The 144,179-nt window shown below is 41.6% G+C and overlaps 4 protein-coding genes and 2 pseudogenes across 6 annotated transcripts in view; 1 reads left to right on the forward strand and 5 right to left on the reverse strand.

The window, feature by feature from the left end:
• LOC135523432 (RUN and FYVE domain-containing protein 2-like) overlaps positions 1-16,408 on the reverse strand; it is a 17,428-nt gene extending 1,020 nt beyond the window's left edge. The window contains exons 1-18 of one of the 3 annotated variants that reach the window (XM_064950101.1): positions 16,251-16,408; positions 14,939-15,071; positions 12,598-12,771; positions 12,178-12,295; positions 7,783-7,884; positions 7,172-7,295; positions 6,733-6,797; positions 4,908-4,973; positions 4,455-4,524; positions 4,254-4,355; positions 3,997-4,113; positions 3,561-3,728; positions 3,332-3,429; positions 1,447-1,566; positions 1,015-1,144; positions 765-859; positions 409-457; positions 169-249 (exon numbers count right to left, since the gene is read on the reverse strand). In XM_064950101.1, coding sequence (XP_064806173.1) covers positions 169-249; positions 409-457; positions 765-859; positions 1,015-1,144; positions 1,447-1,566; positions 3,332-3,429; positions 3,561-3,728; positions 3,997-4,113; positions 4,254-4,355; positions 4,455-4,524; positions 4,908-4,973; positions 6,733-6,797; positions 7,172-7,295; positions 7,783-7,884; positions 12,178-12,295; positions 12,598-12,771; positions 14,939-15,014 — 1,755 coding nt within the window. In that variant the 5' untranslated portion in view covers positions 15,015-15,071; positions 16,251-16,408. Of the gene's footprint in view, positions 1-168; positions 250-408; positions 458-764; positions 860-1,014; positions 1,145-1,446; positions 1,567-1,950; positions 2,727-3,331; positions 3,430-3,560; positions 3,729-3,996; positions 4,114-4,253; positions 4,356-4,454; positions 4,525-4,907; positions 4,974-6,732; positions 6,798-7,171; positions 7,296-7,782; positions 7,885-12,177; positions 12,296-12,597; positions 12,772-13,941; positions 14,458-14,938; positions 15,072-16,250 lie in introns of those variants that run through there. The other 2 variants (XM_064950100.1, XM_064950102.1) reach the window with 2 other exon arrangements.
• A 20,680-nt stretch (positions 16,409-37,088) lies between these two features.
• LOC135523435 (tetraspanin-15-like) lies at positions 37,089-70,597 on the reverse strand. The gene is made up of 8 exons (XM_064950105.1): positions 70,426-70,597; positions 62,912-63,097; positions 59,607-59,681; positions 56,925-57,020; positions 53,606-53,722; positions 48,546-48,596; positions 45,470-45,586; positions 37,089-39,097 (listed from the first exon to the last, which is right to left on the reverse strand). The coding sequence occupies exons 1-8, from the start codon at positions 70,507-70,509 to the stop codon at positions 38,924-38,926; spliced, it is 900 nt and encodes a 299-aa protein (XP_064806177.1). The 5' UTR covers positions 70,510-70,597; the 3' UTR covers positions 37,089-38,923.
• A 3,989-nt stretch (positions 70,598-74,586) lies between these two features.
• On the forward strand, positions 74,587-81,956 carry LOC135523436 (neuromedin-K receptor-like; annotated as a pseudogene).
• Positions 81,823-106,652, reverse strand: LOC135523434 (hexokinase-1-like). The gene is made up of 18 exons (XM_064950103.1): positions 106,388-106,652; positions 102,167-102,329; positions 95,657-95,805; positions 94,580-94,699; positions 94,256-94,351; positions 94,030-94,129; positions 93,013-93,196; positions 92,703-92,858; positions 92,330-92,563; positions 91,068-91,372; positions 88,827-88,975; positions 88,473-88,592; positions 86,056-86,151; positions 85,631-85,730; positions 84,205-84,388; positions 83,952-84,107; positions 83,614-83,847; positions 81,823-83,326 (listed from the first exon to the last, which is right to left on the reverse strand). Exons 1-18 carry the CDS (start codon positions 106,448-106,450, stop codon positions 83,179-83,181), a joined length of 2,757 nt encoding a protein of 918 aa, XP_064806175.1. The 5' UTR covers positions 106,451-106,652; the 3' UTR covers positions 81,823-83,178.
• A 24,900-nt stretch (positions 106,653-131,552) lies between these two features.
• Positions 131,553-133,793, reverse strand: LOC135524898 (hexokinase HKDC1-like; annotated as a pseudogene).
• A 3,423-nt stretch (positions 133,794-137,216) lies between these two features.
• Positions 137,217-144,179, reverse strand: part of LOC135523437 (ATP-dependent RNA helicase SUPV3L1, mitochondrial-like) — an 8,045-nt gene continuing 1,082 nt past the window's right edge. Inside the window, exons 2-15 of the mRNA XM_064950106.1 lie at positions 143,402-143,479; positions 143,164-143,271; positions 142,935-143,049; positions 142,222-142,390; positions 141,958-142,069; positions 141,703-141,780; positions 141,481-141,572; positions 141,113-141,293; positions 140,826-140,919; positions 140,182-140,401; positions 139,980-140,060; positions 139,680-139,856; positions 138,299-138,447; positions 137,217-138,110 (exon numbers count right to left, since the gene is read on the reverse strand). Coding sequence (XP_064806178.1) covers positions 137,702-138,110; positions 138,299-138,447; positions 139,680-139,856; positions 139,980-140,060; positions 140,182-140,401; positions 140,826-140,919; positions 141,113-141,293; positions 141,481-141,572; positions 141,703-141,780; positions 141,958-142,069; positions 142,222-142,390; positions 142,935-143,049; positions 143,164-143,271; positions 143,402-143,479 — 2,063 coding nt within the window. The 3' untranslated portion in view covers positions 137,217-137,701. The remainder of the gene's footprint in view (positions 138,111-138,298; positions 138,448-139,679; positions 139,857-139,979; positions 140,061-140,181; positions 140,402-140,825; positions 140,920-141,112; positions 141,294-141,480; positions 141,573-141,702; positions 141,781-141,957; positions 142,070-142,221; positions 142,391-142,934; positions 143,050-143,163; positions 143,272-143,401; positions 143,480-144,179) is intronic.

Genomic DNA, 144,179 nt, shown 5'->3' on the forward strand with positions numbered 1-144,179 from the left:
ACATCAGCTAACATAGGCAAGAAGTACACTACAAGGAAAAGATATGCGTTATGGTTTGCATAGTTTTACAATTAGAATGGCAACTATGTCACATCTTTTTGTGTTGCATGCTGGTTAAGCACTGTCCCAATTAATTTCACACAAAAAATGTAATGAGTTTAACCTAACCTTTCTCCGGGAGATGGAGAACTCCTTCTCACACAGTTTACAGATGTTGGCGTCTTTGTCCTTCAGCCAGATCTGGCCCCCCTGGAATATTTGATTGTAAGATAGGCGACTCGTGGAACAGCATGGGCCAAGGTTAACATGCATGTTAGTAGATCAGTTGTTTTCATAAGAACAAAACAAATGGTCTGATTGGACTGAACTTTCACCTGAATAACAACGTAGAACTCAAGAGACACTTACCTGAAGAGCTTTATTTGCCTCTTTTATGTCCTCGATTTTAAGTTTTGATCTGTGAATAAGAAGAATAAGAAAAGCCAGGCATCAGTTTCCAGAGTTCACGTCTTTCAATTCATCCTAAAAGGACATTTGCAACAGTATGTGCACTAACTAAGGCCAAGAGGCATATAAAAGGATCATGGATGTGATTATAGTCCCTCCTCCACAACATAAAAGCATGTTGCTCCTTTCCACTCCTTTCTGAAAAGGTACATTGAGATTGCTCTAACTGATGTGGGTAAGAGGGTGCATATCTTTTTGAAAGACAGACCGTGTTAAATAAAAACACATAAAATGAGGAGTTTAAAATAGACAAGTACTCGCTAAGTTTGCATCCCAGCTCCTCCAGGACCTGTTCCTGTGCGTCACGTATTCCAGTCAGCTGGCTGTTCTCATCCTGCAGCCTGTGGAACTCCTGGAGGAAAACATGTCAAATACATCAGTCCACTGTGTGTAAATATACTCTGTCTCTGTGACACAATGTCAAATGGAAAATATGTTGAACTTGAACATAATACTTTTTAAAATGCCACAATGTCACAAAAAGCCCCACGAGGAACCCTCACAAACCTTTTTAAGTCCATTTATTTGCTGGGCTTCAGCACTGAGCTGGGCGACGATGTCTCGTTCCCTCTCCAGGTTGTTTTGTAAGGTCTGCTGCCACTCCTTCTCAATCTTTAGGTCTGTCTCCAGCTGCAACCTACAACAGGAACAACATCCCGGATAACTCTATTCAGTCTGTATTGCTGAAGATTGGCGCTAAACATTTAAAAGTCATTTCCAACTGAGTCGACATTTGTAGCGTTTACCATGAAGGCACTCTCCGCTAGCACGGGAACACTGCCTTTAAATTTCAAATCACACTGTAACGCTGAATTTCTGCGATACAGAATGAAGAGCCCCAAATCTTAATTTTGGTACAGAGACAAACAATATATTTATTATATAGAAGGAACAAGTGCTAAGAGCTGCTGTAAATATACTGTATGGATGCGTTCTTACCTCTGCTTCTCTCTCTGGGCTATCTGCTTTTGGAGGCTGTCGGCTTTGTTGACAAAGTCCTGCTTGAATTTGCGCGTTCCATCTTCTGCGGTCCAGCGGTCCCGATCAACCTCCTGTAATCTGGTGTAATTCAAACCAACTGGGTAAAACTGAGGCTCCAATCACAAGGACAAAGGGGTGCAGGGGATTGGGATGCAATGGGACAAACTGGCAAAAGAAAAGGGGGAGGCCAGACATCTACAGGCAGACCATTCTGAAGAGAAGATGGCCAGACATCTACAGGCAGACCATTCTGAAGAGAAGATGGCCAGACATCTACAGGCAGACCATTCTGAAGAGAAGATGGCCAGACATCTACAGGCAGACCATTCTGAAGAGAAGATGGCCAGACATCTACAGGCAGACCATTCTGAAGAGAAGATGGCCAGACATCTACAGGCAGACCATTCTAAAAGAGAAGATGGCCAAACAGACCATTCTGAAGAGAAGATGGCCAGACATCTACAGGCAGACCATTCTGAAGAGAAGATGGCCAGACATCTACAGGCAGACCATTCTAAAAGAGAAGATGGCCAGACATCTACAGGCAGACCATTCTAAAAGAGAAGATGGCCAGACATCTACAGGCAGACCATTCTAAAAGAGAAGATGGCCTGACATCTACAGGCAGACCATTCTAAAAGAGAAGATGGCCTGACATCTACAGGCAGACCATTCTAAAAGAGAAGATGGCCAGACATCTACAGGCAGACCATTCTGAAGAGAAGATGGTCAGAAAGTGGCAGGACAGTTTGTAACATTTCTATGGACACAATCAGGGAGCTGATTTAATGCTGGCAATTATTTTTAAAGATTCATTCCACGACCACAATTTCAAAACATCTAACTTTATTGTTTCATGTGATAAAAGACAATTATTATACTTTTTATTGGCTATAATGAGTAGAGTATTTGCTCTTACAGATATGTTTGAGTGTATTAGTTATTACAGTACCACAATAACAGGATGCACTACAAAACTTCCTTTAGTGAAAGAAGCTCGTCTTAACATTAGACTGATTAAAAAACCAACAAACTTTTTAAGAACAGTCAACCCATTACTTTACGATACTGCATATGAACAAATCCCCTGCCTAGTGATTACTGAGAGTTAGTGGTTGTGTTTGAATGCTCAGAAAGAGATGTCTTTAACAAGCTTGTATTGGTGCTCAGTGTCTGCGCTGGCACATTTTACGAATGACATGGCGAGCGTTCGCGTCTGGCTTAGCAAATCTTTATCACTTTTGAGACCAAGTAGACAAAACAGGAAGTGTATCCATGTAGAAATATGTATGAAATTATACGTATGAGAGTAAAAGATCAATGTAGAAATATGTATGAAATGAAACATGAGAGTAAAAAAATGGAAGCAATAAAAGACAAGGAAAAGAAAAGAGAAATAGGAAGTCAATATCAGGGAACTTCCATTTGACCAAAATAAATAAGAAATTGTTAAGCAAAGTATTCTCATAAAAATATCACAAAGAAGATGGCGTTAAACGAATGGAAGAGAAAGGGAGAGATGGTCCATGTTGACTGAGAAATGACAAAGCTACGGTCACATCACACAACACAACAAGACTACAGCCAAGTAAATGCTCCAAAATGGATTTGTAATAATGGTAAAACATACATTCATAACAATACACCTACATGCAAAAAGAGAAAATACTTTGCATGCCACTGGGCCAGTTTCCTGCACACAGATTAAGCCTAGTCCCAGACTATACATCTCCATTGAAAGTACTTTTTAGTCCAGGGAAAGGTTTACTCTGTGTCCAGGAAACCGGGCCTTAAATATTACCTTCAAATAATTTAAGAGGATATTTTAAGTCAACTCCCTTACCTTTGTTCCAGCTGTTTCATGGTTGCTGTGATTTGATTGGTCTTCTCCTCCAAACGAGTGATCATGTCGTTCTTCTGTTTCATGCCGTCATCGGAAGTCTGGTCGACAACACAGCAAAGCCATCAGATCAGTATAGTCACTGGAACATAACCTGACAACATAAACAACATAGCCTACTCTATGCACAAAAGCATCAGCAAAATCCGCCACACAAAAAGTTCCACGGCACCTGCATTTTTGAGTACATTTCCACGTTGATGGCCTTGACTTCGTCCAGCTGGTGGCGGAGGCCGATCAGTGTGTCCTGCTTTTCGTGGATGTCCTTCTCCAACAGTTTCATGGCCAGATCCATTTCCTGCTTCATGCTCACCTGCACCACCAACTCATTCTCCACATCCTACAGCGGGGGACAAGGAGAACAGCTGTCCATCACCCCAAATCCTGCTCAACTGTAAAGCACTGACCTTTCTCACACAGACCATACTACTGAATGCTCATTTCAGAATTCTGCATTGGCAATGTTTCCTCTATTGTAAAGGTGAGAGTCTCCCCTTTCTACATTAGCTGCTTCCTCTGCCTAGAAAAAAAAAACATTGGCTTCAATGGGTTTCAACTGAAAATGTGCCCCAAAAATGATCAAGAGGAAATGCTGGATGACGACAGACCTGGCGTAGTTGACACTCCTCCCTGAGCTGCCTCCTGGCCTCGTTGTACATCTCGTCCAGGCCCTGCCTCGACTTCTTGTAGGTGTCCAGCTCCACGTCCACGTCCACCTGGGTCACCTGACAGACAGTGACACAGAGGTGACATTAGTGGATGAGACCAAACCCACAATTCCTAATACCACAAACACTTCAAATGAGGAACAAGGTTCTACAGTTGACTGACACGGAGAGAGAACAGGACATTGTAAAAGGCATACCTCAAGTTGCTGCTGAGCTTTCATGAGAATAATAGTGTTCTGATTTCTAAGCTGATGATTCTCCTCTTGTAGTTTGATTATGTTGTTTTTTGCAATCGCCAGCTATAATGAAAAGAAGTTCAAATGAATACCAAATCAGATGTATAAAATGGTAAAATATTCATAATGCTAGTACTGTACTAATGAGAGACTTTGCCATACCTCCTCAATGAGTTTAGAGTTTGATTTCTCCAAGTTATCGACCCTCCCTTGTAAGCCGTGTACTGAAGAACTGTGCCAAAGATACAAGTGCTAATTTAGTGCCATTTCATATTTAGTCTCTCCCAACAGGTGTTTGAAGAAGCACACTGCTTCAAGTATCGCAGGTTTAAAACAGACTTAAAAGAGGTCCTCACAAAACACAAGCACTTTCATTGTCTTTTAGAATTACATTTCCTGCAGTTGAACTAGTGAGCTTTGAGTTCTTTAGAGTTTGAGCAATGAGTGTAAGACTAGAAGAGAAGAAACACCTTTATTTGTGTAACCAGTGCCAACAACTTGGTCTAAATAAGAGCTTCCTCAGCAAAAAAACACAGTTGAGCGATTATCAAACACACAAAAAAAAAACAATCACAATGATACAGTATGGTAAAGAAAAAATATTGAAGTACTTACTTAAGCTGCCTGTTTAATTCTTCAACATAGTTCTTCTGGTCCAGGATGGCTGCTATTTGACCATTTCTATTGGGAAAACAAATAATGGAAGATAAATCAGAAGAGAGAACATTTATGTTCGAAAGTGTTGAGTATTTTGATATACAGTTGAAGTCGGAAGTTTAAATACACCTTAGCCAAATACATTTAAACTCAGTTTTTCACAATTCCTGACACTTAATCGAAGTAAAAATTCCCTATCTTAGGTCAGTTAGGATCACCGCTTTATTTTAAGAATGTGAAATGTCAGAATAATAGTAAAGAGAACGATTTATTTCAGCTTTTATTTCATCATTTGGTAGCATTGCCTTTAAAATTGTTTAACTTGGATCAAACATTTCAGGTAGCCTTCCACAAGCTTCCCACAATGAGTTGGGTGAATTTTGGCCCATTCCTCCTGACAAGAGCTGGTGTAACTAAGTCAGGTTTGTAAGGCCTCCTTGCTCGCGAACGCTTTTTCAGTTCTGCCCACAAATTTTCTATGGGATTGAGGTCAGGGCTTTGTGATGGCCACTCCAATATCTTGTCTTTGTTGTCCTTAAGCCATTTAGCAACAACTTTGGAAGAATGCTTGGGGTCATTGTGCATTTGGAAGACCCATTTGTGACCAAGCTTTAACTTACTGATGTCTTGATGTTTCTTCAATTTATCCACATCATTTTCCTCCCTCATGACGCCATCTATTTTGTGAAGTGCATCAGCCCCTCCTGCAGCAAAGCACCCCCACAAATTGATGCTGCCACCCCCGTGCTTAACGGTTGGGATGGTGTTCTTCGGCTTGCAAGCCTCCTCTTTTTCCTCCAAACGTAACGATGGTCATTATGACCAAACGGTTCCTTTTTTGTTTCATCAGACCAGAGGACATTTCTCCAAAAAGTACAATCTTTGTCCCCATGTGCAGTTGCAAACCGTAGTCTGGCTTTTTTATGGCGGTTTTGGAGCAGTGGCTTCTCACTTGCTGAGCGGCCTTCAGGTTGTCGATATAGGACTCGTTTTACTGTGGATATAGATACTTTGTTAACTGTTTCCTCCAGCATCTTCACAAGGTCCTTTGCTGTTGTTCTGGGATTGATTTGCACTTTTCGCACCAAAGTACGTTAATCTATAGGAGACAGAACACATCTCCTTCCTGAGCGGTATGACAGCTGTGTGGTCCCATGGTGTTTATACTTGTGTACTATTGTTTGTACAGATGAACGTGGTACCTTCAGGCATTTGGAAATTGCTCCCAAGGATGAACCAGACTTGTTGAGGTCTACAATTTGTTTTCTGACGTCTTGGCTGATTTCTTTTGATTTTCCCATGATGTCAAGCAAAGAGGCACTAGGTTTGAAGGTAGGCCTTGAAATACATCCACAGATACACCTCCAATTGACTCAAATGTCTATTAGCCGATCAGAAGCTTCTAAAGCCATGACATAATTTTCTGGAATTTTCCAAGCTGTTTAAAGGCACAGTAAACTTAGTCTATGTAAACTCCTAAGCCACTGGAATTGTGATACAGTGAATGTGAAATAATCTGTCTGTAAACAATTGTTGGAAAACTTACTTGTGTCATGCACAAAGTAGATGTCCTAACCGACTTGCCAAAACTATAGTTTTGTTAACAGAAATTTGTGAAATGGTTCGAATAACAAGTTTTAATGACTCCAACCTAAGTGTATGTAAACTTCCAACTTCAACTGTACTTTTATATTTCTCAGCGTATCAAAGATAATGTGTAGTAGTAGCTATATTTTAATGCATATATTCCATCTCGTTAAAGTAACAAGAGTATCTACTTTACCTTTCTTCACTTCTGTAGTCATCAATGTCATTTTTCAAGTACATGGAGAAGTCAATGACCCCAACCTAAGAAATGTAAAATGTCACACAGCCAGTATGTTGAACATTTCTGCATAGACTTTGACCACTATATTCCTTCTCAAATTGGTCTGAGACAACTGGAGTGTAAACATCTGCTGCTACAATCTGAATAGACTAGAACAGCTGAACAGTTTAGATTATACTCATTTGTTTGGGCTTTGACAGTTGTAGATACTAGTTTGATTAGTTTGTTGGGATGCGACGAGTGCTCTCCACGAGGTGAAAGGAACGCAGATCCTGCGTCCGTGGGTAGGACCCCGAATAACATTGAGGTGTCCTCTCACTTGCCTATTTTAAAGGTTGTCATGGGGAATTTTAGAACAATGACTGAAGTGTGTGTGTGGGGGGGGGTGACTCACCTGTGTATCCAAGTCTTCTCCCTTGACACAAAGGTTGGCATCGATCACATTGAGTCCCACCAGCAGGCCAACGATGACAGCACCCTCCTCCTCTACCATCACAGCAGAATTCTCATAGAAATCACTGTGGGTGCAAAACGCCATATTTCACATCAAATCATCATCACATACAATGTTTACAAATGAATAACTAAAATATAGTAATATGCATAAGTTCACCCCCTTTGTTTAAGCAAGCACGGTCAAGTTAATAATGTTGCTGTGGATATTTTTTCCACTTTGACAGTGTTTTGTGTAGATCATTGACCATATTTTAAAAATGAAGTTTCACTTCTGTAACAAAATGTGAAGCTTCAAGGGGGGGGGGGTGAATACTTATGATAGGCACTGTATATACTATCACTGCTTATTCTAACAGTTTTCTTGTAGAAAATAACTGACACCACTTCTACCCATCTGAAGGCATTAGCGTCTCGTCTGCTGAGAAGCAGATGGTGAACCACTACTGAGGAGGCTCTCTGTCTGCCGGCCCAAGGACTTGAATGGAGATGAAGATGGGTGTGAGAAAAACCAGTGTGTGAGTGAGTTGAGACTGGGTGTCCTTCCAGTACCTTAGCAGGTCCTTTCTGGTGATCAGAAGGCGGAGGTAATCAGCCAGCCTCTTCTGCATCAGGGCTAGACGCAGCCAGGCCCGAGCTCTGCCCAGCGGAGTCCTACAATAACAGAACAAAAACTACAGCCAAACACTGTGTACTGTATGTGTTGACATTAGATGTGGCGTGCATGAGTTATGATCGACATGCAAGTTGTTTTCATGGTTAACAGCCCGGCTGAGTCATCATCTTTATAGCACAGAGGAAAGTGCGTATGCTTGCTTTCCTAGGTTATAGAACATACAGTGCAAAGTATTCAGACCCCTTCCCCTTTTCTCATTTTGTTAAGATACAGCCTTATTCTAAAATGGATTGAATAATTTTCCCCCCTCATCGAATAATGTTGTTTACTCCATGTGTAACTCTGTGCTGTTGTCTGTTCACACTGCTATGCTTTATCTTGGCCAGGTCGCAGTTGTAAATGAGAACTTGTTCTCAACTTGCCTACCTGGTTAAATAAAGGTGAAATATATTTTTTTTTTAAATGACAAAGATTATTATTTTTATATATAAAAAAAAAAGTTTAAATTTTAAGCAAAAAAATTAAGTCTTCTGACCCTTTGCTATGAGATTCGAAATTGAGCTCAGGTGCATTCTGTTTCCATTGATCATCCTTAAGCTGTTTCTACAACTTGATTGGAGCCCACCTGTGTTATATATTCAATTGATTGGACATAGGGCTGTGGCGATTAAAACACTTAGTCAGCCGGAGATTGTCAAGCAAATAACTGTCGGTCTCATGGTAATTGACTGTTAATTAGCATAAACACATTTAGCATCTACTGGCTTCCACACACAGCCTACAAGCCACTGATGCTGACCTTTGGAACATCCACATTTTAAAAAGTCGAATAAATCCATGTAATATAGCCTACACCATCACAAGAAATCCATTATTTATTTTAGACAGGTCTAAAGAAGCATGAAATTAAGAAAATGTCGTCTATTTCAGAAGAACATAATAGCATACTCTGAGTTGTCCTTATGTTAGGTCCTGATCTGGCTATGTCAAATGGTGTTGGACTACACATGTTAATTTAGCAAACAAGATTTGCTTATAATTCTGTGGCATTATTTTATAGTATGAAGAATAAAATTGAACAAATATGTTTTCTCCAAACGATTTGAGGGAGTGCGCAATTCTTTGCTGAGCCGTTAACAAAGAAATAGGTACTCCTATATGCTTAAATTTAGAGTTATTAATATAACTTTAGTTGTTCTACAAACATGGGGCTATATGTTTCGATTTGTAATACATTGTAAGGCTGCATGATGTGACTAATGATGATTTGAAAAAAAGTCACTTGAAAAGGCATGAGCTCTGCTTTGTTTTTCTTGCGCAGGCTGTACACACTTCATCAGTCTCTCATTCACAATTTGAGAAGCACTTGACAATGTCTTTCAAGTGAAGACAGACACATCCAGGACGCAACTGCGTGAGTCCTTATCCAAATCTGAGGTGCATATTGAAGATATTGCAAGAACTGTCCACATTTAGTTTTAGGCCTAACGAACAGTAAAAGCACTAGCCTATGTCAATCTACTATCCCCCATAGTACAAAAGTTGACCTATTCTATTCTGTGCGAGAAATAAATATTCCAAACATAGTCTGGGACAGTTTCGGGATGCGATAGATCCCAAATGAACACAACCACTAGCAATCAAAAAAAAACTTGTTTTATGCAATGAGAATGACGCAACTGATCAGAACGTTTAGCTTAAAATGTTGATAAACTATCAGTCTGTTGCTTCACATTATAAGCACAGAGATGTGCACACGGCAGTAGGCTATAAGAGCAGATGTTGTTCTATTAACGGGAAAACACCATTTATCAAAATGAACACAAATGTGATTATGCATGTAATGCTTTTATTATTAATGTGCATTTTTATGGTGAAAGTTATCTTCCCAGACCTTGAAACTCACGCACTGCATACAGTATGTATGCCAGTTAGACTCTACACCTGTTGTAAAGCAGATTAATGTGCTTAATTTTAAATAAGTTATTTGGCCACTTTAGTTGTGATTACAACCCTTATCAAAACATACAGGCCTATGGGCTATGCTACATGAGGTGCGCAACTATTATTTGAAAAAGTAGAAGGGGGAAAAAAATGCACTTTTGCCTTAAGCTGGGCATCATTCACAAGTGATAGGCTAATATTGTCACCGATCACACTATTTCTTGATTTAATCTTGTCTTTACATATACTAAATAATATATGTGTGAAATTTGTTTTGATTTAGAATGAACCACTATCATGCACCTGTCTCGAAGCAGGAGCAGAGGGGAAAAATACATGTAATCTCTGCACTTAAATAGCAAATGGAGGATGCTTTTCCTGTGGTTCATTTTCATGCCAGCTCGGTAGTCTATACTCCTGTTGTAAAGAGAAGCAATGTGATTAATATTTGCTTAATATTAGGAAAGTTGAGAAATAAATAGTAGGCCTAGCCTATAGAAAACTGATGGGATCCTCCTCTTTTTAATAGAGGCCATCACTCGGTTCTCACACAATTGCATAGCCTATAGAATTGTTGCGCAACACGAGTTTATGGGCTCTCATGAAGTGTTTGATTAGATTTTAGATTACATTTGCATTGATGTCAGAGTGATTAGAGGGACAATAGAGCGCTGAGTACCAGGCAGTTAGTAAGTTTGGTAGGCTACTAATGACAATCAGCAGCATCAGCGCTTGGAGAAGTCTAATTACCGTGACTAAACGATCACATAGAATTTGACTAACTTCAGAACTCGTGACCGCTGGTGTGGTGGTAATACGGTCACCGCAGCCCTAATTTCACATGATTTGGAAAGACACACACCTGTCTATATAAAAGGTCCCACAGTTGACAGTGCATGTCAGAGCAAAAACCAAGTCATGAGGTCGAAGGAATTGTCCGCAGAGCTCCGAGACAGGATTGATACAGGGAAGGGTACCAAAAAATGTCTGCAGCATTGAACACAGTGGCCTCCATCATTCCAGCTCTTCCTAGAGCTGGCCACACGGCCAAACTGAGCAATCGGGGCGAAGGGCCGTGGTCAGGGAGGTGACCAAGAACCGGATGGTCACTGTCAGAGCTCCAGAGTTCCTCTGTGGAAATGGTAGGCAACCATCTCTGCAGCACTCCAACAATCAGGCCTTTATGGTAAAGTGGTCAGAGATCTGGAGTGGCCCAACCAGAGCCTGGACTTGAACCCGATCGAACATCCCTGGAGAGACCTGAAAATAGCTGTGCAGTGACCTGCACATCCAACCTGACAGAGCTTGAGAGAATCTGCAGAGAAGACTGGAAGAAACTCCTCAAATACAGGTGTGCCAAGCTTGTAGCGTCATACCCAAGAATAATCGCAGCCAAATGTGCTTCAACAAAGTACTGAGTAAAGGGTCTGAATACTTGTGTAAATGTCATATTTCATTATTATAGTTGCTTTTTAATTAGCAAAAAAAATGAAAAACCTGTTTTTGCTTTGTCATTGCTGTGTGTACACTGATAAGGGGGGAATCACATTTAATCAATTTTAGAAAATGGCTGCAACGTAACACAATGTGGAAAAAGTCAAGGGGTCTGAATACTTTCCAAATGCACTGTATGCCTTAACCTTTCTATATGGGGTTCCATTTATAATCTGGGCTGAAACTATGCTTCACCAGAGTTTCAGTCTTAATGAAAAACACGAAGCGAAAGTACAAAAATACATTGAGGCACTTCCTTTTTCTGGCTCAAGTTTCGCTTTAGCATATCAGTGAACAAAGGGATCCAATTAGGCCTAGTGCTTTTAAACTAGTAGTATACTTTCTGCTTTCAGTGAACCGTAGTGGTCATTAGGGCCTACAAATGTAAACAAAACCAACGTGAACACAAAGTTCATAAAATATACATTTCTGAGAAGAAAAGACACTGTTCTTCTGGTGAGCTCAAATGTGTCAACCCCTAAGTTAACTGAAAAACATGACAAACGAAAGCCAACATGTTTGGGCATGGTGTCAGCCTGTTTCAGGGCGTAAAGATGAAGTCTGACACCATGCCCAAATGCATTGGCCTGTTTGTCTTGTTCTTAGCTATTTCTAACTAAATGTCACGAAAATAAAGGCTTGATTCAATCCTTATCGCTGATGATCAGCTTTACAGCGTGATTGACATTTAAAGCCAATGCTCCCTCATTAGTGGAGACTGCATTCAAGGTAAATGCTGCATATGTCTCCGTAATTACCTTAAAACTTCAAGCGTGCTACATCGTTGAACTTCGGCGATACGGATTGAATCAAGCCCTAATCAAGAAGTTAATCTCTCCATTTTTCTACATAGAAATGTCAGCTACAGTCATCTCTCTCTTCTGGTACCATACTTTAGTCCTGGTAGGTCCCTGACGCTGGCTGCGATCTCTCCTGCCTCTGGACACAACTTCTCCACCATCTCCAGAGGACCCCACAGAGACTTGTTGTATCCAAGAAATGACTTCTTCACTGTGGGTGCAAGAATAAACATTGAGCCTTATCTCATGGGTAATGTTACACAACACAGTCGAGAAAGTATGTTGTTGCATCTTTCAACAATCAAGAAAATAATGGGAAGGGGGAGATTATAGCATATTTATGTATTCCGGCACGTCCTGCCAACAGCGGGCATTGAGGATGATACATTATGTGTTGATTAATGAACATAACAAATCATTATGTAATAAAAATGTGTCCATGAGCTGATAGTGTCAACATTATGAATGGGATTCAACTAGTTCTGCACCATGGTAACGATGATAAGTGAATACCTCTGAGACCATGTTTGAGGCAGTGCTCCATGACAACGAAGAACTGCTGGAGTGGAGGGTAGTCGGAGTCCAGGGTGCGTCCAAAACTGAGGGCCGACTCGATCAGGCCTTTGATGCTGAGCTTGGCCATGTTCAGCAGGTTGGCTCTCTCCATCGCCATAGGGTCCCGCAGAGCTGGAGAGGGAAGGAAACAGACCCACATTTGGGAGTGGTCAATTCAAACACTACCTATGGTATGTCAACAAAGAGCCATTCTATTATGTTATGCATAGTGGTGCACACAAACATACAGCACATGTTGACATCTGTAATGCCTATCTACATTATGTCAATAAACAGTCATCAATTCATCATCTCACATTTCATAGTTCCATTTCATAGTTCTCTGCAATATGTGTTGTACAGACATGACACCATATGTAGGCACGTTATTGGGTTTCATCCTGGCTAATAAATAACCTTTTCTGATCAACTAAATTTGTGATGCCCAGTCAAAACTGTTCGCTGCTCTGGCCCCCCAATGGTGGAACAAACTCCCTCACGACGCCAGGACAGCGGAGTCAATCACCACCTTCCGGAGACACCTGAAACCCCACCTCTTCAAGGAATACCTAGGATAGGATAAGTAATCCTTCTCACCCCCCCCCCCCCCTTAATGACTTAGATGCACTATTGTAAAGTGGCTGTTCCACTGGATGTCAGAAGGGGAATTCACCAATTTGTAAGTCGCTCTGGATAAGAGCGTCTGCTAAATGACTTAAATGTAAATGTAAATGTGATGAGTGTTTAATTACAATTTCTGATCGAACCAGAAGAAAACATTGATCAGAAACAGTTTTGCACTGGCCTTTAGTTGTAAATATGCAACTGACACATGGGGCAAATGATGCCATCTATCATGTTGCTATTCTGCTTCAGATCAGAGTCGTCAGTAGGTGAGAGATCTATTAATGTGAGTTACAGGCCTATTCCCACTCCACAAGGGATGCAACTGGTCTGAATCACTCAAAGTAACTGCAGCAAGCATCGCATCTGGATCACGATATGAGCTCGGGGTGTGGTTCTAACTAGCTATTGGTTAGTCACACAAAAACATCATAAGGTTATCACCATTTGACAGTGAATGAGTTGAATTGATAAGAGAATAATTCCAAACAGATTCTTCCGCCGATGCGTAAACTCACGCAGAAAAATAGATGCATGTCGCACAATCAACAATGACCGACACATATGCATTTGATACTGTAGCAACAAGTATGGAGCAGGAACGGGATGACATGACAGCTGTGTTGATCTATGCAAAATCAAACAACAAAACAAGACGAGCACATAAATCCAAATTACCTTGGGCACTCCATTCGTTTACAAAAGATGTGGGTTCCGCTACCTTCGCCAAAACATGACTGCTGCTTCCTGAAAACGTCTCTGATGCTTTCCTGGCTAGTGCAAATATGGGCGCCTGCCATCTCCCGTCCATGGCTCTCATGGTCGTGGACGTGGTGGTGCTAGCTTTTTCACCGGTCGATTTTTCTTCCTGAAACCTAAGGATTCCGAATACTTGAGACTTCTCTTTGTTGCTCTCTGCTTCAGCTAATGTAAGGTCGTGCTCTGCAGGTGTCGCCATCGTCGAAATATCATACAGACGATTCACCTGGCGACCATTGTTGCAGAAATGTCTGGGATAGCATTGCTAAACCATCCAATCCCAACACTATAATGCCTATCACATTTCGTCTACATTCTAAGTGTGAACGCCGCTTTCACAGTCATCAATGACAAATGACTATCCCTTATTCGCCGCAGAGTGTAAAGATCCTATGAAGCCGAATCCCTCAGGTCCGTATGGGAGGCGTCAAAAACGCACACAATGCACTACGTAATGGCGTGAGATACTTGGGATTCTGCTACCCTCTACCGCGGGCTGGAAGAAATCAAGTTATTTCTGCATACCATTTGGAGTACTGTATAATATAATGATATGGTATCAATTATTTAAATGGAGTAAAATAAAATCTGATTTAAGTAATTAAATATTAATAAGACAATTAGTATACTTGCCTCGCTCTATACAGTGTTTCGAGAAAATAAAAGTGTTGATCAGATATGAATAATCTTACTTAGTAATGAATGAAAAATGGTCACTAGATAAACTTGATGCATGTCCCTCCAAAGTTAATAAATGATCTGAAATTGATAGTTTTCATAATTCAATGGAGCATTTCTGTAGGATTCCAGTTTTTCCATGTCTGTGTCTGTAATACTCAGTTTAAAAAATAGTGTTGTGGCCAATTGTACCACAATATGATTGAGAAGAAATTGTAAGCTATCTGATCTTGTTTACCTTGACTGTATGCAAGTCGCTCCATGCTCTCAGTATGAGTGATGCCCCAGCGATGTAAACTCTGAGGGGAATACATGGTGAAGATCACTTCAACCCAAGATGGTCCGGGGACCTGGACAAACAACTATTTAGTCTGCAGTAAGAGAGGAGAGAAGTCGAAGTGTTACACAAATACAGGGATGCCAACAACAGCCTTAGAAAAAACATCACACGCATTCTCCCCATGAGAGAATAATGACTGTGAAATGTAAATTATAATTCATGCAAAACCAAAATCACGTAATTGAAGGGGAAATAACTGATTTATGTGCCCGAGGGCCAACTGAGTGCCCACACAGTGTCAGTTGGTCACAAACCAACATAAAACAGGAATATTCTAACGCAGTATAATGTGCACTTTATTGTCCTTAGTTTTGAATCTGGACCATAACACAGCATGTCATGAACTCATGGAGAGAGATAAACAAAATGATAAACAATGTAATAAATCCGAGCAGTATGATTATAAATATGTTGGTCTTGGATCCATTAACTAAATAAGCTGAACATTGTTCCGTGGAACCATACAGATTCTATTAACTTTGCCTATTCCATTTCCTGATTCTACAGTCGGAACAGCCTTCTTATATTTTCAGAAGCAAGCAGGAACCAGGACTGTGGAGTCCATTGTCTCCACTGACAGTGTCAGTAATGTTTCTGCTGTTTTCCTGCTGATTTGCCAGTCAGTGCTGCACTATCATATGACTCTGATTTTCTGCAGCACCCTCCCTTTCTACCAGTTACACGTGGACTAAGATATGTCCTCTACACTCTGTAACATCCTCCCTGAGATATATATTCTATACTGTAACATCCTCCCTGAGATATATATTCTATACTGTAACATCCACCCTGAGATATATATTCTATACTGTAACATCCATCCTGAGAGATATAATCTACATTATAACATCCTCCCTGAGATATATATATATATTCTATACTGTAACATTCTCCCTTAGATATACTGTAACATCCTCCCATAGATATATATTCTATACTGTAACATCCTCCCTGAGATATACTGTATATTCTATACTGTAACATCCTCCCAGTGATATATATTCTATACTGTAACATCCTCCCTGAGATATACTGTATATTCTATACTATCACATCCTCCCTGAGATATGTACTCTACACTGTAACATCCTCCCTTCTGTGTTCTCTTGTAGAATGTTCCCTGAACATAAACTAATTAACATTATACACTAGTACTAAATGAATCGCTGGACTGTCTGTCTGGACTCTGATGAAAATAGTGCTGACTTACCTCAGGCAGAGCAACAATAGCAACAGCACACTGCTTGGCTTGTTTCAGATGGGCTCAGACTGACTCAGTAACTCCAGATCTTGCCTGGCTGGGTTGGGGTCTGTTGGGCGTGCTGCATTGGGCCTTGGTACTGAGGGAGCCTCATCCCTCTGCAGTCAGTCACAGGCAGAGAAGAGGGAATGTCGCCCAGTGGAACAACTCGGAGCACATAGTACACATACGGGCAGCAGATGAGAGGGGTCGACGAGGGCGGAGGAGGAGTCTCCTGTTTGAGGAGGGGCAGGAATGGTTCTGCTGATGGGGAGGAACAAGCCAACAAAGGCCGGCCAATCCCTGGCCTCCTGTAGTAAATGGAATGCAAAGACATTCAGGAAGTGGTTTAAGTGAGTGACACCAAAGATGGTGGAAGAATTAAGATGTCCCACTCAGGCCGTTTACCATTAAAAATGGTCAGTTCTCGTCTGCCTAACGGGGTGGGGTGGCTGTATATGAAGCAGAAAACATTTGGGAGTAGGATGTCTCGCTTTCTCTTCCGTCTCTGGTGACACCTCTGTTTGTATGAATGCAAGATGTATTTCAGTGATCATTCACAGTGACAAAAATGTATCAAATATTAATGTGGATATTACTTTCAAGTGACCATTCATTATTTAGTAATTAGTGATATATTTGTATTATTTAGAATGACATACAACATAACAAACTGCTGTTTTATGTTTACATTTTTATTTTATTTTTTATTTCACCTTCATTTAACCAGGCAGGCTAGTTGAGAACAAGTTCTCATTTACAACTGCGACCTGGCCAAAAATGGTAATCCAACTGTCCGATCAGTAAAAATGTAATGTTTCATTGTCAGTCTTCTCGGGTAATCCAGAACTAAAATCTCACGTAATCAGTCAAATGTGTAGTCTGTCCACGAGAGATACAATTTTCTCATATGATGTTCTATATTCTACCCAGAAGATGGCAGTATATCCCAAGGCAAGAGTCGTGGTACCAGCTCCCTCCATTAGATTGATAATCTGTTCAATTGGATGAATAAAAGGAATGGACAGATCGTATTGTAATGTTTGACCATGCGGTCAAACAGGAATGGTGGAAAGAAAACACAATTATTTGTGGTTCCTATTCAATGAAAGCTGCCAGGCACCAACATGATGTCACTCATTCCAACCTTTGTTCCATTCATAAACCACAGTGTTTGAAAAATGTATTTAGTTTTAGTGCCTCGAGTAACTATTATTCTGTATATTTGATCATCAACATCACACTAGTAGCTGTTTGGCCAGGGTGGTGGCTGGTGGGGAATTGATATAAAGACTTTCCATACTTGAGTGATCAATAAAACCCTGTGTGTCGTGACAGTTACCTGTCAACAAGTCAATAAAGGCTACGGAGCCGGTCAGCAGCAGGTCATTACCAGGAAGAAAGGGAGCCTCCCTCTGAGGAGAAAGATGAAGTAAATCACTATGATCAGGACGGAGGAGTTAGCAAAACCGATTGAGAATCTCCCCATGACCAGGACGGAGGAGTTAGCAAAACCGATTGAGAATCTCCCCATGACCAGGACGGAGGAGTTAGCAAAACCGATTGAGAATCTCCCCATGACCAGGACGGAGGAGTTAGCAAAACCGATTGAGAATCTCCCCATGACCAGGACGGAGGAGTTAGCAAAACCGATTGAGAATCTCCCCATGATCAGGACGGAGGAGTTAGCAAAACCGATTGAGAATCTCCCCATGACCAGGACGGAGGAGTTAGCAAAACCGATTGAGAATCTCCCCATGACCAGGACGGAGGAGTTAGCAAAACCGATTGAGAATCTCCCCATGACCAGGACGGAGGAGTTAGCAAACCGATTGAGAATCTCCCCATGACCAGGACGGAGGAGTTAGCAAAACCGATTGAGAATCTCCCCATGACCAGGACGGAGGAGTTAGCAAACCGATTGAGAATCTCCCCATGATCAGGACGGAGGAGTTAGCAAACCGATTGAGAATCTCCCCATGATCAGGACGGAGGAGTTAGCAAATCCGATTGAGAATCTCCCCATGATCAGGACGGAGGAGTTAGCAAACCGATTGAGAATCTCCCCATGATCAGGACGGAGGAGTTAGCAAAACCGATTGAGAATCTCCCCATGATCAGGACAGAGGAGTTAGCAAATCCGATTGAGAATCTCCCCATGATCAGGGCAGGAAATCAGGTAACTGGCACAACACACAGGGCTCTTTATTGGTTGAAATGTCTCTGAATTGTATAATAAGAAAAATGAGAGCAATTCAGAGACATTTCAACCATTGCCATGGAAGAGCCCAGAAGCCTGGTCATTGGGATGAGGTACTGTATATAAGCCACTGCTAATGGTACTAATACATAATTCATGAACAAAGTATTCACATTTTTGACGCAAAAGAAACAAATTGCTCAAAGCCTTTCTGCAGAAATACCATTGATGGTCATATATGGTATTGTTTTTATAGGCTTGAGGGCAACTCACACAACAGTATGCCCTTGTTGAGCCCCAGTGGGAGGATATTTAGTAGTATTACACCACACACCAAGACATATGAGGAGAAAGACCATCTTTAACTACCTGTTTGAGTATTTCAACGTAACATACGGTCTCTTATTTTATACCTACATACCTACAGGTTCTTTATACCTCCAGGTTCTATCTTTACCTTGGCCACAAATGCACTGTCTGTCACACCCTGACCATAGTTTATTTGTATGTTTCTATGTTTTGGTTGGTCAGGGTGTGATCTGAGTGGGCATTCTATGTTGGATGTCTTGTTTGTATATTTCTATTTCTGGCCTGATATGGTTCTCAATCAGAGGCAGGTGTTAGTCATTGTCTCTGATTGGGAACCATATTTAGGTAGCCTGGGTTTCACTGTGTGTTTGTGGGTGATTGTTCCTGTGTTTGTGGCACCAGATAGGACTGTTTTGGTTTTTGCACGTTTCTTGTTTTGTAGATTGTCGTACTTTCATCTTTATTAAAGATGCACAAAACTAACCACGCTGCATTTTGGTCCGCCTCTCTTTCCCCACAAGAAAACCATTACAGAATCACCCACCACAACAGGACCAAGCGGCGTGGTGACAAGCAGCGGCAGCAGGAGCAGCGATCACAGGACTTCTGGACTTGGGAGGAGATATTGGATGGAAAAGGACCCTGGGCACAGCCTGGAGAATATCGCCGTCCCAAGGAAGAACTGGAGGCGGTAAAAGCGGAGAGGCGCTGGTTTGAAGAGGCAGCACGGCGACGCGGTTGGTAGCCCGAGAGTCAGCCCCAAAAATTTCTTGGAGGGGGGCTCACAGGGAGTATGGCTACGCCAGGTAGGAGACCTGCGCAAACTTCCTGTGCTTACCGGGGGGCTAGAGAGACCGGGCAGGCACCGTGTTATGCTGTGGTGCGCACGGTGTCTCCAGTGCGGGTGCATAGCCCGGTGCGTTCTATTCCAGCTCCGCGTATCGGCCGGGCTAGATTGAGCATCGAGTCAAATGCCATGAAGCCGGCTCTACGCATCTGGTCCCCAGTGCGTCTCCTTGGGCCGGCTTACATGGCACCAGCCTTACGCTCGGTGTCCCCGGTTCGCCTGCATAGCACAGTGCGGGCTATTTCACCTTGCCGCACTGGCAGAGCGACCGGGAGTATTCAACCAGGTAAGGTTGGGCAGGCTCGGTGCTCAAGAGCTCCAGTGCGCATGCACTGTCCGATCTACCCAGTACCACCTCCACACCCCAGCCCTCCGGTGGCAGCTCCCCGCACCAGGCTTCCTGTGCGTGTCCTCGGCTCAGTACCACCAGTGCCAGTACCATGCATCAGGCCTACTGTGCGCCTCGCCTCTCCAGCGCAGCCGGAGCCTTCCTCCTCTCCTGCGCTGCCGGAGTCTCCCGCCTGTTTAGCTCTGCCAGAGCCTTCCGCCTCTACAGCGTTGCCGGAGTCTCCTGCCCGTTTAGCGCAGCCAGAGCTGTCAGTCTGCATGGAGCAGCCAGAGCTGTCAGTCTGCATGGAGCAGCCAGAGCTGTCAGTCTGCATGGAGCAGCCAGAGCTGTCAGTCTGCATGGAGCAGCCAGAGCTGTCAGTCTGCATGGAGCAGCCGGAGCTGTCAGTCTGCATGGAGCAGCCGGAGATGCCAGTCTGCATGGAGCTGCCAGTCTGCATGGAGCTGCCAGTCTGCAAGGAGCTGCCAGTCTGCAAGGAGCTGCCAGTCTGCAAGGAGCTGCCAGTCTGCAAGGAGCTGCCAGAGCTGCTAGTCTGCATGGAGCAGCCAGAGCTGCCAGTCTGCAAGAAGCCGCCAGAGCTGTCAGTCTGCATGGAGCAGCCAGAGCCGCCAGTCTGCAAGAAGCCGCCAGAGATGCCAGTCTGCATGGAGCAGCCAGAGCCGCCAGTCAGCATGAAGCAGCCAGAGCTGTCAGTCAGCATGGAGCAGCCAGAGCCGTCAGTCTGCCAGGATCCACCAGTCAGCCAGACTCTTCCAGATCTGCCAGTCAGCCAGACTCTTCCAGATCTGCCAGTCAGCCAGACTCTTCCAGATCTGCCAGTCAGCCAGACTCTTCCAGTTCTGCCAGTCAACCAGACTCTTCCAGATCCGTCAGTCAGCCAGCCAGGATCTGCTGGATTCAACTACCTGGCTGAGCTTCCCCTCAGTCCCGAGCTTCCCCTCAGTCCCGAGCTTCCCCTCAGTCCCGAGCTGCCCCTCTGTCCCGAGCTGCCCCTCTGTCCCGAGCTGCCCCTCTGTCCCGAGCTGCCCCTCTGTCCCGAGCTGCCCCTCTGTCCCATGTTATTTAGTAGGGTTCCGTGGCTAGGAGGTCACGGAAGCGGACAAGGTGGGGGAGGACTACGGTGAAGTGGGGGCCACGTCCAGCACCGGAGCCGCCACCGCAGACAGATGCCCACCCAGACCCTCCCCGATAGGTTCAGGTTTTGCGGCCGGAGTCTGCACCTTGGGGGGGGTGCTGTCACACCCTGACCAGTTTATTTGTATGTTTCTATGTTTTGGTTGGTCAGGGTGTGATCTGAGTGGGCATTCTATGTTGGATGTCTTGTTTGTCTATTTCTATGTCTGGCCTGATATGGTTCTCAATCAGAGGCAGGTGTTAGTCATTGTCTCTGATTGGGAACCATATTTAGGTAGCCTGGGTTTCACTGTGTGTTTGTGGGTGATTGTTCCTGTGTTTGTGGCACCAGATAGGACTGTTTTGGTTTTTGCACGTTTCTTGTTTTGTAGATTGTCGTACTTTCATCTTTATTAAAGATGCACAAAACTAACCACGCTGCATTTTGGTCCGCCTCTCTTTCCCCACAAGAAAACCATTACACTGTCGCAGAAAATGAATGGAGAAAGCAAGTCCAGTAATCCATGAGCACCAAAAAGGCCTCTGAGTGGTATTCTATTGGAAAATCAAGGAATCTTCTAGCAAACATCTGTTCTGCCGGCCAGTCAGTGTATTGAACAGTGTATACTGACCAATCAATATACTGTACTATATAAGCATGGGATGTCTCCCTATAGACACAGTCAACTGTGTGTAACGCTTAGGGGGTGAACAAAAGAGTGTAAAAAAAAGCTCAAGTCAGGGTATATGCCTTTTTGTAGCCCTTCAATTGCACAAAATCATATTTGATTGAGTTTGAAGTGGTCTCGGGTTGACTACCTCACAATCATTAACAACTTTCCAACAACTGGCTTTTGGCAAGATAAAAATAGCATTGATCTTACACAAAAGGTCATCCATCAGTGTAACAACTCAGCACTGTATTTGTGTCTCTATATTTGTCTTCTCCTGAGAGGAAGGCTGTTAATAAGACACTTTTCTATCTTGTTGTTAAGTGAAGAGGCATCACAGATATGTGTACGTCTTAGATGCTAACTTGTGCATGTCAATAACCAGTTGTGGAAAAAGTACACGATTATACCTTTGTAAAAGTATAGATACCTTAATTGAAAATGACTCAAGTAAAAGTGAATGTCACCCAGTAAAATACTACTGGAGTAAAAGTTTAAGAGCATTTAGTTTAAAATATATGTAAGTATAAAAAATGTAATGTAATTGCTCAAATATACTAAGTATCAAAAGTAAAAGTATAAATAATTTAAAATTCCTTATATTAAGCAAACCAGACAGCACCATTTGCTTGTCCTTAAGCCAAGGGCACACTCCAAAAACTCATAATTTACAAGCTAAGCATATGTGTTTAGTGAGTCTGCCAGATCAGCGGCAGTAAGGATGACCAGGGATGTTCTCTTGATAAGTGTGTGAATTGGACCAATTTCCTGTCCTTCTAAGCATTCAAAATAGAAAGAGTACTTTTGGGTGTCAGGGAAAATGTATGGGGTAAAAAGTACATTATGTTCTTTATGAATGTAGAAGTAAAAGTTGTCAAAAATATAAATAGTAAGTACAGATACCCCAAAAAACTACTTAAGTAGTACTTTAAAGTATTTTTACTGAAGTACTTTACACCAAGGTCAATAACTATGTGCATGTATGGCATTGCTCAGACAGGGACACAAAAGAAGACTGGTGGCTGGTATTAAGCATTAGGTCCCAATTGGTTTAGTCATTGTATTTCTGGGCACGCTCCATTCACTCTAAATATGGAAATGTCACTGAATGCAGTAATTGGTCTTTAGATAGATAGACAGATTTGGTGTGCATATTCAAGTGGCAATACAGTGCGAAAGGAAAACAAAATGTCCCTTCTGTCAGACATGATTATCTGTGTAAGACCTCAATACTGTAGAAAAATAGGCTCATATTTGTGATTGTGGTGATGCATTACATTCACATTTTTAGACATTAAACTGGTAATCCTCCCTCTGGGGTTTGTCTTAAAGTTGTGCTTTACGGAGAGTTAGACAATTCTAGTATAACAGTATCCATAGAGCCTTTTATAAGATGATTATTTAAACAAATACTCTTGATTCTGCTGATGTTTAACATTATTTCAGCTAAGAATGCACCAGACAGATGCCAACTTGGGTATCATAAGTATTCAACCACCTTGTATTTTTTTTCCAAATTGTGTTATTGTGATTTTTTGGGTTCATCTACACAAAATAGTCCATAATGTCAAAGTGTAAAAGAAATTCAACTTTGTTCTTTAATTTTATTTTTTTGAAATGAATAAAAATGTAATATCTCAAATATAGTATTTTTATTTAGGCAACCTAAATTAGTTCAGGAGGAACATTTGGCTTTACAAATTATATAATAAGTTACATAGGCTCATTCTGTGTGAAATAATGGGGGTTGATGTGATTTTTTAAAATTACTTCTCCTTCCTCTGTCCCCCATAAACACAACATCTTGTAGGGTCCCTCAGCCAACTATTGAATTTCAAACAGATACAACTACAAAGACCAGGGAGCTTTGCGAAAGCCCCATAAAGAAAGGCAGTGATTGGTAGATGGGTAACAATAACAAATCAAATATTGAATACCTATTTAAGCATGGTCAAGTTAATAATGATGCTGTGGATGATGTATTAAACCACCCAGACACAAAGTTGTCCTTCTGAACTGAGCTGCAGGACAGGAAGGAAACTGCTCAGGGATGGCAACATTGAGGCCCTTGGTAATTTTGAAACAGCTACAGAGTTCAATGGCTGTGATGGGAGAAAACTGAGGATGGATCAACAACATGGTAGTGACCTAAATGACAGAGTGAAAATCATCAACATATATAGAATCTAAATATTCCAAAACATTCATCCTGTATGCAACAAGGACCTAAAGTGATACTACAAAAAAACATGGCAAAGGAATACACTTTTTGGCCTAAATGCAAAGCCTTATGTTTGGGGCAAATCTAACACACCACATCATTGAGTAACAGCCACCTTATTTTCAAGCATGGTGTTGGCTGCATCATGGTATGGGTATGGTTGACATCAGCAAAGACTGAGGAGTTTTTCAGGATAAAAATAAACGGGATGGAGCCAAGCACATGCAAAATCCTAGAGGAAAACCTGCTTTAATCTGCTTTATCTTAATCTCTTCATTCAGACTCAATCATGGACACTCCTACTGACAGATGTGGCTGCTTGCGTGATGTTTTGTTGTCTCTACCTTCTTGTCCTTTGGGCTTTTGTCTGTGCCCAATAATGTTTGTACTTCGTTTTGTGCTGCTGCCATGTTGTGTTGCTTCCATGTTGTTGTTATATTATGTTGCTACCATGTTGTGTTGTCATGTGTTTCTGCCATGATATGTTGTTGTCTAAGGTCTCTCTTAATGTAGTGTTGTCTCTCTTGTTGTGATGTGTGTTTTGTCCATTTTTTCCCCCAGCCCCCATCCCCACAGGAGGCCTTTTGCCTTTTGGTAGGCCGTCATTGTAAAAAAAAAAAAAAAGTTCTTAACTGACTTGCCTAGTTAAATAAAGGTTCAATTTAAAAAAAAACTCCAGACACTGGGAGGAATTCATCTTTCAGCAGGACACAAATATACAGTGCAGTCGGGAAGTATTCAGACCCCTAGACTTTTTCAACATTTTGTTACGTTACAGCCTTATTCTAAAATGGATTAAAAATAAATGTCCTCATCAATCTACACACAAAAACGGATAATGACAAAGTCAATTTTTTTGTTGTTGAAATTTTAGCAATTTTAGACTTTGCTATTAGACTCGAAATTGAGCTAAGGTGCATCCTGTTTCCATTGATCATCCTTAAGATGATTCTACAATGTGGCTAGAGTCCATCTGTGGTAAATTCATTTGATTGGATATGATTTGGAAATACACCCACCTGTCTATATAAGGTCCCACAGTTGACAGTGCATGTCAGAGCAAAAACCAAGTCATGAGGTGAAAGGAATTATCCGTTGAGCTCCGAGACAGGACTGTGTCGAGGCACAGATCTGGAGAAGGGTACCAAAAAAGGTCTGCAGCATTGAAGGTCCTCAAGAACACAGTGGCCTCCATCATTCTTGTAACAGTATTTTTATTGGAATTTCACAATTTTCACCCATATTAAGAGATACAACAACAGAGACAAAGCACACAGAACAAAAACAAGAAAAACAGCACCCACTTACACACATCTACGCACATATATATACACACATACATACATACACACACATACATATACATACATATACCCATGCATATACACACACATACGCATACATACGCGCATGCACGCACACACACACATACACACCCATACATACGTACACCATTTTCCTCTTCCCGCTCGGTGCTTCTCTCACCCCATCGCCATCATTGCATCTCTCAATACATACATTTTAAACTAACTTACACAAACAGAAATTAAACAAAAAAGCTCAGTTTAAACCAAGAGGTTAGGTTCCACACATGGAACGTACAGTGTAGTTCTGAAATACATAGATCCCCGGCATTCTAAGAGAATCCTTGCAGCATAATAGCTGATACCTCAGGTTCATCATTCTTAAATGGAAGAAGTTTGGAACCACCAAGACTCTTCCTAGAGCTGGCCGTCCGGTCAAACTGAGCAATCGGAAGGGAGGTGACCAAGAACCCGGTGGTCACTCTGACAGAGGTCCAATTCCTCTGTGGAGATGGGAGAACCAGAATGACAACCATCTCTGCAGCCCTCCACCAATCAGGCCTTTATGGTGTTGACCAACAGAAGCCACTCCTCAGTAAAAGGCACATGACAGCCCGCTTGGAGTTTGCCAAAAGGCATCTAAAAGACTCAGACCATGAGAAACAAGATTCTCTGGTCTGATGAAACCAAGATTGAACTCTTTGTCCTGAATGCCAACCGTCACGTCTGGAAGAAATCTGGCACCATCCCTATGGTGAAGCATGGTGGTGGCAGCATCATGATGGGCGGCAGGTAGCCTAGTGGTTAGAGCCAGTAGCCGAAAAGTTGCTAGATCGAATCTCTGAGATGACAAGGTAAAAATCTGTCGTTTTGCCCCTGAACAAGGCAGCATTTAACCCACTGTTCGTAGGCTGTCATTCTAGATGTCTATGTGTCAGGGGAGAAGCTCCAGGTGGTATCCGATTTTAAGTACCTTGGCATCATACTTGATTCCAACCTCTCTTTTAAAAAGCATGTGAAAAAGGTAATTCAAATAACTAAATTCAACCTAGCTAATTTCCAATTTATACGAAATTGTTTGACTACAGAGGTAGCAAAACTGTACTTCAACTCTATGATACTCCCCCACTTAACATACTGCTTGACTAGTTGGGCCCAAGCTTGCTGTACAACATTAAAACCTATTCAGTCTGTCTACAAACAGGCTCTCAAAGTGCTTGATAGGAAGCCCAATAGCCATCATCATTGTCACATCCTTAGAAAGCATGAGCTCTTGAGTTGGGAAAATCTTGTGCAATACACCGACGCATGTCTTGTATTCAAGATCCTTAATGGCCTGGCTCCCCCTCCACTCACTATTTTTGTTAAACAGAAAACCCAGACATATGGCAGCACATCCACAAGGTCTGCCATGAGAGGTGACTGTATAGTTCCCCTAAGGAAAAGCACCTTTAGTAAATCTGCATTCTTTGTGAGAGCTTCCCATGTCTGGAATACACTGCCATCAGACACACATAACTGCACCACATATCACACTTTCACAAAATGCTTGAAGACATGGCTAAAGGTCAATCAGATTTGTGAACATGGTCCCTAGCTGTGTGTTGCCGCTTTCCATGTTGTCTGTTGTCTGTCGCTTGTGAGGTGTGGAAACTCTTTGTTGCTTTTATGAATTTTGTCTTGCTGCTTTTTGTTCTATGTTGCTCTGTCTGTATGCTACGTCTTGCTTGTCCTATGTTGCTCTGTCTGTATGCTATGTCTTGCTTGTCCTATGTTGCTATGTCTTGCTTGTTCTATGTTGCTATTGCCTATATTGTAATTGTTTTTAATAACCTGCCCAGGGACTGCGGTTGAAAATTAGCCGGCTGGCTAAAACCGGCACTTTTACTGAAACGTTGATTAATGTGCACTGTCCCTGTAAAAATAAAAATAAAAATAAACTCAAATAAGAATTTGTTCTTAACTGGCTTGCCTAGATAAATAAAGGTTCAATAAAAATGTGGGGATGCTCTTCAGCGGCAGGGACTGGGAGACTAGTCAGGATCGAGGGAAAGATGAACGGAGCAAAGTAGAGAAAGATCCTTGATGAAAACCTGCTCAGGACCTCAGACTAGGGCGAAGGTTCACCTTCCAACAAGGCAATGACCCTAAGCACACATTCTTAGACATTAAATTATGTGAAATAATAGGGGTTGGCAAGTCTCTGAATGTCCTTGAGTGGCCCAGCCAGAGCCCGGGCTTGAAACCGATTGAACATCTCTGGAGAGACCTGAAAACTGAAAATAGCTGTGCAGCGATGCTCCCCATTTGTATTTGTATTTATAATCGATCCCCATTAGCTGCTGCCAAACTCTTCCTGGGGTCCAGCAAAGTTAAGGCAGTTTATACAATTTTAAAAACATTCTAATACATTCAAAGATTTCACAACACACTGTGTGCCCTCAGGCCCCTACTCCACCACTACCACATAGCTACAGTACTAAATCCATGTGTATGTATAGGGCGTATGTTATCGTGTGTGTGTGTATGCATGTGTCTGTGCCAATGTTTGTGTTGCTTCACAGTCCCCGCTGTTCCATAAGGTTTTTTAAATCTAATTTTACTGCTTGCATCAGTTACTTGATGTGGAATAGAGTTCCATGTAATCATGGCTCTATGTAGTACTGTGTGCCTCCCATAGACTGTTCTGGACTTGGAGATTGTGAAGGTACCTCTTGTGGCATGTCTTGTGGGGTATGCATGGGTGTCCGAGCTGTGTGCCAGTAGTTTAGACAGACAGCTCGGTGCATTCAACATGTCAATACCTCTCATAAATAAAAGTGAGCCAGGAGAGATTGACATGCATATGATTAATATTAGCGCTTTGTGTACATCCAAGGGCCAGCTGTGAGCCAATTGCAATTTTACTAAGTCCTTTTTTGTGGCACCTTACCACACGACTGAACAGTAGCCAAGGTGCAACAAAACTAGGGCCTGTAGAACCTGCCTTGTTGATAGTGTTGTTAAGGCAGAGCATCACTTTATTAGAGACAGACTTCTACCCATCTTAGCTACTACTGCATCAATATGTTTTGACCATGACAGTTTACAATCTAGGGTTACTCTAAGCAGTTTAGTCATCTCAACTTGCTCAATTTCCACATTATTTATTACAAGATTTAGTTGAGGTTTAGGGTTTAGTGAGTATTTTGTTCCAAAGACAATGCTTTTAGTTGTAGAAATATTTAGGGCTAACTTATTACTTGCCACCCACTCTGAAACTAACAGCAGCTCTTTGTTGAGTGTTGCAGTCATTCCAGTCGCTGTAGTAGCTGACGTATATAGTGTTGAGTCATCCGCATACATAGACACTCTGGCTCGACTCAAAGTCAGTGGCATGTCGTTAGTAAAAATTGAAAAAAGCAAAGTGACTAAACAGCTAGCCCTGGGAATTCCTGATTCTAACTGGATTATATTTGAGAGGCTTCCATTAAAGAACACCCTCTGTGTTCTGTTAGACAAGTAACTCTTTATCCACATTATAGCAGGGTGTGTAAAGCCATAACACATACATTTTCCCAGCAACAGACTGTGATCGATAATGTCAAAAGCTGCACTGAAGTCAAACAAGACAGCCCCCACAATCATTTGATCATCAATTTCTCTCAGCCAATCATCAGTCATTTGTGTAAGTGCTGTGCTGTGCTTGTTGAGTGTCCTTTCCTATAAGTGTGCTGAAATTCTGTTGTCAATTTGTTTACTGTGAAATATCATTGTATCTGGTCAAACACCCTTTTTTTCCAGAAGTTTACTAAGGGTTGGTAACAGGCTGATTGGTTGGCTATTTGAGCCAGTAAAGGGGGCTTTACTACTCTTGGGTAGTGGAATGACTTAGCTTCCCTCCAGGGCTGAGGGCACACGCTCTCTGGTAGGCTTATTGTCTGCTATTATCCTCAGTAATTTTTCACTCAGATTGTCAGACCCCGGTAGCTTGTCATTGTTGATAGACAACAATAATCTTTTCACCTTTTCCACACTGACTTTACGGAATTCAAAAGTACAATTCTTGTCTTTCATAATTTGGTCCTATATATTTGGATGTGTAGTGTTAGTGTTTGTTGCTGGCATGTCATCCCTAAGTTTGCTTATCTTGCCAATTAAAATATTAATTAAAGTAGTTGGCAATATCATTTAACCTGACAGAGCTTGATAGGATCTGCAGATCTGCAGAGAAGAATGGGAGGAACTCCCCAAAAACAGGTGTGTCAAGCTTGTAGTGTCATACCCAAGAAGACTCGAGGCTGTAATCGCTGCCTAAGGTGCTTCATCAAAGTACTGAGTAAAGGGTCTGTATACTTATGTAAATGTGATATTTCATTTTTTTGTTATTGTAATAAATTTGCAAACATTTCTAAAAATCAGTTTTTGCTTTGTCATTATGGGGTGTGCAGTGTGTAGATTGATGAGGGGGGAAAATATTTAATCCATTTTAGAATAAGGCTGTAATGTAACAAAATGTGGAAAAAGTGAAGGGGTCTGTATACTTTCCGAATGCACTCTAGGTACCGGAGTGGTTTATACCTGACATAGCCCAAAATCTATAAGTGGTACCATATCGCCGTATTAAACAACATTATCAAATAAACAATTTCTAAGTATATTAACAAATACTCTATTGTCAGATAACATTTTGCATGCCTTTCATTCACATATACAGTACTCCACAATCACCCAACCCCAATTGAGATGGTTTGGGATGAGTTGGACCGCAGAGTAAAGGAAAAGCAGCCCACAAGTGTTCAGCATATGTGGGAACTCCTTTAAGACTGTTGGAAAAGCATTCCAGGTGAAGCTGGTTGAGAGAATACCAAGAGTGTGTAAAGCTGTCACCAAGGCAAAGGATGACTACTTTGAAGAATCTCAAATATAAAATATATTTTAAATTGTTTAACACTTTTTTTTGGTTACTACATGGTTACTCCGTATGCATTATTTCATAGTTTTGATGTCTTCGCTATTATTCTACAATGTAGAAAAACCCTTGAATGAGTAGGTGTGTCCAAACTTTTGACTGGTACTGTATTTACAGAGATACATTAACATTTCAGTAATTTAGCAGACAGTATTATTCATAGCAACATACAAGGCATTCATCTTCAGTACTGTAGCTGGCTGAGACAATCACAAATCACAGGACGGACAAGAGACCAGAGGTGACAGAACGGATTGCTCAGGTTGGAGTGTAGGTTTTGAGCATAGCCTGAAGGTACGGAGGGTCTGCTCTGTAGGCAAGCACCATGGTCTTGTAGTGGATGCAACATTTGACTGGAAGCCAGCAGTGTGCGAAGGACCGGGGTGTCATGGGAGAATTTGGGAAGGTTGAACACCAAGCGGGCTGCGGCGTTCGGGATTACTTGCAGGGGTTTGATGGCACAAGCGGGGTGCCCAGCCAACAGAGAGTTGCAGAGTTTCAAAGGAAAATCTAATCGGTTCCTTTAAGTTAGAACAACTAACACCATTTCTTGATGGGTAACAGTTGATGTTCTGGTTGTGGGTGGATAAGAGATGCATTACCCAACACAATCATCAACCAAGGGTGGTTATCTAAGTCCTGTTAGGTTTTCAAGGTAATTTTAGTCTCCACTGTTGTCTGTCGCTGTTTTATCAAACAGTAAAATGCAGACCCACGATTCTAATTTAACCACACTTGTCATGCCTCTTAATCTCCCAGTTCAAACAGTATGGGCCATGACAAGAAATTGTAAAGCAAACAGAAGGTGCGTCTCTCGGTCCTTGGAATCCCAGGGTGACATTGGGACAGCGAATAGTGTGACTGAGTCCTGCTTAATCAAAATAGCAAGCTAGAGCGAGGACAGCGAGTGAATCCACATTATATTACATTTTAGTAATTTACAGTTAGTGCATGCATCTTAAGGTAGCTGGGGGAGACAACCACCTATCAAATCAAATGTTATTTTTCATTTGCTTTGTAAACAACAAGTGTAGACTAACAGTGAAATGTGTACTTACGGGCCCCTCCCAACAATGCAGAGAGTAGAATCGGTCAGGAGCCTGTAAAATGACTGCTATCCACTGCAGTGCGATCTCACCATCTCAGTCATAGTATTTCAAATTTTTCCTCAATAGAGTCAGTGCTAGTAAGAAAAGACAAGTGCAGGTGTTATTAATCACACAATTCATCCCACATGCTATGTTTTGGAAAGAGATCCTTGTGCTTGGTGAGAGAGGGTTGTTATGGAGAGAGATCCTGGTCCCTGGTGAGAGAGGGTTGTTATGGGGAGAGATCCCCGTCCCTGGTGAGGGAGGGTTGTTATGGAGAGAGATCCTGGTCCCTGGTGAGAGAGGGTTGTTATGGGGAGAGATCCCCGTCCCTGGTGAGGGAGGGTTGTTATGGAGAGAGATCCTGGTCCCTGGTGAGGGAGGGTTGTTATGGAGAGAGATCCTGGTGTCTGGTGAGTGAGGGTTGTTATGGAGAGAGATCCTTGTGCTTGGTGAGGGAGGGTTGTTATGGAGAGAGATCCTGGTCCCTGGTGAGGGAGGGTTGTTATGGGGAGAGATCCCCGTCCCTGGTGAGGGAGGGTTGTTATGGAGAGAGATCCTGGTGTCTGGTGAGGGAGGGTTGTTATGGGGAGAGATCCTGGTCCCTGGTGAGGGAGGGTTGTTATGGAGAGAGATCCTGGTGTCTAGTGAGGGAGGGTTGTTATGGAGAGAGATCCTGGTGTCTAGTGAGGGAGGGTTGTTATGGAGAGAGATCCTGGTCCCTGGTGAGGGAGGGTTGTTATGGGGAGAGATCCTGGTGTCTAGTGAGGGAGGGTTGTTATGGAGAGAGATCCTGGTGTCTAGTGAGGGAGGGTTGTTATGGAGAGAGATCCCCGTCCCTGGTGAGGGAGGGTTGTTATGGGGAGAGATCCCCGTCCCTGGTGAGGGAGGGTTGTTATGGAGAGAGATCCTTGTGCTTGGTGAGGGAGGGTTGTTATGGAGAGAGATCCTGGTCCCTGGTGAGGGAGGGTTGTTATGGGGAGAGATCCCCGTCCCTGGTGAGGGAGGGTTGTTATGGAGAGAGATCCTGGTCCCTGGTGAGGGAGGGTTGTTATGGAGAGAGATCCTGGTGTCTGGTGAGGGAGGGTTGTTATGGGGAGAGATCCCCGTCCCTGGTGAGGGAGGGTTGTTATGGAGAGAGATCCTGGTCCCTGGTGAGGGAGGGTTGTTATGGAGAGAGATCCTGGTCCCTGGTGAGGGAGGGTTGTTATGGGGAGAGATCCCCGTCCCTGGTGAGGGAGGGTTGTTATGGAGAGAGATCCTTGTGCTTGGTGAGGGAGGGTTGTTATGGAGAGAGATCCTGGTCCCTGGTGAGGGAGGGTTGTTATGGGGAGAGATCCCCGTCCCTGGTGAGGGAGGGTTGTTATGGAGAGAGATCCTGGTCCCTGGTGAGGGAGGGTTGTTATGGAGAGAGATCCCCGTCCCTGGTGAGGGAGGGTTGTTATGGGGAGAGATCCTGGTGTCTAGTGAGGGAGGGTTGTTATGGGGAGAGATCCTGGTCCCTGGTGAGGGAGGGTTGTTATGGAGAGAGATCCTGGTGTCTAGTGAGGGAGGGTTGTTATGGGGAGAGATCCCCGTCCCTGGTGAGGGAGGGTTGTTATGGAGAGAGATCCTGGTCCCTGGTGAGGGAGGGTTGTTATGGGGAGAGATCCCCGTCCCTGGTGAGTGAGGGTTGTTATGGAGAGAGATCCCCGTCCCTGGTGAGTGAGGGTTGTTATGGAGAGAGATCCTGGTCCCTGGTGAGAGAGGGTTGTTATGGAGAGAGATCCCCGTCCCTGGTGAGGGAGGGTTGTTATGGAGAGAGATCCTGGTCCCTGGTGAGAGAGGGTTGTTATGGAGAGAGATCCCCGTCCCTGGTGAGGGAGGGTTGTTATGGAGAGAGATCCTTGTGCTTGGTGAGGGAGGGTTGTTATGGAGAGAGATCCTGGTCCCTGATGGAGGGTTGTTATGGAGAGAGATCCTGGTCCCTGGTGAGGGAGGGTTGTTATGGAGAGAGATCCTGGTCCCTGGTGAGGGAGGGTTGTTATGGAGAGAGATCCTGGTGTCTAGTGAGGGAGGGTTGTTATGGGGAGAGATCCTGGTGTCTAGTGAGGGAGGGTTGTTATGGGGAGAGATCCTGGTGTCTAGTGAGGGAGGGTTGTTATGGGGAGAGATCCCCGTCCCTGGTGAGGGAGGGTTGTTATGGAGAGAGATCCTGGTGTCTAGTGAGGGAGGGTTGTTATGGGGAGAGATCCTGGTGTCTAGTGAGGGAGGGTTGTTATGGGGAGAGATCCCCGTCCCTGGTGAGGGAGGGTTGTTATGGAGAGAGATCCTGGTGTCTAGTGAGGGAGGGTTGTTATGGGGAGAGATCCCCGTCCCTGGTGAGTGAGGGTTGTTATGGAGAGAGATCCCCGTCCCTGGTGAGTGAGGGTTGTTATGGAGAGAGATCCTGGTCCCTGATGAGGGAGGGTTGTTATGGAGAGAGATCCTGGTCCCTGGTGAGGGAGGGTTGTTATGGAGAGAGATCCTGGTCCCTGGTGAGGGAGGGTTGTTATGGAGAGAGATCCTGGTGTCTGGTGAGGGAGGGTTGTTATGGGGAGAGATCCTGGTCCCTGGTGAGTGAGGGTTGTTATGGGGAGAGATCCTGGTGTCTAGTGAGGGAGGGTTGTTATGGAGAGAGATCCTGGTCCCTGGTGAGGGAGGGTTGTTATGGGGAGAGATCCTGGTGTCTAGTGAGGGAGGGTTGTTATGGAGAGAGATCCTGGTCCCTGGTGAGGGAGGGTTGTTATGGAGAGAGATCCTGGTCCCTTACGAGTGAGGGTTGTTATGGAGAGACATCCCGGTTGTTATGGAGAGACATCCCGGTCCCTGGTGAGGGAGTTTCGTTATGGACAGAGACACAGACACAGTAGGTGGACTCTGGGATAAGGGCATTTTATTATCCCAGGTAAGTAGAATTCCACAATAGGACACAAGTTGGTAATATTTTCAGTGTCATATGAGTGTCATCTGATGAAGATCATCAAAGGTTAGTGATGAATTTTATCTATATTTCTGCTTTTTGTGACTCCTATCTTTGGCTGGAAAAATGGCTGTTTTTTTGGACTTGGCTATGATCTAACATAATCATATGTTGTGCTTTCGCTGTAAAGCATTTTTGAAATCGGACACGATGTCACGAATACCACCGAAGGTGGCTTCCCTTTCTGCTCAGGTGGCGCTCGGTGGTCGTCGTCGCCGGTCTACTAGCTGTCACCGATCCCTTTTTCCTTTTCGTTTGTTTTTGTCTAATTGTTTTCACCTGTTCCTTGTTGTGGTTTTGGGATGGGTGTTATTTAAGTTCGTTTAGCCCGCTGGTGTTTGTGCGGGCTTGTGGTTATTTTACGTTAGTGGTGTTTGTGTACTTTTGGGTTTTCGCAAACCGGTATTTTGGTAACAGTGGTTTTGGTTTTTTTGCGCCTGTGTTTTGGTCTTCACCCATGTTTGTACCTGATACTGTGCTTGAGGACATTAAAGCGTTTTTTCCCATCTACCATCTGCTCTCTGCGTCTGACTCCACACCCATCACTATGCCGACGTTACACACGATGAGTAGATTAACAAGATGTTTATCTTTCATTTGCCATATTGGACTTGTTAATGTGTGAAAGTTACATATTTCTAAAATATATTTTTGAATTTCGCATGATGCCTTTTCAGAGGAATGTTGTCGAGGTGTTTCCACTAGAAAGGTTAAACAATCAGTTTTGTGTATCTATACATTGATGGGAAGTGATGGGCATTAGTCCAACTATGTGTAGAGGGTGAAGTGATGGGCATTCTGCCATCTATGCATCCTTTGACGTATTAAGCTCCCACTATTTGTTTTACAGTAGCCATAGCAACATCGCCACAGATGAAGATGTCTCTTCTAGGGCAGGTACAACATCATCAGACAAACATGACAAATACGATGACTGACTCCACCCCACTGAGTGAAAAACTCCAGCAGTACCATGGGGTTATCAAGCTGTATGCAACTGGTTGTGATTGGGAGTCCCATAGGGAGGCGCACAATTGGCCCAGCGTCTTCTGGGTTTGGCCGGCGTTGGCCATCATTGTAAATAAGAATTTGTTCTTAACTGACTTGCCTAGTTAAATAATGGTTTAAAAAAATCCCGATAAGAAATATCACATTCATTTTTAGCCAATAATTGACGTTATTTTTCAAGACATGACTGGGTATTTACAGTAGTATGACACACATTGGATACTAATATAAATATGTTAGATGTCATTCTACATGCTTTTTGTCCTCAATGCATTTGATGTCCTCTAAAAGTCCATCAGTATATCAGTGGTGGTCAGGATGAGGATGGGTGTCCTACAGACAGTAATGATGAATAGGAGTCCCTGGGAAGCAGAGCGGATGAGTGTTGTCTGAGATCTATAACAACCCCGAAAGATGTGCCAAATTTCCACTTTAAGAACCATTTAACTGCAGACAAAACAAGCCATTTGTTCCCACAAACTCTGTTGGTAATCTGGAAGACACCAAGGCTGTATATGATTGAGTGTGTGCCATCCTTAGAGCTTGATTTGTGGTGTAAACAAAATAACAATTGATTGTTGTGCCACAGAAATCCTGTGGGTCCAGGGCACCATTTCTGAAAAAATAAATACATTCCCAATGAGTATCTCTCAAATGTGACAGCAGAAGGATAGCTTGAGGGCCCAATTCTTCCTCTGGAAAGAAGGGTACAGATTTTAGCTGCAGGCCATTTTCAGAACTTACCTGATTAAAATAGAATTTCCCCAGATGCTCCGTTGTACAAAATCCAAAAGCTGACAAAAAAAATGTTGAACATGAGAAATGTTCACTGTCATTTGACTGTTTTCTTTTTATTCTGTATTTCTTTAACTACATATTATTTATCTAATACCTATTTTTTACTTATTAAAAATTGCACGGTTGGTTAGGGCTTGTAAGTAAGAATTTCACTGTAGGTTCTACACCTGTTGTATTTGGCGTACCTGACAAACTTTGATTTGATTTTTAATATTTTGCTGTTAAAATTGCAGAGTTGCTGGCAGGGCCAAATAATGACAGGCTATCACACATTTGTACAAACATTTGAATAAGTGTACCAAATCCCGATTCATACATTACGTAACATAAATATCAAGTGAAATGATCCTGTCGTTAAGGGGTCAAGTGCTGAATAGTGTCATCACAAGCTATAAAGTACTTTCTAGGTGTCCTTCATGGTCATTTGGATGTTTCATCTGTACTTATGGCCATTTACTCATTGGAGCACTAACAGTACATAGCATTTTACCTCCAATGTTCATTGTGAGTGAAGGGTAAAGAGACAAAGAACAGTGAAAGCCAAGGGAGAGAGGGGGAGGGTACTGGACGTGCTTTGATGTCATGACAAAGACCATGCAAGAATGTCTACACCTATAAAAAAAGGCTCAGTACACATTTCAGCATACATTTCTAGGAGAAATGTCAGTATTTGTCTTAAGAAAAACTGAAGGCATCATGGAAAAAACTAACAAGGGTTTTGTGTTAGAAAAGTGTTTGAAAATGTTGAAGAGGGTAAAGTATACTCATGATGACTGTAATGGGTTTGTAGTGGGACAGAGAATAACAATTACACCAAGGGTTATTCTGGGTGGGCTGGGCTCCATGAAAGAGTCAAATATTTAGTGTCACAGCCGGACGCCCTCAGCATAGGCAGACAAACCAGCAAGACAGGAAGAGCAACGAAAAACACCACTACCGAGGCTGCTCAACAGGACTGTAAATATGATTGATTTATTCACCAGATCGCTATATAATGTTCAAAAGTATTACAGTGAGCTCACACAAAAAAAAAATAAACAGCATATAAAAAGACAACTTTATAACCGCCACCACAACTAACAGTAAGAAGATTTTAAAGCAAGATCTAAAAAAATGAAAGATCTGATGGCACCTTAAAAGTTTGTCACAAATACAGAATCAATAGTTTTGACTGACATTCATTTGATGTAATTTGAGTCAAAAATTAGTTTGAAAATAAGTTGACCATTTGTTTAACTTCCCATTTGGTGTGGATGGATTGAGTCATTCATCGGTATGTCTCAGGAGAACCACCTCATTTAGTCCTTTTTCATAGAAACAGGCTGCGGATTGCACTTGTGGTCTGAATAAGTAGGTAACAGTTAGCCTTTAAAACTAGGCATGCAATCCCATACGACCATGCTTTTAACAGACATACAGTACCAGTCAAAAGTTTGGACACACCTACTCATTGAGGGTTTTGTGAAGACATCAAAAAACTATGAAATAACACACGTGGAATCATGTAGTAACCCCAAAAATTATTTTGATTTGTTTAACACTTTTTTGGTTACTACATGATTCCATGTGTTATTTCATAGTTGATGTCTTCACTATTATTCTACGATGTAGAAAATAGTAAAAAAATAAAGAAAAACCCTGGAATGAGTAGGTGTCCAAACTTTTGACTGATACTGTATACAATCATTGGCAGGAATACCAAGTACATGATGCTGCTCTGCAAAGAGCTTAAGAGGCTCACTAGCAGATCCCACAACAGGTAAATGTCACTGACTGAGCAAAGCCATAAACCATTTAACAGTACAAAATCCTAATAAAATGTGGGCAATAGACCATGTGTATGCTGTACATCATTAACGACGTTGGTATTCTTAACTCAAATGAAGCCACATTGTCTGACTGATCATAAACTTACTGTAAGTTCATTTGATTTTTACTCACCTAAACCATTAAAGGGATAGTTCGTTATTTTAGCAGAGGCCCTTTATTTACTTCCCCAGAGTCAGATGAACTCATGGAAGTCTAGGTAGTTTCGCGAGCCAAGGCTAACTAGCGTTAGCGCAATGACTGGAAGTTTATGCGAACAGCTAGCATCCAGTCATTGCGCTAATGCTAGATAACAATTGTGCTAATGCTATTTAATAACTTCCTTAAAACTGCATGCAGGTACATACAAATGGTATCCACCAGTTAATCGGACTCTGGGGAAGTAGATGGAAGGCCTCATTACCAAAATCCTGAACTACTCCTTTAAATGTGTTGAACCCATGACATCTCCAATGATTATGAAAAATCAAGGTAGGTACCCTCCATAAAATTCACCATAGAAAATATCTCTTTGAACAGCTAAAAATGTCCCATTTAATTAATTGGCATCAATACAGGAGTCTGAGGTAATAATGATTGAAATATTAGTATTCCTATGAGGGGCTGGCTAGTGAGCTACATATTTGTATTTAGTATTACAGAAAATGTTAAATGTTTTTGCTGTAAATCTATATATAAAATTGATACTTCACCAATGAGGAAAAATAATAATAATAATAAAAAGCCATTTATTTTTCACACAGCACCCGCACATACCGGTATGTATACCCTTCCATCCTAATAACACCTTAATAAATGAGCCCCTGAAAAAAAATAATCCCTGAATAGAACCAAAAACACACACTAAAAAGGTCTCTGAACAGTGGTTGTAAAACTCGCGCTGATAGCTCCAGTGTGTTGGAAGGCTGAGGCAGGCACAGCAGTGTTTTAGGCTAGTTAGATAACATGAGGCACACTCAGTCGATCTCTGGCATGCACCTGCAACATTTGGCCATTCTGCTCTGCTTCTTGGGTTCCCTGAAGCCATCACTGTCCCCTGCGTCCAGCAGTCCATCCTGGTAGTTACCATACTCAGCAATGGCATCCTCCACTCGTGTGATGTAGAGCCAGCTAATGATCACGCCCAAGAACTGCAAACACAAGGAGATTCAGAGATGCGAAATAGAGTATTGAACTACACCCTTGTTGAAGATGACCTTGCTTTAGCAAGCACTAGTTCAATGTCAAATCAAATTGTATTTGTCACATACACATGGTTAGCAGATGTTAAAACAAGTGTAGCGAAATGCTTGTGCTTCTGGTTCTGACTGTGCAGTAATATCTCACAAGTAATCTCACAGTTCCCCAACAACTACCTAATACAAACAAATCTAAAGGGGTGAATGAGAATATGTACATGTAAGTATATGGATGAGCGATGGCCGAGCGGCATAGGCAAGGTGCAATAGATGGTATAAAATACAGTATATACATCTGATATGAGTAATGTAAGATATGTAAACATTATTAAAGTGGCATTATTTAAAGTGGCATTGTTTAAAGTGACTAGTGATCCATTTGTTACAGTGGCCAGTGACAGGGTCTCAGTGGAGGCAGCAGCCTCTGAGTTAGTGATAGCTGTTGAACAGTCAGATGGCCTTGAGATAGAAGTTGTTCTTCAGTCTCTCGGTCCCTCCTGTACCGACCTCGCCTTCTGGATGGTAGCGGTGTGAACAGGCAGTGGATTGGGTTGTTGTTGTCTTTGAGTATCCTTTTTGCCTTCCTGTGACATCGGGGTGCTGTAGGTGTCATGGAGGGCAGGTAGTTTGCCCCCCGGTGATGCGTTGTGCAGACCGCACCACCCTCTGGAGAGCCTTGCGGTTGAGGGCGAAGCAGTTGCCGTACAGCCCGACAGGATGCTCTCGATTGTGGATCTGTTAAAGTTAGTCAGGGTTTTTGGTGACTAGCCACATTTCATCCTCCGGAGGTTGAAGAGGTGCTGTTGCGCCTTCTTCATCAATGTCTGTGTGGGTGGACTATTTGAGTTTGTCGTTGATGTGTATGCTGAGGAACTTAAAACGTTCCACTTTCTCCACTGCTGTCCCTTCGATGTGGATAGGGGGGTGCTCCCTCTGCTGTTTCCTGATGTCCACGATCATCTCCATTGTTTTGTTGATGTTGAGTGAGAAAGATTGGGGTACTTTGGATCTACAGTGCATTACCGACCACTGGGGGAGGTGGTTGTCAATAAGCAATTTGTTCTGTTTCACATCATGACATTTTGTCCTTGATACAAAATACATTTCAAAAACGTTAAAATTATCTGAAGCATGCATTTAATCAAAAGCACAGACCTGAGACAGACGACAGCTACAATGATCTATGAACAGACAGCCACAGCTTGTGCAGATTCTAGAGCTTAAGCTACATTATGTTCTCTTACTGTCAGCAACCTCTTAGACGGTATCCTTGTGGGTGTATGTTGAAAGTATTCAACATAACATCAGTAGAAGTGCTGTAGCCAGCAAGTCAAGTCAGCTATATCATTTTAGTTTCATAACTCATTGACTGAGGGGTCTGAAACTCAGACATAAGAAAAGTCTTGAACAGATGGCTAATCAAATCTTAATGCTGTCTGTCCACCTGTTCAACCTTGGCCTGTTTCAAATAAACAGGTATCTGACAACTTCTCGAAAACGATGTGCAGAAGTCCATGTGTTGTTGTCATTCTGGATGGCCAGATAGCGAGCAACAATGACAAGAAGCTGCCATGTGAGGAATCGTAGGTGCCTCGTTTCAGCTAGTTTTATCTTGTTGTTGATGTCTTGTTTTGAGGTGTTTTAACTCAAATTCGCTAACTAGCCACCAGTTGTAACAATGTATTTGAGAGACAAGTACTGATTTGTGCAAATGTATTTACATTTTCATTGTCAACAATCTAAACCAACCCTGTCTGTTTAACCCCATAGTCGCGCATAAAACGGGTTTGCTGCTCAACAACCAACCCGTCTATGAAAACCAACCTCATTTTATCCGACAGTCTCAAAGTATATAATGTACAGTATGTGGGAGGATTGTTCAAATGACTAGATTACATTGAATGATTAATCCTATGTGGCAACATCAATAAAGCATTAGTAGCTCAATCGAAATACCCTCAAATCAATAACATGGGATCTCAGGGAAAGACTTGATTCGACGACTCACTCTTGCCTACATATACTATAGCTTCAGGTGGTAGAGATCATCATTTATTCCCAGAGACAGGCAGCCACAGCTCCTTCCAATCAATAGAAAGTGAGTAGACAATGGACTTATTGATTAAAAGTGCCAGTCAGAAGACTTAACCCTTTTTAGAGCCACTTACTGTGAAAAATAGTTGTCTTTAGTCAATACTGTCTTTAGTCAATACTGTCAATACTGTCTTTAGTCAATACTGTCTTTAGTCAATACTGTCTTTAGTCAATACTGTCTTTAGTCAATACTGTCTTTAGTCAATACTGTCAATACTGTCTTTAGTCAATACTGTCTTTAGTTAATACTGTCTTTAGTCAATACCCTCCAAGTTGTGTTCCCTCCAATGCTACATGTGATTGTAAATATGGGGAACCATCTACAGGGCCTTCAGAAAGTATTCACACCACTTTACTTTTGCCACATTTTGTTGTGTTACAGCCTGAACTTAAAAGTAATTCAACTTAAATTATTGGTCACTGGGGCTTACCATAATGTCAAAGTGGAATTATGTTTAAAAAACATTTTTTTTACCAGTTAATTCAAAATGAAACAACCCTGAAATGTCTTGAGTCAATAAGTATTCAACCCATTTGTGTAGTAAAAATAAAGAAACCCTGTAAGGAGTAAGTGTGTCCAAACTTTTGACTGGTACTGTATATAGTTATTAAATATGATGACGTTGAATCAACGTAGAAAACTGTTGGGATATACTAAAAGTAAAGGGAATATAATATTTTTTTCATCCAACTTTTAACCTAAATCCAATGTCATGGTGACATTTTTTGTTGTTTTGACTTGAATTCATGTTACTTGACAACTCAACCGAATGTAAATCGAAAATAGACATCTGATAGACAAATGACATCTGTGCCCAGGGGGTTGTGTTTTGAAAGGAGATCTGTAGTATTTTCTTAATTGGCTCAAAATTATGGGGGAGGTGAAAATGTAGCCAAAAGAATTCTAATTATTTAATATTTAAAACAACAAAAGTCTCTCTAGATAAACTTAAAATTGTATTTGTATTCCTTGTTTTCAGAGGAACAGATTGCATTTGGACACATAATTAACATGTGACGAATTCTGTCCTTCACAACAAAGTCTCAAAGACACTGACACATACAATTTTCAAACTTATTGGTAACCAAAGAACAATCTCTATCTTTAAATATCTACAAAGGTGTATCCCTATAGCGCTCTCCATCCCTTTTTCTACAAGATACAAGTGGTAATATTGCTAATAAAACATAGCTAATTAACAGGACATTTTATGGAGCATGTGGTGAAGCAAGGCTCGTGGGACCATTATGAAACACCTTCTCATCTGCACTTAAGTGCCTAACTAATCACAGCTATGGTAGATGAGCATTTAAGTTACAAACAACGAAGCCCTTCAGGTTCCCTTACTCATCAAGGTCACACTTCAACAGAGAGGCTTAAACATCGAACCTACATGGACAACAATAGAATTCTTCAATGCATTCAGCTCAAGTCAGTTATTGAGAAGATTCTTGCTTATGTCCCCCAACCTCCCTTACCCCAAAACGGCCTCATGATTAGTTCTAAGCTGTAAGGGTGGAACAAGTTATACACTCATCGAGACTCACTGCTGTGGAAATACTGCTCTGTCTATAAGACAGTGGAAAACAACAAATTAAAGCTATGTCTCCATAGGGAATTCATGTGTATGGGGAGATCAACCAAATATGTATTCTATGCAGTGGAGAAGCATTCCTAACTGGGAGGCCCATCCAGCACGCCAAACCCACTCATATTCAGAATGTATATACAGCGCATTTGGAAAGTATTTAGACCCCTTGCCTTTTGCACAGTTTGTTACATTACAGCCTTATTCTGAATGGATTACATTTTAAAACAGCTCATCAATCTAGACACAATACCCCATACTGACAAGGTGAAAATAGGTTTTTAGACATGTTTGCAAATGTATTAAAAAAACAATACCTAATTTACACAAGTATTCAGACCCTTTGCTGTGAGACTCAAAATTGAGCTCAGGTGCATCCTGTTTCTATTGATTATCCTTGAGATGTTTCTACAACTTGATTGGACTCCACCTGTGGTAAATTCAATTGATTGGATATGATTTGGAAAAACACACCACTGTCTATATAAGGTCCCATAGTTGACAGTGTACGTCAGAGCAAAACCCAAGCCATGAGGTCAAAGCAATTGTCCGTAGAGATCAAAGACAGGATTGTGTCGAGGCACAGATCTGGGGAAGGGTACCAAAATATGTCTGCAGCATTGAAGGTCCCCAAGGACACAGTGGCCTCCATCATTCTTAAAATAAAGATATCGTTTGGAACCACCAAGACTCTTCCTAGAGCTGGCCGCCCAGGCAAACTGAGCAATCGGGGTAGAAGGGTCTTGGTCAGAGAGGTGACCAAGAACCCGATGGTCACTGACAGAGATCCAGAGTTCCTCTGTTGAGATGAGAAAACCTTCCATAAGGACAACCACCTCTGAAGCCCTCCACCAATCAGGCCTTTATGGTAGAGTTGCCAGACGGAAGGCACTCCTCAGTAAAAAAGGCACAAGACAGCCCACTAGGAGTTTGCCAAAAGGCACCTAAAGGACTCTCATGGAGCCCTGTTTCATAATATTACCTTTTGTCCAAGCTGCTTGCCGTAGTTCTGAAGTAATTGCGAGAAAAAAAACAGGCCTTATTTCAGGGCATTTTTCACCCTGTCACCTCCTATTAGTTACATTTGTGCCAACAGCTAGAATAACTCAAAAAGCTCTTAATACGATCTGAGAAACTACGCTCACAGAATTTGAAGGTGTAAATTCAATGTTGCACATTTGTCCCATTTTCCCTCTGTCCTTGATAATATGGACATGGAATTGGAAACCAATAGACAGTGTCTAATGTGCCAATCCATGACTTGTTCTGAGAGGCTGAGTTTAGAAACTGATAAGGAGGATGCATCCTCCTCTCTGGTCAAGATATGAGACCACTATAGATGAGACCACTATAGATGAGACCACTATAGATGAGACCACTATAGATGAGACCACTATAGATGAGACCACTATAGATATAGTTGAAGTCGGAAGATTACATACACCTTAGCCAAATACATTTAAACTCAGTTTCACAATTCCTGACATTTAATACTAGTAAAGATTCTCTGTCTTATGCCAGTTAGGATCACCACTTTATTGTAAGAATGTGAAATGTCAGAATAATAGTAGAGAGAATGCTTAATTTTAGCTTTTATTTCTTTCATCACATTCCCAGTGGGTCAGAAGTTTACATACACTCAATTAGTATTTGGTAGCATTGCCTTTAAAATTGTTTAACTTGGGTCAAAAATTTCAGGTAGCCTTCCACAAGCTTCCCACAATAAGTTGGGTGAATTCTGGCCCATTCCTCGTGACAGAGCTGGTAAATCTGAGTCAGGTTTGTAGGCCTCCTTGCTCGCACACACTTTTTCAGTTCTGCCCACAAATTTTCTATAGGATTGAGGTTGGGGCATTGTGATGGTCACTCTAATACCTTGACTTTGTTGTTCTTAAGCCATTTTGCCACAACGTTGGAAGTATGCTTGGGGTCAGTGTCCATTTGGAAGACCCATTTGCGACCAAGCTTTAACTTCCTGACTGATGTCTTGAGATGTTGCTTCGATATATCCACAATTTTCTTTCCTCATTGATGCCATCTATTTTGTGAAGTGCACCAGTCCCTCCTGCAGCAAAGGACCCCCACAACATGATGCTGCCAACGCCGTGCTTCACGATTGGGATGGTGTTCTTCGGCTTGCAAGCCTTCCCCTTTTTCCTTCCCCCAGTTGTTGGAAAAATGACTTGTGTCATGCACAAAGTAGATGTCCAAACCGACTTGCCAAAACTATAGTTTGTTAACAAGAAATGTGTGGAGTGGTTGAAAAACTAGTTTTAATGCCTCCAACCTAAGTGTATGTAAACTTCCAACTTCAACTGAAAATTATAAATATGAGTCCATTATAGAAACCGATAAACTCCACCACAAAAAAAATCTGTGTAATAGGATACATTTATGAACTAAAACAATTTCTAAAAGTGACTTCCTAAATCACACATGAAAGAGCTCACAATATAACTGAACACCTTCCATCTGTCAATAATCACTGGCATTTTTTCATAACGTTATGTGGAAACCTGTACCTGCCTTCTGCTAGAGCCATTAACCAAGGTTCTGAGCCCACGACATCGCTGTGTTAATCATTAACTGTGTAATATTGGTGAACATCAGATGTCAGTCTGACATGGTGGTGAACCCTTACCTGGGGGAATAAGATGCCAAGCAGCAAGCCTGCCATTATCTTATAGTTATCCATGAGCCAGATGAAGACAGCATCAGTACAACCTCTGATGTAGATGACGTTCTGCAAGGCCAGCCTCTGACAGGAGGGACAGAATGTAGTGTAAACATGTGAATGGCAGGCCTTTATGAGGATAGGGGTTCTGCAGCATCCTCAGCACCACTACTTGTAGCCTTCCTAACAAAATACATGAGGTTTTTAACTTGGTCAACATAAATAATATTCATAATTTTGGCTTTGACCGAAACACATTTAGATGCATCTGTAAATGATGGGCAAATCAACAATCATGGATATAGTCTACTGAGAAGGGACAGGAATAGGAATGGTGGGGGTGGAGCACTGTACATTCAGAATCATATACCTTTTAAGAGGAGGGATGACCTTAATGTAGGTCAAATAGAGGCACTATGGGCTCAGGTACATCTGCCTCACCAGGCACCCATATTGGTAGGATGTGTGTATAGACCTCCTAGCTCTAAGCTGTCCTATCTGGATGACTTATGTACTGGGTTTGACCAGACCACAGATAGCAACAGAGATGTATTTGTATTGGGTGATTTTACTATAAATTGGAAGGATCACAATAATTTGAATAGAACAAAACTGATGAGATATGCCAAGAACTGTGATTTGAAACAAATGGTTAATGATACTACTAGATCATCAATTAAGTTGGGTCATCGTTCAGACACATGCATTGATCTGATTTTCTGTAATATACCATTGCAATGCTTAAAATCCAGATCAATGCCAGTGGGCTGGACAGACCATAATATTGTGACCATAACCATGAACACCAAGGTTCCAAAGAAACCCCCTAGGATTGTGGTTAAGAGAAATATTAAAACATTTAATCATGAACTATTTCTAAATTATTTGGCTGCTGTACCCTGGGAGCTGATTTATCTAGAGGATGATTTAAATCACGCTATAGAATGTTTTATTGATTTGCTCACTGAGGTAATGGACCATCATGCCCCTATAAGAAAGAGTACAGTTGGTGCCCGTCCATCTCCATGGATTAATGATGAACTGGGTGAGGCTTTTTCTCAAAGAAATATGGCAAAAGTCTTAGCAGCCAAGTCAAAATTAGAAATTGATGAACAGAATTATAGAACATTGCGTAATTATGCAGTTAAATTGAATCGAAAGGGGAAAAAAAGTTGTTACAGCAATGCTTTTACTGATTGTAAAAATGATTCTAAAAAAGGTATGGAACACAGTTAAGGGCTTACTTGCTACATCTATCTCATCATGCCCATCTAGTGTGGAGGTTGACAGGAGAATAATAACAAAACCAGTTGATATTGCCAATCATTTCGCAGATTTTTTTTACAAAGAAAATTAAATTTACTGAGCAACAATGTAAACATACATTCTTCCAAACAAGCTATTGTCCAATGGATTGATGATCATATTATGAGCAACAAGATCTGCTCTTTTAGTCTGCAAACGGTGTCAGTGGAGGAGGTGTTAAACCTATTGAAGTCATTACCTGATGGTAAATCTACAGGTTATGGTCTTATGGACAACTTTTTGCTTCGCTGTGCTGCTCCACAGATTGCAGTTCCACTGAGATACATATTTAATTGGTCACTGGAAAAGGGGATGTTTGCAAATGTATGGAAGCATGCTAAACTGTCCTATTCCGAAAGACTGCAAAGAACCCATTACTCCTGCCAATAGTCGACCAATTAGTCTCCTCCCTACACTCAGTAAGATATTGGAAGGTATTGTGAGTAGACGAATGTGGGAGTATATGGAAAAGAATGATCTGATTACAGCCAATCAGCATGCTTATCGTAAAAAACATTCCACTACCACTGCATTGGTTGACATGACTGACCAGTGGCTCAATGCTATGGATAATGGCAGGTTTGTGGGTGTACTATTGTTAGATTTCAGTGCAGCATTTGATTTAGTGGATCATGAAATAATTTTGACCAAATTAATGCATTATGATTTTAAGGAGGTAGCATTGAATTGGGTACAGTCATATCTAACTGACAGGAAACAGTCCACCTATATCAATGGTTAATTTTCTTCCCCTCATGTGTTAAACTGTGGAATACCACAGGGCAGCTGCCTTGGGCCACTTCTATATTTCATATATACCAACGACCTTCCCTATGCCTTAGCCAAAACTCAAGCTACTATATTTGCAGATGATACTACAATTTATGCAGCAAGACAATCGGTTCAACAGGTACAGCAAGCTTTACAAGGAGATTTGGAGAATATTAGGGAGTGGGTTTGGATTGTTTTAAGGTGTAGATATGGTTCTTCTGTTGCAGTCATGCACAGTGTTCTTGGTTGGTCATCAATCAACAAGAAAATTGAAAAAAAACATGCTTATTTTATTTCATAATATACATAATTTAAAACGGCTAAGTTCTATTCACAACGGTATTCATTTGGTAAGAGACAGACATTCCGTAAATACTAGGAATAGATTGTCCACCATCTATGCGTTATCCAGACAGAAAAGAGAAATAGGCAAAAGAACATTTTGATTTAGAGCAATAAAGAAATGGAATAAATTAACTGAGCAAGCTAGAAACCTTTCAATATATAAATGTAAACATTATTTTAAAACTAGTTAAATATAATACATAGAAAAGCTGTGGGACTGTAGTAGATGAAGAATCAATATTTTTTTAGATTGAGTATTTATTGGGTCATTATGTTATAGTATATTCTGTAGGTTTGTATTAGTGTGATATGTGAAAATGTGTTTGTATTATAAATTGTATTTTAATGTTTAAGGACTCTTGGAAGATTAGTTGAAATGGGGACTAAAAGAAATCCAAATAAAATGAAATAAAAAATAATTAACTTCCCGCGGCTATGAATACATGTGATATGGTCTTTCAGATATGTTTAAAAAGCAAAGATTAATTTGACACTTTGGTTATTGGCCGGCACTGTTCCTTTGTATGACAGCGGTACACATACGTTTCACATTTAGACTTTCACATTTAGAAATTGAGCCGGTGAGAGACACTGAGACAACATCTCGATCAGACAGTCTTACCTCATTTTCAAGGACCTTATATCCACATAGTGTGTTGGCAACTTCATTGGGCTGAAAAGGAGCAACATAATACTATGTCAAAGGGATGTAACATATTTCTGAACATTATTGGCAGGTTACACAAGCATATCTGAAGTTAGGATACATCTTTTGATGAGGATTATCCAAATAATTTGGCATTTAAGAATCAACAATCTCCACTTGCTTTTCTCAAACAGAGAATCAAAACAGTCTGATGCTTGTGTGTACAAAGTTGTGGGAAAGTGAATAAAATGTCTAAACGTGGGAACCCTTTGACTTGTCGATCTTCTAAACAGATGTTAGAAATATTAGATCTCATGTCAAAACAGGCTCAGAAGCCCTGGTGTAGTTGAACTATTTTAGAAGTTTGGCCCTTTGGGTAGTAGCCTAGGCAAACATTCCACTCTTTGTCATGCTAATTACACAGAGTACAAGGAGTGGAATGGCAGCAAAACAGGTTCTGGATTTCAGGCTACTTGGCTCATGGGAGTCCAGCTAATAGCTATTATCCTTCAGAGAGAGAGAGCTCACAAAAATCAGTCATCGCATTAGGGAACGCAAAACTCGGCATGTTCATGTTATTAATGGACATGTAGGCCAATATCAAGCCAGAGGACAAGCTCAAAAGAGCAATCAATAAACCTAATTTAAAATATTAGCTAAGACCTTGATTTAAATATTAGTAAGCAATGCTACAGAATGCTCAGTTTTTCAACATTTTTGAAACAAAAGGGAAGTTGAAATAACTTGTTAAACATTGCCAAAACCACCGCTGGGGCCCACAATCCATTAAAAGGTACAAACAGTAGATGATAATAAGTGAGGGAAAACACACAACCCATCAATGCAGCCCTGAATAAGCTACACCAGAGAAATCTACTGTCTTCAGCTTTTTTTCTCTCAAAAACAGACACCTACCTCTTTTTATAGACAAAATTATGCTGTTAGAACTTGTCCATTATATTTTACTTGAATGAATTCCACTTGAATGATAAAGGTATACATTATTGAGGGTATTTTGACAGAAATATCCCTGAGCAACTGTGGTCTTTCAATCTTTTGCTCATTAATGACAGCTACCATGGAGGAGAAAATGTGATATGATAGCCAGCCCATGGGCATTTTGACAGGGATTATTTTGTTTTTGTTTTTTAAATTTGGAAACTTCAGGAGAGTTGCCAAGTACAGGCATTTGAAATGTCAATAGACCGAATTTATGCTTGGCATAAAACGACAAGCACTAAGACCAACGTGGTCCAGGCTGTTTATTTACTCCTTTCAGAGACCGGATTTGAATTGTGGACAAACAATGCAAGATTTTTTGTCTCACACTTTTCTGTGAAGCCTTGTGAGGTGTCAATATCTGGAGTTTAGAGATAAGAGAATACATTAAGCCAGATAGGTAGGGGATTTTCCCTGAAGGTTCTCTGCTACTATATCTCAGATCCCAGCGACTGACTGACTGACTGAATATATATATATATATATATATATATATATTTTTTTTTTAAATGCAACATTTATTTAACTAGGCAAGTCAGTTAAGAACAAATATACAGTATATCACAAAAGTGAGTACACCCCTCACATTTTTGTAAATATTTGAATATATCTTTTCATGTGACAACACTGAAGAAATGACACTTTGCTACAATGTAAAGTAGTGAGTGTACAGCTTGTATAACAGTGTAAATTGTCTGTCCCCTCAAAATAACTCACACAGCCATTAATGTCTAAACCACTGGCAACAAAAGTGAGTACACCCCTAAGTGAAAATGTCCAAATTGGGCCCAATTAGCCATTTTCCCTCCCCGGTGTCATGTGACTCGTTCGTGTTACAAGGTCTCAGGTGTGAATGGGGAGCAGGTGTGTTACATTTTGTGTCATCGCTCTCACACTCCCTCATACTGACTGGTCACTGGAAGTTCAACATGGCACCTCATGGCAAAGAACTCTCTGAGGATCTGATAAAAATAATTGTTGCTCTATATAAAGATGACCTGGGCTATAAGAAGATTGCCAAGACCCTGAAACTGAGCTGCAGGACGGTGGCCAAGGCCATACAGCTGTTTAACTGGACAGGTTCCACTCAGAACAGGCCTCGCCATGGTCGACCAAAGAAGTTGAGTGCACGTGCTCAGCGTCATATCCAGAGGTTGTCTTTGGGAAATAGACGTATGAGTGCTGCCAGCATTGCTGCAGAGGTTGAAGGGGTGGGGGGTCAGCCTGTCAGTGCTCAGACCATACGCCGTACACTGCATCAAATTGGTCTGCATGGCTGTCGTCCCAGAAGGAAGCCTCTTCTAAAGGGGTGGGGGGTTATTTATTTTATCTTGTGTCCTTTACCATTTGTACATTGTTAAAACACTGTATATATATATATATTATATGACATTTGTAATGTCTTTATTGTTTTGAAACTTCTGTATGTGTGATGTTTACTGTTAATTTTTATTGTTTACTTTACATATTCACTTTATATATTATCTACCTTACTTGCTTTAGCAATGTTAACACATGTTTCCCATGCCAATAAAGCCCTTGAATTGAATTGAATTGAATTGAGAGAGAGAGAGAGAGAGAGATGGTAAAGGCTCACATCCACAGACCCATGTTTTGTGAGTGCTACGTCTCCCCTCCCAGAGGGCCGGCGCACCGTGCCCGAGGACAGCCTGACCTGATCATTCCTGGCAGTTCCTGTTGCCAGTCCACCTGTTCCAGCTGATGATCCAGTGCTGCTTTTCTGACTGCAGCTGTGCACCCCTGACCTAACTTCACCTGGCGCGCTACCTTGTCCCGGAAGCCTGCTGATTGGTGGATTGTGCGTACCGTACTTAAACATTCAATTGCTTTCTCAGCAAATGAATAATGCAACGTTTTTTTCACAGTCAGATTTTTTTGGTCAGAGTTCACAACATTAATATTTTCAATAAATGTTTCTATTTAGCTATGACTGAGAACCAAATCACAGCCCCATGATATTGATTAACAAAGATCCCGATGACCCTCTCTCCCCATGTGGAATGCTTCTGGCAATGGTTGATGACATTAAAACAAGTCAAATGTTGACTGCTGCCTCTCACCAGATAAATTAAAAGCTATACAATTGCAAGTATTGCAAGCTGTGATAGTGAATTGTGATGGCATTTGAGCCCCTCGGCCTCAGAAACAATGAAAAACACTTTAAAATGACTGGTTTGTTTTTATATGGAACTGTTAAATCAATAATAAAACATAATGCAAGTCCTTTATACTTCAAAACCTATATTTTGGTCAAAACCTATATTTTGGTTAAAGTACTAAGGACAAGCAAATTGGCTTGTCGCAGTAGTGATGAGTTCTAGTGACATTTTTCAGATTAAGAGATATTTATTTTAAATGCTAGAAAATAAACAATATATTGTATAGCTCAATAAAAGCAAATAAAGCTATTAAAATACTTTAAAACAAATATATATCCAAGTTGTCATTGGTGTTACCAGGGGCTCCCGAGTGGCACAGCGGTCTATGGCACTGCATCTCATTGCTAGAGGCATCACTACAGACCCTGGTTCAATTCCAGGGTGTATCACAACCGGCTGTGATTGGGAGTCCTATAGGGCGGCGCACAATTGGCCCAGCGTTGTCCGGGTTAGGGTTTGGCTGGTGTAGGCAGTCATTGAAAATAAGAATGTGTTCTTACCTGACTTGCCTAGTTAAGTAAAATGTTAAATAAAAAACTACCTTGACAAATCACTTATTACAAAGGTATACAAGGACCTTGAGCATTCCCGCCAGTGGCAAACTTATCAGACGAGGGGTCTATACTAAAGAAATGCATGAGTTAATCCCAGCCTTCTAGTAGGTCATCCATTTGAGGATTCCATTGATCATTTGGTGTGCCTAAATAAGTGTTTTTGGTGTTACTCAATTTAAATTAAGAGAAATTATATTGTGAGCAAAATGATTAAATCATATCACTTTAGTAAACTATTTTGAAATGGTTACCTTAGATTTGAGCATCTGTGGCCTCCATTTAAGAAAATCCTCAATGACCTATTTGTTATTGGTGTTACTACTCCTACTGGTGACACAACGTTATCATCATGATAACAATAGTCGATTTAGAATGGGAAGAGGTACCCAAATAAATTACAATGAAAAGAACGCAATGCCAAAATGCCACCGCAATTCAAGAACGACCCTACTGTTGAATGTAGGGCTCAGAACAACACAGAGGGGAACAAATGTCATAGGAGGCATCTAGAGATACAGAGATAAAATCTGATGAATAGTTTTCGACAAGTATGCAAATGTATTAGGGGACATGCAGTGCTGCTATGGATGTGGTCTCCAATAAGGCGGCAGGTAGCTGAGCGGTTGGAGCGTTAGGCCAGTAACCAAAAGGTTGGTGATTCGAATACCCGAGCTGACAAGGTGAAAAATATGTCGATATGCCCCTTGAGCACTTAACCCTAATCTGCTCCAGAGGTGCCATATGACTATGGCTGACCCCGTAAAACAACACATTTCACTGCACCGGTGTATGTGACAATAAAACATTCTCTGCTGAAACAATACAAGGCTAAACAGTTCAGTTATGAGTGTAAATAACCAAAACCTGATTCAGTTCTTTCCACCAGACACTTGTCAGAAGAAAATGTGAACTTGTGAAATTTTATGTCACTTGGAGAAAACAGTAGCCTCGAGGTTAGAGAGGCGGGCCAGTAACTGGAAGGTTATTGGTTTGAAACACAGGGCTGATGGATAAAAGCAGGCCAGAGTGAACTGCAGTCGGAGGGTTGCTGGCATCATTATCCCCTATGCTACCTACTGCCGTTTTGTCCTTAAGCAAGAAACTCAACCCCCCAAAACTGCTCCACGGTCACCGCTCTGCCGAGTTGACCCTATGTTGCTCCCAGCCTGTCATGTGTGTTTGGTTGGGTACTGTGACAGATTTATTATATTTTTTTCCCTCCAAATTTGCATTAAAATGGATTTAAATAATCTATTATATTGTAATTTGCATTATGAGCTCTCGATGGAAGTGCAGCAGAGACCTTGTTTTCGAGGCAGCAGGTGTAAGGCACTCCACAAGCCAGCGGTCCAGGAGCTGTACAGTTATGGTACATGTTCACTTCCCAGTCTTTGTACTCCTGCCCTCCACAACATTTGAACTGTAAAGACAGAACAACAGACAGAAACAAACATAGTTGTATTAACAATCAAAACAGTTATAGAATGGTAGGCCTATAGCAATATTCCAAAACATCCTGTTTGCAACATCACACTAAAGTAATACTGCAAAAAACCTTTGTGTTATGTTTGGGGGAATTCCAATACAATACTGAGCACCACTCTCCATATATTCAAGCATAGGGGTGGCTGCATCATGCTATGGGTATGCTTGTAATGATTAAGGACTGGGGGGGGGGGGGGGGTTCCAGGATAAAAAAAAAACAGAATGAAGCACAGGCAAAATTCTAGAGGAAAACCTGGTTCAGCTTGCTTTCTACCAGACACTAGGAGATGAAATCACCTTTCAGCAGGACAATAACCTAAAACACAAGGCCAAATCTACACTGGAGTTGCTTACCAAGACAGTGAATGTTCCGGAGTGGCCGAGTTACAGTTTAAACTTAAATCTGCTTGAAAATCTATGGCAAGACCTGAAAATGGTTAACTATTTGACAAAGCTTGAAGAATAAAATAAAAAAAATAATGTGCAAAATATTGTAATATCCAGGTGTGCAAAGCTTTTAGAGACTTACCCAGAAAGACGCAACTATAACCGCTTCCAAACTGCGCTACGCCCCTGGCCTATACCTTGATCCCTCTTTAAAAACGCACAACTTTAAAGCCTTAATTAAGTGGTCAAAAACTATTTTATGCCTACATAGATACACATATCCAATATGTTAACAGGGCCTTACATCATGCACAACAAGTGGCATAACTCAGCTTTACCACACTCTAGCATGACATTTGCTTATACATTATTTTTGAAGCATAGAACTATAGCCTTATAAAGGGCTTTAAATCGTTGTTAGTTTGAACTTCAAGTACAATTTCTAACTTTTCTGCTCTGGTACAGCACGGTTGGTTACACGCGGAGCTTTTGCAATTACTATAACTTACAAGAGCTGAGATACACACTGTGGGTCTGTTTTGTCTTCAAATCTCATACCTTAAAAAGGCTCTTAAAAACACATAGAGCAATTTGCTAGTACCTATTTCAATTAGCTGGATAGGATTCTCTGAATGTTTTCAGTGTACTTTGCCAGATAGCATGATGGGTGTGAAACATCATTTGGTCATTTAGAACCCTGTAAAGTTTCAGTGAAGGGATCAAAATTAACACGGAGGTAAATTCCATATTTTTCTTGAATAATACGGATATTCACTATTCTGCATTCATTCATTGAGCCAACTGCTCTCATGGGGGAATGTATGAATAAATATTAGTCTGCTTTTTTTATTTATTTTTTATGAGCAGCATGATTCCTATGCCCCCAACTCATTTGAATGTCTCTCTGCATCTCAAATGCAGCTAGGGTAATTACCTCAGCATTTAGCTAGTTCCAGTAAACTAGACACTCTTAGTAGAGTGGCTTTTTAAATTGAGATTGTAAGAGAATCGTTTAGAAATCAGGGCATCTTTACCTATGAACATATTTATTCCTGAAGAACCCCCCCCCCACCATGATTGTAATGATGGAGAATTAATGAGGTGGAGTGGCTCTGACTTGATTGAGTTACAAGCACATGAGGTAGAGAGAGCTTGTTTGTGCTTAAGGAGATTAGAAAGTAACCTTTTCTCCAGCAGATTCTACAAGCGCTATGCACCAACTCCATGGTTCACCACAGAGACCATGTAGGCAGTACAGACTAACATAAGAGTGTAGGAACTAACCCAAGATAAAGCAATACTAGGCCTACTCTAGAGATCAAGAAACAAAAACCGGCCTGTGCTAAAAGTTAAATGTTTGTTTTGGACACACGCAAAACCTTGATGCGAAATATCACACCGCGAGCTAGAAATCTAATTCAGCCATCTAGGGTTCTGCCAAAGAGGCTTGAGATACATGCATCCATTTGAGTGCTATTAAAATACCCTGCTATAATTACAGCCATTAGATACATAAGCAACATCTTGGAATAGCAGAGACCTTTGCTTAAAAGCGTAAAGACTGTCATTGAACATTCACAAATGTTTTGCATGTGGTTGCAAACTCATTTTAATAGTGTACCTTTTCACAGTCCTGTGAAGTGAACATTTTTCATGCAAATACATTTGCAGATGTCTCAATCCAGTGGCAGAAAGTCACGTCTCCCTAAAAAGCTGTGCCTCGGACGCCACTAAACCCATCATGAAAGACACCCTACGGTACACAACACAATCATTTCCCCATAGAACCTGCTTCCATCCGAGTGACCACTTCCAGAGGCCGTCTCCAACTTGGCTGGCGAAACGCATCCGAGTTAAAAGCATATTGAACTACACTTACTCCCTCGCACTCTAAAAATAAGTCCAACGTAGACTCAAACACTGTCTAATCTGAAGCAGTTCAACATCTCACCATAAACCTGCACTTAAGAGAAAAAATATCTGTGAAAACCCTGTCAAAGTACCTAGGGGGGGGGGCTGCTACAAACTCTTATTCAATAGTCAGTTTAGAAACAGTTTTCCTTTCTATTGACCTGGAAGGGTTTTCAAGGCTATAGAGGGGACAGCAGCATTCACTCAATGCAGTTGTATTGATTTACCTCCCATCAACAAGTCCAAACTAACACCACTACCTTCCTCAGTGGGGATTCTCAAAGCTCCTGTGTTTGACGTGGTTCAGGATATGTCAAACACGTAACAGTTGGAGAGAATTGAGACAGAATGACACATTAAGATTCTATTATGGGAGACAGACCTGTCCTCCAACATTCACAGAAATAAGTAGTTATTTCCTTCAACGTTTTCCATCCTACAAAATGGCTTGGTGTTGCTCATGGAATAAAATATTTTGAGTATAATGCTCAAAATAAATCCCATTGCTTGTGTTTGATTTAAACATAGGTGACTTTTCGATCATCAGTAGTCCTCCTGTGTACTCAACTCAAAGCAGGGTCGCTGGTGAAAAAGAGTTCAACACATTTGGTCAAGGTTAGGTCTGAGAATGAGAACTCCAAACGCTGCATGGACAGCATCCATCGCCCTCCAACCCAGTAGGAATCTTCTAATTACAAACTGCTCTTCGCCCTTGAGTTGGCCAACCATCATGTCACAAAGTGAATAATCCCAAATTACATTTGATCAACAGAAATGGAGGGAAAAGTTGCCAAACAGTTTCAAAGAAAATCCACTTATTTTTCAAACAGAAATCTTACCTTTCTCTGAACAAAGTCCATGATGTTTTTGAAATCCAGATCATCGTAGTAATTCACCATTCCTTTGCGAATGTTTTTGTTTAAGAGATCCACTGTCTATGGTGGAAAAGTAAAATAGAGGGTGAAATGTATTAAGACTGTAGGATTGAGATATTAGTGTGTAGGCAGTATTATAACAATTGAATAATTCAAAAAAATGGGGAACTCTTTACTGACAGACACTCTCCCTTTATTCCTCCTCTCAATGAAAATCACCTAATTTCAGTCATGAATTATTGATTGAAAATTATCCTGACTTTTGACCATTGGAGGATTAGTTACTGTTGAGTTTTGAAAATGGCAATTCTCTCTACAGATTAGACTAGTCATTGCTGTTTAAACGTTTACCAATACAGATCAAATGGAAGTGTGCTTATCACGCTGATCTTGTTCTTGTCATTGACACATCAGGAAAGGGTCATAATACAAGAAAAAAATGTTAATTCTTTGATTTTGTATTATTGATATCAGCAGATCAAATTAAGGGTCTCACATTCTCAGAAGTTTGTGGCTTAACAATGTAAAGGCCAGAATTTCAAAACGCAATGGTAATTGGAATATCATAGACAATACATTTGAAAATGCCTACATGGAAACCACAAGTGGCAATCTGATATCAAATGTGTGGTTAATATCCATGCCTGATATCAACACAACTGATTTTGTCCCCGCTACATGGACATATTGTAGTGTACACGTTTCATAAACCCCAATGTAAAGCGGCAATCAGCAGTAGAAACAATAACAAAGCGTCACCCAGCCACCGTTTCGGTAAAAAGCTGAAGGATGGGGCTGGAAAAATGTAATAACACTCAGTCATAGACAGAGCCATGCAAGGATCCATGATATGAACATTATAGTTTTCACCATCTTGAGGCTATATAGTGTTTGTTTACATTCCCTTTGTTTACAAACACTGGAGTAAAACAAGCTTATATTTTGGGCTCTCATGAGGCATTTATAAGTTATATTCTTCAGGAAGAAATGTGTACATATCATTAATGTATATGTCCAAAAATGGATGTAGCAGCTGGTGATTGCCCCTTTAAAATCAGAACTTTGCACAAGCCCAGGTAAATGTATCCAATAAGAGATAGCATGTATATAAACTCAGCAAAAAAAGAAACATCCCTTTTTTAGGACCCCGTTTTTCAAAGATCATTTGTAAAAATTCAAATAGCGTCACAGATCTTCATTGTAAAAGGGTTGAAACACTGTTTCCCATGCCTGTTCAATGAACCATAAACAGTTAATGAACATGAACCTGTTGAACGGTCGTAAAGACACTAACAGCTTACAGACGGTAGGCAACTTAGGTCACAGTTATGAAAACTTAGGACACTAAAGAGGCTTTTCTAATGACTCTGAAAAACAGCAAAAGAAATATGCCCAGGGTCCCTACTCATCTGCGTGAACGTGCCTTAGGTATGCTGCAAGGAGACATGAGGACTGCAGTTGTGGCCAGGGCAATAAACTGCAATGTCTGTACTGTGAGATGCCTAAGACAGCGCTACATGGAGACAGGACAGACAGCTGATCGTCCTCGCAGTGGCAGACCACGCGTCACAACACCTGCACAAGATCGGTACATCCGAACATCACATCTGCGGGACAGGTACAGGATGGCAACAACTGCCCGAGTTACATCAGGAATGCACAATCCCTCCATCAGTGCTCAGACTGTCTGCAATAGGCTGAGAGAGGCTGGACTGAGGGCTTGCAGGTCTGTTGTAAGGCAGGTCCTCACCAGACATCACCGGCAACAACGTCGCCTATGGGCACAAACCCATCGTCGCTGGACCAGACAGGACTGGCAAAAAGTGCTCTTCACTGACGAGTTGTGGTTTTGTCTCACCAGGGGTGATGGTAGGATTCGCGTTGATCGTCGAAGGAATGTACTTGTACTCTGGAGCGGGATCGATTTGGAGGTGGAGGGTCCGTCATGTTCTGGGGCGGTGTGTCACAGCATTATTGGACTGAGCTTGTTGTCATTGCAGGCAATCTCAACGCTATGCGTTACAGGGAAGACATCCTCCTCCCACGTGTGGTACCCTTCCTGCAGGCTCATCCTGACATGACAATGCCACCAGCCATACTGCTCGTTCTGTGCATGATTCCCTGCAATACAGGAATGTCAGTGTTCTGCCATGGCCAGCGAAAGGTCCGGATCTCAATCCCATTGAGCATGTCTGGGACCTGTTGGATCAGAGGGTGAGGGCTAGGGCCATTCCACCCAGAAATATCAGGGAACTTGCAAGTGCCTTGGTGGAAGAGTGGGGTAACATCACACAGCAAGAACTGGCAAATCTGGTGCAGTCCATGAGGAGGAGATGCACTGCAGTACTTAATGCAGCTGGTGGCCACACCCGATACTGACTTTTACTTTGATTTGACCCCCCCCCCCTTTGTTCAGGGACACATTTACCAATTTCTGTTAGTCACATGTCTGTGGAACTTGTTCAGTTTAAGTCACAGCTGTTGAATCTTGTTATGTTCATACAAATATTTACATATGTTTAAGGTGGCTGAAAATAAACGCAGTTGACAGTGAGAGGACATTTCTTTTTTTTGCTGAGTTTAGAGATTAATCTCGTAATCATAGATTCTCTCTCAATAATGTGATATAATTGAGATTTACAGTACCTGATGCCTGAAAACCAGAGCCAGGATGCCACCGAGGAGCTCCAGAATAAGACAGACTGTCAAGGTGTAGAGAAACTAAAAAAAAAAACACATTTAAAAAGGTTCATCCACAGAACAGTCAAGTTTAAATGGTTTAATGGACATTTGGTTAGAGTCCTTTTGATCTGAATTTTATTTTTTACTTCATTTAACTAGGCAAGTCAGTAAAGAACAAATTCTTATTTTCAATGATGGCCTAGGAACAGTGGGTTACCTTGTCAGCTCGGGGATTCGATCATGCAACCTTTAGGTTACTTGTCCAACGCTCTAACCACTAGGCTACCTGCCGCCCATCTTTGATCGTATCTTGCTAACCACAAAACCAACGGTTCGATCTGACATCTAGACTGCTGCTTTTCTCTACCAGTTTCACAGCAACTTTTTATATATGAAAACAAATGTACTGGAAAACAAATGTATTGATTAATCATTGATGATATTGAAGGGGCACCATTCTAAGATGTTGCTGATTGTATGCCTAATGTCTTTTAATATCAGGCTCAATTCAAACGGCCTGTATTGTAGTTTCCTGCACTGTAGCATAAAAAAATGAAGTGTTCCCCAATTAAACAAAATTGCAGAATTTCTTTAGGGTAAAAATACCTTGCTTTTAGTAGAAGACAAAAAAAAAATCAAACATGTTCAAAAGTGAGTCAAACTATATAAAGGAATCAAATTCAATACGTTACAAGTACTGATGTCTAATTAAAAGTGGATGCAAGCATCTCAAATGTGATTCATATTCATTTGGTCATGAATTCATAAGAGTAAAGTGAAAAATGCTAAATGGATGAGGGCCTGCTACAGTACGATTACATATTTCAAAATGTTGTCAACGCGGGTGAGTAAACTGTTCCAAATTAATAAATCTGTGATAATTATGGAGCGAGTGGACTTTCATTAGTGGTTGTTTGACTTTGCAGACAAATCAAGCTATAACAACCCAGCCAACTGTGAAGCTATGCAAACATTTTCAGGTAACATTTATGGCTTAGCACATACTCTGCATACTGATATGAGCTAAATTGTCTTGTGCCACTAGCACTGAAGACCTGAAATTATATTGAGAAAGACTGTTGTTTCAAGGAATGTACACAGTCATAGAAGCACATTATAAGGCTCATTCCATGTCCATGCAGTGAGTGTTGCAGCTTGGAACTTCCTCGAATTTAACAACTGAAACCAATGGAATGGTATTGTAAAAAAGGCTGGCCCTCTTAACCTGACTGGCCTTCAGACCTGTCAATACATTTCTTTTTTACGTTTATCTAACTAGGCAAGTCAGTTAAGAACAAATTCTTATTTACAATGACAGCCTACGTCGCTTTCAATTCCAACCAATCAGTGCGCTTGGATGCAGTCCAGATCTCCACGCCGCACACCTCAAGTCAGAGCATGTTCCCCTGCCATCTCAAGAAAATCTCTATAATTAAGGACGCTTACATGCTATTTTTCTATCTAGAAGTGTTATGCACTGTTGGTGTGGTGCACTTGGAAAGCATTCAGACCCCTTCCCACATTTTGTTAAGTTACAGCCGTATTCTAAAATGGATTAAATACTTCCCCCCCCCCCCCCAATCTACACACAATACCCCATAATGACAAAGTGAAAACAGATTAAGATTATTTTTTTAAATTGCAAAACAAACTAAACAGAAATATCTTATTTTAAAAAAAAGTATAAAGGCCCTTTGCTATGAGACTCGAAATTGAGCTCAGCTGCATCCTGTTTCCATTGATCATCCTTGAGATGTTTCTACAACTTGATCGGAGTCCACCAGTGGTAAATTTAATTGATTAGACATGATTTGGAAAGGCACATACCACTGTCTAGATAAGGTCCCACAGTTGACAGTGTACGTCAGAGCAAAAACCAAGCCATGAGGTCAAAGCAATTGTCTGTAGAGCTCAGAGACAGGATTGTGTCGAGGCACAGATCTGGGGAAGGGTACCAAAATATGTCTGCAGCATTGAAAGTCCAAAGGAACACAGTGGCCTCCATCATTCTTAAATGGAAGAAGTTTGGAACCAACAAGACTCTTTCTAGAGTCGGCCGCCCGGCTAAACTGAGCAATTGGGGCAGAAGGGCCTTGGTCAGAGAGGTGACCAAGAATCTGATGGTCACTGACAGAGATCCAGAGATCCTCTGTGGAGATGGTTATCCTTCTGGAAGGTTCTCTCATCTCTGCAGCACTCCACCAATTAGATCTTTGATGGTAGAGTGGCCAGACGGAAGCCACTCCTCAGTAAAAAGGCACATTACAGCCCACTTGGAGTTTGCCAAAAGACACCTAAAAGGACTCTCAGACCATGAGAAACAAGATTCTCTGGTCTGATGAAACCAAAATTGAAGTCTTTGGCCTGAAAGCCAAATGTCACGTCTGGAGGAAACCTGGAACCATCCCTACGGTGAAGCTTGGTGGCAGCATCATGATCATTGGCCTCATGGTGAAATCCCTGAAAGGTTTCCTTCCTCTTCAGCAACTGAGTTAAGAAGGACACCTTTATCTTTGTAGTGACTGGGTGTATTGATATACAATCCAAAGTGTGATTAATAACTTCACCATGCTCAAAGAGATATTCAATGTCTGCTTTTTTTATTTTTTACCCATCCTCCAATAGGTACCATTCTTTGTGAGGCATTGGAAAACCTTACTGGTCTTGGTTATTGAATCTGCTTGCAATTCACTGCTCAACTGAGGGACCTTACAGAAAATTGTATGTGTGGGGTACAGAGATGAGGTAGTCATTGAAAAATCATGTTAAACACCATTATTGCACACATAGTGAGTTCATATAATTTATTATGTGACTTGGTAAGCACATTTTGACTTATTTAGGCTTGCCATAACAAAGGGGTTGAATATATTTAAAAACATAATTCCACTTTGACATGATGGGGTATTAACACATTTTAAATTCAGGCTGTAACAAACCAAATGTGTAAAAAGTCAAGGGGGTGTGAATACTTTGAAGGCACTGTATGTATTTGAACCAGGTCTGATGTGTAGTGAATCTGATAAACCTCAAGATTTCTATTGGGGTGGCAGGGTAGCCTAGTGGTTAGAGCGTTGGACTAGTAACCGAAAGGTTGCAAGTTCGAATCCCCGAGCTGACAAGGTACAAATCTGTCGTTCTGCCCCTGAACAGGCAGTTAACCCACTGTTCCTAGGCCGTCATTCAAAATAAGAATTTGTTCTTAACTGACTTGACTAGTAAAATAAAGGTTAATTTTTATTTAATTTAAATATCCCAGTCCTACTCACCACTTTGAGGAGCAGCAGGTTGTCCCTGAGGGAGGCTAACACACCGATGAAGGAAACAATGAACATCACCACCCCCAGGACGATGAGGATGATGGCGGGGGCCAGGAACACCCCCTGCAGGGTTTTGTATCGCTGTCGCTCCACCTCCGCATAGATACCGATGGCTAGGACGAACCCCCCAACCAGCTACCGGAAATAGAAACATGGAGATCAAGAGAATTTAGTATTGGGGACAAGAGTGGTTACCTGTACTGAAAGGTTACTTATAAAATGGGTTGATCCACCCCACCGGTATCCATGTTCCATGCCCTTTTTGAATAGTGTAACTTAGTATTATTTCACCTAATTTTAAACATTCTGTCATAAAGAGCACATACTCAACTTAATAAAAAACAGAGCGCCACTCTGGATGCCAATTTGAATTATTTTTGAATGACAATGACATGAATATATTCAGCATGACATTCATGTGAGTATTATCATATAATTACACAACCCAAAAGTAACATGAAATAACATGAAAAGTAACATGAAATGCAATCATAACTTGACAGCAACATATTTAGACTACTTTTGTCTGTGCTTGCTAGCAGTGGCCTGTAGCAGCCAGAAGCCCTGGGCGGAGCATTGCACCCTGGGAAGTGAAATGCACTCTGGGAATCGTAGTATACGTTTCGTAGGCACTAAATACGCCATGATTCGCTGGACATGGGTGAATGTATTTATTTTACCTTTATTTAACTAGGCAAGTCAGTTAAGAACAAATTCTTATTTACAATAATGGCCTCCCAAAAGGCAAAAGGGCTCCTGCGGGGGCTGGGATTAAAAATATAGGACAAAACACACATCACAACAAGAGAGACAACACTACATTAAGAGAGACCTAAGACAACAACATAGCAGCAAAACATGACAGATTAATGGCTTTTTTGAATAAATGCCGAAAATAAGGTTTGGTAAACAAAGGCTTAGGAGATTTTATACGTTTTGTTTAATGAGATTTTAAAAAGGCGTCACAATATATATTTGTTCTACTAATTATCAACACATTCAATGTAAAACAAAATATATATTCTGTCAATTTAGCTAATACACTTTCTTTTTTTTGCCATTGTATCGTCTCAGTATCGAGAATTGTGATACTAAATCTGGTATCGAAGTTTTAAAAAATCTGGTATCGTGACAACACTACCAAGTGGTGATGCAGCCAGTCAAGAAGCTCTCGATGGTGCAGCTGTAGAACTTTGAGGACATGAGGGCCCATGCCAAATCTTTTCAGCCTACTGAAGGGGAAGAGGCATTGTTGTGCCCTCTTCCAAGACTGTGTTGATGGGTTTGGACAATGATAGGTCCTTAGTGAAGTGGACACCGGGGGACTTGAAGCTCTCGACCCGCTCCACTACAGCCTCTGTGATGTGAATGGGGGCGTGCTCGGCTACTTTGTCTTGCTGACAATGAGTTAGAGGTTGTTGTCCTGGCACCACATAGCCAGGTACCTGACTTCCTCCAGGATCTAGTTGCAGAGGGAAGTGTTCAGTCCCAGGGTCCTTAGCTTAGTGTTGAGCTTGGAGGGCACTATGGTGTTTAATGCTGAGCTGTAGTCAATAAACAGCATTTTCATGTAGGTGTTCCTTTTGTCCAGGTGGGAAAGGGCTGTGTGGAGTGCAAAAGAGACTGCATCATCTGTGCACCTGTTGGGGTGGTATGCAAATGGGATTGGGTCCAGAGTGTCTGGGATGATGGTGTTGATGTGAGCCATGACCAGCCTTTCAAAACATTTCATGGCTACAGATGTCGCATTAGAGATTCTGGCCTACTTCACCCATATTTTATTTTTGCAGAAAAAAAACAGTGTGTAGTTCCAGTAGTTAGTTAGCTACATGGCGAGAATATAACTAAGTTTATTGGCTGTCCATTGCCATTTCAATTAGCTGATTAGTTTGCTAAGCATTAGCAGAAAAGCAATACATCTGATCTTTTACTGAAAGTGTCAAAATAATTCCAGCAAGGAGAAGGGCTCACTCTTGAAAAGTAATGAAAGTTAATAGGAAACAATCTATTTAAAATCACTTATTCACAGCATATGAATGCAAACACAGAAACACATTGGTTTAACAGTAAGTGAAAGATCAAATTTTCTTCCAGCTTCACTGTTGGTTGGAAAGCAACTGCGAGGTAGTGATAGTATTCATTTTCCATTGGGAATAGTAACTCCTGCAGCACTAATGAACCAGTATGTAATCCTGATGTAGTGTTACAAAGGTGACGTTCTCCGGTGTTCATTACATCTTATACCTGTGACAACTAATCAGTGTCTCTGGGTCTATGAATGTCTATTTCCCCAGGTGGCAGGTGGGCCACAGGCAGCTGATTGGACAGCTTTCCCCACTTCAGGGCCAATTAGATTTTCTCTTCAAACATCAATGCAGCAATTCTGGCTTTGTTAGTAATTCAAAGAAACTGGCTGTGCACATAATGCAAGTAGAACACTGAGCTCTGCTGTTGTGATTGTGACTGTTCTGATGCTACAGGTGGTCGGTAATTGAAAGAGACACACCAAACAGCTATGAGGCGGCACTGCGTTCTGAACTGAGATTGATACCACAATGTAGGCCTACACAGGAAAGTACAAGGCTTTTCGATCCCTTGATACTAGTCCAAATGGAGGGCGCTATATGTGGTTGCTAGGTAAAACTCCTCATCCAAATGCAAACACCCAAGGGAGGAACATAGTTTGGCAGTAAACAGGCCATAGGCCTATAAAGTGACCATACAATCCGTACAAAACACGATGGCTGTCACTCACAGTGCCTTTCCCTTACAGTTTTGAAACAGCAGTAAAAGTGCTGTAACTGCAGTAAAAGTGCAGAAACTGCAGTCGACTGTGGTGTTTTGGACGCAGTAATTGCAGAATAACTGCAGTGTGAAGCAGTTGAACTGCAGTTATACTGCACTGTAACTGCAGTTACACTGAAAAAAGTACTGCAGTAATTTATTTTTATATTGGATGCAGTATTTGTATACTGCACTCTGACTGGAATTTTCTGTAAGGGTTTGTATTTGTTTCTGTGCTCACAACACATTAAAATGCTGTCCTATAATGTCAAACAGATCATGTGGAATTGTGCACCAGAGGGTAAGGCAGCTTGTCTGTCTGCTTGTATAGACAGGAATATCAGCAGGGACAAGGGACCATGACCTCAAGTTGTTGTGAGTTGTAGAAGTTGTAAATTAGCGGAATCTAAAAGGCAGTACTCAAAGACAGTGCTGGTACGCATGAGAGTTCATTCGGGACAAAAAGTGAAATATACCCTGCCCTGTCCTCTCACTGTCCTCTCACTGTCCTCTTAACAGAACCAATTTTAGTGGAACAAAATACCATCCTTGGTTCTATTCATGAACCTCTTGATAATAGCGACTTGTTTTTCAATGACTTATGTGACTTTATATGGCATGAAAGCAGGCTACTAAAAGCATCCAAGATGTAAGCATTGACGTCAGAGTCCGAACGTTTCAGTGACTGTGTGAGTGCATTAAGCATCACTACTAGATATATTTAACAGGACACTCAAGGCACATAAAATAACACAAATTATTCTAATTGCTGAGGAATATTTCTAATGATAAGAACCTATTGACTCGCATGTGCATCAGATAATCACGTCAAATCCTTAAATGAAACGCCTCCGTAAAAGGCATTTAGCTTCTCTTCTTTGATATCTGAGTTGTAAAATAATACGTTTTGCTGCAAATACTAGATTTCTTTCCACAGGTCAAACTGTAAAAAAATATATAATATGCATATCTAGTTGTTGAGCAAATTCACACACTGTTGTTTAAAACAATACTGACAAATCCATAATCCAATACCTATCTGGTATTAGAGGGGCTAGCACGTTGACTAGCTCATTGGCTAGCACGTCGGCATGGCGCTGTGGATTCTCAACTATCTCCAGGGGCACACATTCATCAGCATGATTTTTTGGTCTGAATCTCTACTTCCCCATTCTTACCTATGGCAAAGTAGTTAGTAACTGTATCAGCAGTGAGCAAAAATAATACAAATAAAACTAATAAAGCATGTTTCTATAAAAAAAAATGGACATCAGCAGAACTACTAGTATCCATGCACACACTGAAGCCTTGTGAGCATAACTATTGCCATAGAGTCAACGGACTGGAACACCCTGACAGAAATGCCTGCGAGGAGAAATCCAACAGATTAGTGAGAAAATAATGTGGGAGGTCCATGCAGCCTTTTGTTTACGTTCACAGGAGGTTGGTGGCTACTTCATTGGGGAGGACGGGCTCCTGGTAAAGGCTGGAGCGGAGTCAGTGGAATGGTATCGAATACAGCAAACACCTGGTTTCCATATATTTGATGCCGTTCCAGACATTATTATGAGCCACTCTCTCCTCAGCAGCCTCCTGTTGAAGGCCCCTAACATGTGTAGATGCCTGCTCCCTGATGGCTCTGCCGTTAAGGACCAGCGAGGGCAATCAACATACCATTCCTGGTGTTAACAAGCCCACAATACGAAACATGAAATTATAAATAATTATTGGACTATAGGCTTTTCGTGCAGGATTCCTGATGGATGACCTGCAGGATTTCCAGGATTTCCTGTCAAACACTCAAAATCACAACAATGGGTGAATTCGTCACTGAATGCAGTCCCGTCTTTGAATAACTGTTTGATTGTTCAACAGATAATCAATCTACTGTGTGTACAATAAAATCAAAAGATATTTCCAACCAACTTGAACTTTTAAAGTTTGTTATGTTGCCAGACTTGGCAGGTTGTTCCGAGCCAATAATAAATAAATAAAATATATATTTATATAGATATGTGTGTGTGTGTGAGAGAGAGAATGTGTGGTAGAGAAAGCACTAAAGATGCCCACATTTGAATCCATTATGCCCAGTAGTGGCCCACACAGCCATTATCAACAAAATACTGTGTAGAAATATTGTTAACCCTAACAATGTAGAAACCTTGATCTGTTCAGGCTCAAATCTACAGTTGAAGTCGGAAGTTTACATACAGTTAGGTTGGAGTCATTAAAACTCATCTTTTTAACCACTCCACAAGTTTCTTGTTAACAAACTGTAGTTTTGACAAGTCGGTTAGGACAAGTCATTTTTCCAACAATTGTTTAGACAGATTATTTCACTTAGAATTCACTGTATCACAATTCCAGTGGGTCAGAAGTTTACATACACTAAGTTGACTGTGCCTTTAAACAGCTTGGAAAATTACAGAAAATTGTGTCATGGCTTTAGAAGCTTCTGATAGGCTAATTGACATAATTTGAGTCAATTGGCAGTGTACGTGTGGATGTATTTCAAGGCCTACCTTCAAACTCAGTGCCTCTTTGCTTGACATCATGGTAAAATCAAAAGAAATCAGTCAAGACCTCAGAATAAATATTGTAGACCTCCACAAGTCTGGTTCATCCTTGGGAGCAATTTCTAAACGCCTGAAGGTACCACGTTCATCTGTACAAACAATAGTACGCAAATATAAACACCATGGGACCACGCAGCTGTCATACCGCTCAGGAAGGAGACACGTTCTGTCTCCTAGAGATGAACATACTTTGGTGTGAAAAGTGCAAATCAAACAAAAGCAAAGGACCTTGTGAAGATGCTGGAGGAAACAGGTACTAAAGTATCTATATCCACAGTAAAACCAGTCCTATATCAGCATAACCTGAAAGGCCGCTCAGCAAGGAAGAAGCCACTGCTTCAAAACCGCCATAAAAAAGCCAGACTACAGTTTGCAACTGCACATGGGGACAAAGATCATACTTTTTGGAGAAATGTCCTCTGGTCGGATGAAACAAAAATAGAACTGTTTGGCCATAATGACCATCGTTACATTTGGAGGAAAAAAGGGGAGACTTGCAAGCTGGCGAACAACATCCCAACCGTGAAGCACGGGGGTGGCAGTATCATGTTGTGGGGTTGCTTTACTGCAGGAGAGACTGGTGTACTTTACAAAATAGATGGCATCATGAGGAAAGAAAATTTTGGACAACTAAGTCAAGGTATTGGAGTGTCCATCACAAAGTCCTGATCTCAATCCATTGGAAAATTTGTGGACAGAACTGAAAACGGTGTGTGCGAATAAGGAGGCCTACAAAACTAACACAATTACACCAGCTCTGTCAGGAGGAATGGGCCCAAATTCACCCAACTTATTGTGGGAAGCTTATGGTAGGCTACCTGAAACGTTTGACTCAAGTTAAACAATTTAAGGCAATGCTACTAAATACTAATTGAGTATGTAAACTTCTGACCCACTTGGAATGTGATGAAAGAAATAAAAGCTGAAATAGTTCTCTACTATTATTCTGACATTTCACATTCTTAAAATGAAGTGGTGATCCAAACTGACCCAAGATCGTTTTTACTAGGATTAAATGTCAGGAATTATGAAAAACTGATTTGGCTAAATCAATGTATTTGGCTAAGGTGTATGTAAACTTCTAACTTAAACTGTATTTGCTTTATTGAAACCAAATATGGACTGTACAGGGTGAAATATGGACTGTTTCACCCTGTACAGTCTATTTGAATAACTGAAAACCCCTGAGCAATGATTTTCTTTACTATGCCAAGCATCAATTTAAGGATCACCAATAAATATTTAAGTAAATTTGGATTCAGATCATCCATCAAGATCACAAAACATTGGTTCCATTGAACTGTTGAAGAAAATAACCATGAAAGACATGTATTGCTTGTTTAACGAATTTAAATGGCAACTTTCTGAGAGTATAGCGGGCATAGTGCACTTTGTGCACTAACAATTTATTCACAAGCCATTGTAAATCTCATTCTACTGACATAAAATATGATGGACTTTAAAGATATCATATGCACTAACTCTTCTCATAATCCTCTATTTATCCGAACATGACATGGCATTTATTAGCACTTATACTGTCGGTCACATGCCCTTCGACGGCACACACTGTAAAATGTGCATTCCAATAGACTCAGGAGTGAGGCACCAGCAAAAACAAACATTGTAGCAAATTAATACCCATGGCATTTTTTTAGCATATAGTATTGGCAAATAGCAAATGCTCTAGAAAATGCCATTCCATGAGACCATCTATAGGCCTACATTTTTTGTTTGTTATGGTAGCGAAACCTATGTGATATTCCTTCAAATGAATCGTGTGTATCAAGGCAACAGTAGCCAGTGTGCAAAATGTCACTTCCAGAGGGTGTGGTTACGATACGACGTTCAGATATCAAACCACAAGCCCCAAAATGAACCGTGTGTAGACTACAATATCGGACACCTGTCGATCCAAACTAACTTAAGTTATTGACAATCCTAATAGGCAATTAGATAATATTGTGTTTCAACCACCAGCAAGGGCGAATATTAATGGGGTTTTTTTGCGGAATGCGCGAGTCCGTTTATACGCCCTCTGTTATTTGCATCGAGTCTGCCTGTATTTGGCGACACGGGGGATATTAAGCATAGACTACTCACCCAGAAGATAGTGGAATATACAATGAGGGCGAACTTTAGGAAGACGTAGGAGAACTTCTCACAATATCTGACATCATTGGACATGTTTGATCCCTCTTTCGATTTCGAAAGATGAACTTCCTGTTTCTCGTCCCACACACCTGGAACTCTGTTAAAGCACCACCTGCCAGCAGTAAGTATTTTTTTGACTGATAGTCAGACGCCCCAATTAGGACACTGCGAGGAATGAATGGGAGCACTTATGCCACTGTGGCTTCTGTTTCAGTAGGTTCATTCAGTCGGTTTAATTCACAAGTTTCCATTTTTGCGTTCCCTGAAAGAGCCTGTATTCCAGTTGTTAAGGCAACATATGACGTTTTATGTTGCACTGTTGGTATAAATTCAAAGATGTAGCCTAATGTTTCTACATTACAGACCAAACAAATTTACTCGTAATGAACCTTTTAGTATTTTTTTTTATATACACAATGTAGGCTACATCCATATAACGCCTGGTTTTAATATAGGCCTATACCAATACTATTGTTGCTTCCCCTGAGTTATAGTTCATATAAGGAAATCAGTCATCTGAAATTATATCTATAGATTTCACATGACTGGGAATACAGATAAGCATCTGTTGGTCACAAAAACCTTTAAAAAAGGTAGGGGTGTGGATCAGAAATCCAGTCAGTATCTGGTTCGACCACCATTTGCCTCATGCTGCACAACACATCTCCTTCGCAGAGAGTTGATCAGGCTGGTGATTGTGGCCTGTGGAATGGTGTCCTACTCCTCTTCAATAGCTGTGCAAAGTTGGCGAGGACGTTTTCAGCTTCCAGGAATTGTATACAGATCCTTGCAAAATGATCATGCTGAAACATGAGGTGATGGAGGTGGATGAATGGCACGACAATGGGCCTCAGGATCTGGTTATGGTATCTCTGTGCATTCAAATTGCCATCGATAAAATGCAATTGTGTTTATTGTCCGTAGCTTATGCCTGCCCATACCATAACCCCATACCATAACCCCACCACCACCATGGGGAACTCTGTTGACAATGTTGACATCAACAAACTCCTCGCCCACACGACGCCATCTGTCCGGTACAGGCCATCGAAGGTGAGCATTTTCCCACTAAAGTCAGTTACCACGCCGAACAGCAGTCAGGTCAAGACCCTGGTGAGGACGACGAGCACGCAGATGAGCTTCCCTGGAACGGTTTCTGACAGTTTGTGCAGTAATTCTTCAGTTGTGCAAACCCACAGTTTCGGTTGTCCGAGTGGCTGGTTTCAGAAGATCCCACAGGTGAAGAAACCGGATGGGGAGATCCGGGGCTGGTGTGGTTACACGTGGTCTGTGGTAGTGAGACCGGTTGAACGTACTGCCAAATCCTCTAAAACAACATTGGAGGTGGCTTATGGTAGAGAAATTAACATTACATTTTCAGGAAACAGCTCTGGTGGACATTCCTGCAGTCAGCACAGAATTTGAGAGAAATAAGCTTTTTGTGCGTATGGAACATTTCTGAGCTCTTATTTCAGCTCATGAAACATGGGACCAACACTTCACATGTTGTGTTTATATTTTTATATGTGGTTATATGTATAATTGTCTATATATGGGAAAGCGGACAATGTCACAAACGATGCACATGCTTCAATTGGGCAGAAGTCTGTAAATTGTGATTCTGGATGGCTAGATAGCTACCAACAATGACATGAAACTGCCATGTGGGGAATTGTAAGTAGCTAATTTCAGCTAGTTTCATCTTGTTCTTGATACCATGTCTTTTTTTTGGTGTTTTGACAGATTTCATGTCAATACTAATATAGCAAAAATTTGCTAGCTAGATAACCAACTGTAACAATATATTTGCAAGACAACAAGTGCTCAATGTGCAAATGTGTTTATATTTTCAATAAACATTGGAGACTAAATATAGTTTACATGTTGTCAACCATCGAAGCCAACCACATCTGTCTTGCCCTATAGCTGTGCACGTATCGGTTTTGTTGCTAAACAACCAACATGTATATAGCGGGGTGCCTCGCGGGCATCCCTTTTGAAGGCCCTCGGATCAATTTCCTTATAGTAATAATCTAATTACCGCCTGGGGGTCCCCATTGATTTTGTTAGTCAGTCTCACTCAGATATCATATTAAAAACTGCAAACATTTCTCTCCACCCTATGGCAAATGTGTGGAATTACAAAGAATTTGCTGTAAAGCAGCTGGTGGCTGAAATGCGGCACATTATGATGAGTTCAGAATTATTTGTGGCCCCCATCCCAATTCTACTGTCAAATGTGATAGGGTAGGCCTACTGTCAAATGTGATAGGGTAGGCCTACTGTCAAATGTGATAGGGTAGGACTACTGTCAAATGTGATAGGGTAGGCCTACTGTCAAATGTGATAGGGTAGGCCTACTGTCAAATGTGATAGGGTAGGCCTACTGTCAAATGTGATAGGGCTGGCCTACTGTCAAATGTGATATGGTAGGCCTACTGTCAAATGTGATATGGTAGGCCTACTGTCAAATGTGATATGGTAGGCCTACTGTCAAATGTGATAGGGCTGGCCTACTGTCAAATGTGATATGGTAGGCCTACTGTCAAATGTGATATGGTAGGCCTACTGTCAAATGTGATAGGGCTGGCCTACTGTCAAATGTGATATGGTAGGCCTACTGTCAAATGTGATAGGGCTGGCCTACTGTCAAATGTGATAGGGTAGGCCTACTGTCAAATGTGATAGGGTAGGCCTACTGTCAAATGTGATATGGTAGGCCTACTGTCAAATGTGATATGGTAGGCCTACTGTCAAATGTGATATGGTAGGCCTACTGACAATTGTGGCAAAATTTGATACTATTTTGAATTTAGACAAACCAAAACTTGAACTTCATGGAGAAAGGTCTTGCCCATTTTTCAATACCATGTCAACAGAGTTACTTTTCAGAGAAAATTGGGAATTTCACAATGTGGCGGAACAATATCTAAGGAATTTTTTATCTATTTTAACCCAGGTATTCTGAAAGACGTCTGCTGTACCACTAGACCATGTCAACAATTCATCCTCCTGTTTTGCCTGGATGGGAGGATTCATCACAGATCTTTTTTGATTCATTTTGGCTTGCTGGTGTTTGTGTCATGTATGGATGGTACCCAGACAGTGGATTAAATATTGATTTTGATTTGATTTTAGACAGTGAGTTGCAAGACACTATTATTAAACCTTTTCTAGCCAACATACTGTATTGATTTTATGAGTTGTTTCAGTTCTGGCAAGCTACTTGAAATAGAATGGCACTTATCTGGTATGCTGAGCCTGAGGCATTGGGGAGTAGTTGGACTCTGTAGCCTCCTCTGCCTTCAGATATCATGTTTGGCTTTTCAAAACAACCCGGACATAGCACCAATCCCCAGACGTGTATAATCTACTATCAATCAATATGACATACTATAGATAGACAGACAGTTATGTTACTACATGCATGATGACCCCGGGTCTGCTATGTGGCTACCTCCAAAATGAATTCCATTATTTTAATCAAATCTCATAAAGGAATAAAACTACCAAATTGAGGGCTAACCCAAAATATTCTAATGCTATGCTACACTAATGCAGTAAATCGCTAATGGCTTTAACCCATTTGCAATGGAGAAGTTGATACCTGAAGAAATTGCCAAATGTCAGACTCCATGGAATCAATAGTGCAATATTAACCCATGGGTTTAAGGATATTTGGCCACATGATGTCATTGTGGTTAAATCTCTTCACCCTTATCACTTAGAATGAATGGAGCCATTTCGCTGAATGAGCCCATTGCAGACTAATGTCACTCCTATCTGTGTGCCTGTTTTGCTTCATTGTGTTCTGCATGTTCCTGGACCTCTTGAGTGAGGCTATATTTGTAGGCTATATGTTATTGACAGCACTTTTAAAATCAGATGCTATTGTTGAAAGTGTGCATCTGTGCTATCACAGCTGTTGTATTATACTGAAACGTCAAACCCTACACTTTGATTACATTGTAGGCTCGTGCGCACGTTCCAAACCGCCAACTCTCCAATCACCGCTGGCAGCTCAGCTTTACGCACGCAGCCACTGGCTGCGTCTGACAAAGTTCTGTGGCCATGAAGCGCATTTCAAAAATAGCAGGAGAGCCGGAGAGGGTCCTTGGACTTCACAACACCTGAATGGTTTTGAATTGTGATTTTTGTTCAAGAAGCGGACATCGGAACTAATCATTCATTGCCCAAAACGCTAAAGGGATTTTGTCTAGTGTGATATAGAGATGGCTACAACAACGTCGGAACCGGTCAACCTTTCAACAACCATATATTTTCAGGGTTATGGAAACAAGACGTCAAACAATCGTTTTGAACAGCCGGATTGGCAAGTGGCATTGTGGGCAATTGCTTATTCACTGATAGTGATTGTGTCCGTCACAGGAAATGTCACTGTAATTTGGATAATTTTGGCCCACAAAAGAATGAGGACAGTGACTAACTATTTAATAGTAAATCTTGCATTCTCGGACTTGTCAATGGCTACTTTCAACACTGTCTTCAATTTTGTTTATGCTACACACAGCAACTGGTACTTCGGGTTGGGATACTGTAGGTTTCAGAACTTCTATCCCATCACAGCAATGTGCTCAAGCGTTTATTCTATGGCAGCTATTGCGGTTGACCGGTAAGAACATACGAGACTTGCTATTTACGTGAAACAGACTGATCTAGTCGGTACAGACCACATAATAGTCAAGGGAAATAAAAAAATTGCAAACCATGGTGAATGCCTTCAAATTACGCACGTTCCCAAGAAGACATATTCAATCTTATCATCAATGTCTGTATCACTCAGATACATGCCAAATGAAGCTACTTGTCATTGAAGTGGACAATAAATCCAATAATTTCACATGCAGATTTTTTAATTATATTTCTGATTTATATTAATATTTTTTCCAATATAGCCTACAGAGCATTGGAGATGATGAGAGTGCAATACATTATAATTCTGATACTGTTTTAATTTGCTTAACAACACGAGATTTTTTTTATATATTCAATTTATCGCTTCACCGGGTTTTATCGTCTTGTGTGTTCACCACAGTGCATGTCTGTGCGCGCATAAAAGAGCGCGCTAGCCTACCTAAATACACATATTATGTTGACATCGGGACAATTCGTATATTATTCTGCATATAACTATTGGATATACGCTGTTTAACTTTTGTGTTATACATTGGCTTAAAATCTCTCTCTGTTTCTCTCCCACTCAATGTGTGTGTGTGTTTTCACGATATTAATGACATTCAATCAGATATTTCGTGGACAGCCGGTTAATTCTGGTTGTAACATCACCCTGAAATCAGTACCACGTCCTTTTTGTATTCAATTATAAATATGTTAATGAGTTCAAACTACGGTTGTATTGTAGACATTGCTGTTTTTAAAGCTCTCATGAACAGAAGTTACGTCATGTCATATAAACTCATCAAAAAAAGTAACATCCCTTTTTCAGGACCCTGGTCTTTCAAAGATAATTTGTAACAATCCAAATAACTTCACAGTTCTTCATTGTAAAGGGTTTATACACTGTTTCCCATGCTTTCCAATTAATGAACATGCACCTGTGGAAGGGTTGTAAAGACACTAACAGCTTACAGATGGTAGGCAGTTTAAGGTCACAGTTATGAAAACTTAGGACACTAGAGGCCTTTCTACTGACTCTGAAAAACACCAAAAGAAAGATGCCCAGGATCCCTGCTCATCTGCGTGAATGTGCCTTATGCATGCTGCAAGGAGGCATGAAGACTGCAGGTGTGGCCAGGGCAATACATTGTCAGGGCAATAAATTGCAATGTCCGTACTGTGAGACGCCCTAAGACAGCGCTACAGCGTAACAACACCTGCACAGGATCGGTACATCTGAACATCACACCTGCGGGACAGGTACAGGATGGCAACAACAACTGGCCGAATTACACCAGGAACGCACAATCCCTCCATCAGTGCTCAGACTGGCCTCAATAGGCTGAGAGAGAATGGACTGAGGGCTTGTAGGCCTGTTGTAAGGCAGGTCCTCACCAGACATCACCGGCAACAACGTCGCCTATGGGCACAAACCCACCGTTGCTGGACCAGACAGGACTGGCAAAAAGTGCCCTTCACTGACGTGTCGCGGTTTTGTCTCACCAGGGGTGATGGTCGGATTCACGTTTATCGTCGAAGGAATGAGCTTGACACCGAGGCCTGTACTCTGGAGCGGGATCGATTTGGAGGTGGAGGGTCCCCCATGGTCTTGGGCAGTGTGTCACAGCATCATCGGACTGAGTTTGTTGTCTGCAGGCAATCTCAATGCTGTGCATTACAGGGAAGACATCCTCCTCCCTCATGTGGTACCCTTCCTGCAGGCTCATCCTGATATGACCCTCCAGCATGACAATGCCACCAGCCATACTGCTCGTTCTGTGTGTGATTTCCTGCAATACAGGAATGTCAGTGTTCTGCCATGGCCAGCGAAGAGCCCTGATCTCAATCCCATTGAGCATGTCTGGGACCTGTTGTATCAGAGGGTGAGGGCTAGGGCCATTCCCCCCCAGACATGTCCGGGAACATGCAAGTGCCTTGGTGGAAGAGTGGGGTAACATCTTACAGGAAGAACTGGCACATCTGGTGCAGTCCATGAGGAGGAGATGCACTGCAGTACTTAATGCAGCTGGTGGCCACACCAGATACTGACTGTTACTTTTGATTTTGATTACCTTTGTTCAGGGACACATTATTCCATTTCTGTTAGTCACATGTCTGTGGAACCTGTTCAGGTTATGTCTCAGTTGTTGAATCTTATGTTCATAGAAATATTTACACATGTTAAGTTTGCTGAAAATAAATGCAGTTGACAGTGAGAGGACGTTTCTTTTTTTGCTGAGTTTATTACAGAATGAGGACCCTCCCATTCATTCAGGGTTTTCAAAACATTTCAGTCTTCAGCGGTCTAAGCAGCCAATGACATGCACTGTTATAGGTCTCGGACTGTACCTGACCTTTGCTTGGTTCTCTTCCACAGATACATGGCCATAATCTACCCTTTGAAACTAAGGCTATCCTCCACGTCTACCAAGATTGTGATTGGTGTCATCTGGGCGGTGGCATTCTCCCTGGCATTCCCCCAGTGTTACTACTCTGTCACCGAGTACTATCCACCACGGACGCTCTGTTTCGTCAACTGGCCTGATGACTATGGTGGGAAACACCATCTCACGTGAGACATCCACAGTACCATTCTCAGTAATGTGTCTGTCTAGATCAGGGATGGGCAACTCCAGTCCTCGGGGGCCTAATTGGTGTCACACTTTTGCCCCAGCAAAACACAGCAGACTCGAGTAATCAACTAATCATGATCTTGAGTTTGGAATATAATTAGTTTAATCAGCTGTGTTTGCTAGGGATGGGGGGAAAGTGTGACACCACTCCGGACCCCAAGGTCTGGTGTTGCCCATCGCTGGTCTAAATGTACACTCTTAGAAAAAGGGTTCCAAAAGGGTTCTGCGGATGTCCCCATAGGAGAACCCTTTTTGTTGCCAGGTAGTACTCTTTTTTTGGGTCCATGTAGATTAGAACCTTATGTGGAAAGGGTTCTATATGGAACCCAAAAGGGTTCTGCCTGGAACCAAAATGGGTCCTTCAAAGTGTTCTCCTATGGGGGACAGCCAAATAAACCTGTTTGGTTCTCGATAGCACCTTTTTTTGGTTTTTATTTTTATTTCACCTTTATTTAACCAGGTAGGCCTGTTGAGAACACCTTTATTTAACCAGGTAGGCCTGTTGAGAACACCTTTATTTAACCAGGTAGGCTAGTTGAGAACAAGTTCTCATTTACAGCTGCGACCTGGCCAAGATACGGCATAGCAGTGTGAACAGACAACAACATAGAGTTACACATGGAGTAAACAATAAACAAGTCAATAACACAGTAGAAAAAAAAGAAAAAAGGAGTCTATATACATTGTGTGCAGAAATACATGCTTCATTTTTTTATGTTCATTCCTTCAAAGTCTCTAATAGAAAAGGATGTTTCAAGCCCAAGCCCACGTTATCACATATTTGTGTCTGTAATACTTGACCTTCAACATTTGTCTCACAGATACCAGATAGCTTTGATCATACTGGTCTACCTGCTCCCCCTGCTGGTGATGTTGGTCACCTACAGCCTTATTGGCCAGACACTGTGGGGCAGTGAGATACCAGGGGAGGCCTCAGACCACTTCCAGAACCAGATCCAGGCCAAACACAAGGTCAGCTATGTCATGTTGGTGCAAAGCCTTGACTGAATAGTTTATAATAACCTGTATTCTCTATGTATCGCTATTTACTGAAAGCACTGCGTCCAGTATTCTACCAGTATGGTCATTGCATATGCATACCAAACAAAGACAAACACTTCAAATGCTTGAGCTGCACTAAATCAAGAGTTTAGACCCAGGTCTGGTGCATGTATATGCCATGGTATCAGAGATGCTCTGCTGTCTCAGTGTGTTGTCTCAGTGTGCTGTGATGTCTCAGTGTGTTGGGCTGTCTCAATGTGTTGTCTCAGTGTGTTGGGCTGTCTTAGTGTATTGGGCTGTCTCAGGGTGTTGGGATGTCTCAGGGTGTTGGGATGTCTCAGGGTGTTGGGATGTCTCAGGGTGTTGGGCTGTCTCAGTGTGTTGGGCTGTCTCAGTGTGTTGGGCTGTCTCAGTGTGTTGGGCTGTCTCAGTGTATTGGGCTGTCTCAGTGTATTGGGCTGTCTCAGTGTGCTGGGCTGTCTCAGGGTGTTGTCTCAGTGTGCTGGGCTGTCAGTGTGTTGGGCTGTCTCGGGGTGTTGTGTTGTCTCGGTGTGCTGTGCTGTCAGTGTGTTGTGCTCCCTGTAGGTGGTGAAGATGATGATAGTGGTGGTGACGACCTTTGCCCTGTGCTGGCTGCCCTACCACATCTACTTCATTCTGGGCAGCTTCAACATTGAGATCTACATGCAGACGTACATCCAGCAGATCTACCTGTCCATCTTCTGGCTGGCCATGAGTTCCACCATGTACAACCCCATCATCTACTGCTGCCTCAACCAAAGGTAAAGCTAGGCCATATCACAACCAAAGGTACAGCTCGGCCACATCACTACACTCATCTTGTGGAAGTGGTATGATACTGTATCATAGATTCAACAACCTAAAACCCACATTCAAGCTGAACTTTTATTAATGAAGCAGAAATGCAAGAGTTAATTCTAAATGTTTATCAAAGTTAGCTGGCTAACTTGCTGATCTTGCATTGTGATATTCCCATTGGAATCTCTCTTTTCTAGGTTTCGCTCGGGGTTCCGTCACGCTTTCAGCTGGGTCCCTTTCATCAAGGTGTCGGAGGAGGACAAGATGGAGCTCCAGCACACACGGACCTTCAGGATGACCCGCAGCTATCGCACTGACAAGACCAACAGCACTGTGGTCCACCACAACTCCACCTAACAAGATGACCACACCCCAGTCAAGCTCATGAAAAGCTGAGGACATGCTAAAGCTCATGAGCTCAGCTGCTAGGAGAAGTGAAACAAATCATGTCATTATTGTGTACAGTCCATCAGTCAGTCGCACCAAACACCTTTATCGTCACACACACACCAGATAGGTGCTGTGAAATGTGTTATTTTACAGGGTTAGACATAGAAGTACGGCCCCCTGGAGCAAATTGAGGATAAGTGCCTTGCTCAAGGGCAGGTTTCATTTACTGGCCCAACACTCTAACCACTAGGCTACCTGCTGCCCCAATGGGAAGGAAGAATAGGAAATGGAACTCCCATGGTATAAGCACCAAGCCTTATCTGTTGCTGTATTAAGGTAGTGTTATTATTTGCGTTGTTTTAGTGTAATATTGGTTTATGTTGTGTGTCACCTGACTTTGTAGACCATATTGTGAAATGTGCAAGTGAACCCAGGTTATTATTCCAATAACAGTACAGGCAGACAATGAGCAGTGAGCACTTGCAGAGCAACATAGGACAAGCAACATGTAGCAGACAGACTGAGAAACATAGGACAAGAAACACGTAGCAGACAGACAGAGCAACATAGGACAAGAAACACGTAGCAGACAGACAGAGCAACATAGGACAAGAAACACGTAGCAGACAGACAGAGCAACATAGGACAAGCAACACATAGCAGACAGACAGACAGACAGGCAGAGCAACAGCCTAAAAAGAAACAAAACAAATTTGATAAAAGCAGCAGAGTGTTTCCACACCTCACAAGCTTCAGACAACAGATATCATGGAAAGCTACAGACAACAGATATGGAAAGCGGAAATACCCCGCTCGGGATTATGTTCACAAGTCGGATTGTCCTATAGCCATGTCTGCAATCTCTTCTACAGCAATATAACTGTCACCAAAATCAATATAGCACAGAACTTGACTTGTTTCGGGGCAACAACTTTTAAGTAGTTTTTAGATAACTCGAATAGGAAACCGTTGAGCAGACCGATTTTGTGGCAAGCAGATTGAAAGAGTTCTCAGGGACAGACGTCGTGTCCCATAGAGCCCATGTTTGCAGCTATGGTGTAAAATGTTGAAATAAGCTTTTCAACAAGTGTTTGTCAGTGCAAGGTAGTACAATTGAAATAGTCTTGGAGTATTCAATGGCGCAATGAAGTCAGAGAAAAAACATCAATAATTGTGTACAACATGAAAACAGCCAATCACAAAGCATGTGAATTTAAAAAGGATCATGTGATATTTGGTAACTATTGCCTTTGTTGGATGTCACAGTGTGTATTTAATTTTAGTTTTGTACCATAAAGAGTACTTTCAATGTGTCTTGCGATGTGCTCAAAAAATGTAATTTACATTTATATCCCACTACGTGTTTTGCTGCTTATGTCAAATGATGTAGGTTTTGTTTTGTGTAGTTGATATTGATATAGTGTAATGTAGCATAGAAAAGTCACCCCACTGAGGAATTGCTCAATTTAAAGTATTGTAAAATGTTACACTGTGCATTATTAGAATATGCTGGTGAATTTAGAAATTAATTACAGCTGTTGATAATAGACAATTTAAGTGAGATGACTTTCCACCTTAAGATAGTAGCATAATGCCAGTGTATTTCATAAATTACTTTGAGTGTAAGTTTGTGTTAAGTTATTTCTTCATAACATCTTGCTCATGTACAGAATTCTACTTTAATGTAACCATAACTGAAAAATATATATATCTTTAGACATATTGTAAGTGAAATTATTTCACATAATAACAAAAATATGGCTGTTGCTAACATAGCATCCTTGTCCATGAGCTTAACTGTCTGTATTATATTATCAATGTTCTAACTATAACATCACTGGAACATTTCATGAACAAAAGCTCAGAAAAGGAAGTCGACCTTTATTGGAAAAAAGTATTGCCATGATAATTAACATAGATAATCAAAGATCAGTAAAAGCTTCATATTTGCTTGCACATCAAAATAAAGTTTCATTTAATCCCATTGCATCATTTGGACCATCTCTTGGTGCATCTCTATAATTGTACAAAATAAATGTATTCTAGATATCTGACACCAAATAAGGCAAGCATTTATCATGTTCTATCATGTATCATGTTCTATGCATTTATCATGTTCTATGCATTTATCATGTTCTATGCATGTATCATGTTCTATGCATGTATCATGTTCTATCATTTATCATGTTCTATCATTTATCATGTTCTATGCATTTATCATGTTCTATGCATGTATCATGTTCTATCATTTATCATGTTCTATGCATGTTCTATCATTTTTGTACAGTAAGACTCAAACATTCAACTGCAGTATGCAAACGTATACTCCTATTTTGTTCCCTTTATTCTGTTATAAGCATCTTTTTATTTTACATTGTACACTGTTGGAATTCAAGTCATTATCTTCTTCACCAAAGACACTTGTATTGATCCAGTTGCTTTAGAGCGCTGGTTTTCAGGAGGAGTTAGGTAAGAAGCATGATTTTTATATGACTAAACCTGAGAGGTTTCACAAAGACTGCCAAAGCAATGTATTAAGGAACAAATCCTACAGGGTGGCTTATAGACTTTTGAACGAGCTTGTGCAATGAAAATATACTCAAAGGTCAAGGAACAAATGGTGCATTCATGACAACCCTAGAAATTCTATCAAACAAAAGAAAAGTTGACATTTGACATTTTGGAAATACTTACAGAAGAATGCAATGTTAAAAATAAAACTCAATTTTGCAATAGAGATCTTTAACCTTACAATGATTATCCCATATCACTCAGTATGTCAAAACATCCACACTATAAAATAAATAACATTTAACATACCTAGGCAAGGTACAAGACATTCAAAGCAGAAATATTCCCTTTCTTCTCTTACATTAGCCCCAAATACCTACAGCAGTGTTCTAACATCACAAATAAGACTGAATCAAACAGAGCCCAGTTCCTTCCATCCGGTACAGCAGACCAACACAAACAGGAAAAAGGCTGGTAATAGCAGGTGTAAGAATGAAATGGTTTAGAAGCATGTAATGTTCCGTCATTGGTGCCCACAACGGGTTGTGTCTGAAGCAGAGTTGCAGACACTTGAGCAGCGTCATCGTTAAATCAAATCATAAAGTCTAATTTTATTGGACAACTACTGTAGCATACCTCTCTAACCATGTGTAAGGAGAGGAAGACAAGGAGGTGGAAGAGGACGAGGAGGGGGGCAGGCCAAACAGACTCAGCTCTTCTCCTCCTGCTCACGCATGCGACATCCCACAGCGGTGATGAGGGCTGCACCCTTGCCACTCCCGTCCTCAGAGAGAAAGAAGTTGACATTGCACTTAGGGGCCAACTCTTTCACTGTCTGGTTCATGATCCCCGAGAAGCTGTGAATGGATAGAAAAAGACATGGTTGGTCTCGCATAACACACTTAACTTTGTTCATGCTACTGTTCCACTGAAAGTAAATCAATGAAGATGTAGAACTTGATAAACGAGAATAGAACGAAGATGAGCTATACAATTTTTATTTTATAACTGCAATAAAACTACACAACCATTACTGGCCCATACTCAACATTCACCATAATATCATTGTCAACTCGAATAACTCAGTCAGTGACTGTGATACATGTTATTACAAGCCAATTGCAATCACATCATTATTACTCACTGTGGATGAAGCTTGTAGAGCGTTCCGTCCACCCCCACGGTGATGTCCATTTGGTCCAGCCCGCGGTTCTCTCGTATTTTGTCGACGACGGCGGCCATTCCAGCACCACAGAGCTGGGCCGCCCGGTGAGACACTGTACCACACACCTCCTTGACAATGATACTGTCATCACATGTGCTGTCCAGACCTAGCTGCTGCAGAATGGACCTCACCTGCAGTAGCGCCAAGCGGTCACTGAAGGGAAAATGAAGACATTTTGTTGAGACCATTACACAACAAAAGGTAGTTATGACACAATCAGTTACCATTTCAATCGCAGATTCAATATGGCTGCCAACCTTTCAATCTGGGAGAGGAATTTAGTTTCGAAAATGCCTCTGGTCTTTAGGGTCTCTGATATCTGCCCTCTGAAGAGGAAGCCACGCTTCGTCAAGTCGATCAGGATGTTTCGCACAATCTCCCCTAGATACATACCGCTGCACATCTTCTCATACCTGAGATGAAGAAAAAAAAACATAATCAATTAAATATATCTAGATCTCTAATAACAAGACTATTCAATATCAAATAAAGAGAGAGCAGCCCAGTCACCTCTGCTTGCCAGGGTTGAGTGATAAGTCATCCACAGCTCTGTCATATTCTGTCCTGATGTCATCCAGACAGCCGTTGTCCCCGAAGGCGCCCCACTCCATGTTGACACACATCCTCCCCACATCTCCCTCCACCGTCTCAATGTTCCTCATCTCCTCCATGTAACAGGCGTTGCTGCCAGTTCCTGAAACCACAAACCATACATGTTGTTATGACTGTCCTGTGATGATCACAATGGGTCAGATCAGCTTGGCAATGATTGACAATAACCAGACCTTCGCTCACCCACAGAATAGGGGAAGAGGGAACTGGGCCGGTTTGACAGGTCACACACAACCGGTTGTAAATTGCAGGAAGAAAAGGGGGGGCTCTGTCTACCCTTTTAGTATCAACCAAAGGAATGTCTTTGTTTCACAGACAGTTTTCATGCCAAAATTCAAACACGGTCAAAAGTGGATACTGGAACAATATTTCTAACATAACATTGTGGGGAATGGTCAGTGATTACATAAAAAAAATTGTATGGACAAAATACTGTAACTTGGAAAGTGTATCCCCTTTATCTGTCAAGTTTCCATCCAATACGTTGTACATATAATATGAAACATTTGTTAAGATTAGAATGTGATTTTATAGGGGATAAGAGAATCTATCTCCTATAAACTGTTCATAGTATGTAGCCACGCCCTGAATGAGGTCAGAGAGTGTGTCAGACTGACAGAACCGTCCCCTTTTGACGAGAGTGCATAAAAGGATTGGCAACAGAAAGTAACATTAGACCAAGAAAGACAGGGAGTTGCAGCCCACGTCTAAAGTGGTTTAAACGTTGAATCTCAGAGACCAGGAAATGTGAGCCAGGAGCTACATTTTTGAAATGGTTGGAATTTTGGACCTCAACACGAGGTGAAGAAATAATCTCACGAGCTGCAACTCTTGTCCATTGTGGTCCAAATCCTGAATACCAACACAAGGGTAAAATAAACTCCCGTCTCAGACAATCACTGTTACATCTGATTAGCTGTCCTGAGTCAAATATCTCAGCCTTTCAGAAGAGGGCTGGTTCCGACCAAACACAATAATAATAATGTTCTGTAGTTGTCTAGATATAGGGACATTGTTACTCTCACAATCAGCCTTTATTCTGATAATTCTTACTTTCACTTGTCCTCTCCGTCGCTCAAATCTATATTGCCATGGTCTGGAATTAGTTTTGAAAGTACTGCCCTTTGCCAGGTGCAGGAAACAAAATGTACATCGTAGAAAATAAATCGATACACTTGGACACTGTTGAGGGCTCCACAATACTTTGAGAAGACACAGGAACAGTCAACAGTGTGTGGGTGTCCATTTCCTGCCCATGCTCCATCATTAGGCAGAAACCATTTCGAATCAGCATTATGGAGGTGTCTGAAAACAGATGACCCACCTGCAATTAGGCCAACCTCACAGGTGGCTTCTTCATATGCACATGTCATCATGGTCCCAACTGTGTCGTTCACTACTGCCACTACGTCCAAGTCAAACTCCTGAAGTAAACACAGATGTAAAATCACATGTACAGGACGTCTTTGGGAAACATATGCAATGGGGAGATGAGCAGAACTGAATTTATAGAAATACCACTGACAAATATTGTATCACAACTTTATAAATCATGGTAAAAACAAACAAAAAGAGCTGCCTCCAGCAACTTTTGATTGTCAACATATGCCCATAAGATCTCAGCTTGTATATATTATATACCCAAAGAACAGCCACTTACAGCAGGGGCCTTCGTTATATCTAGGGCCAAGAGATTTTCCTGCTCAGGTCCGGGCTGAGGTTATAGAATCATGCCACCTCTCCACTTACCTCTCTCCGTTTAATCCCCTCTCTGAGAAGCCCCACAACATTCTCCCCTTCACAGTCAGTGGCCTTGAATCCTTTGGTCCAGGTGACCAGGATGCCCTGAACAAAGACACAGGGATGTTCTATTAGTGATTCACACACACACACACTGTGTCAAGATTTAGAGGTTTGTTTGACACTCAATAAATAAATATATTAGCTACTATCTTTATAGAACATGCAACAGGACAAACAATGCACTTCTTTTGAGCCTAAAATGAAGAAAATCGGCGCAAAATTTAAAATGGGGATCCTGCCTTAGTTTTAAGTATTAAATCTCTCTCTCTAATATTTATATATTTCCTGGTCTCTAATATATATATATATATATATATATATATATATATATTAGAGAGAGAGATTTAATACTTAAAACTAAGGCAGGATCCCCATTTTAAATTTTGCGCTGATTTTCTTAATTTTAGGCTCAAAAGAAGTGCATTGTTTGTCCTGTTGCATGTTTTATAAACACACACACACACACACACACACACACACACACACACACACACACACAGTAGCTGAAGTCGGAAGTCTAAATAGACCTCAGCCAAATACATTTAAACTCAGTTTTTCACAATTCCTGACATTTAATCTTAGTAAAAATCCCCAGTCTTAGGTCAGGTAGGATCAGCACTTTATTTTAAGAATGTGAAATGTCAGAATAATAGTTATTATTTCTTTCAGCTTTTATTTCTTTCATCACATTCCCAGGGGGTCAGACGTTTACATACACTCAATTAGTATTTGGTAGCATTGCCGGTGAATTGCTTAACTTGGGTCAAACGTTTCAGGTAGCCTTCCACAAGCTTCCCACAATAAGTTGGGTGAATTTTGGCCCATTCCTCCTGACAGAGCTGGTGTAACTGAGTCAGGTTTGTAAGCCTCCTTGCTCGCACACGCTTTTTCAATTCTGCCCACAAATTTGCTATGGGATTGCGGTCAGGGCTTTGTGATGGCCACTCCAATACCTTGACTTTGCTGTCCTTAAGCCATTTTGCCACAACGTTGGAAGTATGCTTGGGGTCATTGTCCATTTGGAAGACCCATTTGCGACCAAGCTTTAATTAACTTCCTGACTGATGTCTTGAGATGTTGCTTCAATAAATCCAAAATTTTCCCTCATGATGCCATCTATTTTGTGAAGTGCACCAGTCCGTCCGACAGCAAAGCACCCCCACAACATGATGCTGCCACCCCCATGCTTCACGGTTGGGATGGTGTTCTTCAGCTTGCAAGCCTCCCTCTTTTTCCTCCAAACATAACGATGGTCATTATGGCCAAACAGTTCTATTTTTGTTTCATCCGTCCATAGGACAATTCTCAAAAAAGTACGATCTTTGTCCCCAAACCGCAGTCTGGCTTTTTTATGGCGGTTTTGGAGCAGTGGCTTCTTCCTTGCTGAGCGGCCTTTCAGGTCATGTCAATATAGGACTCGTTTTACTGTGGCTATAGATACTTTTGAACCTGTTTCCTTCAGCATCTTCACAATGTCCTTTACTTTTGTTCTGGGATTGATTTGCACTTTTCGCACCAATGTGGAGACAGAACACATCTCCTTCCTGAGCGGTATGACAGCTGCGTGTTCCCAAGGTGTTTATACTTGCGTACTGTTGTTTGTACAGATGAACGTGGTACCTTCAGGCATTTGGAAATTGCTCCTAAGGATGAATCAGACTTGTGGAGGTATACAATTTTTTTTCCTGGGGTCTTGGCTGATTACTTTTGATTTTTCCATGATGTGAAGCAAAGAGGCACTGAGTTTGAAGGTAGGCCTTGAAATACATCCACAGGTACACCTCCAATTGACTCAAATTATGTCAATTAGCCTATCAGAAGCTTCTAAAGCCATGACATCATTTTCTGGAATTATCCAAGCTGTTTAAAGACACAGTCAACTTTGTGTACGTAAACTTCTGACACACTGGAATTGTAATACAGGGAATTATAAGTGAAATAATCTGTCTGTAAACAATGGTTGGAAAAATTACTTGTGTCATGCACAAAGTAGATGTCCTAACCGACCAAAACTATAGTTTGTTCACAAGAAATTTGTGGAGTGGTTGAAAAACGAGTTTTAATGACTCCAACCTAAGTGTATGTAAACTTCTGACTTCAACTTTATGTATGCATGTACACTAATACACACACACACACACACACACACACACACACACACACACACACACACACACACACACACACACACACACACACACACACACACACACACACACACACACACACACACACACAGCATTGAGCAAGTTGTGGACAATATGTCTGATATGTAAAAAGCTGATGAATGGCTTTACTTTACTTTACACCTCATCCGACCCCTAGTTTAAGAAACCTTGCTGTAAAGGATGCAGTCAGCTCACCGCATCCAGGCTGGTTTGTCTACACGGGAACGAGAAGGTGAAGCCCAGAGGCAGGCGGGTGTTCTTCATGCCCATGTAGTCCAGGAAGTCAGATATGCACTGGACAATGTGGTCAAAGAGCTAGAGCGGGGGAAATGGAGGGTATGTTTCAACAAGCACATGTAACATTTACTTACGTTACATAGGTAACAAAGGTTGGCTGTTAGAATGTGCTTAATGCGTGTTCTATTGTTTCTATGGGAATATAATAGAAGCTGTTGCATTTTACCTTTTCTAATATGTGAGAAAATGTTTATTGTATTGGTACAGAATGAGATAAGTCCATACTCTATTGAAACTCCAAAACTAACTCACCTCCTCTCCGGTCCCCTGCATCACCTCCATAGGAATGGCATATATTTTGTTATGCATCTCTACTGTCCGTCGTTTGCCACTGCGGATCTTTACTAACAGCACTCTAAAGTTTGTCCCTCCTAAATCCAAAGCCAAGAAATCACCCTTTTCTGGAAAACACAACATAAGAACACTATCTTTAATTAAACTAAATATTATTGGATTTTCCATTTCATTTATGAGGCGATTAGAAAACAGAAGTGATTATAAATGGTTCATAAAAGCTTATGACAAGTCTTACAATGCATTGTACTTGTTCACTTTATGTGAAGTGTTACCACTGTCATAGGCAATTGAAATTAGGGCTCAGACAAGCAGTGTGTTATCAGAGTTTAATCTCTCATTAGAATTGGATTGACTTACATCAAGGTGTGGGAGTGCTGTGCAATAATTGTGCTAGTCTTAGAAACACATTGACCTTAATCAGGGCACTGCAAGAGGGGCTGAGCCAATAAAATGCACAATGTAATGTCCTTACATGGAAAGAGGCCATCATTATACAGCAGTGTGGCAAAGAATTAAGGATCTGTCAACCTGTTGATGTGGTTTTATACTGCTTGGGGATCTGTCAACCTGTTGATGTGGTTCTATACAGCAGGGGGATCTGTCAACCTGTTGATGTGGTTTTATACTGCAGGGGGATCTGTCAACCTGTTGATGTGGTTTTATACTGCATTAAGGATCTGTCAACCTGTTGATGTGGTTTTATACTGCATGGGGATCTGTCAACCTGTTGATGTAGTTTTATACTGCATGGGGATCTGTCAACCTGTTGATGTAGTTTTATACTGCATGGGGATCTGTCAACCTGTTGATGTAGTTTTATACTGCATGGGATCTGTCAACCTGTTGATGTGGTTTTATACTGCATGGGAATCTGTCAACCTGTTGATGTGGTTTTATACTGCATTAAGGATCTGTCAACCTGTTGATGTGGTTTTATACTGCATTAAGGATCTGTCAACCTGTTGATGTGGTTTTATACTGCATGGGGATCTGTCAACCTGTTGATGTGGTTTTATACAGCATGGGGGATCTGTCAACCTGTTGATGTGGTTTTATACTGCATGGGGATCTGTCAACCTGTTGATGTGGTTTTATACTGCATGGGGATCTGTCAACCTGTTGATGTGGTTTTATACAGCAGGGGGATCTGTCAACCTGTTGATGTGGTTTTATACTGCATGGGGATCTGTCAACCTGTTGATGTGGTTTTATACAGCAGGGGGATCTGTCAACCTGTTGATGTGGTTTTATACTGCATGGGGATCTGTCAACCTGTTGATGTGGTTTTATACAGCAGGGGGATCTGTCAACCTGTTGATGTGGTTTTATACTGCATGGGGATCTGTCAACCTGTTGATGTGGTTTTATACTGCATGGGGATCTGTCAACCTGTTGATGTGGTTTTATACTGCATGGGGATCTGTCAACCTGTTGATGTGGTTTTATACAGCAGGGGGATCTGTCAACCTGTTGATGTGGTTTTATACAGCATTAAGGATCTGTCAACCTGTTGATGTGGTTTTATACTGCATTAAGGATCTGTCAACCTGTTGATGTGGTTTTATACTGCATGGGGATCTGTCAACCTGTTTATGTGGTTTTATACTGCAAGGGGATCTGTCAACCTGTTGATGTGGTTTTATACTGCATGGGGATCTGTCAACCTGTTGATGTGGTTTTATACAGCAGGGGGATCTGTCAACCTGTTGATGTGGTTTTATACTGCATTAAGGATCTGTCAACCTGTTGATGTGGTTTTATACTGCATGGGGATCTGTCAACCTGTTGATGTGGTTTTATACTGCATGGGGATCTGTCAACCTGTTGATGTGGTTTTATACTGCATTAAGGATCTGTCAACCTGTTGATGTGGTTTTATACAGCAGGGGGATCTGTCAACCTGTTGATGTGGTTTTATACTGCATGGGGATCTGTCAACCTGTTGATGTGGTTTTATACTGCATGGGGATCTGTCAACCTGTTGATGTGGTTTTATACTGCAGGGGGATCTGTCAACCTGTTGATGTGGTTTTATACAGCAGGCAGACCAGAGGAAGTGTGAAATCCCATTGAGTTATAACGCATGCCAAATGTAATTCATCTCTAAATGTTTTGTCACAGAGCTAAACCACTGTGTTCAACAGGTAGATACACAGCCCGGCTAACTAGTTTCAATCCCAGTTGAACTTTTCTTACCTGATCCATCCGGTGTGCTGCGTACATATGTGGGCCACATCTTGACGGTGGCGCTGTCATGGGTCTTTTTCCCCAGGCCATTCTGGATCTCTGTTCTCATCCTCTTCTTTACCTCCAGCAGCTGGTCTTTGGTCAGTCTGAACTCATCCAAGGTCTCTGTGATCTGACGACGTTGGTCAGCCAGCCGGTAGGCCACGGCGGTCACCATGGCAGCGCCCTTGGAGCTGCCACTCTCTGAGAGCAGGAAGCGGACATCTGACTCGGGAACTAGGCGGCGGACGGTTTTGTGGAGACGCCGGGCATATCTGAGGAGATGGGCAGGGAGATTCTTAGTCAGACCAAAATCCTGACCTTAGACTCTCACGTGTAACTCAACCTTTCATGCAACACAACAACTCAGACTTTTTTCCCTAGTACTTAAAATATAACGTTGATATCTGTATCAGTGTCTCTTTTTTCAAAGTTCATTATAGTATACCCCTAAACCATGACAGAATCACATATCTTCAAATCAAGATACACAATTAAGATTCACAATAAGAGCTATATAACGTTGATATCTGTATCAGTGTCTCTTTTTTCAAAGTTCATTATAGTATACCCCTAAACCATGACAGAATCACATATCTTCAAATCAAGATACACAATTAAGATTCACAATAAGAGCTATATAACGTTGATATCTGTATCAGTGTCTCTTTTTTCAAAGTTCATTATAGTATACCCCTAAACCATGACAGAATCACATATCTTCAAATCAAGATACACAATTAAGATTCACAATAAGAGCTAGGTACATTATGCCTTGTATCCAGGGGGCCCTCTAGTGGTATAGGCTAATCACTGTATCCACAGGGCCCTCTAGTGGCACATGCTAATCACTGTATTCAGGGGGCCCTCAAGCGGTATAGGCTAAACACTGCATCCAGGGGGCCCTCAAGCGGTATAGGCTAAACACTGCATCCAGGGGGCCCTCAAACGGTATAGGCTAAACACTGCATCCAGGGGGCCCTCAAGCGGTATAGGCTAAACACGGCATCCAGGGGGCCCTCAAGCGGTATAGGCTAAACACTGCATCCAGGGGGCCCTCAAGCGGTATAGGCTAAACACTGCATCCAGGGGGCCCTCAAGCGGTATAGGCTAAACACTGCATCCAGTGGGCCCTCAAGCGGTATAGGCTAAACACTGCATCCAGGGGGCCCTCAAGCGGTATAGGCTAATCACTGTATCTACGGTGCCCTCTTCTGGTATAGACTACTCACTGCGGGTGCATCTTGTAGAGAGAGCCGTCGATGCCCACAGTAGTGCGAAGACGAGGATTCCCTTTGTTGTCCTTTAGCCTGGAGAGGATGCCACCCAGAGTGGCAGCAATGAGGTTGGCTGATCTGTGGGAGACTATGGTGCATACGTGCTGCACGGCGATGCAGTCATCTGCAGATGGTTCTACACCTAGGCGACCTAGGATCTCCTTGGCTTTGGTAAGGCCTTCTTTACTCCTGGACAATGACAGGTACCGAGAAGGGATGAGCTCAGTGGTGGTAAATAACATTAAAGGTGTACAGTAGTAGTGTGCAGTCTTAAAACATGATACAAGTCGTCTGGACCCGAAGGAAAATAAAACTGATTGACACCTACTTTTCAATGGCAGAAACATGTTTTGTTTCAAATGTCCCTTTGGTAAGAAGTTCAGGGGTTATCCGACCCTCAAACAAAAATTCTTCTTTGGCCATCTTGACCAGGATGAGTCGCACAAGTTCGCCCATGTACATCCCACTGACCATCTTCTCGAACCTGGAGAGAAAAATATACAATACATTACTAAGCACTGAGAGAAAAGGTAACACGTAAGACAACAACTACTACCAAAACACTAGACTGATCTTTTCAAGTCTTCAAGTCACTCGGTAAGATCTACTTTATAGTTTAATAATAACAGCAGACATACAGCTGCTTTCCTGGATTCAGAGATCCCCGGTCAATCTCTCTGTCAAACTCTGTGCGAATGTCCTCCAGCATCCCATTGTCCCCGAAGGCTCCCCACTCTGTGTTGATGCACATCCTGCCCTCGTCTCCCTCCACCAGGTCAATGTGCCTCAGCTCCTCCATGTAACAAGCATTAGTACCTGTGCCTGAGATGACATACCGAAGCAATGGTGAGGAAGAATCTGCCTTCAACTATTTGCAACACTGATACACAATGTTACAACACTGTACACAGCCAATAATATAACATTTGAAATATCTCTATTATTTTAAAACTTTTGTAATGTTAACTGATTGTTTATTTCCCTTGTGTTTGTTGCCTATTCCATTTGCTTTGGCAATGTAAACACACGTTTCCCATGCCAATAAAGCCTTTCAATTGAAAGACTGTTGGGTAGCTAGAGGTAAAGACTCATAATACTGACAATGAATGCCAGGCTGACCTATGACAACCCCCACTTCACAAAGCTGGTCGTCATAGCCACAGGTCATCATGGTTCCCACTGTGTCATTAACAACAGCCAGGACATCCACTTCAATTCCCTATAAACGGTGTTGGCTGAATGTTTTAAAATTCTGTTGTATATCCAGAAATGAAGGAGAATGAGAAAACACCAAGAGACAACATATTAGTAGCGAGAGTACTATACAGTGTAGCTTTGTATATTCATGATGCTCCATTCTTGTGCGTTTTATTTTATTACTTGTGTTACTCTATTTTTTTTAATGAAAAATAATAATAATTTAAACCTTTAAAAAACTTTTTTAAGCGGAATATTTATATTTTAAGCAAGCCTTTCACGGTAAAGGCTACACCCGTTGTATTCGGCGCTTGTGACAAATAACATTTGATTTAAGAGTGTAACTAATGAGCTTCAGCCCGGCTTGAACAAAACTGGAGTAAAAGGATGATAAGAAGGGAAACATTGAAATCCAACAGCGCTGTATCTGTCTGTTGGGAGGTAAGTGGATGTCCTACCTATGATGATACCAACTTCACACCGCTGGTCATCAAAGCCACAGGTCATCATGGTTCCAACTGTGTCATTGACCACTGCCATGATGTCTGCGTCATAGTCCTGGAACAAAAGCACAGGGTTACAGTTATACAACCGTGGTGCAACAGATTTCTTTCTAATCATTGCTTATGACTGAACGTCATTGTCATTGCATCAGGCAAGGATGCTTGAAAACATCAAACCGACCCCACGCTTTTTGATGGCCTTGTTCAGAAGTGCCACAACGTCCATTCCCTCAACTCCACTGGCTTTAAAGCGTTTAGTCCAATTGAGCAAAAAACTCTGCAATAGACAAACAGGAAGTTAGGCTAAAGATGAATGAGCTATAATATATGAACAGTCTTTGAAACTGATACTCTTAGGTGTACTGTCCTATTGGTGTGTTCATTTTTAATCCCAGCCCCCTGTCCCTGCAGGAGGCCTTTTGCCTTTTGGTAGGCCGTCATTGTTCTTAACTGACTTGCCAAGTTAAGTAAAGGTTAAATAAAAATAAATACATCATTCTCTCACCTCATTCAGTTTGGTTTGTGCACAGGGAAATGAAAAGGTGAAGCCAACTGGAAGCTTCTTGTCCTTGATATTCTGCTTCTCCATGAAGTCGCCCAGGCACTCTGCGACATGGTCAAACAGCTGCAAAAGGAAAACAATTCAGTGAGGGATATTTATCTCGAAAGCAATGTATGGACAAGGAGAGACTGCAATACACACTTTGGTTGTGTTTCCCTTGCCACTAGGCTTTTAGGCTTTCACTGACACACTGAAAATTATTAAAATCATTGAATTATGAAGTAAGCTTTAAACAGCATTTTTTGTTGTTGTGCGAACCCGTTACACCTTATTGTTAATTTTAATCCTGCCCACAGCACCCAAGTAATCATTTTGTGATGCCTATGGTCAACTTGGTTTGACATTCAATATCTCTATGGGGCTAGTTAGGGACAATCATTAAATTACATATTGTACATGGGACAATATTTTTAAATGTCAATAGCTTCAAATGTCAATGACTTAAAAACCTTAAACCAACTATAAATTGTAGAAATTCAAATATTGAAAGCATTTAATGAGACAACTAGAAGGTGTGCAACCTGAAATGATTGTCTCATTTACATTGTGCAATTTATTGACGGTCCCAAACTATCTCCAGGGATAGGCTATCCACAGTCAAACTAATTTTCAAACCCCGGCCGGCTGAAGCTAATTGGCAACATAATTGGGCTAACTCTTCCCACCTGCGAACACACACAAGAGACACCGACATCAAACCACACCCCGAAATCACCGCTGTGAAATATATTTTCAATAACAAAAATTTTCCCAGCTGTTTGAAGCTGGTGTACAAAACCGAAAGTAAAAGACGCAAAAACAAAACTTAAGAACTAAGCATAGAAATAGCACACACAGAACCTATCTATAGCCGCTTAGACTTGCTTTCAATGCAAATGACATATCTATAACATATTTCTGTGTGAATTTGATCGGGTTACCCAAAAAGTTGCATATTGCAGTTTTAAGTCTACTTATCTCAAGTCTGAATCGGGCCCTTAGACATTTGTATATGGTTTGAGTTTGAAAGGTACTCCGTACCTGAGTGCCGCTGCCATGGATGATGTCCTCAGGAGTGTCATAGACCTGGCTCTCCATCTGAACCGTCTGCTTCTTCTCATGGGACACCTTCACTCGCAGGATGCGGAAGGCCGAGCCTCCCAGATCCAGAGCAATGAAGTCCCCCTTCTCTGTAACAAGCAAAAACAATATGGATGTATAACATTCGTCGCACCATCAAATGCCTTTTATTATTATTCTGTGTTCCTCTGTTTTATGTACAGACGGAGGATCTTAATTTGAGCCAGTTTGCTACAGCTGGAAAATAATCCTGCAGCAACAGGAAATGTGAATTATTGTGTCGATTATAATGAATCATCATTTTTTTGTAGGGGTTGATGCATTGCAGGAAAGTTCTCCTGCAACAGGGTGTTTAAATTAAGATCCTACATCTGTACTTTGTCTTTCTAAGAACACAACCAAATAAATGTTACCCTGGTGGGATAATAAAGTTAATATAATCTAATCTAATGTGGACACAGCAAGAACATATGAGCCACTGGCACATAGTACTGATAGAGGTATGTAGGTTATAAATGTAGTTCTACAGTCACATTCCACAGAGACTGAACTCCTTGTGTTGCCTATGCCTGGGTTTACTATCCTTGTGTTGCCCATGCCTGGGTTTACTATCCTTGTGTTGCCCATGCCTGGGTTGACTATCCTTGTGTTGCCCATGCCTGGGTTGACTATCCGTGTGTTGCCCATGCCTGGGTTTACTATCCTTGTGTTGCCCATGCCTGGGTTGACTATCCTTGTGTTGCCCATGCCTGGGTTGACTATCCTTGTGTTGCACATGCCTGGGTTGACTATCCTTGTGTTGCCCATGCCTGGGTTGACTATCCTTGTGTTGCCCATGCCTGGGTTGACTATCCTTGTGTTGCCCATGCCTGGGTTGACTATCCTTGTGTTGCCCATGCCTGGGTTGACTATCCTTGTGTTGCCCATGCCTGGGTTGACTATCCTTCTGTTGCCCATGCCTGGGTTGACTATCCTTGTGTTGCCCATGCCTGGGTTGACTATCCTTGTGTTGCCCATGCTGGGTTGACTATCCTGGTGTTGCCCATGCTGGGTTGACTATCCTTGTGTTGCCCATGCCTGGGTTGACTATCCCTGTGTTGCCCATGCATGGGTTGACTATCCTTGTGTTGCCCATGCCTGGGTTGACTATCCTTGTGTTGCCCATGTCTGGGTTGACTATCCTTGTGTTGCCGATGCCTGGGTTGACTATCCTTGTGTTGCCGATGCCTGGGTTGACTATCCTGGTGTTGCCCATGCTGGGTTGACTATCCTTGTGTTGCCGATGCCTGGGTTGACTATCCTTGTGTTGCCCATGCCTGGGTTGACTATCCTTGTGTTGCCCATGCCTGGGTTGACTATCCTTGTGTTGCCCATGCCTGGGTTGACTATCCTTCTGTTGCCCATGCCTGGGTTGACTATCCTTGTGTTGCCCATGCCTGGGTTGACTATCCTTGTGTTGCCCATGCTGGGTTGACTATCCTGGTGTTGCCCATGCTGGGTTGACTATCCTTGTGTTGCCCATGCCTGGGTTGACTATCCTTGTGTTGCCCATGCATGGGTTGACTATCCTTGTGTTGCCCATGCCTGGGTTGACTATCCTTGTGTTGCCCATGTCTGGGTTGACTATCCTTGTGTTGCCGATGCCTGGGTTGACTATCCTTGTGTTGCCGATGCCTGGGTTGACTATCCTTGTGTTGCCCATGCCTGGGTTGACTATCCTTGTGTTGCCCATGCCTGGGTTGACTATCCTTGTGTTGCCCATGCCTGGGTTGACTATCCTTGTGTTGCCCATGCCTGGGTTGACTATCCTTGTGTTGCCGATGCCTGGGTTGACTATCCTTGTGTTGCCCATGCCTGGGTTGACTATCCTTGTGTTGCCCATGCCTGGGTTGACTATCCTTGTGTTGCCCATGCCTGGGTTGACTATCCTTGTGTTGCCCATGCCTGGGTTGACTATCCTTGTGTTGCCCATGCCTGGGTTGACTATCCTTCTGTTGCCCATGCCTGAGTTGACTATCCTTGTGTTGCCCATGCCTGGGTTGACTATCATTGTGTTGCCCATGTCTGGGTTGACTATCCTTGTGTTGCCCATGCCTGGGTTGACTATCCTTGTGTTGCCCATGCCTGGGTTGACTATCCTTGTGTTGCCCATGCCTGGGTTGACTATCCTTGTGTTGCCCATGCCTGGGTTGACTATCCTTGTGTTGCCCATGCCTGGGTTGACTATCCTTGTGTTGCCCATGCCTGGGTTGACTATCCTTGTGTTGCCCATGCCTGGGTTGACTATCCTTGTGTTGCCCATGCCTGGGTTGACTATCCTTGTGTTGCTTATGCCTGGGTTGACTATCCTTGTGTTGCCCATGCCTGGGTTGACTATCCTTGTGTTGCCCATGCCTGGGTTGACTATCCTTGTGTTGCCCATGCCTGGGTTGACTATCCTTGCCCATGCCTGGGTTGACTATCCTTGTGTTGCACATGCCTGGGTTGACTATCCTTGTGTTGCCCATGCCTGGGTTGACTATCCTTGTGTTGCCCATGCCTGGGTTGACTATCCTTGTGTTGCCCATGCCTGGGTTGACTATCCTTGTGTTGCCCATGCCTGGGTTTACTATCCTTGTGTTGCACATGCCTGGGTTGACTATCCTTGTGTTGCCCATGCCTGGGTTGACTATCCTTGTGTTGCCCATGCCTGGGTTGACTATCCCTGTGTTGCCCATGCCTGGGTTGACTATCCTTGTGTTGCCCATGCCTGGGTTGACTATCCTTGTGTTGCCCATGTCTGGGTTGACTATCCTTGTGTTGCCCATGCCTGAGTTGACTATCCTTGTGTTGCCCATGCCTGGGTTGACTATCCTTGTGTTGCCCATGCCTGGGTTGACTATCCTTGTGTTGCCCATGCCTGGGTTGACTATCCTTGTGTTGCCCATGTCTGGGTTGACTATCCTTGTGTTGCCTATGCCTGGGTTGACTATCCTTGTGTTCCCCATGCCTGGGTTGACTATCCTTGTGTTGCCCATGTCTGGGTTGACTATCCTTGTGTTGCCCATGCCTGGGTTGACTATCCTTGTGTTGCCCATGCCTGGGTTGACTATCCTTGTGTTGCCCATGCCTGGGTTGACTATCCTTGGCATTGCCATGCAAGAGTATATCAGTTTGGCTAAAGCTCCTGGCAAATCTTGCCAAACCTCCTCTCTCCTGAGAATGAAAGACATTGTCAAACTGTCTTGAGAACAAGTTACAATTAAAGCAGTAGTACTTTATGGGCATGACAACTTCTCCTTTGAAAACCAACAGAACTGAAAAGTAAAAAAAAAAACAAGAGGAAATGCAACATTTGAACCCTAAAGGCCTATTGCATATATGATCTCTTACTCCATTCACAAGCTAATACCCTGACAGTGTGATGTATGCCACATTTGCTGTGATTTACTTCAAAGTGATTGTTTGACAGGAAATGCTTTTTTTAATGTATTTTTTTAATTTTTACATCCAATCCTAAAACACTGAGTGCAGACAGATTAACAACCTAATGCACCCTACTGCTGTCGCCTGACAACAATAAATCATTGCTAGGTTGGCTATCCGCTAGTTTTCACAGTCTGACAAATTGGTCTGCTGATAGGGGAAAGTGAGAAAGCTTCACCGACCACTCGTCTCTGAATTGCGCTTTCCTGATAGCATGTTAATAGATACTTTTTAGCCTACCCGTAGTTGATTCATTAGGTAATGATTGCACTAAACAGTTGCACTAACTTCAGTCAGTGTAGCGTTGCAACATTAGGCTATGTCAAGAGGTAGTCAAACCCATTAGACTTCCTTAACTGCTTGCTTCCTTGTTAATAATTTAACAAATATTTAAAGTGTGAATGACAGCAGAATTCAGCAGCCTGGATGTTACTTATTAACACAGTAACAGTAGGAGTCTAAAAGGAGCAACTATACTGTATTTACAATATCCATCTTTATTAGTATCATATTACTTACAAATGAAGACGCTGAAAATCACATGAAAGTATAGATAGCCTAGTGAAAACCATTGTTTGAAATCTAATTCTCCACCCTTCCACAATTCCCTATGGAATAAATCATTGAAGGAAGTACCATGTCACTGACCGTAGGAAACATTTGTGTTGCCGTAGCTGATAGACGTATTTCATATAGTTGATAACACATAACACATATAGTTGATAATGTTGACCATGCTCACACATAGCTCCCCAAGCTAATGCCTATAGGCTTCAGCTCAATGGCTTACCACAATCTTGTGGCACACAGGAGACCCGGGTTCCAACCGCGCCGGACACACACATAACACAGCCTTCCACCGAGTACAGACGGTAGAATCAGACACAGACTGCCTGTAAAAATCTGGAGGTGGAATTATGTGTAATCTATGATGTAATCACAAGCTTTTGATAGGGTGCTGGAGGGCTTGAATATAGAATGCTTACACGCTGCAGCAAAGGCAGATTCTACCATGATTACATGGCAAGCTTGTCGCTGCAGTAGGCCTACAGCAATTCAGACGACAACAGTTCATTCATCATTGAATGAATGCATTGCTTTGCCCACTGGATGCTTCATTTGTCAATTTGAAACAGTTGATGAAAAAATGTATCAACCTTCTGCTACTATAGATTAAGACACACCAGTTGTCACCAAATTCTAGCAAAGTTTACAAGTGTTGGACACAATAAGATGCAATTCTTCATGAATCAAACATTATTTCAACTTGCTGTATCAGGAACATCAGATAACCCTTTTCATTAAAATGGTTTGATTTGAATGTTGGCAGATCGAATGTGCTGCCAACTCATATTGACCCGCCCTGAAAGATCATAGGAGAATTGATGAGGTGAGATGTATGAGATTGTGTCCTTTAATATTGGTCAAATTAAATGTAGGTTGTACTCAGGGAATCAGATCCTCAAATGTTTATTGTGACTGTAACTCTAGCCAATGGGAGAAACAACTGAAACAATGCCACTTGACCATCTGGGGTGTAAAATCATTCCGCCGATTCTGTTGCAAAGCGTTTCTTAAACGAAAGCAAATGGAATGAAATGGGGAGGGACTTATCTGAATTTGTCCAATAAAAGCTCTAATTTTAACATCTCAGGCTAATGATTTACACCCCAGGATTCTTTCTCACACCTAGATGTGTAGAGATGTACGATCTTCATTTCAGCAGTTTCTCACAGCAGGAAAATAATTCTGCAGCAGAGGAAATGTGAATTATTAATGGACATTTTTGTAGGGGTTTATAAATGTTTTGGTTGAGCTAACCTAACATATAAGGCGTAAAAGAAATGCCTAAAAATAGATCCCTTATATACTGGTCTTGACAAGAAGAAGAAAAGAAGAAAAAAAACTGTTGGGGGAGGTTCTCTTCTGCACTGTTCAACCAATCCAGTAAATGTGGAGGAGGAATTAAGATGGAGTGTCGCCTTGTTAACGTCCAAAAGCTGAAAAGATAGACCCTCCTCCACTCACCCTCGCCTTATGCCCTTTGGGGAATCACCGCGGCCATCTTTGTCATTGGTCCAAATGATTAGCCAAGCAAGGGAAGTTGGCAACATAAACCCCTCAGCCCTCGTTTTTGATCGAGTTTGCGAGTGTACAATTATGTTCACTACGGGCCTGAAACACCCCATAATTACATTCGTGATGACTGTACATCCGCTAAGAAAACTTTAATTTAAGAAAGAAAACCAAAATTTAAAACCAACATTAATATGGAGAAGAAAACATACAAGTGTAAATAAGTTAGAAATTGTGTTACTAATGCACATGATGACTCAAACACGTATGATAACAGTAGATGTTTTTGTTTGGTTTAGCTTTTGGAAACATTAACTTGCGAACATAACTTTCCCTGACATCACACTCATACATCGATTTACCCGATATAGTAGGATGACTAACATTCGATGTCTGTGGATGCGTTGTCTTCTAGCCAAGATATGAAGTGCAATCATAATCGAATGTCGCGCATATAAAGGCACACACACAACAGTTCCATAATGACTGAAAACACAACAGTGGGATGAACGAGTGACAAATTTCCAGGCAAGAGTGGTCCATTTAAAATGGATTTATTCTTCCCTCGCTCCTTTCCCTGCAAGTGTCAGCTCGTCAGACGTCATAATACGTCATCAGAGGTGTCCACTTAATTTGAGGGCTGAGGGGAGAAGGTGTGTCTTAAGTGTTCGGAATGCAGCTTGTTGGGGGACTCAGCAGAGGTCAAATCAAGTCTGACATTCTAAAGTGGAAATTACGAACTTTAGAAGCCTTTTTTGAAGTTTGAATATACTACAAGTTTGTATTTCCTGGTGTGCAGTACATGTCCTGAAACTAATTAAAGATCCTACATCAGTAACTGTACAAATCTTTAAAATGTTACATCTTGTCCCTTTTAAAGAAAGGCATACATTTCCCACAATTCTTCTTCATCTGAATATCCATGCTCACCTGAACCGTCAGGAATGGACCTGACGAAGGTGGGCAGCATCTTGACGGTTGCTGTGGGGTTGGTGTCCTGGCCCAGCCCATTTCCCAGCTCCATCCTGAAGCGCTTCATGATGTCCAACAGCGTCTCGTCGGAGAAACGCATGGCGTACAGATACTTATCGATCTGAAAGACATCAACACATCATCATCATCATTGATCACTCATGGCTCACATCAACACCATTATCCCAGAAACCCTAGACCCACTTAATTTGCATACCGCCCCAACAGATCCACAGATGATGCAATCTCTATTGCACTCAACACGGCCCTTTCCCAACAGGACAAAATAAACACCTATGTGAGAATGCTATTCATTGACTAAAGCTCAGCGTTCAACACCATAGTGCCCTCAAAGCTCAACACTAAGCTAAGGACCCTGGGACTAAACACCTCCCTCTGCAACTGGATCCTGGACTTCCTGACAGGCCGCCCCCAGGTGGTAAGGGTAGGTAACAACACATCCGCCACGTTGATCCTCAACACGGGGGCCCTTCAGGGGTGCGTGCTCAGTCCCCTCCTGTACTCCCTATTCACGCATGACTGCATGGCCAGGCACAAGTCTAACACCATCATCAAGTTTTCATATTGCACAACAGTGGTAGACCTGATCACCAACAATGATGAGACAGCCTATAGGAAGGTCAGAGACCTGGCCATGTGGTGCCAGGACAACAACCTCAACATGATCAAGACAAAGGAGATGATTTTGGACTATAGGAAAAGGAGGACCAAGCACGCCCCATTCTCATCGACGGGGCTGTAGTGGAACAGGTTGAGAGCTTCAAGTTCCCTCGGTGTCCACATCACCAATAGACTGTCATGGTCCAAACACACTATGACAGTCGTGAAGAGGGCACGACAAAGCCTATTCGCACTCAGGAAACTGAAAAGATTTGGTATGGGTCCTCAGATCCTCAAAAGGATTTACAGCTGCACCATCGAGAGCATCCTGACTGGTTGCATCACTGCCTGGTTTGGCAACTGCTCGGTCTCCGACTGCAAGGCACTAAAGAGGGTAGTGCGTACGGCCCAGTACATCACTGGGGCTAAGCTTCCTGCCATCCAGGACCTCTATACCAGGCGGTGTCAGAGGAAGGCCCTAAAAATTGTCAAAAACTCCAGCTACCCCAGTCATAGACTGCACGGCAAGCGGTACCGGAGCGCTGGAGTCTAGGTCCAAAAGGCTTCTTAACAGCTTCTACCACCAAGCCATTACACTCCTGAATAGCTAATCAAAGTGCTACCCAGATACCTCTTTACGCTGCTGCTACTCTCTTTTTATTATCCATGCATAGTCACTTTAACTACATGTACATATTACCTCAATTACCTCAACTAACCGGTGCCCCCGCACATCGACTTTGTATCGGTACCCCCTGTATATAGCACCGCTATTGTTATTTTACTACTGTTGTTGAATTATTGTTACTTTCTATTTTACATTTTTTACTTAACACATATTTCTATTAAAACTTCACTGTTGGTTAAGGGCTTGTAAGTAAGCATTTCACTGTAAGGTCTACCTACACCTGTTGTATTCAGCGCATGTGACAAATAAGGTTTGATTTGACAACCACCTTCTTCTTGAGGGAAATGTTTTATTCAGTTTAATCCACTCATCAATTCATACATCAACATTCAAAACATTAAGATTATTTTATCTGCTTTGTCCTTGAAATGGAACACAAATGGGCTCACAAACGACACCAAAAGTTACAAAACATTCAAGTAATACTAGTAATTCAGCTGTCCTTTTACATACTGGGCCGAGTGACATGAAGGCCACACCTCTGACCCTTAATCTTGGGAGAGTGAGCCATTCTCTCTAAAGCCTTTCCACATCTGTCCATGTGAATGAAGGCAGCACCAGTGAAATAAAACAGGAGTTTATTTGAGGACAGAGCTCTATTGAGCGACCTCGAGACATTCCAGTAACGAGCTAGACAGTACCGGTCTGTAACAAGAGGAATAAAACGGAAAGGAATTTATGTGAGATATAAAATGATTGGGTTAGCACTAACTGTATAAACTTTACTATTCCAATGCAGGAAATATAAAAAGCAAGTCATGATGATTGTCATACAGTACATACAGTCAGCATTGCTATAAAACATTAGTAACACACACCATACAGTGCCTTCACACCCCTTGACTTTTTACACATTTTGTTGTGTAACATCCTGGTTCAGATTGAGAAAAAAACACACAAAAAACACATATATGCAAATATTGTACAATCCAGGTGTGCAAAGCTCTCAGAGACTTACCCAGAAAGACTCAAAACGGTCATCGCTGCCAAATGAGATTCTAGCATTTATTGTCTCAGAGATGTGAATTACTTAAGTAAATTTTCAATAAATTTGCTGAAATGTCATTATTGGGTATTGTATTTAATACATTTTCAAATCAGGCTGAAACAAATCAACATTGTGGAATAAGTCAAGAGGTATGAATACTTTTGAAGGCACTAAATTTACAAGTCATTTAAGAACAATGCGTGGGGTTCCTGTTCCAGGGCTTAAATATTACACCTATTTCCTGTTCTAACCATTTCATCAGCCTTGAGATTAGGCTGATGAAATTTGGTAATACGTTTTTTTACAAACTTGTAGTATTATTTATAGTAGTTTTGTAGACACAATTAACCCTGTAAGGAATGCTTGGTATTGACTGAAAATGGCTGCCCGTTGAACCTTCATTGCATTGTGTTCAGAACACCGTTTAAGAGTTTAACCTGAGTTTAACCTTCTCTATCCACAAGCTAAAAGCCTTTGAGTATGCCAAACAAATATTTCGATATGTCAATGTTTTTTTTAACTACCACAGCACACATCGCAATAAAGGAGTGAGGGTATGTAAACGTAGCTTTCACTGGTGTCTTTTTACAGTCACCACATTGTTTCCTGTTTCCTAAAGATGTGGAATGGGAGTGTGGCCTATTAGCACGTATGACATATTAATCACGTAAATGAGTCAGTACAAATACACACAATCTATGTGATACCTATGCCGCATTCCTTATCCTTGATCATATTGCACATACTGTAAAAAAAAAAAAGTGAGAGGATATTGCACAATTAAGGAAGATTGGATTGTACAACACCTAAATGTTTAAGATTCCTTCACCTTGTACAACTCCTTTTTAGAGTTGCGTCAATTGAGAACACATGGGTTCTCTTTCTAGCAGTTTCCTACATTAGCTGAGTTGATGAGCAAAACAGCAGATTTAGAGGGGGAAATAACTCTAAAAAAAATTACTTGCAGCTGACCAAACACGTAAAAGCACATACATCTTTTGATCGCTGTTTTGGCCTGTTACAAAACACTAGTTGAGCCCAACAACTTGCAACGGAATGTTTCATTCATTAGCACTACAAGTCATGCAGCAGCACATCTCAGACATCCACACAAATAACCTTCAGAGAATATATAACCTGTACCTCGCTGTAATTTGTTTACACGGATGTGCCAGAGAAATCTAAAGATGTTTGATACTTCTGAATAATTGCTGGTTTTAATCTAGTGACATTACATTTACCACAAGGATATAGGCTTGCCAGCTAGAGTATGTACTTGCTAGCTTTACTTTAGGCACATTTGCCACTAACACACCCTAGCCAGTAGTCCTACAACTGCCAAGAGAGGTACGGGGCAGTTCCAACATGCACATTCTCAACGTTTGCATTCCTTTCTCTCTCAACAATGACAGAGTGAAATCATTACAGCAAGGGCCTCCAGGAAGCTGGTGGAGGCCATGTCATTTGTCGGCTGAAACCTGACCCTCTGCTCAGAGGTGGGTAGCTTTAGATGCTCCTGACCTCTCACAGGGTTAGAGTTACCACACCCTACACATTCATTCACAACAGACGTGGAAAAACCCGTGGCCCACTGCTCAGGGCAGCCCACATCCTGGTTTCAAGGACATTGCATTGGTACAGACAAGATGCCCTGACCAACACTGTAAACGCTGCTGCACGCTATCACAACACAGGGAAACGTAACCATGACTCTAGTCAGAGAGAATTTACCAACTTCGGGGCACTCGATAAGCCCAGGGATTCAGATTATGTCACATTTTGTCACATGGCCCTGAGCTCTGTGCCTCAAAGCTGTCCTATTTTTAGGAGGAAGGTAGCAACGGCTCTGCCTGCTGTAGCAAGGTCCCTACAGGGCACTCACCTTTTTGACTTTATCATCCTTCAACTCAGTGAAGAAGTAGGCCAGAAGCTGTGCTGCTATCATCCTGTCCACCGATGTGGTGAAGGAGAAATGGAGAGCTAAAAAAAAGGGAAATCCCTATAGTCTCTTCTCACTGGTGAGGAGGTTAAAACAAGCTCACAGTTTCAAACAAAGCAGTCATGTATGGGGCTCCTACACAGATCAGTACTATCGCAACACTCTCTCCCTGGGTCCAGGAAGTCAGACTATGTGGAGTAAGTTTAGCTTGCATGACATGCACGCAGTAGGGGGGCTGGGATGGGGACTGGTTTAAGCCCTTCCTTCTGCCTGTGCTCTGATTGGCTGAACTGCTGAAGCCGGGGCCTCCCGGGCAGAACCCAGCCGACAGGGTGGCTGGCTGGCTGCCTGCAGTACACACTCTCTTTCACAAGAACATCGGGTGGGGGAGGAAACGAGGAAGTAGAGGAGAGAGGAGGAGGGGAAAAAGAGAACCGGTCTCAATCCAGCACGTTGCTGTGGTGATGGCTCATAGGGGTTAAACAGTAGTCAGGGAGGGGTTAGGTTACGTTGAATTGTCCTTGCTCTTGGGTTGAGCCTGTATCACTCGAGTGTCCTCCTCTGACCCCCAAAGCGTTTTTTCTCTTTTTTCTGCATGTTGTCAGGGAGCTCTGTAAGCTGACTAATATATTTCTCTGGACTGCCCCTACTGGAGGCTGCTGCTGTCTGTCACTGCACTGCTGCCTACAATGGGCAGTGGTACAAGCTGCCTGAAGGACACTTGTAGGGTGTTGTAAAGGTTGTAAAGATGTGGCTTGGAGGTCCAGTTGTTTTGCAATGGCAAAGCAACTGACTGTATGACCACTACAAATGAATAATACGTTTGATTTTCAAATACACACAAAACAGAAAAAAAACAGAGTTTTGTGTATTTTGGTAAGTCTGTTGTTAACAACTTAGAACGTCCCGCTGCTAAATAAGGAATTCAGGCTGAATACAGGTTTTGTTCTCTGTCTCACACACTGTGAGTGGTGTGTATAAATGGATGTGGTTCAGATGACACACTCCTGACCTGTGCTATTCTCTGAAACACGAGTCCTCTATCCAACCTCTCCCCCACACCTCCCAACTGCTGTAATTGAGCAGGAGGGATTGTCGCTGCATTTGTCTGGTAATTGCAGAGCTATCAGGGGAAGTTAAGTCATCAGGAAGTTAAGTTCTCTCTTACTCACTTCTTTTGAACAAGGTTCAGGGTTTTTGAACAAGGTTCAGAGTTTGCTCACACACTTTCTTTGGACACTGTGCTAACAAACCTTAAAACGAGCTTCAACGCCCTACAACACTCCTTCTTTGGCCTCCAACTACTCTTAAATGCTAGTAAAAGTAAATGCATGCTCTTCAACCGATCAAGAGCCCGCATTCGCCCACCCGACTAACACCACTACTCTGAACGGTTCTGACTTAGAATATGTGGACAACTACAAATATCTAGGTGTCTGGTTAGACTGTAAACTCTCCTTCCAGACTCACATTAAGCATCTCCAATCCAAAATTACATCTAGAATAGTCTTCCTATTTCGCAACAAAGCCTCCTTCATTCATGCTGCCAAACATACTCCCGTAAAACTGACTATCCTATCGATCCTTGATTTCGGCGATGTCATTTACAAAATAGCCTCCAACACTCTACTCAGCAAATTGGATGTAGTCTATCACAGCGTCATCCGTTTTGTCACTAAAGCCCCATATTCTACCTACCTCTGCGACCTGTATGCTCTCGTTGGCTGGCCCTCGCTACATATTCGTCGCCAAACCCACATGCTCCATGTCATCTATAAGTCTTTGCTAGGTAAAGCCCGACCTTATCTCAGCTCACTGGTCACCATAGCAACACCCACCCGTGGCACACGCTCCAGGAGGTATATTTCACTGGTCATCCCCAAAGCCAACACCTCCTTTCTCCGCCTTTCCTTCCAGTGCTCTGCTGCCAATGACTGGAACAAATTGCAAAAATCAGAAGCTGGAGACTTAATATCTCCCTCTCTAACTTTAAGCATTTGCTGTCAGAGCAGTTTACCGATCACTGTAACTGTACACAGCCCATCTGTAAAAAGAACACCCAACTACCTCATCCCCATGTTGTTTTTGTTGTTGCTCTTTTGCACCCCAGTATCTCTACTTGCACATCATCAGCTACACATCTATCACTCCAGTGTTAATGCTAAATTGTAATTATTTCACCACTATGGCCTATTTATTGCCTTACCTCCCTAATCTTACTACATTTGCACACACTGTACATAGATTTTTCTATTGTGTTATTGACTGTACATTTGTTTATCCCATGTGTAACTGGGTTGTTGTTCTTGGTCGCACTGCTTTGTTTTATCTTGGCCAGTTTGCAGTTGTAAATGAGAACTTGTGTCAACTGGCCTACCTGGCTAAATAAAAGTGAAATTAAAATATATTTCAGAAATAGTGAAAGAAGAACAGGTTGACGGGGGAAAATGTGTGTGTGTGGGGAACGTTAGAGAGAGACAGAGACTGAAAGCAGGGTAGAGAGAAGGCTCCAGCACACCTGCCGAACTCAATCATCGGTTTACAATTTTAAAGACAACGAAAGCAGATCTGTTACCATGTAGTTAACGCTTCAGTATTCACAGAAACCTAAATCCACTAGGCTTGGGTTTTCCATCAATACTAATAAAACAGGGAATTCATTCAAAATGTTAAAACTTATTACTCAGCTATAGTATACTATAGAGGCTGAGGTGTGAATGTTACATACTGGAGATGCATGCACAGACACACAACCAATCAACAGACTTTACAAACATAAAGTGATTTCCTGTCAGTGGCAGTTTCAGTTAGAATCACCATGGTGACAACCTAAATGATGTTTACACAGTAGATAACGGAGAGAAAATGTTCCTCCAAAGAGCTGGGATGAGTAGGAATTCACACTGAGCAATAGAATGGGATTTTGATCATGTGCAATGTATGAGTCACGTTTTATGAGGTGACCGTTCACATATTCACTTTATTTTACAGCCACACATAGAGTGAACAGTTTGAACCTGGTGGGGAGAAAATCACAATAATGTGTCCCCCTATGCTGGGGTATTCATTTTAGATTTAAAAATATATATATATTAATATTATATATATCTTTTTTTTGACAGAAACATTGAAATACTAGAAGTAATACTGTAACACAAATAATTTGCATTATACTTATATATACTTGTCTATTGTCACATAAGTGATTCAGTTTGAGTGGTCCACAGAAGGTCAGTGGTGTTCATCAACAAAACATCTTCAGGCAATGTTGTGAATAAGCCATGTACATCAGTTTTCGTACAAATTATCCAGCTCCCAACTTTTCTATCTATCACACAGCTAATGCCTTATGTTCCTGTCCAAAAATCCAATTAACAAACACTCACTACGATATTAAGCAATGGCTTCAGTTGAATTAGCTTTATTCAGCTAACTATAATGCACATTAATGATAAGCCTAGCATATCCCTCCACTTAATGAGATAGTTGAGTGATACGTACAGTAGGATGTGGTAAAATATCTGCATCATCTCTCACTTCGTCTATCTTCAATCTCTCCATGTTCTCCGTGGTTGAAGGAAAAGGGAAAGTCTTCTCCTCAATAAGATTAGGTAATCTCAAAGTAAATCAGTGCTACCAACTTGTTCCTCCAGATAGGATTGGCCGGGATTTGAGAGAGGGTGATTCATTATATAATCAAATGGTGACTATGCTACTTCGCCGGGGCCAGTGTGTCTGCAGTCCTTCAGAATCACATATCTATGCTGATTCCCCTTGTGATACTGTATTTCTAACTGAAAGCTCTTATTGTTACAACTTGAAAAAAACAAGACTACTGAATGAAAGCACCCAAATATCTTCAGCCAAAGGAGCAACAAAGGCTTCATTAAATCTGCCAGACACCTTGCCTCTTTAGAAATGCACAAAGAAATCACAGGTTGGCCCAATGCCATCGAAGGAACCATCACAATTCTTAAAATAGTCATAATCATCCTATACATTGAGGGGGCATGCACAGTATGTAAGTACATAGTGCTGTTTAAATACTGGTTTTGCGAGTGTGACCTACAGCATGCAGCAGCCCCTAAACCTGAATGAGCTGAATCATTAACCCAGGAGGCTAGGTTGTTACTAGGACAGAGAGGGATTACCGTGAGCAAGGTTTTCCCTCTACTACTGTATGGTCTTATGACGTAGCATGCAGCAGCCCTGGTTTAACTCTTCTATTTAATCCCACTAGGGGTCTAATTTAGCCAACATACAGTTGAAGTCGGAAGTTTACATACACCTTAATCAAATAGATTTCAACTCAGTTTTTCACAATTCCTGACATTTAATCAGAGTAAAAATGACCTGTTTTAGGTCAGTTAGGATCACCACTTTATTTGAAGAATATGAAATGTAAGAATAATAGTATATAAAAGCTGAAATAAATCATTATATTTCTTTCATCACATTCCCAGTGGGTCAGAAGTTTACATACACAAAATTAGTATTTGGTAGCATTGCCTTTAAATTGTTTAACTTTCGGTGAGCTTTCCACAAGCTTCCCACAATAAGTTGGCTGAATTTTGGACCATTCCTCCTGACAGAGCTGATGTAACTGTGCTAGGTTTGTAGGCCTTCTTGCTCACACAAGCCTTTTCAGTTCTGCCCAAACCTTTTCTATAGGATTGAGGTCAGGGCTTTGTGACGGCCACTCCAATACCTTGACTTTGTTGTCCTTAAGTCATTTTGCCACAACGTTGGAAGTATACTTGGGGTTATTGTCCATTTGGAAGACCCATTCACGACCAAGCTTTAACTTCCTGACTGATGTATTGAGATGTTGCTTCAATATATCCACATAGTTTTTGTTCTCATGATGCCATCTATTTTGTGAAGTGCACCAGGCCCTCCTGCAGCAAAGCATTCCCACTTAATGATGCTGCCACCCCCATGCTTCACGGTTGGGATGGTGCTCTTCGGCTTGCAAGCCTCCCCCTTTTTCCTCCAAACATAACGATGGTCATTATGGCCAAACAGTTCTATTTTTGTTTCATCAGACCAGAGGACATTTCTCCAAAAAGTACAATCTTTGTCCCCATGTGCAGTTGCAAACTGTAGTCTGGCTTATGCCGGTTTTGGAGCATTGGCCTCTTCCTTGCTGAGCAGACTTTCAGGTTATGTCAATATAGGACTCATTTTACTGTGGATATAGATACTTTTGTACCCATTTCCTCCAGCATCTTCACAAGGCTCTTTGCTGTTGTTCTGGGATTGATTTGCACTTTTCACACCAAAGTACGTTCATCTCTAGGAGACAGAACGCATCTCCTTTCTGAGCGGTATGAAGGCTGTGTGGTCCCATGGTGTTTATACTTGCGTACTGTTGTTTGTACAGATGAACGTGGTACCTTCAGGCATTTGGAAATTGCTCCCAAGGATGAACCAGACTTGTGGAGGTATACCATTTTTTTTCCTAAGGTCTTGGTTAATTTCTTTTGATTTTCCCATGATATCAAGCAAAGAGGCAATGGGTTTGAAGGTAGGCCTTGAAATACATCCACAGGTACACCTCCAATTGACTCAAATTATGTCAATTAGCCTATCAAAAGCTTCTAAAGTCATGACATAATTTTCTGGAATTGTCCAAGCTGTTTAAAGGCACAGTCAACTTAGTGTATGTAAACTTCAGACCCACTGGAATTGTGATACAGTGAATTATAAGTGAAATAATCTGTCTGTAAACAATTGTTGGAAAAATTACTTGTGTCATGCACAAAGTAGATGTCGTAACCAACTTGCCAAAACTATAGTTTGTTAACAAGAAATTAGTGGTTGAAAAACTAGTTTTAATGACTCCAACCTAAGTGTATGTAAAGTTCCGACTTCAACTGTAATAGGGGACATTCCAATGTTGTAACACAGGATATGAATAAAAATGAATCACTTTACCTGACTGTGTAATTTAATTCTACAGGAGGTGACAATTGAATATAGATTTGGAAGTGTCAATGTCTTACTCAACACATTCTAAATACTAAGAAATTAGGTTTCCTCAAAGGTTCTTTGGGAAGGGTGATGGGTCAATGTGGAACCACACTGACCCAAAAAACCCTTTGAGTACTTGAATGGTTCCTTGCAGTTCAAAAAAATATTCTTTCCTCTTTTAGTGGTATTTCAAATGTAGGGGTGGCGGCTCATTGGAATGTTTTGGGGTATGGTTTGAGCACTGCTCGTTTTGTGCCACCATGAGTGAGCGTGTCATTCCAGTTTATCAATTCTGTTGTGTTATGCAATTATTACATGTTAGATATAAGACAATGGCCAGTAATGGTGTCTTGTGAAAGACTCACAAATGGCCTTGTGTCACTTGAAAATGGTTGACTACTGTAAATCTAATTCAATAGTTCTCAAGTCTCTCTGTTCCGGAGCTAGCACAACTGATTCAACTTGATAATAAACACAATAATAAAACCTATGCAATTTTAACAATGTAATAAGGCTATTAATCCAGAATAAAAAACCTTGTATTGTTCTAAAAAACATTTTAGTTTGAGAAAGGTTATTTATAGAACCATTTTCCATAAAGTTTCTATAAAGAGCTATAAAAAAGGGTTCTATATAGCACCCAAAAGGGTTGTAACCATAGCGGAACCTTTTTTTGGTGCTATATAGAACCTTTATGGTTTTTTATAGAACCTTAGGTAAGGGTTATTTATAGCGCAATGCAGGTTCCATTTTGAACCTTATGAGCATGGTTCTTTACAGAACCTTAAAAAAGGTTCCATATAGATCCTTTGATAGGACAAACTCCACGATACACTGCGGCGCCAGTGCCTTGACTGTGTCCTTGAGGATTCTGGAGAAGCTGAACAGTTCAAGAGGTACTGTGTTAGATGTGTTCTGTTATGCTTTAAAAAAATGTGCCAAAGTCTGGACTAGGTGTTAGTTTGACTCCAAACTACACGCTGTCAAAGTATGGACTAGGTGTTAGTTTGACTCCTGACTACATGTTGTAACTGGCTACGAGACTATTGCAGCTCTGTGTATGTAACATTTATTGACAATTTAGATAGCTTCTGGAAACAAACCTTGTTTTATACGGAGGATGTAATCCACCCAAATCATTTGAGTTCCTGGATCCTTTCACAGCATTATAAGGCTGTGTTGAGACAATGACTTATCAATGACCTAAGCGCCGCTCAGTTAATCCCTGCCATTGTGTCACTGAGTTGTTATAATCCTTCAGCAAATGTACATTATCCCGGGTGCGTTGGAAGACACAATGTAAGGAACCTAATTTGTCCCCCTAACTGCACTGAATGCCTCTGCTAATCCTACAACTATTGTATGCAGTAATCATGTGCTTATGACCCAGAGTTATACTGTTAGCACTGTGTGCAGCTCACCCTGCACCAACATAAATAATATCAGCATGTCTACTTCTGCTAAGCTTCCCAGTAAAGCAATGAAAACAATCAAGCATCCCAGAAAAGCTTAAGAAACAAGAATAGTTTAAGAAACAAGGCTCATGAAATCAATACTTTACTAGTAACAGATGACATTCATATTCTGACAATCTCTGAAACTAACTTAGATAATACTTTTGATGATACAGTGGTAGCAATACATGGTTATAACATCTACAGAAAAGATAGTAACGCCAAAGGTAGAGGTTTTGCCGTTTATATTCAGAACCACCTTCCTGTAAAGCTTAGAGAGGATCTAATGTTAAATACGGTTGAAGTAATATGGCTACAGGTTCATCTGTCTCACCTAAAGCCCATTCTGGTGGGAAGCTGCTATAGACCATCAAGTGCTGACAGTCAGTATCTGGATAACATGTGTGAAATGCTTGATAATGTATGTGACATCAACAGCGAGGTATATTTTCTGGGTGATTTAAATATTGACTGGCTTTCATCAAGCTGCCCACTAAAGAAAAAGCTTCAAACTATAACTAGTGCCTGCAACATGGTTCAGGTTATCAGTCAACCTACCAGGTTAGTTACAAACAGCACATGACATCTTTACTAATGCTGCAGAAATGAGGTGAATAGAATGAGCCCACTGAAGAACCTCAGAACGAACTGAATCTGGCACAAACACATCCTTACAAGAGCTGTTTCTAGGATCAGGCTGGTTTAGCTGAGCCTGCGAACACGGGACTCAATCTCCAAAGAGATGGCAGCAACGATGCAGGAGGAAGGCATAATGGTCTCAGGCTCTGAACTTTTGTTGTCTGCAGTGATCTGACGAGAGACGGCATCAGGCTTGGTATTCTTAGATCCAGGGCGATAAGTGAGTGTGAAGTTGAATCTTCCAAAAAACAATGCCCATCTGGCCCGCCGAGAGTTGGGACGTTTGGCGGTCTGGATGGAGGCTAGATTTTCATGATCTGTCCACACAATGAAGGGAAGAACTGAACCCTCTAACCAGTGACGCCACTCCTCAAGAGCCAGCTTAACAGTCAAGTTCCCGGTTGCCAACGTCAACATTTCTCTCTGCAGGTGAGAGCTTGCGGGACAAGGCACAAGGATGAAGCTTCTGATCCATGGGAGAACGTTGAGACAGGACCGCACCTCAGGGGACCAGAGTCAGAGGCAGCATAAACCAGGTTTGCTGTTTATTTGAGCAATAAGAGACAAAACAGAGAGATTGAGTTCATCACTACTTGTTTTTGTAAAAAGTGTAGACATGCTGAATGTACCGTGGTGTCTGTTTAAACTACCAGCACACAGCTCAGACAACCATGCATACCCCACAAGACATGCCACCAAAGGTCTCTTCACAATCCCCAAATGAAGTCTATGGGAGGCGCGCAGTACTACATAAAGCCGTGGCTATGTGGAACTCTATTCCACATCAGGTAACTGATGCAACTAGTACAGTTATTCCCAAACTGGGGTGCGTGCAATGCCGTCGGGGGTAAGCCAAATAAAAAAATATAGTCCATTTATATTTTCCAACTGGGCTACACATTTGGGTGAGGTTTTTTTCTTGCCCGAGTAGCCTCGTTTCACTGCCAAAAATAAAATTAAACCATCTAGTGTTCATCGAAATAACAACACAATGTCAAATACAGCTAGCGTAGTCAAATAATTAACATCTAATAACATTAACCGTTACTCTCTCGTGGGAATTCCACTAAAGGTCCGTATGTAGCCAAACGTAGCTACTGCTCATTCCGTTTGCTCGAAAATTGATAAATGGTAAAAAAAAAGTAAGGCCCGAGTCCATAGAGACACATACCAGCTCTACTGGTAGTACTGCTACTACCAGCAGTGCTACACCTGCACCTGTCAACAACACAAGTTCTGCTTCCACGAGCACATCCAATGCTAGCATCAGTAATTCTACATTTGTTGTTAGCCCAGCTAGCATGGACACTGACAGTTGTGAATCTGATGCAGCCAAAGAGCTACTGCCCCCTTACCTGGGAAAGCACCGAACAGAGAGGGACATTCGGACATCGAAGAGGCGCAAATATGATGACAACAACACTGATTTCGAGTTCACTTATATTGGGAGTAGTGCCTTTCCTCAGCCACAGTGTGTTATATGTGCAAAAGTACTATCTCACAACTCGATGAAACCTTCACTCTTGCACAGACATTTAGAAACAAAACATGCCAATTTGAAAAATAAAGTAAGATGTATAATACCATAAATAAGAAGGGGCTAGAAGCGTTTTTATATGGTGAGCTATATGTCCATTACATTTTTGTGAGGGCCAATTAAGGAAGATATCCTCTTCTGCAAACCACTGGAAACCAGTACAACAGGTGAAGATATTTGTAAAGTACTGGAAAGCTTTGTGACATCAAATGGACTTCAGTGGTCAAGATGTGTTGGTATCTGTACTGATGGTGCAAAAGCCATGACAGCGAGACATAGTGGAGTGGTAACGCGCGTGCAAGCAGTTGCTCCCGACGCCACTTGGGTTCACTGCAGCATCCACTGAGAGGCTCTTGCTGCCAAAGAAATGCCTGACAGCTTGAAAGAGATTTTGCACACTACAGTGAAAATGGTTAACTTTGTTGAAGCAAGGCCCCTGATCTCTCGTGTATTTTCTGCACTATGCAGTGAAAGGGCAGCGACCACGTAATGCTTTTACAACATACAGAAGTGCGCTGGTTATCAAGGGACAAAGTATTGACACGCTTTTTTTTTAATTGATAAATGAGCTTAAAGTTTTCTTTACTTACTACTAATTTTCACTGGTCTGAGCACTTGCATGATGATGAGTTTCTCACACGACTGGCCTACCTGAATGATCTGAATCTAGGATTACAGGGACTCTCTGCAACTATATTCAATGTGCGGGACAAAATTGAGGCTATGATTAAGAAGTTGGAGCCCCTCTCTGTCTGGATTAACAAGGGCAACACACAGGGCTTTCCATCATGGTATCATTTTTTTGTGTGCAAATGAACTCAATCTTACGGACAATGTCAAATGTGATAAAGCGAAGCACCTGAGTTGGGTGCGCAATTACCCAGGTACTTTCCTGAAACGGATGACATAAACAACTGGTTTGTTATCCCTTTCATGCTCTGCCTCCAGTCCACTTACCGATATCTGAACAAGAGAGCCTCATCGAAATTGCAACAAGCGGTTCTGTGAAAATTGAATTTAAATTAAAAGCCACTGCCAGATTTCTGGATTTGTCTGCGCTCAGTATCCTGACTTGGCAAATCGCGCTGTTAAGACACTGATGCCCTTTGCAACCACGTACCTACAGTATATCACAAAAGTTAGTACACCCCTCACATTTTTGTAATCATTTGAGTATATCTTTTCATGTGACAACATTGAAGAAATGATGCTTTGCTACAATGTAAAGTAGTGAGTGCAACAAAAGTGAGTACACCCCTAAGTGAAAATGTCCAAATAGGGCCCAGAGTGTGAATATTTTGTGTGGCCACCATCATTTTCCAGCACTGCCTTAACTCTCTTCGGCATGGAGTTCACCAGAGCTTCACAGGTTGCCACTGGAGTCCTCTTCCACTCCTCCATGATGACATCACGGAGCTGGTGGATGTTAGAGACCTTGCACTCCTCCACCTTCCGTTTGAGGATGCCCCACAGATGCTCAATAGGGTTTAGGTCTGGAGACATGCTTGACCAGTCCATCACCTTTACCCTCAGCTTCTTTAGCAAGGCAGTGGACATCTTGGAGGTGTGTTTGGGGTCGTTATCATGTTGGAATACTGCCCTGCGGCCCAGTCTCCGAAGGGAGGGGATCATGCTCTGCTTCAGTATGTCACAGTACATGTTGGCATTCACGGTTCCCTCATTGAACTGTAGCTCCCCAGTGCAGGCAGCACTCATGCAGCCCCAGATAATGACACTCCCACCACCATGCTTGATTGTAGGCAAGACACACTTGTCTTTGTACTCCTCACCTGGTTGCCGCCACACACGCTTGACACCATCTGAACCAAATAACTTTAGCTTGGTCTCATCAGACCACAGGACATGGTTCATGGGGGAGTGTGTGGGTTGAGCGGGTATAGGGGGAGGGATATTTCCGGCGCCGACAGAGATGGCCGCCTCGCTTCGCGTTCCTAGGAAACTATGCAGTTTTTTGTTTTTTTTTACGTGTTATTTCTTACATTAGTACCCCAGGTCATCTTAGGTTTCATTACATACAGTCGAGAAGAACTACTGTATATAAGATCAGCGTCAACTCACCATCAGTACGACCAAGAATATGTTTTTCGCGACGCGGATCCTGTGTTCTACCTTACAAACAGGACAACGGAATGGATCGCATGCAGCGACCCAAAAAAACGACTTCGAAAAAGAGGGAAACGAGGCGGTCTTCTGGTCAGACTACGGAGACGGGCACATCGTGCCCCACTTCCTAGCATTCTTCTTGCCAGTGTCCAGTCTCTTGACAACAAGGTTGATGAAATCTGAGCAAGGGTAGCATTCCAGAGGGACATCAGAGACTGTAACGTTCTGTGCTTCACGGAAACATGGCTCACTGGAGAGACGCTATCCGAAGCGGTGCAGCCAACGGGTTTCTCCACGCATCGCGCCGACAGAAACAAACACCTTTCTGGTAAGAAGAGGGGTGGGGGTGTATGCCTTATGGCTAACGAGGCATGGTGCGATGAAAGAAACATACAGGAACTCAAATCCTTCTGTTCACCTGATTTAGAATTCCTCACAATCAAATGTAGACCGCATTATCTACCAAGAGAATTCTCTTCAATTATAATCACAGCCGTATATATCCCCCCCCAAGCAGACACATCGATGGCTCTGAACGAACTTTATTTAACTCTTTGCAAACTGGAAACCATTTATCCGGAGGCTGCATTCATTGTTGCTGGGGATTTTAACAAGGCTAATCTGAAACCAAGACTCCCTAAATTTTATCAGCATATCGATTGCGCAACCAGGGGTGGAAAAACCTTGGATCACTGTTACTCTAACTTCCGCGATGCTTATAAGGCCCTGCCCCGCCCCCCTTTCGGAAAAGCTGACCACGACTCCATTTTGCTGATACCTGCCTACAGACAAAAACTAAAAAAAGAAGCTCCCACGCTGAGGTCTGTCCAACGCTGGTCCGACCAAGCTGACTCCACACTCCAAGACTGCTTCCATCACGTGGACTGGGACATGTTTCGTATTGCGTCAGATAACAACATTGACGAATACACTGATTCGGTGTGCGAGTTCATTAGAACGTGCGTTGAAGATGTCGTTCCCATAGCAACGATTAAAACATTCCCTAACCAGAAACCGTGGATTGATGGCAGCATTCGCGTGAAACTGAAAGCGCGAACCACTGCTTTCAATCAGGGCAAGGTGTCTGGTAACATGACTGAATACAAACAGTGCAGCTATTCCCTCCGTAAGGCTATCAAACAAGCTAAGCGCCAGTACAGAGACAAAGTAGAATCTCAATTCAACGGCTCAGACACAAGAAGTATGTGGCAGGGTCTACAGTCAATCACGGACTACAGGAAGAAATCCAGCCCAGTCACGGACCAGGATGTCTTGCTCCCAGGCAGACTAAATAACTTTTTTGCCCGCTTTGAGGACAATACAGTGCCACTGACACGGCCTGCAACGGAAACATGCGGTCTCTCCTTCACTGCAGCCGAGGTGAGTAAAACATTTAAACCTGTTAACCCTCGCAAGGCTGCAGGCCCAGACGGCATCCCCGGCCGCGCCCTCAGAGCATGCGCAGACCAGCTGGCTGGTGTGTTTACGGACATATGCAATCAATCCCTATACCAGTATGCTGTTCCCACATGCTTCAAGAGGGCCACCATTGTTCCTGTTCCCAAGAAAGCTAAGGTAACTGAGCTAAACAACTACCGCCCCGTAGCACTCACTTCCATGAAGTGCTTTGAGAGACTAGTCAAGGACCATATCACCTCCACCCTACCTGACACCCTAGACCCACTCCAATTTGCTTACCGCCCAAATAGGTCCACAGACGATGCAATCTCAACCACACTGCACACTGCCCTAACCCATCTGGACAAGAGGAATACCTATGTGAGAATGCTGTTCATCGACTACAGGTCGGCATTCAACACCATTGTACCCTCCAAGCTCGTCATCAAGCTCGAGACCCTGGGTCTCGACCCCGCCCTGTGCAACTGGGTACTGGACTTCCTGACGGGCCGCCCCCAGGTGGTGAGGGTAGGTAACAACATCTCCTCCCCGCTGATCCTCAACACTGGGGCCCCACAAGGGTGCGTTCTGAGCCTTCTCCTGTACTCCCTGTTCACCCACGACTGCGTGGCCACGCACGCCTCCAACTCAATCATCAAGTTTGCGGACGACACAACAGTGGTAGGCTTGATTACCAACAACGACGAGACGGCCTACAGGGAGGAGGTGAGGGCCCTCGGAGTGTGGTGTCAGGAAAATAACCTCACACTCAACGTCAACAAAACTAAGGAGATGATTGTGGACTTCAGGAAGCAGCAGAGGGAACACCCCCCTATCCACATCGATGGAACAGTAGTGGAGAGAGTAGCAAGTTTTAAGTTCCTCGGCATACACATCACAGACAAACTGAATTGGTCCACTCACACAGACAGCATCGTGAAGAAGGCGCAGCAGCGCCTCTTCAACCTCAGGAGGCTGAAGAAATTCGGCTTGTCACCAAAAGCACTCACAAACTTCTACAGATGCACAATCGAGAGCATCCTGGCGGGCTGTATCACCGCCTGGTACGGCAACTGCTCCGCCCTCAACCGTAAGGCTCTCCAGAGGGTAGTGAGGTCTGCACAACGCATCACCGGGGGCAAACTACCTGCCCTCCAGGACACCTACACCACCCGATGTTACAGGAAGGCCATAAAGATCATCAAGGACATCAACCACCCGAGCCACTGCCTGTTCACCCCGCTATCATCCAGAAGGCGTGGTCAGTACAGGTGCATCAAAGCTGGGACTGAGAGACTGAAAAACAGCTTCTTATCTCAAGGCCATCAGACTGTTAAACAGCCACCACTAACATTGAGTGGCTGCTGCCAACACACTGACACTGACTCAACTCCAGCCACTTTAATAATGGGAATTGATGGGAAATGATGTAAATATATCACTAGCCACTTTAAACAATGCTACCTTATATAATGTTACTTACCCTACATTATTTATCTCATATGCATACGTATATACTGTACTCTATATCATCGACTGCATCCTTATGTAATACATGTATCACTAGCCACTTTAACTATGCCACTTTGTTTACATACTCATCTCATATGTATATACTGTACTCAATACAATCTACTGTATCTTGCCTATGCTGCTCTGTACCATCACTCATTCATATATCCTTATGTACATATTCTTTATCCCCTTACACTGTGAATAAGACAGTAGTTTAGGAATTGTTAGTTAGATTACTTGTTGGTTATTACTGCATTGTCGGAACTAGAAGCACAAGCATTTCGCTACACTCGCATTAACATCTGCTAACCATGTGTATGTGACAAATAAAATTTGATTTGGTTCCAGTAATCCATGTCCTTAGTCTGCTTGTCTTCAGCAAACTGTTTGCGGCCTTTCTTGTGCATCATCTTTAGAAGAGGCTTCCTTCTGGGACGACAGCCATGCAGACCAATTTGATGCAGTGTACGGCGTATGGTCTGAGCACTGACAGGCTGACCCCCCACCCCTTCAACCTCTGCAGCAATGCTGGCAGCACTCATACGTCTATTTCCCAAAGACAACCTCTGGATATGACGCTGAGCACGTGCACTCAACTTCTTTGGTCGACCATGGCGAGGCCTGTTCTGAGTGGAACCTGTCCAGTTAAACTGCTGTATGGTCTTGGCCACCGTGCTGCAGCTCAGTTTCAGGGTCTTGGCAATCTTCTTATAGCCCAGGCCATCTTTATGTAGAGCAACAATTCTTTTTTTCAGATCCTCAGAGAGTTCTTTGCATCACTTGAGTGGGTTGAGTCACTGATGTGATCTTCCTGTCTGGGTTGAAGCCCCCCCCTTGGGTTGTGCCGTGGCGGAGATCTTTGTGGGCTATACTCGGCCTTGTCTCAGGATGGTAAGTTGGTGGTTGAAGATATCCCTCTAGTGGTGTGGGGGCTGTGCTTTGGCAAAGTGGGTGGGGTTATATCCTTCCTGTTTGGCCCTGTCCGGGGTGTCATCGGATGGGGCCACAGTGTGTCCTGACCCCTCCTGTCTCAGCCTCCAGTATTTATGCTGCAGTAGTTTATGTGTCGGGGGGCTAGGGTCAGTTTGTTATATGTGGAGTACTTCTCCTGTCCTATCCGGTGTCCTGTGTGAATTTAAGTATGCTCTCTCTAATTCTCTCTCTCAGAGGAGGAGGACCTGAGCCCTAGGATCATGCCTCAGGACTACCTGACATGATGACTCCTTGCTGTCCCCAGTCCACCTGGCCGTGCTGCTGCTCCATTTTCAACTGTTCTGCCTGTGATTATTATTATTTGACCATGCTAGTCATTTATGAACATTTGAACATCTTGGCCATGTTCTGTTATAATCTCCACCCGGCACAGCCAGAAGAGGACTGGCCACCCCACATAGCCTGATTCCTCTCTAGGTTTCTTCCTAGGTTTTGTCCTTTCTAGGGAGTTTTTCCTAGCCACCGTGCTTCTACATCTGCTGTTTGGGGTTTTAGGCTGGGTCTCTGTACAGCACTTTGAGATATCAGCTGATGTACGAAGGGCTATATAAATAAATTTGATTTGCCATGAGGTGGCATGTTGAACTTGCAGTGACCATTCAGTATGTGGGAGTGTGAAAGCGATGACACCATCACTAGCATGAAAACTAAATACAAACTCAGACTGTGTGTGGAAAATGATTTAATATTGAGACTCTCTCCAATACAACCCAAAATTGCAGAGTTATGTGCATCCTTTCATGCACACCCTTTCATTAACCCGTGGTGAGTTTACGGGCTTAAAATGATGGCAAAAAACAACATTTAAGAGTGCTCTGACCCGGCTGCTAGAGGGGGTACGCAGCTGGAGGTTGAATGTTTGAAGGGCTACGGGACTATAAAGCATTTGGGAACCACTGAACTAGTAGAATCAGATTTGAAAAACAGATGAAAATACACCTTATGGAACAGCAGGGACTGTGAAGAGACACACACAGGCACAGACACACATGATAAGACACGCACTTTACACACACGTACACATGGATGTTGTATTGTGAATATGTGATAGTAGCCTGAGGGAACACTAAATGTATAGGGTAAAGTGTTATGAAATGTAATGTTATGTAATATTTTTCACTGTATATAACTGCCCTGATGTTGCTGGACCCCAGGAAGAGTAGCTGCTGCCTTGGCAACTTAAGGTGGATCCATAATAAATACAAATATATATATTGTCTGGACTAGGTCCTCAGAGAGTTTGACTCCTGACTACAAGTTGTCAAAGTCTGGACTCGGCCTGTGGTTCAAACTCATAAAAGACACACCCTCACCTTATGCCCTAAGTGGGATCCACGTTATCTTGGAGGGCAGTCCAAATGATTAGCCAAGCAAGGGAAGTTTGAAACGTAAGCCCCTCAGCCCTCGTTTACAATCATCTTCACTCCAGGGCCTGAAACTCCCCATAATTCAATTCTCGACGATTGTACATCCGCTAAGAAAAGTCTGCGAATACTTAAAAACAACATCAATAGAGAAGTCAACATACAAGTGTAAGTAAAAACGAATGCAAATACATTAGAAATTGTGCTAATAGTGCACACAACGGCACAAACACGTCTCGTAAAAAGTAAATATGTTTTGGTTATCTTTCGGAAATGGTAGAAATAAAACATATTCCTTCTTCAGAAGTTCCAGCTAGGCAGGCTAACGTCAGATAGTTAATTAATTTGCTCGCTATCATACAGTAGGCGTATATTAATAATTATATATCTAATATAAGTAGACATGCACTCATAATTGACTGTAGTGCATATAAAGCATCCACACGCTACCTGTGGCTGAAAACTATCATCGCGGGATGAACGAGTGACGAATTTCCGGCCAATGGTGACCCTTTTAAAAATCATTATTTCCTTCCTCGACCCTTTTTTTCCCTCTCTCCTTTTTATCATTTTATTTAAGAACATTTCAAATGTCATAGGCATCACAATAGCTCTTTCCACTGTTTTTACAGAACAATTTAATAAAATAAACAATAGAACAAATGATTAAGTTCACATTTTTAATTTTGTGTGTTGACCTAATACAAGTTAGTGATTACTTTCAAACGGTGTCTTTTGTCTCCTGAATGAGAAGATCTGATGTTGATTCAAAACATTTGGTATGTAATTAATTCATACTACTTGTACAATACAAAACGAAAAGGAGTGGCAAAAACCCTATTCCTCTTAAACATTTTAAACACACTTTAGCTGCCTTTTAATGTTTGGATGTATATAGGAAAATAACATTCAGCAGTAAAAAAAAAAAACAGGTTTAGAAGTTTTTTGTTGTTGGTTTTTAAAACTTTGACTGGATATGGACGGTATTCATTTAAACAAGGCATAAAATGGATATGAACGTGGCAACCCCTTGGAATAGCTTCATTTACGTCAAATGTAAGCCCACAATGAACTATAAATTATATCTTTTAATATTACAAAAAATACTTATTTTAACAGTACAGTCACCAAGTACACATAATGATCACAACTTCAAACAGTTCTTCATTTGGCGTCTCCAGCGGCTTCAACCTTCGCCTCAGCCTTGGCATCACCGTTCTCAGCTGCCTTCTTTCCTTTGACTGGCTTTTTGGGTGCGGCTCTTTTTTTGGGTTTGGGCGCAGGTCTTGAAGACAAACGTGCTGAACGTCTTGCAGGCTCATCTCCCTTGGAAGCACTCTTTCTTTTAGGCATGTTGATGATTGTTCGGGAATTGCAACACAATTTGTTTTAATGTGAGTTGTTGGTTATCTCACTAAGCTCTTCTAGCCACGTTAACAATGCAACAATGGTGAATGTAAAATAATGACCGAATCAATTCTTCCTCGCCCCTTGCCTTGCAAGTGTATACTTGTCAGACGTCATGATACGTCATCAGAAGTCTCCACTTAATTTGAGGGGATAGGGTGTGTCTTTTTAAGTGTTTTACTGCAACCTTCGTGTTCGTTTGACTCCTGACCACATGCTGCCCCGAGAGGTTTGATTAGTCTTTCCTTGCTGTGTCTCATCTGACCAGAAATATTATATCCTATTCTTTCTTTATACCAATTAAACGACACAAGTATAATTTATAATCCTGTGAAATCGAAAATTCTCTTGCCCCTGGAGACTACACAATGTGGATGCAGCTTGTAGCGCGTTCCGTTCACCCCCACAGTGATGTTCATTTGGTTCGGCCCACGGTTCTATCGGATTGTGTCGACAACGGTGGCCACCAGGTGGAGACAATGTACCACACACACTTCCCTTTCTCAGAGGTCCCCAGCCGACCTCTCTGGGAGGAGAAGATGAAACTGATTGAGTTGCAAAATAAACTGGATAATATATATAGATTAAATAAACTGGATAATATATATATATATATTATCCAATTTATTTAATATATTATCCAATTTATTTAATATAATATGAGATGAAATAAAATTGATAATATATAGATAAACTGGATAATATATAGAGAGTAAAAGCAGAAGGAGACATTATTAGACCTAGGAAAAAATGGATTGAGGAGGGAGAAAAGAATTCATCCTATTTCTTTAGACTTGAGCAATTTCACTCTACAAGTAACACTATCCACAAGTTAAACATTGATGGTGTTATTACACATGACCAAAAATGAATTGCTAAATATTGTAGCAATTGTTACAGGAAATTGTATAGATCTACTTACTATCAGGAATCCACAGATATGTTTTTTTGACTCACTAAATAATGTTCTCTCTATCAGTGATAAAGAATCTAAACAGTGTGATGAACCCATCAACATTGAAGAGATTATAGAGTCTATCAAACATCTAAAGAACAATAAATCACCAGATGTTGATGGAATTACCTCAGAATTTTACAAAAAAAATTCTGAACAAGTAGCTCCCTTCCTATTTGAAGTCTTTTTAGAGAGTATTAAAAACAATGTTCTCCCTCCTACAATGAGTCAGGGGTTAATAACACTGATACCTAAGCCTAAAAAAGAAGTGCTGTTCATCGATAACTGGTGTCCAATTTGTCTTCTTAATAATGACTATAAGATATTAACCGTACTACTTGCAAAAATAATGAAAGAAGTCCTGGATGCAATCATTGATGAAACACAGTCTGGCTTTATGAGGAACAAACATATTTCTAACAATATCAGACTAGTATTAGACCTACTTGACTACTCAGACCTAATAACTGAGGATAGCTTCATATTATTTGTAGTTTTTTTAAATAAAGCATTTGACACAGTAGAGCATCAGTTCCTCTTCCACTCCCTTAAGAAATGTAGCTTTGGGGATTTTTTTCTGTAAGGCTATTAAGACTCTCTATACAAATGGTAACAGCTCTATCAACTTGAAATATGGCACCTCATCTAGATTTGAGTTAAAGAGAGGAATTGGGCTTGGTTGTCCTATCTCTCTGTATCTGTTTTTATTAATCACCCAACTTCTCACAAATTATTTAAATAATAGTCCTGTACAAGGTTTTCCATAGCTGGAAAATAAATTATAAGCCAGCTGGCTGACGAAACTACATTTTTTTCTGAAAGATGCTAACCAAATACCCATATTGACCAATGTGACACAATCCTTTTCCAAAGCGTCTGGTCTATATCTTAACATTAATAAATGTGAACTCATAGCTGTCAAAGATTGTGTGAAACCTTCATATTATGGTATTCCAGTGAAAGAAGAACTTACAGTTGAAGTCGGAAGTTTACATACACTTAGGTTGGAGTCATTAAAACTTGTTTTTCAACCACTCCACAAATTTCTTGTTAACAAACTATAGTTTTGGCAAGTCGGTTAGGACATCTACTATGTGCATGACACAAGTAATTTTACCAACAATTGTTTACAGACAGATTATTTCACTTATAATTCACTGTATCACAATTCCAGTGGGTCAGAAGTTTACATACACTAAGTTGACTGTGCCTTTAAACAGCTTGGAAAATTCCAGAAAATGATGTCATGGCTTTAGAAGCTTTTGATAGGCTAATTGACATCATTTGAGTCAATTGGAGGTGTACCTGTAGATGTATTTAAAGGCCTACCTTCAAACTCAGTGTCTCTTTGCTTGACGACAATGGAAAATCAAAAGAAATCAGCCAAGACCTCAGAAAAAAAGGTAGACATACATAAGTCTGGTTCATCCTTGGCAGCAATTTCCAAACGCCTGAAGGTACCACGTTCATCTGTACAAACAATAGTACGCAAGTATAAACACCATGGGACCGCGCAGCCGTCATACCGCTCAGGAAGGAGACACATTTTGTCTCCTCGAGATGAACGTACTTTGGTGCAAGAAGTGCAAATCAATCCCAGAACAACAGCAAATGACCTTGTGAAGATGCTGGAGGAAACAGGTACAAAAGTATCTATATCGACAGTTAAATAAGTCCTATATCGAAATAACCTGAAAGGCCGCACAGCAAGGAAGAAGCCACTGCTCCAAAACCACCATAAAAATGCCAGACTACGGTGTGCAACTGCACATGGGGACAAAGATCGTACTTTTCGGAAAAATGTCCTCTGGTCTGATAAAACAGAAGTAGAACTGTTTGGTCATAATGACCATCGTTATGTTTGGATGAAAATGGGGGAGGTTTGCAAGCCTAAGAACACCATCCCAACAGTGAAGCATGGAGGTGGCAGCATCATGTTGTGGGGGTGCTTTGCTGCAGGAGGGACTGGTGCCCTTCAAAAAATAGATGGCATCATGAGGAGGAGAACATTTTGTGGATATATTGAAGCAAAATCTCAAGACCAGCCAGGAAGTTAAAGCTTGGTCGCAAATGGGTCTTCAAAATGGACAATGACCCCAAGCATACTTCCAAAGTTGTGGCAAAATGGCTTAAGGACAACAAAGTCAAGGTATTGGAGTGGCCATCACAAAGCCCTGACCTCAATCCTATAGAAAATGTTTGGGCAGAACTGAAAAAGTGTGTTCGAGCAAGGAGGCCTACAAACCTGACTCAGTTACACCAGCTCTGTCAGGAGAAATGGGCCAAAATTCACCCAACTTATTGTGGGAAGCTAGTGGAAGGCAACCTGCCATTTTTGACGCAAGTTAAACAATTTAAAAGCAATGCTACCAAATACTAATTGAGTGTATGTAAACTTCTGACCCACTGGGAATGTGATGAAAGAAATAAAAGCTGAAATAAATAATCCTCTCTACTATTATTCTGACATTTCACATCCTTTAAATAAACGGTGATCCTAACTGAGCTAAGACAGGGAATTTTTACGATAATTAAATGTCAGGAATGGTTAACTGTTTAAATGTATTTGGCTAAGGTGTATGTAAACTTTTGAATTCAACTTTACATATTTAGGCATAACCATTATTAAGGATCAGAAGTCGAGAGGCTTACTCAATTTTAAACCTTTTATAAAAAATAAAAAAAACAGATTAAACTAAATCAATGGCTACAGAGGGACTTAATCTTTAAAAGGAAGAGTCCTAATAACCAAGGCTGAAGGTAACATATGGCGCTCTGTCTTTAAGCAAGGAGATAGACCAGATGCTTTTCAACTATCTGTGGAGAAACCGTACACATTACATTAGGAAAACTGTTGTAACGAATACTTATGTGTATGGTGGGCTGAATTTTCTGGACATTACTACCTTTACTACTTTTAAGATCAATTGGATAAAACAATTCATAAGAAGACCCACTTCTATGTGTAATTTTATTCCTCATCATGTCTTGTCTACTTTTGGTGGCCTTAACTTCATGTTGGTTTGCAATTCTAATATTGACAAAGTTCCAGTGACTCTGCTTTTCATCGGCAGATTTTCTTTATCATGGTCCTTAATTTATAAGCATAATTTTTCTCCACACAGATATTATATATGGAATAATCGTGATATATTGTATAAAAATACTTATTTGTTTTTAGAATATTGGTTCTGAAATAATATCCTATTGGTGAGCCAACTGGTTAATGCAGAGGGTCTTTTACTCAGTTATAAGGAATTCTTATCACTTTACAAGGTCCCTGTAACACCTAAAGATTTTGCAATTGTTTTAGATGCCATTCCCTCAGGTGTTGCTTTATTATTCAGGAATGTGTCAAGACCTGACCCTCAGAGCCTACCTTCTGTTGACCCTGTTGACTCATCAGTAGGATAGATTTGTTTCTCTTTTGGTCCATTCAACAAAAGCAATATGAATCTTGTTTCAGCAAGATGTTGTATCTATACCTTATGTCGTGCCTTATTGGAACAGATCTATTGATAATATCTTTTGGAAAAAAGTTTGGATGTTGCCACACACATACATACTTGTTAACAAAATTAAGGAAGTTTCCTTTAAAATTATTCATAAATATTATCCTACCAACCACTATATGAAGAAGTTTAAGGAAAACATCACCTCAAATTGCTCCTTTTGTAATGACCACCCAGAAACAGTGTTGCATCTTTTTTGGCGTTGTATTCATGTAAGGAAACTGTGGCAAGACATCAGTAGATTTATAATTGAACACATTTATGAAGATTTCACACTATTGTGGAGAGATGTACTGCTTGGATTGTTTACCTACAATAGAAATAAGACGAAACAATTTTATGTAATTCTTTTGGCCAAATTTCATATTCATGAATGTAAATTTACAAACAAAACACCACATTTTTTACCTTACAAAAATAAATGGAACTATATTTTAAGACAAATACTCTACTAACAAAAAAAGCTGTTAGAATTCTAAGTGTTATGTATGTCCCTTAATAAGGTCCTTGTTTAATGTGATATTGTACACCCTGTACACCCTTGTTCTTCCTGTATTGATTTGTTGTTATTATTATTTTTAAATATATTTAAAAAATGGACCACACCACCTTGACGATGACGCTGTCATCGCGTATGCTGTCCAGACGCAGCTGCAGCAGAATGGACCGCACATACAGTACCGCCAAGCGGTCACTGGGGGGAAATATAGAGGAATCTCAAACTTGATTTTCTTGTACGCCTGGGGTGTAATTCACTACATTTTACATTTTACATTTCAGTACATTTCAGATGCTTTTATCCAAAGCGACTTACAATTAGTGCATTCATTTTAAGGTAGCTAGGTGGGACAACCACAAATCATAGTTAGTCATCTTTCCTCAACAAAGCAGAAAAGTCTATACTAGTAAGAAAATACAGTTTAGTCACCTCAACTTGCTAAATTTCCACATTGTTAGTTACAAGTTTATTGTTAAGTGAATGATTTGTCTCAAATACAATGCTTTTAGTTTTGGATATATTTAGGACTAACTTATTTCTTGCAACCTATTCTGAAACTGACTGCAGCTCTTTGTTAAGTGTTGCATTAATTTCACTTGCTGTAGTAGCAGACATGCATAGTGTTGAGTCATCCACAGGCTTTATTCAGAGCCAGTGGCAGGTCATTAGTAAATATGTTAATGAAAGAAACGTAGGAGTGAGGGTGTGCTGTGGGATTCATCAAGATACTTTGTGAATAGGTAGGTTTTTTAGACATTTTTGGAAGACTCAGAACCAAAGTAACCAAACAGAAGCATACAGAAGCAGCAAACAGAACAAAACGGGGAGGCAGTGTTGCCAACTCCTCAGTAAGGAAAGTAGCTATTGGCTGTCCTAAAAGTCACTAGAAGTAGTTAAATGACGTCACCACCTAATTTGCATAATTGGCCATGTGCATGTAATTGTAATGGATGCTGTAGGAGAGAGGAATAATGTCATGGGAGAGACAAAAAGTGAGTAAAAAACACCCTAAATATGTTTAGAACTACAAATGAACTTTCTTCTGTTAATTCTTGTTTTTTTTTTAAATGTCACAATTCCAACCCTCCTCCTTTATCCGGGTTTGGGACCGGCAAAAGTGACCCAAAAGAGACACTCTGGCGGAGTTACTTTGTTTTTTATTTTATCTAATTTTTTTGTTTTTTGAATTTACATCCCACCCTGAATGTAAGCCAGGGCGGGATCAGCCAGCGGCGGCTTCCCCCCTCACCAAACGCGATCACGACACGCAGGTTAAAATATCAAAACAAACTCTGAACCAATGACATTAATTTGGGGACAGGTCGAAAAGCATTAAACATGTATGGCAATTTAGCTAGTTAGCTTGCACTTGCTAGCTAATTTGTCCTATTTAGCTAGCTTGCAGTTGCTAGCTAATTTGTCATGGGATATAAACATTGAGTTGTTATTTTAGTTGTCCTCTACTCCGACAATTAATCCACACATAAAAAGGCCAACCGAATCGTTTCTAGTCATCTCTCCTCCCAAACTCTAGTTTGAAGTGATGATATCACAATGGAGAGAACCCTGGTATGAAAGCCTACTTCACTTATGCAAGTGTAAACACTTACTGTAAGTAACCCAAACCAGCATTAAAAGCACATATTCATTTTAGTAATCTTATATTTCCCATGTGGATTTACGTTGGATCTGTCTACTATTACTACAGACCTTAGTAGCTGTACTACTTGGTCTCTCTTCAGAGGCTCTGTGATGTGGCCCCGGAACAGAAGACCTCTCCTGGTTGGTCGATGAGAATCTGTCTCACTATCTCCCTGAAGTACATACCGCTGGTCATCTTCTCAAACCTGGGGGAACAGGATATGACATGAATTGGACAACATGCAAAAAAAGCTTAAATTGTTCAATATTTCACTGTATTGCCAGGGCAATAGTCTAGCCCTTTTTATTTACTAACATGGGGACATTGTCATGCAGAATTTGAATCAAGCCTTTTTAAATGATTATGGGTCAGGGAAAATTCCCATAAGCATAATGTATCTCTCTTTAACATGGTTGAATAATTCATTTGTATTAGATTTAGACTGAACTATGGATAAGAAACTAATTGAATGACAATCCCTGGCAGCAGGGTGTCCTCTAGTAGCACAGTAAGTTATGATATATTATTATTATTGTTATAAAATTATTATTATACAATTATTTTTGTGCATGAAGTGTTCAGTCAGATCTGGTACCAGGGTGTCCTCTACATCAGGGGTTCTTAAACCTTTTCAGCGCGAGACCCAAATGAGAAATTGACCTTTGTCCCGTGACCTAAATCGTCCTCCAACAACCCAAATGAAGAGTAACTCGCGACCCACCTCTCACATGCCCAGGGCCCACTTTGGGTCCTGAACCAATAGTTTTAGAAACCCTGGTCAGTCTGATCTGGATATTAACAACTTGACTTTGTTTGCCGTTGTTCAATGACCCCTCATCTACTTCTCTGTCAAACTTGGTCCAGATGTCCTCTAGGGAGTCATTCTCCCCTAAACCGACCCACTCTGTGTTTACACACGTCCATCCCTTGTCCCACTCCACCATCTCAATGTTTCTCATTTCCTCCATGTAACACACGTTACTCCTCATCCCTAGGGGGCAGCATTTCACTCTGAGATCATACACATCTCACTGTTTTGTTAGTGTAGTGCAGTATAAAATCACCAGGGCTGAGAATAGCTAGAACCTACATACCAGCAATGAGTCCTATCTCACACTAGGAGTCTTCATATGAACACATCATTGTGCATGCTGTGTCATTCACCACAGCAAGAATATCGAGATCAAATTGCTACAGGAAACAAAATATTACATTTGGCCTGTGGATACTTTTATAATTGGCGATAGTATAGTTATTTCCATACAGACTAGCTATTACAGAGCACAGTAGGGCTTGTTCCATTTCACTCACATTCCTTGTTCTTATAAGCTTCTCGCAGCATTTCCACCACATCACTTCCTTCACAGTCTGTGGCTTTGAACCTTTTGGTCCAGCAAACCAAACTTCCCTAAGGAAGGAAGTATTACAATGGAAAGCGGCTACGTACTCGAAAAATAATTGAATGTCTTACACTGATTAAGCAGACAGGGCATTGAAATAACTGCCATTCTTTGGCATTAAGGTTGCTGATCTTTATCTTGACGATTCTACTTTTACCTTTATCGATTCCTGTCTGTCTGCAGGGGAAGGACAAGGTGAAACCAAGTGGGAGGTGAGTATTCTTCACCCCCATATTGTCCAGAAAAACTGAGATGCACTGGAAATCGTGGTTGAACACCTGGAAACAGAGAATCAGGTCAGGTTAAGGTTAGGCACCACAGGGGTATCCTGCAAAGCAGGATAAATGAGTTAGCCAGCTAACTTGCCTAAATATTCTGAAATAACATGACTTTTTAGAAAGATAAGCTCGAAATGGGCATGGGGCTGATCGACTCAACAATCAAAACACATATCTACGTTTTGATTTCTTAATGAAGCAGAAAATCAATAGTTATTTCTGGTTGTTTATCAAAGTTAGCTGGATAACTCATTGATCCTCCAGTACACCCCTCAGTGGGGCGGTGGCAGCCTCACCTCCTCTCCTGTGCCCTGCATGATCTCCAGAAGGATGGCGTAGATCTTGTTGTACATGCGGACAGACTTGCGTATTCCACTCCGGATCTTCACCACCAGTACCCGGAAGTTAGTTCCTCCCAGGTCCAAAGCCAAGTACTTTCCTTGCTCTGCAATAATAAACGTGTAATCACTCGAATTTGAATGAAACAACTTGAATCTAATTATATGACTTTAAACCGCAACGTCTCATAAACTGTTTCAGTGACGGTTCAGAATAAAGTGTGATAAAGGATATTAGCATGGTAATAACATGATCATGTTCCGCATTATGAATAACAAGGTAGACCTTCAATCTGTAGCCAGTCCTCTCACCTGTCCCATCACTTACAGTACACGAAGGAGAGCAGCATTTTAACGTAGGCCGTGATGTGGGAATCCTAAGGCCTCTTTCTAAGGGTACCTGGGAGGATGGCGGAGAGAGTGAGTGAGAGAGAGAGGGGGGGAGAAAGAGAGAAAGAACTAGTTAAATCTCCCTATCACTGTTCACAGGCAAAGAGGAAAACTGCCACTATGAAGCAGAAACCTTACACTCTGAATATATAGTCACACAATGACCATGTTTGTCAGTGCAGTTCACACCTACTGTTAAGTCACATGTAAGTGGCTTTGCAGGTCACTAGTTCTATTGATAATTCATTGGAGACTGTCTGAAGTTTTTGGAATGATAATGCTCATTAAGAAAAGACTCCCATTTAAGGTGTCTAGAGTAAACATGGATTGAATCATTAACCTAGGCTGCATTGCTAAATACTTCAGACTAAATACCTCAGCTACTTCGGACTGTCCACAAGTGAAAGAGAAGGTGAAGCCCAAAGCTTTCGTCTTCTGATTAATGTGCTTATTTTGCAGGAAGTATTTCAGAGACTCACATGGTCAAACAGCAATAAAATAAACATGGTTTGTCAGATTACTTAAACTTTTTTTTTAAGGAATCGATGATAAAAAAAATAAAAAAAACGGAATCAATGATTACATGACAATAAAGGTAATTAGTAATGTAATCTGTTAACTCAAAATGAGTCACGCAATCTGATTTCTTTTGCATCACATTTCCTAGGTTAGACAGAAACTGCCTCCTCCGTTTATGCTGCAGACCTATACGTGTTGTCTCTAACTCTGCCCACAGAACTGCCCAGCATCCTTGGGAAAGTACTGGCTCAGATGCTTGCTGCATGGTATTGATGAAATGGCATCACTGCTAAAAAAGTCAAGCTTCACAGTCAACTTCAATTATCATTATTTGATTGTGCAATTATAGGCTTTCTCCACCCAGCCACCAGCAAGCAGATTGTGGCCAGGGAATGCCCATTTTAATGTCTGGCCCACCATTAGCATAACAGTCTGGAATTATGAAGATTTCAATAGACAGATTTAACGGATCCAAGAGAAATCGGATTATTGCATGAGTTGGATGATAAACTATGCCCATACTCTGAATGTAGATTATTTAAAGTTTGTAAAAATGTGCAACTGACCTTTAGCCAAATAACTGACCAATGAACCTACAAAGCAGTAGAAAGACTTGACTATCTCCAAATAAAGGACCTAACATACTGTAAATATTGTAGAGGAGCCTTGCAAGTGTGAATGTTGCAAAATAGTATGACTGAAAACACAAACTATTCCATGCTTTATTCTCAGAGGCCCTTTTGTGTGTGTGTGTGTGTGTGGGGGGGGGGGGGGGTTACAAAACTGTCCTCTTGACTACAGTATTTATGTTGATTATTATGTAAAGGTCATCAATTATGGGGACAGTTTCAGAACCAAATAATAATTCAACCCCTGATGACAACCACACAGCTAACTATTTGAAATTCCAACATAGTGTAGTTAATGTACACTACCGTTCAAAAGTTTGGAGTCACTTAGAAATGTCCTTGTTTTTGAAAGAAAAGCACATTTTTGTCCATTAAATTAACATCAAATTGATCAGAAATAGTTTAGACATTGTTAATGTTTAAATTACTATTGTAGCTGGAAACGGCTGATTTTTTTTAAATGGAATATCTCCATAGGCGTACAGAGGCCCATTATCAGCAACCATCACTCTTGTGTTCCAATGGCACATTGTGTTAGCTAATCCAAGTTTATAATTTTAAAAGGCTAATTGATCATTAGAAACCCCTTTTGCAATTATGTTAGCACAGCTGAAAACTGTTGATGATTAAAGAAGCAATAAAACTGTTCTTCTTTAGACTAGTTGAGCATCTGCATTTGTGGGTTCGATTACAGGCTCAAAATGGCCAGAAGGCGGCCAGCATCCCGGAGTCGCCCCTTCACTGTTGACATTGAGACTGGTGTTTTGCGTGTACTATTTAATGAAGCTGCCAGTTGAGGACTTGAAAGGCATCTGTTTCTCATACTAGACACTAATGCACTTGACCCCTTGCTCAGTTGTGCACCGGGGCCTCCCACTCTTTATATTCTGGTTAGCGCCAGTTTGCGCTGTTCTGTGAAGGGAGTAGTACAGAGCGTTGTACGAGATCTTCAGTTTATCACATGGAATAGCCTTAATTTCTCAGAACAAGAATAGACTGACCATTTCAGAAGAAAGTTCTTTGTTTCTGGCCATTTTGAGCCTGTCATTGAACATACAAATGCTGATGCTCCAGATACCCAACTAGTCTAAAGAAGGCTATTTTTATTGTTTCTTTAATTAGAACAACAGTTTTCAGCTGTGCTAACAATAGCATAAGGATTTTCTCATGATCAATTAGCCAACATCTGTATTTCTATAGCAACTAGGCTACTTACAGTATGTACACATAACCAATAAAAAAAACAATTTTCTTATCAAATACAATCCTTCACACATCAGAAATGTGTCACATTCTTGATTTGGTCCTCCTGAGGCTTGGAGGAATGGAAAGAGAGCAAGTGCACAGCAAACATGTTCACTTCTGGTACCTGTAAATTATATCCTGCAACTACAAATGTGTCTACTCAAAGCAATACAACCTTAATCAAAACAATCTCATAAACGTTGAGAGGAAACTGTTTCAGTCCTTGAGCTTGTAGCTCTGTGTCCCCTCAGCTACAATGTGAGTGTTGTATGAGTGTTTTTCTTCCTCAACTAGTTGTTTTCCTAATCCATGGCCCCTCCATTGGCTCAGTAATGAGTAGCCTAGCTCTCGTCTTTCTCTCTCACTACTCCTAGCAATGCCTTGGTACGGGTTTACTGTGTCCAATTCAAAAGCAAAGGATGGGTTCAACAGCAGTAATGGAAGCCTAGATCTATATACGGTATCAGGCCCATCTTTTTCTAGGAGGACCTTGGTTGGAGGATCCAGGGTCATTTCAGTCACAGTAGAAGAGTGATCACTGCTTTAATTTCTAACCATTCAGAAGGCTGAAACATCATATCCCCTCTCTCAAATAACAGCTTCAATCAGTTCACAAATGTGATTGTTTTGTAACAAATTAGGAAATAATGAAATTCTGTCTCCATTCCCACTCTGTGGGCTCTTGGGTTTTGAAAGTGGCTAAAGCTAATCCCAGTTCAGAGAGAACACTTAAAACGCAGCACAAGGTCTCAGCATGATCTAAGTGTCACATAACCTTTATCATGTGGTATGAAGTGTTCATTATAAAGACGTTAATCAGTGTCATAAGGCAAGAAAATCACTGACATGACATCTTATAACCATTTGTGATAAAGCTTGAGGACATGTGTACATTGTCGTTACGAGTAAAATAAAGAATTAGAGATGTCACCTCATGTCTCACAAAATAAATACAAAGACCTTGTCAAAAGAAATGTAACTTTTATTTTATCAATTATATCACTTATACTGTCAGTTTCGCAAATCATACATAGAAGCATATAATTAGTGGTGTAAAGTGCAAGAGACGATGTCTCATATAACATTTAAGTTTGTTAACGTAGTCTAGGCCAAGCATAGGTTGGGCACAAATTGCTCAAAGGAATGTTGCCTCAGTGAAAAATTGGTCATTGCTTGCTGCATGAGACAGACTATCTACGTGATGCAGTCAACCATTTTACTTTTCAAGTGATAAAAATATAATAAGACTACAAAATGACTTTAATAAAATATTTATTTACCCTTTGGCTCACAAAATGACTGTTTTTGAGCAGTTATAGACAGGAGCTGGGACACACACAGTCCAATTGGTCAACAGCTGCATAATACAGCCTGGAATGAAGTCCGGTCAAAATAACAGGAAACAGATCCTGTTTTTCACAACAACTAAGTCAGAGACTGGAGCGGTCACTTTTTCTTCCTCCCTTTAATTTTATTATTCAAAGTTTCCGCAACCAGTTTGACTCCTACTTCCTCTTGACGGTGCTCCTTGGACCACTCCTTCTGCAATTGCTTTAGGAGGTCGGGAGTCAGTAAGCCCTCCTGCACTAGGCGGGAGCCTAGGGACTTGTCCAGCTGTCCAGCCTCTACTCCACTGTCCTGGGCCTTGGGAGCTCCTCGAACCCTCCTTGGGGATACTGGGCTGGGCCCTGGCCTCCTCTGGCTGGAGAGGGGTTCTATCCCAGGGGTGGCGCTGGTCTCCGTTGCTCGGATAAGTCGTGTGATGTTGCGCACGCCCAACTGAATGATGCTGTCCAGCTCCTGCTGGATCTCCCGGACATGATTGGCATCCGGGAACATGTCCATGAAGCGATAGCTGGAGACAAAGTCCAAAAGAGTGTTATTAATATCTGATTGAGAATAATTGCAATAAAGACAATCAATGACCTCATTCGGCACATTGTGCTACTAAATTCTGTGATGACCTTTTGCACAACAAGAACACGTGGTCATTTTGATTGGTGAATGGTTTTGGTAAGGTAGAGTGGTGAGAGATGGGATCACCTGAGCCAGAGGTAGAGGTCTAGCACATCATGGACAGCCTCCAGGTGCACCAGGTCCTTGATGTTCTTGGGTGGGACCAAGGGCCAGCTGACGAGCCGACACACCCAATCAAAGGTCAGAGGCTCATCTCTGCTGAACTGTCTGGCAAACTGGAGACGGAGAGAGCGTCACCTCAGACACTCAGTGCCTCATCATCCAGACCCAAATACCATAGGATTACCTTTAGACTGTAGTCACCGTAATGTTTCACCCAACCCACAATAGATCTTATCAATACTGCTGCCGTAACAACACTGATGTCATGTTCCTTAAAGCACAACAACTAACAAAAGCTTATCAATGGTGCTATAGTTACTGTACGACCGGAAGACAGCTCATATCAGAGGCAAACTGGCAACATACTGATCATGCCAGAATATGGAGTGACTCATGCAAGGACGTGTGCTTCCCATGACAAATTCTATATTCCAAACGGTAGACCCATCACTGAATGACAGGAAAATTCAGAGGTTAGAGCCCGTATTCACAAAGCATCTCAGACGAGGAGGAGTGCTGATCTAGAGTCAGGTTCCCCCTGTCCATACAATCTTGTTAACGCTTTACACTCTTGGGAAATGGCCTGTAGGGCTACATTTGAAATGTTTCTTACAGAATAAATATGGAAAAGAATATGCATATACACGGCAGAAATAAAAAATTAACAGTTCGGAGATCATGGGGAAATTATTTTAAAAGTTTAGGACAACAGTTCACCTGACAATATTTAATCCTAACATTATAATGTTGATTTTGCCACACGTTATAATGAAATCTGAAAATATGCTGGACATGGAGTTACATAATAACAATATCCATGACAATTTTGGGGTAGGTGCAACATAAGACAAAATAATGACAAGAGTTTGAGTGTGATGTCTAACTGGTGTCTCCAAGTGGACACACCTCTCCAGACTGGGCACAGTTCATACGGAATTTAAATGTACTTTTATGGCTCAAGGAAAGAGCCTTCAACTATAAGGTGCTTTTTTGATCTCTCCTAGCTTTGCCAGGAACTGAAGCAAAAATATTTGTAGTTTGTTTGGAACACAGCCCTGCATCCCCACCTTTACACAATTACTGTTGTTGTTTAAGCAATCCAAAAGAAAGTCCATTATAAATAGCATGTTACTGTACATCCAATGCATTCCAATTTAGGGCACTTATCAGTGTCCAAATTTGCCATGTTCTACCTGTATACGGGTACGAGTGTAAAGGGTTGATAATGGCCTAAAAGGTGATACCGTATATGACCACTCCTACATTGAATGCGGGCCCAGACGTTTTAACCAGTGTTGCGAATGGAATGGGGATGATTCTGCTGTAAAGATGTCTCTGCTCCTACCTTCAGGAAGGAGGTGCACGCGAAGGGCTGCTTCTTGTTGATGGGCGCAGTGCAGAACACATATCGAGAGCGCAGATTGAGGGGAATGTGCTGGATCATGTCAGCCAGGAACTTGAAGTCATCAATGTTGCACACAAAGTACATACCATCAACTTGCGAGAGGCTCACAAATATATCCTGGGGATAGAAAGGAAAAGGGTTACTTTTAAATTAACACAAATAATTCTATACTAATCTGTGAATTTAACAGTAAATCTTCATTTTCATTAGAGTAATTTGTAGTGAAGTAAAGTTACTTACTATTAGATTGGACAAGGTGGCATCAGGTAAGTGGTAGGTAAACATTTCAATCTGCTCTGCTGTGGGGTGCAGCCCAGCTATCTAGGATTCGGAAAATTAACATAATGTCATACTTCATTGTCATTAAATTAAATAAAGGATATTAAATAGTCAGATATACCACACAGGAGATCAAAGGTCAGAAACGGTCCATATTCCTCACCTCGATGGCGTGGACGGTCCTGCTGAGTATCTCCTTGAGGATAGGCAGGTCGTCGCGGTGCATGGTGGTGACCTCGCCCTCTTTAAAGATGGAGCTGAAGCGTCCGGCCCGCCCGGCGATCTGGAGAGCCTGAGACGTGGAGATGGTGTTTAGCTCCTTCTCACCCTTCTCATTGATGTTGGGTTTCACCAAGGAGTTGAAGATGATTCTCTTGATACTCCTAATGTGGGAGGGGCATGGTAGACAGAGCTTATACAGCTGTAGGATCTTAAATTTGAGCCAGTGTGCTACAGCAGCAAAATAATCCTGCAGCAAGAGGAAACGTGAATTATTACGTGGACTATAATTAATGGACATTTTTGTAGGGGTTGATAGATTTTTTTGGTAAAGGAAAAATAAATGAAAATTCAAAGTAAAAATTACAAATGTCGTACATTTCAATTACAAGTTGTACATTTTGTGCATTGCAACAACTACAACGCTGCAGCAAACTGAAATCAACTAATCATGCAAGAAATGTTTTTTTTTTCTGTTTTAGTAGTTTTATGACAATGTGTAGAACAATGTACTTCAAACATAATATGGATTGTCAGAGGTCAATTAAAACAATAAGCTAACAAGATCAGCTTCAACGCTCAACTCACAGGTTTAGTCCCATCCCGATGGCATCCGTTGCAACCAGGATCTTACATGGGTCCTCTGGGTCATTGAACTTCTTTGCTTGAGATAGCTTGGCCCCTGTTTAGCGGACGATTGACAGTGCTTTAATGATACACACCTCAAGGATTGAGTGATGTCACGGCGGGAGTACATCAGCCATTTTGTTTTTCTGTCCAGCACCCGAACAAGTTGAATGTCCATATTTGACATTTTTCACTCCATTCTAAATCACTGTGCTCTGTGGACATATAAGAACAGAGGAAAGCCGTACCGGGTGGAAGGCTTCCGTAGATGACGGCACACTCCAGGCCTCGGCTCTCGATCTGCCTACTGATGGAGTAAATATCATTTTTGCTGAAGCAGACAACACAGTCGCCTGGTCTCAGGTTATCCAGAGACTCCACAGCACGGTCCAGAATTGAGCACGGACTGAGCCTCTTGTAGTTACGAACCTGCCAGTAGAATATGTCAACTGTAAGACACTTGGCTTTTTTGTGTTTTTTTTAAACACTAGAAGTCCGAGTTTTTATTTGATATTCAGCAGAATCATGTAAATGACAAGCAGGCCTCTACCCCAAATGACTGACAGTCTCATTAGAAGCCGAACACACTAATGTTCAGTAGACTGGCCAGACTCACCTCCACCTCTTCACCAGTTGTGTACATGAGCTCTGTGACAAAGTTAATCACAGCAGGCTCTCCGCACACATGGATCTCCTCAGCACACAAACCTATTCCCAGACAGAGAAAAACAAATAATCCATCCGTTATTACTGTGAAATTATAATTTTACCATATTGTTATTGACCTAGTAAATAGCTGGTAATTTCTATACAATAACAATACAGTGAAGTTACTGACCGAGAAGAGCCCTGGTCCAAGCCCATCCCCTCGATATGTCCCTAATCATCTGGATCTCATCAATTACCGCTACTTCATCTGGACAGAACACAGAGGACGACACGTTTCACATGTTAGTGAACACAGCAGGTGATAACCAATGTCAACAAATATCTAGCTCTAGCAGAACATGAACCCAATACTTACATGGAAGTGATAAAATAAACATATTTCATGTACATGAGGTTAAGTTGAGAGGTAAGATAAGACACTGACATGGAGTTGTGACACTGCACATCTCGATAGTACAGGCCACATGCTCAGCTTGTCCCCCCTCCATATCCACAAATGTTCTCTCTTCTCCTGTCACCAAATCACATGACACGCCCTGGGGAGAAAAACTTTGATTTAACGTCCTCCTTCGACATAGTGCTCTGAGAAGTAAATTAAACATTTTTGTTTCAAGGTATCAGCTACACAAAAAGCTTTCTTAATGTCTTCTCTATGGAGGTTTACTAGTGAAAGAGGGGTCATACTAACAGCAGTGTTGCTCTTTTCAAAGATCTCGTGGGCCAACAGCTTCAGCGGTCCACAGTAGACACCAGACTTGGCAGCCAGGTATCTCTGAATTGCATGATGGGTCTTTCCACTGTTGGTCGGACCAGCATGGAATATCACCTTCCTCTGGATGGCTCTAGCCTCAGGGTACCTGGGAAACATTCAGGTGCATGGCTGAAAGACACTTGTGTAGAGTATTGTGTGAACACAGCGCTGTATGTATAAATATCTTGACTGTTGGGCGAGTAACCGAAAGGTCACTGGTTCGACAAGGTGAAAAATCTGTCGATGTGCACTTGAACAAGGCACTTAACCCTAATTTGCCCTTGGGGCACCGCATTACTATGGCTGACCCTTTAATGGCTATGGCTACCTGGGGCGGCAGGGTAGCCTAGTGGTTAGAGCGTTGGACTAATAACCGAAAGGTTGCAAGTTCGAATCCCCGAGCTGACAAGGTACAGATCTGTCGTTCTGCCCCTGAACAGGCAGTTAACCCACTGTTCCTAGGCCGGCATTGAAAATAAGAATTTGTTCTTAACTGACTTGCCTAGTAAAATAAAGGTTAAAAAAAAAACACACACAAAACAACAACACATTTCACTGCACCTATCCCCGTGTATGTGACAATAAAACCACAACAACTATTGTAAAATGTGTTTAATGTTGAGATCACATGAAGATGAGGTGATACTTACCAATTAGCTGGTACACGCAGATCACTGATTTTTCGTAGATCCTCCATGCAGTCCAGCATGGGGAAAATCTGCTTTGCATGTCTCATGAAGTAAGGATAAAGGTCATCTATGTGGCCTGGTAAACACACTCATCAGTTGAGAGGGTGTGATGGGGTTGGAATTCAGTTCCAACTCACAGTTGCTTTCAATCACCTGATTCATTACGTCATAAGAAGAGTGTTGTACTCACCTGCTCCACAGCATATATCATTGAGGATGATATGAAGGTCTGCACTGAGTGTAGAGATTTCCAGCACATACTTCCGAAAACTGATGAAGACTTGGTGAAAGAGACGAGCTAACAACACAGAGATTAATGTTTTGGTATGCCCATGAGGCTTGGTTGGAAGAGTATGATCACTAAACATATATTTGATGAGGGTACCATATCAGTAGGCCAACTAGTTGAAAATGATTGTTGTTCTCACCATCGAGACCTTGATCCGCAGCAATTTTTTGCATCTCGTTCCTCTTGTAGAACTTATTCAGTATTTTTAGAAGTTCACCTGTTAGGAGAAACCACATAGTAATGACTGATAAAACAGTCATGTAGCAGGCCTCTTGAAGCTATAAACATTATAGGAAGAGAGTCCCAGCAAACAGCTTTTACAAAATATATATTGACAGGGAATGTGACCAAACGTTCACAAGTCTCAGACTCATAGCGAGCTGTGACTGAGACATGGCTATACGACTCCATGTCTCAGGGCCATGGCTGCCCCGGAATACCGTTACTCTTCGCCAAAGAACTTTACATAGTCTGCTTAAAGGCGAATTGGTTCTGGAAGCCACACAAATATTGCATCCAAACATGAAACCATTCTCAATTGCAGCACGGTTCTAGAAACAATCCCTCTACTTTCATATCACATTGTTACAGGTTTTGGTTTTCCATTTAGATATCGAGGTTGGACGTTACCAAGTTGGGTGCACCGATTGGTGGCACCTCGTTAGTCAGTATGTGTTACACCTGTGCTGACTTGTCATCATCCTCTGTCAGTCAGAAGGCGTTTCACTTTTGCTGGCACTGAGGATATTTAAGAGCACCTGGTTCAGTGCTCCAGTTAGCTTGAGCGATTTGGAGGGTTAACACCTTTAGTTGACCCTCCCTATTATATATTTTTTAAGGATATCTTTATCAGATCTTCATTAAGAGTGTGGAGCCGGTGCTAGATATAGGTTGGGAAACATACCTCAATGCAGGGA

The sequence above is a fragment of the Oncorhynchus masou genome, chromosome 31, assembly GCF_036934945.1.
Source record: "Oncorhynchus masou masou isolate Uvic2021 chromosome 31, UVic_Omas_1.1, whole genome shotgun sequence".
Taxonomy (NCBI): domain Eukaryota; kingdom Metazoa; phylum Chordata; class Actinopteri; order Salmoniformes; family Salmonidae; genus Oncorhynchus; species Oncorhynchus masou.

What these genes read in the sequence shown, in the direction of transcription:
- LOC135523434 (XM_064950103.1), bottom strand. Translation starts at nt 106,450, where the DNA reads ATGATAGCAGCACAGCTTCTGGCCTACTTCTTCACTGAGTTGAAGGAT. An exon ending in CTCAACCCTGGCAAGCAGAG is followed by an intron (nt 84,108 to 84,204) that starts GTGACTGGGCTG and finishes TCTTCATCTCAG; the next exon opens with GTATGAGAAGATGTGCAGCG. An exon ending in CTCTACAAGCTTCATCCACA is followed by an intron (nt 83,327 to 83,613) that starts GTGAGTAATAAT and finishes ATCCATTCACAG; the next exon opens with CTTCTCGGGGATCATGAACC.
- LOC135523435 (XM_064950105.1), bottom strand. Translation starts at nt 70,509, where the DNA reads ATGTCCAATGATGTCAGATATTGTGAGAAGTTCTCCTACGTCTTCCTA. An exon ending in TATATTCCACTATCTTCTGG is followed by an intron (nt 63,098 to 70,425) that starts GTGAGTAGTCTA and finishes TATTTCCGGTAG; the next exon opens with CTGGTTGGGGGGTTCGTCCT. An exon ending in TGGACTTTGTTCAGAGAAAG is followed by an intron (nt 53,723 to 56,924) that starts GTAAGATTTCTG and finishes CTGTCTTTACAG; the next exon opens with TTCAAATGTTGTGGAGGGCA.